General features: G+C 42.8%; 1 protein-coding gene across 1 annotated transcript; it reads right to left on the reverse strand.

Moving 5' to 3' along the window:
• Positions 1–10,121: 10,121 nt before the first annotated feature.
• On the reverse strand, positions 10,122–113,134 carry JPH2 (junctophilin 2). The gene is made up of 6 exons (XM_077252778.1): positions 112,330–113,134; positions 106,173–106,953; positions 19,584–19,702; positions 18,026–18,945; positions 16,183–16,266; positions 10,122–10,334 (listed from the first exon to the last, which is right to left on the reverse strand). The coding sequence occupies exons 1-5, from the start codon at positions 112,706–112,708 to the stop codon at positions 16,186–16,188; spliced, it is 2,280 nt and encodes a 759-aa protein (XP_077108893.1). The 5' UTR covers positions 112,709–113,134; the 3' UTR covers positions 10,122–10,334; positions 16,183–16,185.
• Positions 113,135–132,355: the final 19,221 nt, after the last annotated feature.

A 132,355-nucleotide genomic window follows, 5' to 3' on the forward strand; every position in this document is an offset into this window, starting at 1 on the left:
AACGTGTGATCAAAAAATTATCTACTATTTAAATGTGCTTTTTATGTTAGTTGTATTTTTTAAATCTAATTTTTGATATTTTTTTTTTTTCAATTTTTGATACCACTATTAGTGATGAGCGAATATACGCCTTACTCGAGATTTCCCAAGCACGCTCGGGTGACCTCTGAGTATTTTTTAGTGCTCGGAGATTTCATTTTCATCACCGCAGCTGAATAATTTACATCTGTTAGCCAGCATAAGTACATGTGGGGGTTGCCTGGTTGCTAGGGAATCCCCACATGTAATCAAGCTGGCTAAGAGATGTAAATCATTCAGCTGCGGTGAGGAAAACTAAATCTCCGAGCACTAAAAAATACTCGGAGGACACCCAAGCGTGCTTGGGAAATCTCGAGTAACGAGTATATTTGCTCATCACTAATCACTATCCCTGGTGACTCTCTTGATTAGTAGGCACGGTCCTGATATCATGGGTGCCTCCTGCCATAATGATGATATTGTGCGGGACCTATTAATCAAAAGGGGTGCCAGGGATGCCATCATGTAGGAGGAGGTTCACAGGGATCTGGTCCAGCGGCCACCGATTATTGATATCACCATTCAACAGCAATGGAGGACACTATGGGTAACGTAGGATGCGTCATCCACATGAAGAAGGGAAGGAGGATGGCAATCATAAGTAAAAAGGAGGCACCAGATAAAGACCAGAGATACCTATTGGACCAGTTATCCTCCTTGCAGATTGGGGACATATATTCAGCATTCTAGAATCCTGTAACACAGGGCTTACAGGTACTGGCAGTACTTTATATGGGGAAACCTGGTGACAGGTTCCCTTTAAAATGGAACTCCATTATATACAGTAACACAGGATCCAAATTCATAATGGCTAGTGTACATGTGCCAAGCAGGAAGTAGGAGTCTTAAATTAGGCAAGTGTGAACATTTCTATTTTTACATAGATCATGATATGAAAAAAAAAAACACAACCATTATTGAATTATTTTCAAAAATACAGTTAGCATAAAAATCTGATTTAAACGAGTTTTCTGATGAAACGTTCCCTTTAAATCGTAATATTGCATGTAGGCTCCCAAAAATGCTGCATTTACATAACATAGTATGTCACCTCAACAATTTATAACGTAACATAAAGAATAATAAAGGACTTTCACACACAGAAAAAAAATCTCTGTTGATTCTCACACTGAAATAAGCTATTAAGCAATATGATAAGAAAAAAAATACAGTTGAGCACATTTTATTCACATTTCCTATAAATCTATCATATAAGCGCCATGTGACCGTCACAAAAACATTCCATTGTCCACAATGAATTTCTTTTTTACATTGACAAAAAACACAAAGCAAAAAGTGTACAACAAATTGGAGACTCAGACCGACCACGTAAACACTTTCAGTATTTGGTCAGTTTTTTACCTCAGTATTTGTAAGCCAAAACTAGGAGTGGGTGATAAATACAGAAGTGGTGATGACGTGTTTCTATTACCGTATTTTGTGGATTATAAGACGCACCCCAAATTTTGAGGAGAAAAATAGGGAAAAAAAACTTTTTTTTAATAAAATGGTGGTGCTTCTTATAATCCATGCGTCTTATTGCTTACCAGCGGTGGTGGCTGCTGTGAAGTGGGGTCCCAGGGTCACTGCTGGAGGAGGTAAGAGTAGAGCGTTGCTGCAGGCAGTGGGCTGGGATGAGAGTGTGTTCGGATGTGCGGAGCGCCGCTGCGGGTGTTCGGTGCTGCGGGGGCTCTGCCGACATTTTGTGAAAGCCCAGAGCCCCTGCATGGTTTACTATGCGGTGGACTCCGGGAAAATGGCTGCTGGGGGGCGGTGCATGCGCAGAAGGAGATCTCGGCACCAAGATCCCGGGAGATCTCAGCGCTCCACTTTTGCCTTTTCCAGCAGCGACCCTGGGACTCTACTCCACCGCGGCCAGTAAGGTATATCCGCATTATACGACGCACCCCTATTTTCCCCAAAAATTTTTGGGGAAAAGTGCATCTTATAATCCGAAAAATACAGTATACTTTTCCTCTGATTGTTCCACTCCTGGTTTTGGCTTATAAATGCTGAGGTAAAATACTGACCAAATACTGAACATGAGAATGTGGCCTAATAGATAGGCCTCAATCATAGGGTTTGCTTTTTAATTTACAGTATTTCAAAACTTTTTTGCAATATTTACTATAATTTAAAAAAATGTACATACCTCCCAACAGTCTTGCTTTTTTAGGGATTGTCCTGCGAAATGATCCTCGAAAGAGGTGGAGCTTATGCAAAGATACCACAAAATAGTCATTGTTTTAAGGTTTGTGGGCTTTACCATGTAGATTGGGGCAGAGTTTTAAATCTTGAATAGGGATTTTAATGTTGGGAGATAAGTCCGGTTGTCCAACCAGTGTCAGCAAAGCCTCAAAAACTAACTAAAAATCTAACTTGCATAAACATGTAATGAATAAAAAATACAATACCACTCAGTGCACACTTTTTTTTTCAAGATATCCTTTATCAAGACTGGCCATTTTGAACAAAGCAATTAATTGAGCTCAGATTTCATTTCTTATACTGCTATGTGTTGGGGATGCTGCAATGTGATTGATTGCTATAGGCAAAAAGGTCATTTTTTTACTCCTTTAGACGGTTTTGACAAATAAAACCAAAATAATACATCTTTTTCTGGTAGTAACAGGGTTAAATAATTTCTTTCAAGTAAGCATACCGGTAATTCATCCCCATATTAAAAAAAAAGAAAAGAATACTGTCATCCTGCAAACTCATTGTCACTAAATTTTGGGCTAATTTTACAATAATATATTAAAGCATGCATTCTAAAGAAAAAAAAAGCAATTTCTTTTTATATAGCACAAAAAGCATAAAGAAAAAAATTACAGTATCTGAAATGCAGTAGTTGTGCAGACATATAATAAACCCACCCAGCCACATCATGAGTATATAACCAATCAGTAGCTGATATTTAGCATTACACTCTGCACTGATTAACATACTGAGAAACTAGTGACTACAATATATAGAAAAATGCAAAATAAATATAATATTAATTAGTTCATAAAATGGTAATAGTGGGAGGTGAGACCTAAAAATCAGATTTTTTTTGACAAATTTTAGAGTACATAAAGAGGGTGTAAATCAGCATAAAATATTGGTATCAGATGTCTGTAAATAAACACATCACCGTATATACTCGATTTTTTGAAGCCCTTTAAAGTAGAAGTATCACAAAGTATCTCCCCATTTAGTGTGTCACTGTTTAACATATTTGCAATATAATTTTCAATGAAATTACATGTCTCATGTGACCCTATGACAACACTTACCGCTCCAGTGTTCTGGTAGGCCATTTTTTTTTCATTGGGGGGGGGGGGGGGAATCATAAATGTTATTAAAAAATGCTGATATCTGTTATGAAAGATAAATAATAACAGAGAGAAAGAAAGGAAAAGAAAGAGAGAAACAAAGAAAGAAAAAAAGGGAGAGAGAAAGAAAGAAAGAAAGAAAGAAAAGAAAGAAAGAAAGAAAGAAAGAAAGAAAGAAAGAAAGAAAGAAAGAAAGAAAGAAAGAAAGAAAAGAAAAGAAGAAGAAAGAAGAAAGAAAGAAAGAAAGAAAGAAAGAAAGAAAGAAAGAAAGAAAGAAAGAAAGAAAGAAAGAAAGAAAGAAAGAAAGAAAGAAAGAAAAAGAAAGGAAGGAAGAAAAGAAGAGAGAAAACGAGAGAAAGAAAGAAAGAAAGAAAGAAAGAAAGAAAGAAAGAAAGAAAGAAAGAAAGAAAGAAAGAAAGAAAGAAAGAAAGAAAGAAAGAAAGATAAAGAAGAACTATACAAACTGGTTTGGGGTTGCAAGCTATAGGGTACCTACCCCATATCCCCTGCTAAATAAATTTAAAAAAAAATGAGTGGACATGGGTGAATAAAACTCACTTGCTTTCACCACGATTTTCTTGGAGTACGGAGATTTTTTGCATTTATACAGATAGAACTTATCAACATCCAATATAATATTTCCTGCAAACAGGTACATTCTATATTTTGCATAATTTCCTAGTTCTGTACATAACCTAAGATGTTCCATGCTATGTGTATAATATATGATGATCTGACACATATTCCCCAACATGGACCCTCATCATCTCCAGATTACATATCCTGACATATAATATCACCACATCCATGTCTATCTCATATAATTCACAAGGTGCGTTCATGTTGTGTGAGAAGTTTGTACATATTTTTGTCAGTTTTGCTGGAGATAAAAGTCAACAAAAGGTTATATTCACCTTGAAAATTGGTCACGCGATGCTAAGAAATGCCAATCCCAATCAATAGGGGTCCAACTTCTGGGTCCCTGACCATTCCATTGAGTTAATGGGAATATGTCAGCAGGTTTTTCCTATGCAATCTCAGAGCAGTATAAAATAGGGACCGAGACCCTGATTCCAGAGTTGTGTCACTTACTGGCTGCTTGCTGTAGTTTTGATAAAATCCCTGGTGTCTCTGCTGTAGATGAATGCCCTGTATAACCCGATTGCCCAACACACAGGTTCTCCATGCATGTGTTGTGACTGTGACACAGAGGCGACACACGCAGCTGCGGAGCCGGCGCGCTCCAAGTATCCGGGTTCCCACTATAGCTTATTCGGTAAGCGCTATAGCTTGCTGAATAAGCAGGGACCCGATCAAATTAGCTCATCTCTACTAACTACATGCCTATTGTGCCCGACGCCGACACAGACTGCTCCTGCCGGTGATTCAGCAGCTTCTGCTAACATCATGTCAACATACTGTAGCAGCAGCTTCTCATCAGCTTTGCTCTGTTGAGGGAATGTGACTGCTGATCTCATGTTGATTGACATCCGGCTCCCCGCTATCTAACTGTGGTGAGACAGCTGGCAATCAGCATGATATCATCAGTCTCACCCCATCGACAAAGTAGACCAGAAGAGGAGAAGCTGCTTTGGTGATGTGCAGCAGCTGAATCGCCTTCAGGAGCAGACAGTGACCTCCCTGACTGACGCCAGATAGAACAAGCAGGTAGTTAGCAACTACCTGACTATCCGTGTTTAGGCCCATAGTAAAAAAAAATTAAACTATTCCTGGAATACACCCTTTAAAGATAAAAAAATGGAACAAGATTCTACTTATGAAAGAGGTTCATGGAAGTGGAAAGCAAACACCAGACACTTCTACCCTGGGAGATAAAATCTGGCACCATAATGGAGGCTTATTATAATCTCTGTTTAGGGTTAATCTATTCTACACAGTAGCGTAGCTACCGGGGAGCAGATGGTGCGGGCGCCCCGGGCCCGGTGCTCTGAGGGGGCCCACCCGGAGCTACGCTACTGCAATTGTATCGGCGCGCCCAGCGCGCCGATACAGTTACATGCTGCAGCAAAGCAGGGAGAATCGATCTCCCTGCTCTGCCGCCCAGCTGCTATGGGGCCCCTGAGCACGTGGGGGGGCCCGGTGCCAGCAGTGGGCCCCCCGCTGTCATCGGAAGATCAGCTGTACCAGGCATTTAGCCAATACAGCTGATCGCATTGATAGGAGAAGGAGCGCTGCGCTCCTTCTCCCATCATCCCCCTGTCAGTGTCGGCATCTGACGTCGCCTATACTGATAGCGGGCGCGATGACGTCACTGCCCGGCGCCCGCTGTCAGGAGATCAGCGGGAGCAGCGCAGGAACCAGGAAGAAGAGAGGTGAGTATTTATTTATTTATTTTTTATGGGTGCTGATGCCTTATTACAGGGTCTGCTTATGGGGGGGCTGCCTTATTACAGGGTCTGCCTATGGGGGGCTGCCTTATTACAGGGTCTGCCTATGGGGATCTGCCGCCTTATTACAGGGTCTGCCTATGGGGGGGCTGCCTTATTACAGGGTCTGACTAGTGGTTCCAACTTATTACAGGGTCTGACTATGGGGGGCTGCCTTATTACAGGGTCTGACTATGGGGGCTGCCATATTACAGGGTCTGACTATAGGGGTGCTGCCTTATTACAGGGTCTGATTATGGGTGCCGCCTTATTACAGGGTCTGACTATGGGTGCTGCCTTATTACAGGGTCTGACTATGGGGGCTGCCTTATTACAGTGTCTGCCTATGGGGGGGCTGCCTTATTACAGGGTCTGACTATGGGGGCTGCCTTATTACAGGGTCTGACTATAGGGGTGCTGCTTTATTACAGGGTCTGACTATGGGGGCTGCCTTATTACAGAGTCTTACTATGGGGGTGCTGCCTTATTATAGGGTCTGCCTATGGGGATCTGCCGCCTTATTACAGGGTCTGCCTATGGGGATGCTGCCTTATTACAGGGTCTGACTATAGGGGTGCTGCCTCATAACAGGGTCTGACTATGGGGGTGCTGCCTCATTACAGAGTCTGACTATGGGGGTGCTGCCTCATTACAGGGTCTGACTATGGGGGTGCTGCCTCATTACAGGGTCTGACTATGGGGCTGCCTTATTACAGGGTCTGACTATAGGGGTGCTGCCTCATTACACGGTCTGACTATAGGGGTGCTGCCTCATTACAGGGTCTGCCTATAGGGGTGCTGCCTTATTACAGGGTCTGACTATGGGGGCTGCCTTATTACAGGGTCTGCCTATAGGGGTGCTGCCTTATTACAGGGTCTGACTGTGGGGGTGCTGCCTTATTACAGGGTCTGCCTATAGGGGTGCTGCCTTATTACAGGGTCTGCCTATAGGGGTGCTGCCTTATTACAGGGTCTGACTATAGGGGTGCTGCCTCATTACACGGTCTGACTATAGGGGTGCTGCCTCATTACAGGGTCTGCCTATAGGGGTGCTGCCTTATTACAGGGTCTGACTATGGGGGCTGCCTTATTACAGGGTCTGCCTATAGGGGTGCTGCCTTATTACAGGGTCTGACTGTGGGGGTGTTGCCTTATTACAGGGTCTGACTATGGGGGCTGCCTTATTACAGAGTCTTACTATGGGGGTGCTGCCTTATTATAGGGTCTGCCGCCTTATTACAGGGTCTACCTATGGGGGTACTGCCTTGTCACAGGGTCTGACAATGGGGGCTGCTTTATTACAGTGTCTGCCTGTGGGGGCTGCCTTATTACAGGGTCTGACTATGGGGGCTGCCTTATGCTATAGAGTCTGCCTATGGAGAGTGCATTATACTATATTGTGGACTATTTGGTGCATTATGCTACTGTATATGGAGGCTACCTAGGGGGCCATCATACAGTATGGAGATTACAGTGAAGGGGCCATCATACAGTGTTGGAGCCATCAAACAGTTTGGGGGCTACTAAGGGGTCAGTATACTGTGTGGGTGGTATTATACAGTGAGGGGGCATTATACTGTGTATAAGAGAGCATCATGATGTGTATAGGGGAGCTGTACAGGGGGAGACTCGGGACATTATTAAATGTAAAGTGGGCACTTATTGTTATAGGGAAACTCAGGTTACTGTAACTATCAAAGGGGCATACAGGGCATTATTACTTTCTAGGGGGCAAAATATGGGCACTGTTTTCTGGGGCACTTGCACCGTGCATTACTATATTACAGATGGGTGCTTTAGAATTTAGAGGGCAGAGAGAACCACACAGTAAGTGCAGTAATAGGGACACATACGGCTGCAGCGGCTCAGTATTGGGGTATCATGTGCAGTAATAGGGACACATACGGCAGCAGCGGCTCAGTATTGGGGTATCATGTGCAGTAATAGGGACACATACGGCAGCAGCGGCTCAGTATTGGGGAATCAGGGGCAGTAATAGGGACACATACAGCAACAGCGGCTCAGTATTGGGGTATCAGGTGCAGTAATAGGGACACATACGGCAGCAGCGGCTCAGTATTGGGGTATCAGGTGCAGTAATAGGGACACATACAGCAGCAGTGGCTCAGTATATGGGGTATCAGCAGGATGAGTTTGTGCAGGTTGGGAATAGATGATGATGGGGCTGGAATATGAGAAGTTAAATGTGTCTTTGTTGTATTCTCTGCAGACGAGTCCTGGCTGGAAGAAGTTGTCATGTCAGTCTGGGCCAGATGGAAAAGACGGGAAAAATGAACGATTCCATCAGAAAGAACATCAGCGGTAAGTCATTATCTGTAACTGTGCTGTGATCTCTTATATGTTCTGTAGGACTGGTATCTACCACTGACCATATGGCGGTAATATCCTTGTTCGTCTTTATATAGAGATTATTTTCAGTAACAGAGCGGTCATCTGCTGAGGTTCTTCTTCACTATTAGGGCGCGTCACCGAGTTGTAATCAAGGTTACCTGGTTAGGGGCCCACTCAGAAGTTTTGCCCCCCCGAACCAAAACCCTATCTACGCCTCTGATTCTACATGCCACTGCCTGGGGCAACTGGTCTTTCTTCAGACAAGTCTGTGGAACACAATATCAATGGTAGAAGTTGGAGGCCCAGGGTCTGTGATAACATAGATGTATCAGAGAACAGAGACAGTAAGTGTTGTCAGTAGGAGACAATGTTTTTCTCACATAGTTTGTTCAATCCCTTTTTTCATTGTATGCCGATTTTTTAATAAATTGTTCCTGGTCATGATGACCCATGACATACATGGCAACATAAGTCTGAGAATTTCCCTGGAGCTGGCAGGAAAGGGCTACAGTAAAAGTAGAGTTTTTTTCTGTTCTCCACAAGCTTTGTAACAAGAGGTCTTCTAAGTCTAACGTTGGCCATAAGCATAAGGGAGCTGTCTATCTAGATTAGCCGCTATCTCTCCCGATTCCCCAATAAACATGAATGCTTGTTTTGGCCGAGCGTTCCTGTGTTGCCTATGGGAAAGCCACTGCCAAACTCCTCAGGTAGTGGGTCATCTGCGCAACGAACAAAAGGATTAGCTCCTGAAATTCAACTAGTCGGATCCTTTTCTTCCCTGGCCTCTTTTGTCAGAGATGAATTGAGAGGGACCAATACATTAAATGGTCGGCCAATCCCAACAAAATTGGCAGGCTTTTGTATTATGTGTATTGGAGCCTTTACTATAAGGCACAGCTCCCGGAGACTCCCTGCTCTGACTGGAACAACCCAACATGGTGAACATGTCATAGGCTTGGAAAGCACAATGATTCTGGTGTGGAAACAGTCCTGATGGTTGCAATCTTAAACATGTGTCAATCAAAAAGCAACTTTGATCCCATATAGTTACTTTCATAAAGATTTTTAAGAAGGTCTCCGTTAAAAACATTTACATTGGCACTGCATATGTGACATATTTTGTGTCCCTTTGAGGGTTAATATCTACAGCTGGATAGATAGATAGATAGATAGATAGATAGATAGATAGATAGATAGATAGATAGATAGATCAATAGAGATTAGATTAATAGAAGACAGATAATTAGAGTCTTTTAGGGATTAAAGCTAGAGCAGAAACATAACCTTTCCAATTATCTGTCCATCTACTAATCTATCTTAGTATGAAATGTATCTAATATATCTAAAATATCTATAAAAAAAAATCTAAGCAGCAAAACCCAGCTACCAAATACTGAATGGCAAACAGCTCAATAAATTATAATTACTCGCCAAACCCATGCAACATCCACAATAGCTGTCTGATAAGCAGATCCCAGCCCCTGATGAATTAAATGAACATTCCAGGGAATATGGGGTTCAATGTGCTGAAAGTGCAATGTTTTTATTTTTTTTTCTCCCACGCGTTTACAACAGACACCAATGTGCACCTCAGTATGCATTGTATTATTCTGTAAAAACATCTCTAGGACAAACCAGTCACACATGCAAAGTCTATCTAGAAAATTCTATCCTTTAAGACATGGGGTTGGATCATGGTGTTACATTGTTATATAGCATGAAAACGTGTAAACATGTCTGCTTCCTCCAATAGGCAATTGCCAACCTGCACCCTGCACACAGAAAATAAATACCCAGTAACCTGTCCAAACACGAAAGCTACACTTGTGCATTGGGTTAGTGCTCTCCATGACTTCAGGTGGTCAATGTGTCCATGGAAGAACTCCGCAAACCCAAGTTTCTGAGCTCTTATTCACAGATACTTTTTTTTCTTTTTGTATTTTTTTATTTTTTACTTTTTGTCATTGTGATATACCTCAACTCTATATTCTTTCTTTGCAAACAAGACGGTGGAACACCTCAGTGCAGTGCGACAGAGGAAAGAAGTAAAATCAATTGCTGGAATAGAACTTGGAAGGATCGGTCTAATATCACTCATCTTCTTAACTGTCTGTCAAGGCACAAATCGGCTTTTTTTTTCCTGATAACTTCTCGTCCTGCATCAGAAAGATTGATTGGAAAATCCAAGGATCTGTCATTCCTGAGAAAAAGAACACAATCACAAGTCACAAGATCTGAGTGTAATTCTACCAGAACAGTGTGGTTATGAGATTTATCTTTGAGAGGGGGGTCTTGAACTTGGGATGCTCCTCCATGACATCCATATGTCCAAAGAAGAAGGCATATAGAAAAGAGTTGTCTAAATGAGATTACCCCTTTAAGCAGTGTTAGACAGAGAAAAGTTGCAGATTATGATAATATTCTGATTTGGCATCTCAAGGTAAGTATTGGAGTGATGTTTATTATTGTATATATATTGCATCAACCACTATTTACTACTTTTTACTAGTGCATGAGCCTCTGTTTCCAGCAATAGTGTTATAATGCCAATAATTGTTTAAAAAAAAGGACGTTCCTGTTCACTTTGTGTGTAGCTGAAGCACATTTTACTTTCACTTTGCAAGATGACAGACAAGATACTAAGATCTTAACCTATAAGAAATACCAGTTGTAAACTGTGTTATCTTTGTTCCTGAATAAATATACTGCATAGTCACTGAATGACTGGACAGTACAGAGTTTAATCCTGTGCCAACAGGTTATATGCCCAGAGATCCAGAAAAGCGAAGAAACAGAGAACAGCACAGGGGAGAGAGAACAAAAGTGTACTAAGCATAAGAAACAAAGATGGCTGACAGCAGCAACTCTGCTAAGTTCACAGTGACAAATCTGACTAACTACAACTACCAATCCTGGAAATTCATGGGAAAGATGTTGATAAGAGAAGGTGCATGAAAATGCACACAGGAGTCCAGACCTGACCAACTACCAGAAGACTGGGTAGAGAAGAATCACAAAGTACTATCTCCCTCAGTAGAGAGAATGATCACATGTGCATGTATTTAAATGTGAAACTGCAAAAGAAATCTGGGAACAGCTGCAGAATCTGCATGAAAAGATAAATATCAGCAATAAGCTCTATTTAATGAGAAATTTGTATCAGTCTAAGATGGATAAGGGCCAAGATATGCAGGATTACATAGGAAATATTCTAGAAATTGCAGAGCGCCTGCGGGGAATTGGGGAAGATCTAAAGGATTTCCATATTGCTGCACTACTACTAAGTGGTCTACCAAAAAGCTATGACACACTTGTAACTGCACTAGATGCATGCCCAGATTATGAGCTTACATTGGAGTGCATCAGAAGAAAGCTTGTAGATGAGCATAAGAGAAAAACAGAAAGTGTAAGCAGCAGTGAGGTATCTAAAGCAGAATCCTCTTTAAAAACCAAAGATCTACACCCCCCAAAAAATGTAATTTGAAGGAAACATGTGAGTGTTTTGTCTGCAAGAAATGAGGGCACCTATAGGATGACTGCAGAGTATGGAAAGCTAGAATCAATCAGCTAAAAAAGCAAAACAATGATCAAAGAGTTAAAAGTGACATTATTGAAGAACATGACACTTTGAGTACTGAAGCTGCATTTACTGTTAATGCAAATACATCAAAGCATGCATGGTGTATAAACTCTGGCCAGCTAGTCATATGACTAATGACAGAAGCTTCTTCTCTGACCTTGACTAAAGTAAGTCAGAGAAAGTGATCTTGGCTAATGGTCAGTATATGAATTCAGAAGGAATAGGAGATGGTTACATTAATTGTCAACTCTCCCCAACACAAAGCAGAAAGATCCCTGTAAAGGACGTGCTCTATCTCCTTAGTCTTGAAAGCAATCTGTTATCTGTTAAGAAACTCAGGAGACAAAGAATAAAGTTACATTTAAAGATAGCAGTTGTATCATCTCAAAAAAAGGTCACACACTAGCAGAAGGAAAAATCAAAGATGAGTTGTACCAGCTAAAATGCAAGGAAAGTGTATACACTGCTAAACATGAACAGCACAAGAATTGTATTCATGTATGGCACAAACATCTTGCACATAGATACCCAGAACCAATAAAAAAGTTAGTTAATAAACCACTTGATGATGGCATGATAGTCGATCTGGGCAATCAGACAATCAAATGTACTAGCTGTCTTAAAGGAAAATGTAAAGAAAATCTTTTCCTAAGAATAGAACTACAAAATCAGAACAGTTTCTGGACTTAATACATACAAAGGTTTGTGGTCCGATGAGTACTCAAACTCCTGGAAAGCAGAGATACTTTTTCACATTTATTGGTGATTATTGGGGATATACAGTCATATATCTGCTTCAGAGCAATGATGAAGCTCCAGAGAAACCTGAAATATATCTCACTGAAGTGAATTTTGTGAAAAAAGTGAAATTTGGGAGAATGTCGAAAATTCTGTGTGCAGATAATATATCTGAATACACAAGTACTGAGACACAAAGCGTTTTTAGGGAAATTTGAATAGTGTTTCAAATCACTGTATCAATACAACCCTGAACAGAATGGTGTAGGGGAAAGAAGGAACTGGACATTTTGTGAAAATGGTAGAGGTATGCTATTTGATGAAGATTTGCCAACAACATCTAGGGGTGAAGCAATCATGACAGCTTGCTATCTTCAAAACAGACTACCAGGTGAAACTACTGAGAAAACACCATTTGATCAATGGAACAGCAAGAAGCCTGAACTAACTATAACACATAAGAATTCGTAAGTAAAGAATTTCTACATATTCCCACAGAAAAGGGTAAAAGTGGTAATCTCATGCAAAAAAGGGAATCCTGGTGGGCTACAGTGAAACCCAGAAAAGATTTAGAATCCTGTACCCAGAAAGGATTAAGGCACAATAAGCAGCGATGTAGTGATTGATGAGCACTTTGTGTCACTCAAGTTTCATGACATCATACCAGAAGTCCAGCTGAAACAACAACAATCTCAGTCACAATTTCAAAAAAACAAGAAAAAGATGTAGACGTTTGGTTAGGTTCTTCAACCACTGAAGAAGCAACAGAAAAGTCAGGAGATTGTCAAGATCAAACAAAGGCATACCAGCTAAGCGTCTATCCTACTTTGTCAAAACACTACCAGAGTCAGAGCCGCTGTCATGGGATGAGATGCAACAACTACATTTCCATGAAAAACTGAAGTGGATTAATGCTGCTAATGAGGAAATTAAATCCTTTTGTCAACTTCAAACTTGGAAACTCACCAAACTACCACAAGGCAAGAAAGCAATCAAATGCAAATGGATTTTTAAGACCAAGTATGCCTCTGAACACAAGGTCCACAGATTTAAAGCAAGATTAATCCCAAAAGGATATTCTCAGAAATATGGTGAAGATTATGATTCCACATTTTCTCAAGTTGCTAAGCAGACCACATTCAGGACTCTAATGACAATAGCTGCTGTACAAAAGATGTTTTTCAGACATTTGGACATTAAAACTGCCTTTTTAAATGGTGATATTGAAGAGAACTTGTACATAACTTAACCTGCGGGTTATATCAAAAAGGGTAAATAGAATCCCGTTTGTAAACTACAAAAATCTCTCTATGGTCTTAAGCAATTGGCAACAGCATGGAACACCAAAATACAGTTTTACTGTAAGAAGGATTTAAAAGAGGTCAAGCAGATCCATGTTTATACACAAAATGTACAAATGGAAAGTGGACGTATATTCTCTTATACAGTATGTGGACGATATGATTACGGTGCATCAAGAAGAAACAGAAATTGATTGATGACAAAAATTCTAAATCAGCATTTTGAAATCAAAGACATTGCAAATGTGACTTATTATCTAGGAATTCAGGTCCAAAGAGAAGAAGTCTTCTTCTAAACAAAAGAGCAAAAATCAGCTCAATTCTGAATCAGTTTGGAATGTCAGAAGCCAAAGGTATATCAACCCCAATGGAAACATCCTATTTAAAATTGGAAGAAGATGATCTGTTACCTAACAATGAGAAATACAGACAGACAGTGGGAGCACTTCTACACATAGCAACTATGACTTGAACGAATATCATAGCAACAATTGGAATTCTCTGCAGATATGTGGAAAAACCACACCAAAAAGTACTGTAATGCCATTACGAGAGTTCTTTGATTTTTGAAAGAGATTCAAGACATAAATGTACGGATATCTGCAAAAGGAGATCTAAATCTCATAGGCTATGTGGCTGCAGATTTGACTGGTGGTCATAAATCCACTATTTGTTCAAGCTTGGAGAAAGTTCAATTTGCTGGTCCAGCAGGTGTCTGAAGCCTTGTCATCTACAGAAGCAGAGTATGTGTCTGCAGCCTACACAAGTCAAGAGGTAATTTGGTTATACCAATTAGGCAATCTTGGTAAGCCATCAACTCAACCAATGGTGATTTATTAAGACAACCAAGGATGCATTAAACTTGATACAATGAGAAGATCAATGTGAGAACCAAACACATTGATGTTAAACATCATCACCGATGTGATTTGATAGGACGTGGCATAATTGAGTTTGCTCATTGCGAGACTGACCAGATGATAGCTGATGTTATGCCAAAGCCACTTTCAAGAGCCAAATTTGAAGAATTCAGAACTACTATGGGACTTGCAGGATAAGTAGTTGTTGAGTGAGGGTGTTGGAATAATGCTTATTATTGTATATATTACATCAACTACTATTTACATTTACTACTGTTAAAAAAGTGCATGAGTTTCTGTCTCCAGCAATAATGTAATATTGTCAGTAAAGCACTGTTTAAAAAAGCAAAAAACAGGAAGTTCCTGTTCACTATGTGTAGCTGAAGAAAAACAAAAAACTGAGCCGGAGTATGACTTGAAAACATGCATGAGGTAAAGGCATGTTCACACTGGCCATAGAAATAAGCAAAACAAAAGAAAAAGCAATGTGTGCATATACCCTAATGAAAATAAATAAGCAAAAAAGCAAGTGCATTAAATAATGTTACATAGGGTATTTAGTAAACACTGTTTTTTTATTTAAAAAAAAAGCATAAAGCTGTCCCACCACGACAAGGTATGCCCAATTGGGACAGATCAAAAAAAGCATAAAGTTGTCACACCGCGACAAGGTATTCCCAATTGGGACAGTAACTGTCCCAATTGGGTGTACCTTGTCGCGGTGGGACAGATTTATGCTTTTTTTTAATCAAAAACATTGTTTACCAAATACCCTATGTTAATTATTTAATGCACTTGCTTTTTTGCTTATTTATTTTCATTAGGGAATATGCACACATTGCTTTTTCTTTGTTTTTTTATGTGTAGCTGAAGTAGTTTTACTTTCAGTTTGCAAGATGACAGACAAGATGCTAAGATCCTAAGCTATAAGGAATGTCAGTTGTAAGCTGTATTATCTTTGTTCCTGAATAAACATATATTCATTATTAAACGGCTGGATAGTACAGAGATTAATCCACTGCCAACAGTAAGAAAATCTAAAGTAATTTTTTTAACGTAAAATTGTGGTCTGATACCTAAATTGCCCTGTATAAACATTAATTTTTAACCCACGACCACTTTTGTAATGTTTTGTGTTCGCTATACAGCTCATTTCTATATCTGTGTTCTTACTTTACTTCCTATGAGGGTCCGTTTGCCTCTCAGCATTCAATGTGGATTCTAAAATGGGACATCATCAGGGGGTGGCGAAGTGGTCACTCCCCAATAATGTGACTGCTGGGCTATACCCCTGATGACAGCCAATTTAAGAGTCCCCAGTGAATGCTATGACTCAAAAGGATCATCAAAAGAAAAAAGTAAGAACGGTACAGAATTTCATAATCACGCAAATTATGAAGGTGGTTAGGTTTTAAAATTAGATAGTTATACAGGACATTTTATGTATAGGACAACCCAGAAAAAAATCTTCTTATTTTGAGAAGTTAGTGTTTTAATGTGTAAGATTACTTATAAATTACTTAAAAATGTAAGGTGTCCTAATTGTTTACTCTTGAAGGTAATACTTACGCTTCATGTCAGTAGATGTACGAATAGGATAGACAGGCCAATATTCAGTAATATTACCATGCAGATCATAATTGTATCAGGTCTCTGTAAAACAGAAGATGGCACAATTAGTAACCTGGACTGAGTATTATAAGAAGAAATTTGGCAAAGAAATAGAGATATAATTATAACCACATATTTATATTTTACTATGTAAATGAATGCCCACCCGTGATCACCATTTTTTATCTACATAGATTAATATAGTGATCAAAGCTTTTTTTGCTATGTTCCAAATAATATTTCCAGAGTATTAAAGGGGTTGCCCAGGTTTGGCACAGAAGTGACTGTTCTTAGTTGAAGTCTTGTGAATCCATAGATCATGCACTGTGCGCGCTGCTAGGATTCTCCGGTGCCGGCGACAAGACCGGGCGGTCATGTGACAGCATGTATGCAATATGCATGCTCCCGGCCACATTCCGAATAGATGTGTCTGGCCTCGCTCTATGTAAATGAACTGAGTGAAGCCGCTCATGTGTCTAGTCAGAATTTGTCTGGAAGTATATATAACACATATTTGCGGTCACGTGACCACCCTGTCTCCCCACCGGCACAGGAGAATCCTGACAGCGTACACTGTGCATGATGTAAGGATTCACAAGTATGGAGTCACATAGAGTGAGTGCAGACTGTCATGCCATACCTGAACAACCCGTTTAAAATATTAAAATGTTGCCAACCTATGCCACTACTAGATGGGAGCTTAAAAGCTAGCCGCTTACAAATTGTACATTAAATTTACCATAATAATTACCGGTAGCTAGTATGCCATATACTCCTCAGGTACAGGCAGGCAACATTTTATCTATTTAAGGATTTTTGACCTCTGGGACTACCAGAGATTCTAATAATGAGACTCTGGCCCCTAAGATGAAGAGGTTGCGTGCTTGACTTTCTCTGGCGGTCTTAGACAATTTCTATATTTTGACACAGAAAAAAAAAAGAAATACAATATAGATGCACACACCTAAAATCTGACAAATTTTATTGATGTACAATCCATAAAAACTATAAAATGTCAGTACAAAAACCATAAATCACCTCCAGCATCAATGTATAAAATAGACACAGAAAAGCACACACCATGCATTAAATGCAAACAATATAATAACTCAGGTATATAGTTATACCTAGGCATATAGGAAGTGTATCAATGTTTAGATTTAAAAAATTTTTTTATTGATATACACAGTAAAATCAAGTAAAAAAAACTAAAGAAAGATACTGAGTTCTTTATCCAGTACCTTTCTTGAGTTTTTTACTTGTTTTTACTGTGTATATCAATAAAAAATATTTTTTAATCTAAACATTGATACACTCCCTATATACCTGGGTATACCTATATACTTCAGTTATTAAATTGTTATAGCTTTATCTTTAGGAAGTGATACCCATGAGTTTAGGGTCACTTTACTCAGAGGACTAAATATTATATAAGTATTAAATGCAAACAGTATAGTACCGTATATTATCCTGGCAGTATAGATATCATAGTTATTACATGCAAAATCAATACAACATCCCCCACAAAGGTATGTCATATGTCAACTATAATATACAATGATGCTGAAGTTGGGATAGTATATCAATAATAAAAGGAGGCTGTAACTAAATATGCAATGTAATGAAAAAGATCATGAAGTCCAGGCTGTCACAGTATTAACAACAATAATATAAAATTGTCAAATACACTAATAAAGCATAGCATTGCTCCCCCTAATACGCAAAAAAATCCAATATGCAAGCCAGATCTCTTAGCCTTTGCCCCTGTTAAACTGAATTACATGCCATTTATCAAGCCTACCTCTTCATTTTCTTCTTCTTGTTTTTCAGCAGTTGCAGCTTGGGCACCTTTTTTAAGCAAGCTCTTAGGTTCAAACTTAACCAAGGCCTTTGATTCAGTCTTTGCTGGAGCTTTGGGTTCAGGCTTTGGAGCAACAGCTTTTGGAGGACCTTTTGGCTCTGCTTTGGCAGGAGCAGCTTTCTGTCCAACCTTTGGTTCAGTCTTCTGTATAGTTTTGGGCTCATATTTCTGTACAATCTTGGTCTCGCTCTTGGCTTCTAAAACCTTCACATCCAGTCTATTGTCTTCACTGGGTTTAGCTTTGATTTCTTTTTTGGGGGATTCAATAGCAGCCTTCTGTTCTTGGAGTTTTTGCGAAGGTAAAATGTCCTTCTTGCCTTCCTTCAAATCAGGAGTTTTTGACTTGGTTGGTGCTTCTGGTGATGGGAATGCTTTTTCCTCATAATCCAGTGGAGGAGTCACTGGGGAGGTCCGCACAGCATAGCTGTGATAGCCCTTGTGAAACTCAACATCTGGATTGGACGACTGATTTCCCAACCGTTGAAGTGGTTTCATCTGGCTTTCAAATTTGCTGGTCATATCTTGGTTACTTGGCTTGGACGGGCTGTTAGATGGGGATGCAGCTTGACTTCCACCACGAGTATGTTCCCCATTCCAGTTTCCCGGAGTTAATAACCTCTCCTTTTGGGAGCTTGTCCTAAGTCTCTTGGCATCTGGTGGAGTCGCAGCCATTGGTGGGGATGGGGTTCGTACTGGAGAAACATCTTCTAAAGTTGGTTGCTTATCTGGTACTTGAGGACTTTCAGAAGGCGTTGCTGCAGGTTGCTCTTGATTGGCACCACTGGCTTGCTCTTTCAGTTCCATTGGTTCTGCATTTTCTATGATTTCTTGCATTAGCTTTCTTTTTATGTATTCTGGCCCTAAAGTGAATGCAGCATATTTATTAGCAGTTGACTTATTGCATGAAACACCTGCATTTATAGGTTGTGTCTGGTATTACAGCTTTATCTAATTCATACTTGGATGATTTAGTGAATCCTGCATTTAACAGGGGGTTGGACAAGATGACCCTGGAGGTCCCTTCCAACTCTACCATTCTATGATTCTATGATACATTGTACAATCTAAATGCTCCCTCGTTCTTAGACTAATCCCACGGCATCCCGCAGTACAGATTTAATCTATATGGGAATCCAGCAGGAAGTGTTCAATTTCCCTGCAGCGCCCCTACAGGTGACAAGAATCATTACACAATTCCTACTGAAGTCAAAGGGGTGTAATGCATGGACGAGTCTAGTCCTATACTTTTTATAGTTTTTCTGGCTAATAGGGGAAGGCCCTAAGAAAATGAGATATTCTCTTTCTATTTCTATTAATTTCTATTAACTCCTTGGCAACGAATATGTATGAACTACATGTATGAGGCTGTCTAATAGAAATGGAGAATTGTGAAAACGCACAAAGGGACCCAAAAGAGGCTCCTGAAGCACATAAAAACCCTAGTATAAAAATGGCATATAATGAGAAGTGGTGTTAAATCATGATATACGTCATGTACCTGGCTGGTAGAAATCTGGTGAGAGCTCTCGTGCCATAGTTCTTGAAATGCTGGACTCGTTGTTTGCTGCTTGTGCTGCTTGCTCAGCTCCATCTGCTTTGGCTTTGGCATGAGCTGTCCTAAGACATGAAAAAATTTTATATAACATCAGTGATGACGTATTTATCCCTAATTTTATATTACTTTCTAATTCAGATTGCAATTAAAAGGGATGAATGCGACTATTACCTTATTATGTTATTATACAGTAGCATATGTAATCCGTCAATATGCCTAGGGTTAGCCATACTAGTGCAGCCGCAAAGGGGCCTAAGAGGTAAGGGGACCCACTTCCATCTCGAAAACTGTAAGCCACTTTTGTCACAGACACGTTGTTTGGGCTGCAAAGAGACCATATATTGTTCTGTTTGTGTCCGCCACTGTATATGCCCATATGAAAATAGACAAAATATGTAGTTCACTATCAATGTATTAGTTTACGGTTAACCTGCTGAAATTTCTGCAACTGTTCCATGTATCATGGGGCTTGCATAAATCCATGTGAATGCTACAGAAGCCACCCATTTTATATGTACGGAGTGGAATTTCAGTCATAGTTATTCTGCATAGGTAGGTAGCAGTAGAAAATCAATAGAAGATCATTAGACAGACATCAAATAGAGATAGATAGATAGATAGATAGATAGATAGATAGATAGATAGATAGATAGATAGATAGATAGAGATGAGATATATGGATAGATAGATAGATAGATAGATAGATAGAGATGAGATATATGGATAGATAGATAGATAGATAGATAGATAGATAGATAGATACAGATGAGATATATGGATAGATAGATAGATAGATAGATAGATAGATAGATATGGGATAGATAATAGATAGATAGATAGATAGATAGATAGATAGATAGATAGATAGATAGATAGATACAGATGAGCTAGATAGACAGACAGACAAAACTGAAAAATTGAAGCAGCACTGTGCATAAATAGAGAAGAATGCAAGTTTTCAGATCCTGATTCTCTAGGTAATCCAAAATTGAGTAAATTATGTCTCTATCTTAAGATAGATAGCTAGATAGATAGAATACATAGTGATTGTATCTAAATCTTATAAAATGGACAGTAATCCCGTGCCTCAGCCATCCAGCACATGCTAGATTAATTACATTTTTCTACACTCACATTTCTCCAGTTCAGAACCTATCTGGCTGATTTTGCTAAACTACTGTAACTGGATCTTGAAAAAAATATAGATTAATATGTCTCACCCGGCAATACGCACAGATGGGACGAGGCTCCGGTGACAGATATATATACATTGCTGCTGTTACTGGGAACAACTGCTTATAATAGAGACTGGGAAGAAATTTACGAGATTTTCTAAACACTCACTATAATATATAGCACATTAAATTGAAAGGGACAACACTAGGGATCTCGCCATGAAATAAATCAGCAGAATGGCTTGAGTTAAGGTGATTCAATCAGCCTGAACATTAAAAGGTTATTTATCCCTCCAAAAATGATTATGGCTATAGTTTAATTATTTCTTTAAGACACAAGCTGAATATTAAAGGGAATCTGTCACAAGGTTGTTGCCATCTTATCTGAGAGCACCATAATGTAGACACACATACCCTGATTATAACTATGTGGCACTTACTGGGCATCTTGCTGTAGTTTTATTAAAATCACTGTTTAATCAGCAGGAGATAATTGAGATTATTCCTAGAGGACTAGTAGTCTCATGCCATGTAGTCCTCCATATTAATGAGCCCTGTATAACTCCGCCCCCACCACTGATTGGCTACTTTCTGTGTATACAATGCATAGGCAGAAATCTGCCAATTAGTGGTGTGGATGGGGTTATAAGGGGTTCAGCATCCAGAGAGCATGTAGATTTCCAGCAGATAAAACTGTGAGTAGGGTATGTGCAGAAAACATTTAGGCATACCCCCCAAGTTTTTCAAGAGGAAGATACTTTAAAGAACACTGGTGCTTTTTTCCTGATACTCTTCTTTAGCTTTATTTTTGGTTGTTTCTTGAGTGCTTTTTCAATGTTTTTGGCAGTTTTTTTGCACTTTTCTAGTGTTTTCATGGAATCTTTTTTCCTTTTGTTTTCCCCCCTAAATTTAACTCCATTCAGCAACAAAGAAACCATTAACATATTTGCAAGCAAAAAATGTTCACGAAGACATCCAGACATGTTATAAGCCTTTCCATTGACTGGCATTACAAAATATAGATGGTCTATGCAGCAGAAGATGCCTGGAGAATGGTAACATCACTTTTTCAAACAATTGGCTCAAAAGCGTGAACATATGGACAGCGAGTCGTTTTTATCTTCTATCTGTTTTTTTAGAATCAGAGTTAACATCAAAAATAAGAACACACATTTGTAATATAAAGATAAAATGAGAATTAACAGAGAAACAAAAAGTAATGTAAAAATAATCCAAAAATATTATTCAACTACATGAACAGTAAGAAACTCAGAAATTATAGTTTTTGCCCTCTCAAAAATATTCTGGGTGAAATGGTGGAAGAAAGTGAAGGAAAGGAAATCTGCTAAACGCCTTTTTCTCTATGTTATTTACACAAGAAAATCCCATGACAGATGACATGATCAGGGATACTAACAATTCTCCACTAAATGTCGCTTGCTTAACCCAGCGATAAGTATGGCCTCTCCTCAAAAACACTAAAATAGGCAGATCTTCAGGCCTGGATAGTATACATCCCCCGAGTATTGCAGAAATTAAAGGGAACCTGTCACCTCCAAAATCGCTGGTGAGGTAAGCTCACCGGCATCAGGGGCTTATCTACAGCATTCTTTAATGCTGTAGATAAGCCGCCGATGTTACCTGAAAGAGGAGAAAAAGACGTTAGATTATACTCACCCAGGGGCGGTCCCGCTGCAGTCCGGTCAGATGGGTGTCTCCGGTCCGCTCCGGCGCCTCCCATCTTCATTCCATGACGTCCTCTTCGGGCCTTTACGCCGCGGCTCCGGCCTCTCTGACCTTTCCGGCGCCTGCGCACTGCAGTACTTTGCTCTGCCCTCAACAGGGCAGACAAAGTACGCCTGCGCCGGAGCCGCGGCGTAAAGACCCGAAGAGGACGTCATGGAACGAAGATGGGAGGCGCCGGAGCGGACCGGAGACACCCATCCGACCGGACCGCAGCGGGACCGCCCCTGGGTGAGTATAATCGAATGTCTTTTTCTCCTCTTTCAGGTAACATCGGGGGCTTATCTACAGCATTACAGAATGCAGTAGATAAGCCCCTGATGCCGGTGAGCTTACCTCACCAGCGATTTTTGGGGTGACAGGTTCCCTTTAAGTAATGTGAGGAACAAGCCATTATTTTTAACATTCACAGATGTCATAATAAGGTCTGTACCACAGGACTGGTGCATAGTAACTGTGATGCCAATGTTAAAAAGGAGACAACTCTGAGCCTGGAAATTATAGGGCTGTAAGTTTAACCTCTACTGTATCTAAAATCCTTCAAGTTTTCCGAAGAGATGCTATTCTGGAGTATCTCAATAAAATATCCTCATGACATCATGTACAGCACCATGGAATTAATGGTGCTATATAAATAAATAATAATAATAATAATAAAAATAATAATAAAATAATGTAAATAGCAAATAGGCAAGGACTATATTGTAAGTGGGCAAGGTATAATTGCAGCGGCAAAAAACAAGTCAAGTTAAAGTGGTTTATTCAAGTAGACCTCGCCTAACTATTAAGAGATATAATAATGCCATGTAAGCAGATAAATAAGATAATTATATCTATATGGAGGAAAAAAGGGAAAGAGAAATAAAAAGGTGGAGAAGGAAGGAAGAAAGAAGCTGAAGAAAGGGGTGGGACGGGATAAGGAAAAGCAGATGTAGCATAGCTGGCAAGGACAGGGTTAAATCCAAACTCTGCAGTGTTTGATTAGAAGCATCTGCAGTGTGTCTCTTAGGCTATGTCCCCACGGTCAGTATTAGCCAGCGCTTTGGACGCAGCACATGTCCGCTCCGTCCAAAGCAAAGCGCAGCCTGCTTTTGAATGAAGGGGATTCCACATGTGTTCATTGAACCGTGCGGAATCACTGCGTAGAATACATTGGACGGTGATATTTAACCTGCAGAGACTGAGTGTCTCCGTAAGATAAACAGACATGCTGCCGTCTGGAAAGACTCGCTGCGTGTCCGTCTCCACAGTGAAGCCGCTGGCGCCGGTGCACGCATAGTGGACATGGGATTTCTTGAAATCCCATCCACTATGCTGTAACATCTGGCCGCTGCGAACTGGACGCTGCGGATGTACAGAGCGTCCAACCCGCAGCATTTACTGACCGTGGGAACATACCCTAAGAAGCAGGAAGTATGTTAATTGTGTGTGTCAGTCTCCTGAGAGAGTGTCCATCTGCTGGATGAAGCAGAGGCGAATGTATTACCTAGTGAACGCACAGACTGTGCACCAGACTGGATGTTAGTGCCTGGACAAAGCTAGGGATTTAGGTTTATGAGTTTGTTTTGGTGCTGTCCAACCTGTCGAAAGCAGTAAAAACTGCATGTGTTTGGAACTATACTGCATTGCCTGTATGATTGTTACCTAAGGCCTAATGCCAAAAGCCTACCAGAGAGAGTGAAACCCTTACACAGGAAAAACAAGAATAATTGAGAACCTCCATCAGCAAAATCTCTAAAGTCCATCCAAGAGTCAAGTGATTATTTAGAAATTCATATGTTCAGACATTTGAGCATTTAGAACACACTTTTACAGATGGCTTTCAGAGACTGGCCTGAAAAAAAGTGCATATGCCTTTTGTGCAGGGGTAGGGAACCTTTTCTCTGCCAAGGGCAATTTGGATATTTACACCATCAATCACAGTCTGTACAAAATTATCAACTTGAAAATGATCGTGCTATATTTGGTCAAACCAATCACTCACTCCTAATGCGATGGCTGGAACTGCTTTTCTATGGTGAGACGTGTGATGTTAGGTGTTGTTGATACTCTCAATCTGGAGCGCAATTGACTCTTTGTGATAAGTTTTGTAAAGAACTGATCTCAGCAGTAAGTTCTTTCAAACACAATTGTATATTACACTGCATGTCTCCTCACAGTGGGAAATTCATCACTGTTCATGTTACATTTTTAGAATTCAAGCAGTGGAAGGTCTACTGTATATACATCATATAGGATACACTGAGACTGCTGTATACATCACATAAAAGACACTGGGACTGATACACACATTACATAAGAGAGTTGGGCTGATGTATACATCACATAAGAGACACCACGACTGATGGGTTCATCATTAGAGGGTCAAGGAGCGCAGAACATGCTAACTCTGCTGACACAGGCACTTAATTGCACGTGCCAAAGGACTCAGTAGTTATCATTGTGTGGGCTTGCTCACAGTAAAGAGAGGAATTCAAGGGCTGGTAGATATCAAAACAGGGCCTTCAAACCTTCATCTTTTAATGGCTTGAAAGAGTGTCTCCTACTCTGGATGACATAACTTGCACATATTATACAGAAACAGCCCATTGAGCATAACAAATGTGTAATTTGTAATTTCTCCTGCGGTGGCGCTACAGGATAACTGAGTATATGTTGCTAGTACATATTGAAGCTGATCGCAGACTGGAAGTCTCAGCAGCAGTATACTCTGTGATCAGCTTATTTATGACGGATAGCATTCGTACCTATGATATTCTATTGGGCTATGTACATGTCCGATTTTTTTCCTTGGACCAAGTGGTCCATGGAAAATGTCGGAGACATGTCTGATTTTTATCCGAGGGTTGTATCAAAATTGGAAGTGCAAGTCAATCGGTCTGTGAAAAAAATCAGACTGCACTCGGATGATATCCGAGAGTGGTCCGACTTTCACAAACTGTCAGAATGGAGAAGGTGGACAATGTTTGTTTTTTTTTCATTTCTCCACATTGAAGAAAAACAGATGACTTTAGGACCACACTCTGCTCAAACTCTGATCAAACTATGATGAAAATAATAAGTCTGTTTTTCTCATACGTAGGAAAATTGGAGCACTAACTTAAGGGATTGTCCAAGCAGGCCACCTATTTAAATACATAATTGTAGAAAAGTGTCTTATAGTCTCCTATTCAGTAAGACAGAAATACTAGACACGAGGTTGTAGTTTTCAATTCAACACTAAATCACAGTCAAAATTAAGCCCCAGATAGCACTTTACCAGCAATCACTTGTAAGTACTCTAAGGTCATATAACCTCACCTATGTGTAGTATTCATTGGTGTTTATTTAACACTATGTGTCCATAGTATGATAGCATTATACATACTGTGTAATATCTATACATATATTGCATGCAGAGATATATGTATATAATTGACACATCGTTGGTTTATCATATGTCATTAAGAATTTGAAGTACAAGTATCTATATTAATTATTGTACCAAGATCTTTATATATATAAAAAATTAATTTAATCATTTCTATACTAATTACATACAAGTGATTCTTTTGGATTGGTAATAATGTAAGGAGGTGACGGAGTCTGTCAGGTGTCTCTCCCCTCTGTTGATTCTGTACCCCTGTCTTACGTGCGGTACCTTGTCATTTATTAATGTTACTAGATGGAGGCCTGATGGTATCGCATCGGGAGGATGGTAATGTCACAATGGGGGCAGGCATGCGGCGCTGTTGTTGCCTAATGGCATCCTGTGATAATCTAATGACTTTTGCATCAGGGGACTCATGTGCTTGACGCCTACGCTTATATGAATTGTTTTTGTCCCAGCGATGCTGTTGCTCTTCAAGAGTCTCATTTGCCCTTTATTGTCTTCGACGTTGTTCTTTTGAGGCTTTCCTTTCATTGTCATTGGCGTACTTTTTATTAGGAGCCATGTTGGCATTGATATTTGCTTTTTAAAGGGATTTTTCCCCGAACAAAAGTTAATTTAAAAAATTGTCTGTGTCTGACTGTGTATCAAACATATCACATGCTCCTGGGCAAGGGAGGAAGCAAAAGACAATACTAACATTACAGCAGGCGATCGCAGAGGATACATTTTGTGAGGTAAAATATTTTCTAAAAACAGTCAGTGAAATATTTTACCTCACGAAACGAATCCACTGTGATCCCTGCTGTAATGTCAGTATTGTCATTTGCTTCCTCCCCTGCCCAGGAGATGTGCTATGCTCCGTACATGGTCAGACACTTTTCAGGTCAATTTTTAAAATGAACTTTCGTTCATGGGAAAACCCTTTTAATGTGACTGCCATCCTCTGCCTGTCGACATGTTGCGCATCTGCCGCCGGAATCAGCCCAGTGATTCACTGCACCTGCACGTAATTCACGCAGGCACAGTAAATCAGACCGCTGCCATATTTGTGCAGACAGATAGTGATGGTCACATTAAAAATGCGCATGCACTCCTCCTGTACAAAGATGGCGGCAGTCAGTGAATCATTCGGATGATCCCGGCGGCAGTGTGTTCATGACGGTTTTCCGCTAGTGGTACCGTGCAAGAGGCTGCGTGAGTGTGTGTGTGTGGTGCATACGATGTACAGAGTGTGTGTTTGTGTGTGTGCGTGGTGACAGTGTTCCGCTGGTGGTACCGTGCAATAAGTTGGTACCAGCAGCAGTTTCCATATTGAGACACCCATCATGTGGGTGTCCCAATATGGCGGTCGGTGAACTTCCTCCGCTTGGAATTCTGGGATATGGTGACATCTGGACAAAACAGGAAATGATAACATCGCAAGGCAATTATATAAATAGATTGCAATGTGCTGTATTATAATATGATGTGCGGTGTTTTAGTTTAGGGAAAGAGTGGGATATAGAGGGGTATATAGTTGGGTGGAGTTAGAGGAGGATGTGCAAAACCCCAGGGATATAGAGAATGGACTTCTGGCATAGAGAGCAGAGCCCGGGCAGGCTTGCCAAGGGCGAGACATGCACAACAGCGAGAGCAGAGGGCTTCTTGGACAAGGGGATAAAAGACTATCCTGGACTGATGGGCAGTGAAGAGGGGCACCGGCTTGTCAGGATCGTCCCCAGGAGAAACTTGGAGTCCCAGACCAGGATGGGAGCTGGTGATGGATAACATACGGAGACAGCAGGGAAAGTGCAGGAAAACATTGCCTGGTTTGTACCATGTCACAGGTGCGACTGTTCAGTAAAGTTTAACCGTTGGAACAGAACTGTGGCTTTGTGGTGTTTCCTGAGATTTGGTCCCCAGCAACCGAAGTAAACGTAAAATGGAGGTAACCGACCATACCGCAGGACCGAAACGTCGCTTATCTCCCCATGTACAAGGTGCCGGGGTTCTCACTGACTGTGACTTAGTGAACTCGCCCACAACTACCACCCAGGTCGCCTTTGTTACAATTATAAAATATACCCCTATATTTTTTGTAACACTCTGATTGATTTGTATGTTTGTGCTGTTTTTATACAATATTTAATAAAGAATAAATATGGTTTAATATAATCTCTACTAACTGGGGCTTAATTTTTCCTGTGATTTAGTGTTGATAATTATGTAGTTGAGTTTTTGACCGCACCAATAATAGGACTCTTTATGGGAATGTCTTGTATCTAACACTAGGTTGTAGACCATTTTTTTCTACTCACCCTGTGAGGCAACAGCTGCCAGCTCCCTACTGTTACAAATGCTGCATACACTATATATAGCTAGCATGGTATATATAGCCGGACCCAGCTGCTCCAGCAGTTCAGGGTCAGAAGAGGCTGTCAGATGTGAAGATTCTATATAAGTTATAAAATATAATTATTTTGAAAGTCCAAAGCATTAAATATTTATCACACTTGTCCGTTGCAGGTACCTGCACAGGAATAAGAAGGTGACGTGAAAGTGTCATTCAATTTGTTAAGAAGGTACTTCCAAACCGAGGCCCTAGAGCAAGATATGAAAGTACGACCAGGCACTATTTCATGCCACTACCATTCCCACTCTGGGCCCTAGTTCTGGGTAAGGACAGTATAATGCTTGTTCGATTCTCCTAGTACATCATCCTAGTGGTTGGACCCGAAAGGTACAACAGTGGACAAACTAATGACACAGAGTAGAAGCTTGGTTCAATTTCTAGATGATAGAAAGATATTAGATTTATAATAGATAGATAAATATCCTGCAGATATATAATTTCACAACCCCCTACATATATTAAAATTGCACCATTTAGGGCCTTTCATGTGGAGTTTATTCTACAGCTTTTTATGCCTGTTTAATCTAATAAATAAATTAAAAATACGATATGGGGTCCCCTTATTTTATGAAACCAGCAAAGGTAAAGCAGTGAGCTCATATTATCAGTTTAGCAAAGTCCATGGTTATTGGGCTCTTCCCAGCCTAAAAATTCCAGACCTCAGCCACCTTAGAAGTAGAGCATCACATGAGATGCTCCAAGTTTGGCACTTTGTCTTTGCTCTTCCTGATTGCCTTGGTCAATGGAAATTGGTATAATGGGGCTTGAGGTTGATGTCAGCTGTAAATTGTCCTAAAACACAGCTGACATCAAGCCATGGTATTACTAATCGAGAGATATTTGTCAGAGACCCCCATTACTGACCCAGTACTAAAAAGTAAAAAACACACACACAAAAATAGTTTATTTAAAAAAAACACTCTCCGACTTTTTCCCTGGTTCACCAGTTTATTTTAAAACAAAAAAAATCCATGCAGGTCCGACGTAGTTCAGGGAATCCGACATAGTCCACAAATGGAAACATGAAAAACAGACACAAAAACAAGACACTGTCCTTCTTTCACCAATTTATTATAAAAATAAAAGGTCCCATGGAGGTCCAATGTAGTCCAGCTCTTCCCATGATGTTCCCCGATTACGTTGTCCATAGCTTATGAAGCCTCGTTCCGAGGTGACTGTGAAGAGTAGTAACGTTACTGAGATCACCACTCATCAGAGCATAGCGCAGGATAACCCGGCGACTTTGATGAATGGTGACATCACGGTAATATTCTTAACAGTCGCTGGGTCATGCAGAGCGCAGCGTGAGCTGGAAATGACTGCCGCTAAAAGCCTATGGAGCCTCAGAATCGAGGAACGTTGTGGGAAGCGCTCTATTGCATCGGACCTGCATGGAACCTTTTTTTTTTATAATAAATTGGTCATCAAGGGACAATGTCTTGTTTTTATTTCTCTCTTTTTATATTTTTCAGGTTTCCATTTGTGGACTATGTCAGATTCCTTGGATTGCGTTGGACCTGCATGGGTTTTGTTTTTCAAAATAAATTGGTGAACCAGGAAAAAAGTCGGAGAGTGTTTTTAAAATAAACAATTTTTGTGTGTGTTTTTTACTTTTTAGTACTGGGTCAGTAATGGGGGTGTCTGATAAACACTAGATGATGCGCTTCATGCATGTGTCATGACTGTGACACAGCCCAGACACAGGCAGCTGCGGTGCGGATCAGCTGATCAGCCAGAGCGATCCAGGAAGCCGGATTCCCCCTGCAGCTTATTCAGCAAGCGCTATAGCTTGCCGAATATGAGGGAATTCGAATATATTCGCTCAACTCTAATAGACAACTCTCCATTGCTAACACCAGGGCTTGAAAACAGCTGTGTTTTTAGACAATTCACAACTGACATCAACCCCAAGTTCCACTACACACATTGCCACTACACCAGGACAATGGGGTGGCTGCATCAAGTATTTTTAGGCTGGGAAGGGCCTAATAACCATGGACCTTCCCAGCCTAATAATATCAGCTTATAGCTGTCTGCTTTATCTTTGCAGGTCTCATAAAATAGGGGGAACCCCACATGGTAGTTTTAATTAATTTATTTATTAGGTTAAACAAGTATAAAAAGCTGAGAAATAAACTCCACATTAAAGGCACTAAATGATTGAATTAATATGTAGGGGGTCGTGAAATTATATATATACAGGACATATATCTCTCTATTTTATTATTTATCTACTACAGTATATAATTGTCTAAGGGTCACTTCCGTCTGTCTGTCCTTCTGTCTGTCTGTCATGGATATTCATTGGTCGCGGCCTCTGTCTGTCATGGAAATCCAAGTCGCTGATTGGTCTCGCCAGCTGCCTGTCATGGCTGCTGCGACCAATCAACGACAGCCACAGTCCCCTACTCCCTACTCCCCTGCAGTCAGTGCCCGGCGCCCGCTCCATACTCTCCGCAGTCAGTGCCTGCTCCATACTCCCCTTCAGTCGCCGCTAACACAGGGTTAATGCCAGCGGTAACGGACCGCGTTATGCCGCGGGTAACTCACTCCGTTACCACCGCTATTAACCCTGTGTGACCAAGTTTTTACTATTGATGCCTATGCAGCATCAATAGTAAAAAGACCTAATGTTAAAAATAATAAAAAAAACAAAAAAAACTGCTATTCTCACCTTCCGTAGTCAGACGATGAGCTCGCGCCTGCCGCCAGCTTCCGTTCCCAGAGATGCATTGCGAAATTACCCAGAAGACTTAGCGATCTCGCAAGACCGCTAAGTGATCTGGGTAATTTCGCAATGCATCCTGGGAACGAAAGATGGCGGCAGCCGCGCGTGCATCACCAGAGGTTCGCTGGATCTACGCTGGACCCCGGCGGGTGAGTATATAACTATTTTATTTTTTTAACAGGGATATGGTGCCCACACTGCTAAATACTACGTGGGCTGTGTTAGATACCGCGTGGCTGTTATATACTACCTGGCCAGTGTTAGATACTATGTGGGCTGTGTTCTATACTGCGTGGGCTGTGTTCTATACTGCGTGGACTGCGTTATATACTACATAGCTGCTATATACTACGTGGCCACTGTTAGATACTATGTGGGCTGTGCTATATATTACGTGGGCTGTTATATATTACGTGGCCAGTGATATATACTACGTGGGCTGTGTTATTTACTGCGTGGCCTATATTAACGCATTGGGTATTCTACAATATGTCTGTATATAGCAGCCACATGGTATATACCACAGGCCACGTAGTACTCCTATATACTACGTGGCCTGTGCATTATACTATGTGGCTGCTATATACATACATATATATTCTAGAATACCCGATGCGTTTGAATCGGGCCACCATCTAGTCTATTATATGTAATATCTTTCATCATCTATCTATATCTTTTTATTTATTTGTTTTAGGGTTTTTTCTTGGTTGCCAGGAGGGTTCTGGCTGTGAACTTCCTGTGATTGGCTGATGCAATTTCCTGGTTATGTTGAGATTTTTGCGTAAAAATCACACAACATACATCCTTGTAGAGTCCGGTTTTTTTCTCGCACCCATAGACTCGCATTGGCAACTAGTCTGTTCTATGGTCTCTGTCTGGATCTTCCAAGAATATCTTCTCTGAAACTCCAGGACATTGCAGAGAATAATATACCAGGCTGCAATCATGCAGCCAAACTGACATCTGCTTCCCATGATTTGGGCAACAGGAATCACCTAACAGATTCCTTTTAATCCTAGTCATTGTTTACACCCGTCTGCCACTACAGATAATAACAGATTACTGATGTGTTGGATGCACCGCGTATCTGATATCGATGACCTAAGGATATGTCATCAATATTATGTGACGCAATAATAAGTCATCAATATTCCACTGCCGGACTGCTCCTGATTCTCAACATTTGTCTTGAATAGCGAACAGCCCTCCAGTCTCTTCACTTCCTTGTTGCTGGGGCCCGCCACTCCACTTTGAATGACAGTTCTGGTCACTATCCTTCAGCTGGATTTATCATGCTAAGCCAAACTCAGGTCTGTCAGTGCTTATTCTGTAGTCAGCACTGTTGCGACTATATTGGCATATGGAGATAACAGTCTTTGTAACAAGCACATAGCTTGAAAACTTGAAAAAGTAATAGCAGCGATTAGGATAACTGCTCTGGAAGCAGCCGTGGTGCAGGGAGGCTTGATATCATCAGCTTCACATCTGAAGAGGAGGGAAAGGTGAGCAGCTAATTTCTTTATAAAAATTGATGTGCTAGAGAAAGGTGACTAGGATCTCAAGAGCTGACTCCTCAGCCTGCAATGTAGCTATTGCTCAGCTGGTCTCCTATCTAAGACAAAAGCTATCATAACAGGAGAATGACGGCAGATAGAAAAGCAAGTCATATGCAAACTTGCTTATTTTCATGATGGCTCACTAACTATGCCCATTTTATAGCATGAAAATAACCTGTTAATGTATTACTTGTAGGTTGCATATTATTTGGGCACTAAATGATGGTAAAAATTATGGCAGTACTCTTCTGGTACTATATGTCAGTAATATGTGGGTTCTATTTGGCAGTATTGCCTTGGCCCTATATGGTGGTAGTATTGCAATCATGGGGTCCTACTTTTGTTGTTCTGAGCTTTTTTCCTGTTTCTGCTATATACCAGCAGTCCATATTGGAGACCAAACTAAGCCAAGGACAATACTGAAAAGATGTAAAGCATCACATTTCTGTAGGAATAGTAAGTACGTCAAGGGATTATCGTAAAGGTTGAGTGGAACTCAGCAGTGATGACTTGGACATTCTTAAAATACTGACACCTAACCCCAACTCCTGAAATAACTAATAGATCCTACCATTCATGAACTCTGCAGCAGAAAAAATCCCTCTGGTATTACCATGTATATATAGTGTATACTATGTATATATTTTATTGTATATATGCATACATACATATAGTATGTATTATTTTTTAATTTCTGTATTCAAGTTTGAGAGACTTGTCTGAGATTATAAGATAAATTCCCAACCAGTCTTAAACAAGTATAACCAACATCTTTTACGTTTTTTTGTTTCTGCTTTTTTGGTGCATAGTTTAAGGATGTGTCTAGTGCAGAGATGAGTAGCTGTGCTGTTTGCTCTGATTTACCAACTTTCCGAACCCAACTGCTGTTCTTCCCCTCTCACAGCATGAGTCTCACAAATAGTCATCACTTTTCTCTTCCCATTGCCTCTAATAATGCCTTGACTGATACTTCTTTAAATTGTTGATTGATCTAGTCGAAATGTATGAGTTCCACCAACAATAAACAAATATATATGAGCTGCTTGAGAATTGGTTGATTCGGGGACTTGCATAGAAGAGAAAAAGTAATTTCTCGTGCATGGGACCGGTTGGTGCCAGTTGTTAGATCCCCACCGATCTTATATTGATGATGTATCCTGAGGCTTCCAAAGGCAGCAGTGTCAGGTTGTGACTGCACCCCAGTGTAAATTACTATTTATTCCAATAACACCTCCCACACTCAACTGAGTGGTTTTATCAGTCCAACACATCACTCTCTAAGCAAGGATCACCAAGCTATGACTTTGGACTCATCATACGAAGAGAGAAATCAATGGAGAAGGACATCATGTTTGGAAAAATAGAAGGAACAAGGTGGAAGACGAGCAGCCAGATGGCTGGATGCTATCAAGATAATGGTGGAGAAGACCCTGGTGGTCCTATCTAGACTTACACAAAATCAATCTTCCTACAAGTTCATCCATAAAGTCGCAATGGCTTGAGACTGAGCCAAACGCCATTAAATAATCTATATATATAATTGTCTAAGGGGTACTTCCGTCTTTCTGTCCGCAACTTCCGTAACGGAAATCCGGCGTCGCTGATTGGTCTCGACAGCTGCCTGTCATGGCTGCCATGACCAATCAGCGACGGGCACAGTCTGATTAGTCCCTCCCTACTCCCCTGCAGTCAGGGCCCGGCGCCCACATACTCCCTTCCGCTCACCACTAACACAGGGTTAATGCCAGCAGTAACGGACCGCGTTATGCCACGGGTAACGCACTCCGTTATCGCTGCTATTAACCCTGTGTGTCCCCAACTTTTTACTATTGATGCTGCCTATGCAGCATCAATAGTAAAAAGATCTAATGTTAAAAATAATAAAAAAAAAAAAAAAAAACCTGCTATTCTCACCCTCCGTAGTCCGCCGAGCCGCACGTGGCTGCCGCCATCTTCCGTTCCCAGAGACGCATTGCGCAATTACCCAGAAGACTTAGCGGGCTCTTCTATATACTGCGTGGGCTGTGTTATATTGTACGTGGGCTGTGTTATATACTGTTTGGGCTATGTTATATACTGCGTGGCCACTGTTATATATTGCGTGGCCTGTATTAACGCATCGGGTATTCTATAATATGTATGTATGTATATAGCAGCCACATAGTATATAGCACAGGCCACGTACTATTTGTCTGCTATATACTACATGGCTCCTATATACTATGTGGCCTGTGCTATATACTATATGGCTGCTATACACATACATACATACATATTCTAGAATACCCGATGCGTTAGAATCGGGCCACCATCTAGTAGTAATAATATCAAGGGGAAAATAGTTTTTCTCTTCCATGCAGGTCCTCAACTCAACCAATTTTTAAGAACTCCATACATGTTTGCTGAATTTCGGTAGAACCCATACACTTTGATTAGATCCACCAACAATCTACAGTTTCAGTTAAGGCATCATTATCAAAGGCATGGAGAGGGGAGTGAGGGGAATGATGTTGCAGTTTTTTAATGCTATTTGTAAGATTCATGCTGTGAGAGGGGAAGAGAAGCAGCTGGGAGAATGAAGATAATAAAACAGAGCAAACAGCATAACTGTGAGTGTTGAACCACCATGTAGTTAATATTGACCTATCTTTGTTTTTAGAAGGCTGGCCAAGAAAAGGCAAATATCCAAAATGTGGACTCTTTTTTTTCTAGCCAAAATCATTATTCATTTTATTGATTGATTGGAAACAAAAATTCTTTACTTAAATTGAGAAACAGCACCCCGCCCGTTCAAAAGTTTTCTAATATTGTACCTCCAATAAAGTCAGTAGTGCAAAGCTGCAATACCAAACAAAACCTGACGACATGTGTGGAGCTGTTTTTGAATGAAAGCAGCCACATTTTGAAAAATCCTGTGCCGTCTCCTCTAACTATTGAAGTTTAGGTTCGCTTCATTAACTTAGGGAAACATTGAGTGTTTGTCATGCTGTTGACTAACCAATTCTATACATAGATCCCATTCCGGGGACTAATTGTCATACAGCCATGGTTGTAGAAGCTGAATGGAGCCAGAGGAAGCTTTTTTTCCAGTTATCACACAGAATTTTCTAATTGCTTTCTCTTGAACATTCCCTTGCTTTGATTACGCTGTTGGCTTGTTTGCTTTCAAATTTGCAGCTGAGAATTTTAATTAATCGGACTGCATGGAAATGATTATATCTTGGCAAGCAGAACAAGCAACGATGAATTAAGTGACTTTCTAAAGCAGGAAACACCTTAATCAACAAAATATTGTAGTATGGCAGCTAATAGGACAACAGCAAATAACTAGAACATGCTAGTGAAAATTTGAGATTGATCAAAAGCTGGGGTTTTTTTTAGCGGCTCAAAGAATATTCAAGGTATATAGAAAATCATCATAGTCTGGGATCTCAAGGGATCTTTTTAACCAAATCTGGATAAAAAAACATGTTTGGGCAGAACAACTCATCCATTTTTAAAGAGCCATTAACTCAATAGACTGTTATGAGTGGAGTTTTTATGTTGACCTCATGTTAACCACTATAATAAAAAATTGTTAAAAATACAGAAAATTAAAGTAAGTCTAAAACCAAATAAAGTCTGTTAGCATGTCATTATTAGTGTAGAGAGAGATGGAGGGCTGCCACCAGGAGTTTCATGGCCCGATACTGGCAACATTTTGGGGCAGTCTTGAGACTCTGTCCAGGCTCCACCCCATCTATGCCTCCATACCTCATACCTTCCAGCCTTTTTGTTAGGCCAAAATATTTTTACAGCCGCCACCATGACAAGGTAGACTACTTTGGCAGGGCCCTACTCACTCTACTCTAATCTATTAAACATTTCTTAAAATAGCCAATACTCTTTTAAGGTATATTTTTATTTATTTCTCTTTAAAGGAATGTGTTGCAAACATTTTTTTTAAGATGACCAGTAATATCACTTACAAAGGACAAACACCATCATACCATAGCTGGACCACATATTACCACCACATAGTGACCAAATAATACCACATATAAGGAAAAAATACCACCACACCATAACCAGACCAAATATTACCTCCACATAGTGACCGAATAATATCGCATACAAGTAACAAATAACACCACACCATGACCAGACCACATATTACCACCATATAGTAACCAAATACTACAATACTGATCATTAATAAAATAAAAAAATATAACACTAACATTATACACAGAAGCTCTGTATGTTGCGTCAGTGTACAGGTAATACAGTGATCACCAGTGACATTATACACAGAAGCTGTGTACGTAGTATATTGTGTACATGTAATACAGTGATCACCAGTGACATTATACACAGGAGCTCTGTATATAGTGTCAGTGTACAAGTAATACAGTGATCACCGGTGATATTGTGCACAGGAGCTCTGTATATAGTGTCAGTGTACACGTAATAGTGATCATCAGTGACATTATACACAGTAGCTCTCTATAGTTTCAGTGTACAGTTAATACAGAGATCACCAGTGACATTATACACAGTAGCTCTGTATAATGTCAGTGTACAGTTAATACAGAGATCACCAGTGACATTATACACAGGAGCTCTATATATATTGTCAGTGTACAGGTAATACAGTGATCACCAGTGACATTATACACAGGAGTTCTGTATATAGTATACAATGTATAGTGTAAGTGTACAGTTAATACTACTGACTTATAGTGTAAGTGTACAGGTAATACACCGGCAATGTCTATAGTTGAAGTCCTTCATCTTTGCTTTTCTTCTTCATAAAGCTCTGACCGCCATCACTTCTTCCAGCCAGGACTCATCTCTATAAAATAACACAGTTATCCAGAGCGCCGCTTCCAGAGCACATTGCCAACTTTTTACCCAACTACTACACTACGCAACTGAATACAGACGTGCCCCCCCAATAATTTATATTTTTTTTATTATGCAACCCACCATTCCAAATATAAATTGTAATCCACCACTGCACCCCAACTAGCTATAAATAGCCACTTTCCCCACCCAATATATAAATTAATTAAAACCTATACTCTTTCCCTCAATTCATTACCAGCTACACTCCTGCATCCTTAATGCTCCCACTCTGTACCTCCCACTTCCCCGATTCATTATATTTACATGCCCCCCTCCACCCCAATTCATTATGTCATGTCCTCTCTCTCTCCCACCCCCACCATCATCACCCCCTCTCTGTACCTCCTACTCCCCTGATTCATTGTATTTACATGCCCACTCCGCCCCAATTCATTATGTCATGTTCTCTTTCTCTCCCACCCCCACCATCATCATTTACATAATTCAGTCTCAGTTCATCATTATTTTCTCTCACCCGCACCCTCCATTAATTATCATTTGCTCTCCCCACCATCAATATTTTATCATTTGCTTTCCCCCACCCTCAATTCATTATTATTTGCTCTACCCTCACCATCAATTCATTATTATTTGATCTCCCCCACCCTCAATTATCATCTGCTGTACCTCACCCTCAATTCATCATTATTTGCTATCTCCACCCTCAATTCATTATCATTCGCTCTCCTCCCCACCCTCAATTCATCATTATTTCATCCCCCACCCTCATGTCATCATTTGCTGTCCCCTCACCCTCAATTCATTATTTGCACCTCCCACCCTCAATTTAGTACCATTTTCTATCCCTCACCCACAATTCATCATTATTTGCTCTCCACTCCCCTCAATTCATTATAATTTGCTGTACTTCACACTCAATTCATCATTATTTGTTCTCCTCACCCCCACCCTCAATTTATTATAATTTGCTCTCCCCATTCTCAATTCATCATTATTTTTTCCCTCACCCTCCCACCCCCAAGTCATCATTTGCTGTCACCCACACCCAATTCATCATTATTTGCTCTCCCAACCCCCCACACTTAAACCTCCATTTGCTGTCCCCATCCCCACCCTCAATTCATCATTTGCTGTCCTCTGTCCCCCACCCTCAATTTATCACTTGCTGTTCCCATCCCCCACCCTCGGTTGATTATTTGCTGCCCCCCACCCCAATTCATCATTATTTGCACTCGCTCTCCTCAATACATCATTCACTGTCCCCCATCTGACACCTTCAATTCATCATCACTTGCTCCCCAAGCCCATTTTATTCATTTTATTTTTTAAAAAAGTTTTCATACTTACCTCTTACGATCCCCTGTAGGTGCAGCTCCACATCATCGCGTGAACACCGTCACCAGTGCATCACAGAAAAGGCAGAGGGACTCCCTTGGAGCTACACGGCCATTCTGTGGAGCTCCAAGGAAGGCCCCCTCTACCACCAATGGCAGCCTGCAGATTCACACTACGTTATTATACCCTGAAGCACAAGAGCGGAAGCACAAGAATTGGGTTCCGGGCCCCCATTTTTACTTCTTTTCACCGCTCCATACAACAGCAAGGCCGGTAATGCCTTGATGGCGATCCTTGGTCTGATACTTCAGTCTGTCTATAATTGTGTCAGGCAATATGCATATGGAGATTTTTTGAAGCAGTTAAAAAGGACAGGTTTACTGGTGGAAACCACTTAATGAAATGTTCCTACTTTGGGGTATGTGCACATGAAGTCTTTAAGATACTGGTGGATCCACTGAGATTTTAATGGACATAACAGCTTAAGGAAAAGTTTGCGTTTTTTTTCCTGAAGCCACTTCACTGGTGGTTCTGCTGTCACTTTCTGCCTGGCTCTTCCGCCTTTTACATACAGTGATAACAATAAAAGTGAGCGGCTTCCAAACTAAGCCACCAGAAGAATGAACATGTTACTTCTTTTAACCACTTCAAGATTTCAAAACCAAAAAGTGACTAAAGATTGTGCATAGCAGTGTGGCAAATTGTGCATTATGTACATTTTTGTAGCGATTTTCTGGCGCTTTTCTTGGTGGATTACAGGCGGAATCCACAAGAAAAGGACGCTATGTGCACTACGTGAGCAATATTTTGGAGGAGGTTCTATATCCTAAAAAGTTTTGGAATGTTTTTTTCCTGAAGCGTTTTTTTCTTGTGGCTCTGTGGCTTTGGCCATTATTGCAGATTTCTCTTCTGATTGGATAATGCCTATTTTGGAGCAGATTTTATTAGGTACCTGTTAAACGCTTTATCCCCGAAGGTGGTTTGCACATTAATGACCAAGGCCGCCATCAGGGCATTACTGCCCTGACTTGCGTATGGGGCCCAGTGGGCAGAGGGGTCCCGCATCGGGCGTCTCATCTGCTCACCGGGCCCCTACCGGAAGGCTAAACCGGGTCGTTAGCGGCGCTGCGGCAACACTATTGACGTGCGGATCCACACCCGCACGTCAATAGTTAACAGCCGCCAGCCAATTGGAGGCTGGCAGCTGACATCAGCCGCAGCACGCACGTCGCCGCCAGCGTCTGATGTCATTGTCAGTCGCCGTCGAGTGCGCGCTGTAGCTGCGTGGAGAGAGCTTCCCCACCGCAGGAGCGCGGCCAGGTAAGACGAACTGTGAGAAATGGGGGCAGAATGCTGGACATGGGGGCAGACTGTGAGACACGGGGGCAGAATGCTGGACATGGGGGCAAACTGTGAGAAATGGGGGCAGAATGCTGGACATAAGGGCAGACTGTGAGACAGGGGGCAGAATGCTGGACATGGGGGAAGACTGTGAGACACGGGGGCATAATGCTTGACATGGGGACATAATGCTGGACATGGGGGCAGACTGTGAGACACGGGGCAGAATGCTGGACATGGGGGAAGACTGTGAGACACGGGGACAGAATGCTGGACATGGGGGAAGACTGTGAGACATGGGGGCGGACTGTGAGACACGGGGCAGAATGCTGGACATGAGGGCAGACTGTGAGACACGGGGCAGAATGCTGGATATGGGGGAAGACTGAGACACGGGGACAGAATGCTGGACATGGGGGAAGACTGTGAGACACGGGGGCAGAATGCTGGACATGGGGGCAGACTGTGAGACACGGGGCAGAATGCTGGACATGGGGGAAGACTGTGAGACACGGGGGCATAATGCTTGACATGGGCACAGAATGCTGGACATGGGGGCGGACTGTGAAACATGGGGCAGAATGCTGGACATGGGGGAAGACTGTGAGACACGGGGGCATAATGCTTGACATGGGCACAGAATGCTGGACATGGGGGCGGATTGTAAGACACGGGGCAGAATGCTGGACATGGGGGAAGACTGTGAGACACGGGGACAGAATGCTGGACATGGGGGAAGACTGTGAGACATGGGCACAGAATTCTGGACATGGGGACAGAATGCTGGACATGGGGGCGGACTGTGAGACACGGGGCAGAATGCTGGACATGAGGGCAGACTGAGACACGGGGCAGAATGTTGGATATGGGGGAAGACTGTTATGACCCCAATGGCAGAGGGTCTCTGCAATAAATACCAAGTCTGCAAACACAAAAAACCAGCTCATAGGGCAGTGGTAACTGGGCTGACCGTATAGCTAATCCTAGCACCACAAATAGCAGCAGCCGGGGAACGTGCCTACGTTGGTTCTAGACGTCTCGCGCCAGCCGGAGAACTAACTAACCCTAGAAGGGAAAAGATAGACCTTTCTTGCCTCCAGAGAAAAGACCCCAAAAGTTGGATACAAGCCCCCAACAAATAATAACGGTGAGGTAAGAAGAAAAGACAAACGTAAGAATGAACTAGGTATTTAGCAAAGAGAGGCCCACTGACTAATAGCAGAATATAGTAAGATGACTTATACGGTCAGCAAAAACCCTATCAAAAATATCCACGCTGGATATTCAAGAACCCCCGAACCTTCTAACGGCCCGGGGGGAGAATACCAGCCCCCTAGAGCTTCCAGCAAAATCAGGAATCACATTTAGTACAAGCTGGACAAAAAATAAGAGCAATACAAATAACAAATAACCAAAAAACAAGGAAGCAGCACTTAGCTTAATTTTGCATGAACCAGGACCAGCAGACAGGAGCAAACAGAAAGGACTGATTACAACGATGCCAGGCACCAGACTAAGAATTCAGGAAGTTCATATAGCAACACCCCTGGACTAACGACCCAGGTGGGTGCCAAACTAGGGAAAGACAATCTCAGAGTCATACCACTAGTGACCACAAGAGGGAGCCAAAAAAGTCTAATTCACAACAGTACCCCCCCTTTAAGGAGGGGTCACCGAACCCTCACCAAGACCACCAGGGCGATCAGGATGAGCAGCGTGAAAGGCACGAACTAAATCGGCCGCATGCACATCAGAGGCAACCACCCAGGAATTATCCTCCTGACCATAGCCCTTCCACTTGACCAGATACTGAAGCCTCCGTCTGGAGAGACGAGAATCCAAGATTTTCTCCACCACGTACTCCAACTCGCCCTCAACCAACACCGGAGCAGGAGGCTCAACAGAAGGAACCACAGGTACAACGTACCGCCGCAACAAAGACCTATGGAACACGTTGTGAATGGCAAACAACACCGGAAGATCCAAGCGAAAGGACACAGGATTAAGGATTTCCAATATCTTGTAAGGACCGATGAAGCGAGGCTTGAATTTAGGAGAGGAGACCTTCATAGGAACAAATCGAGAAGACAGCCATACCAAATCCCCAACACGAAGTCGGGGACCCACACCGCGGCGGCGGTTGGCAAAATGCTGAGCCTTCTCCTGTGACAACTTCAAGTTGTCCACCACATGATTCCAAATCTGCTGCAACCTATCCACCACAGAATCTACCCCAGGACAGTCAGAAGGCTCCACATGTCCCGAGGAAAAACGAGGATGGAAACCAGAGTTGCAGAAAAATGGCGAGACCAAAGTAGCGGAACTAGCCCGATTATTAAGGGCAAACTCAGCCAACGGCAAGAAGGTCACCCAATCATCCTGATCCGCAGAAACAAAACACCTCAAATAAGCCTCCAAAGTTTGATTAGTTCGCTCCGTTTGTCCATTAGTCTGAGGATGAAAGGCAGACGAAAACGACAAATCAATGCCCATCTTAGCATAAAAGGATCGCCAGAACCTGGAAACAAACTGGGATCCTCTGTCAGACACGATATTCTCAGGAATGCCGTGTAAACGAACCACATTCTGAAAGAACAAAGGAACCAGATCGGAAGAGGAAGGCAGCTTAGGGTACCGTCACACATTGAAATTTCCATCGCTGCGACGGCACGATTCGTGACGTCGCAGCGTCGTATAATCATCGCTCCAGCGTCGTAGACTGCGGTCACACGTTGCAATCACGGCGCTGGAGCGATGCCGAAGTCCCCGGGTAACCAGGGTAAACATCGGGTAACTAAGCGCAGGGCCGCGCTTAGTAACCCGATGTTTACCCTGGTTACAAGCGTAAACGTAAAAAAACAAACCGTACGTACTCACCCGTCGGTGTCCTTCAGGTCCCTTGCCGTCTGCTTCCTGCTCTGAGTGCAGCCGTACAGTGAGAGCAGATCGCAGCACCGCTGTGATCTGCTCTCACTTTCCGGCCGGCACTCAGAGCAGGAAGCAGACGGCAAGGGACCTGAAGGACACCGACGGGTGAGCATGTACGGTTTGTTTTTTTACGTTTACGCTTGTAACCAGGGTAAACATCGGGTTACTAAGCGCGGCCCTGCGCTTAGTTACCCGATGTTTACCCTGGTTACAAGCGAAGACATCGCTGGATCGCTGTCACACACAACGATCCAGCGATGTCAGCGGGTGATCAAGCGATGAAAGAAAGTTCCAAACGATCTGCTACGACGTACGATTCTCAGCAGGGTGTCTGATCGCAGTAGCGTGTCAGACACAGCGATATCGTAACGATATCGCTAGAACGTCACGAATCGTAACGTCGTAGCGATGGAAATTTCAATGTGTGACGGTACCCTAAGGCAAAGATACCAAATGGACCATCTTGGAAAAGCGATCACATACCACCCAGATGACAGACATGCCCTGAGACACTGGAAGATCTGAAATGAAATCCATGGAAATGTGTGTCCAAGGCCTCTTCGGGACAGGCAAGGGCAAGAGCAACCCGCTGGCACGAGAACAGCAAGGCTTAGCTCGAGCACAAGTCCCACAGGACTGCACAAATGACCGCACATCCCGCGACAAGGAAGGCCACCAAAAGGACCTAGCCACCAAATCTCTGGTGCCAAAAATTCCCGGATGCCCTGCCAACACCGAGGAATGAACCTCGGAAATGACTCTGCTGGTCCATTTAACAGGAACAAACAGTCTGTCAGGTGGACAAGAGTCAGGTCTACCAGCCTGAAATCTCTGCAACACACGTCGCAAATCCGGAGAAATGGCTGACAAGATTACTCCCTCTTTAAGAATACCAACTGGTTCTGCGACTCCAGGAGAGTCAGGCACAAAGCTCCTTGAAAGAGCATCAGCCTTCACATTCTTTGAACCTGGTAAATACGAGACCACAAAGTCAAAACGGGAGAAAAACAATGACCAACGGGCCTGTCTAGGATTCAGGCGTTTAGCAGACTCGAGATACATCAGATTTTTGTGATCAGTCAAGACCACCACACGATGCTTAGCACCCTCGAGCCAATGACGCCACTCCTCAAATGCCCACTTCATGGCCAGCAACTCCCGATTGCCAACATCATAATTCCGCTCAGCAGGCGAAAACTTCCTAGAGAAAAAAGCACATGGTCTCATTACAGAGCAACCAGGGCCTCTCTGCGACAAAACGGCCCCTGCCCCAATCTCAGAAGCATCCACTTCAACCTGAAAGGGAAGTGAGACATCAGGCTGGCACAAAACAGGCGCTGAAGTAAACCGGCGCTTCAACTCCTGGAAAGCCTCCATGGCCACAGGAGCCCAGTTAGCCACGTCAGAACCTTTCTTGGTCATATCCGTCAAAGGTTTAACAACGCTAGAAAAATTAGTGATAAAACGACGGTAGAAGTTAGCAAAGCCCAAGAACTTCTGAAGACTCTTAACTGACGTGGGTTGAGTCCAATCAAGAATAGCTCGGACCTTGACTGGGTCCATCTCCACCGCAGAAGGGGAGAAAATAAAACCCAAAAAGGGAACCTTCTGTACTCCAAAGAGACACTTTGAGCCCTTAACAAACAAAGCATTCTCACGCAAAACCTGAAACACCATCCTGACCTGCTCTACATGCGAGTCCCAATCATCAGAAAAAACCAGAATATCATCCAGATAAACAATCATAAATTTATCCAGATACTTCCGGAAAATATCATGCATAAAGGACTGAAACACTGAAGGAGCATTAGAGAGCCCAAAAGGCATCACCAAGTACTCAAAATGACCTTCGGGCGTATTAAATGCAGTTTTCCATTCATCTCCTTGTTTAATGCGCACAAGGTTGTACGCACCACGAAGATCTATCTTGGTGAACCACTTGGCACCTTTAATCCGGGCAAACAAGTCCGACAACAGAGGCAAAGGATACTGAAATTTAACAGTGATTTTATTCAGAAGCCGATAGTCAATACAAGGTCTCAAAGATCCGTCCTTCTTGGCCACAAAAAAGAATCCCGCACCAAGAGGGGAAGAGGATGGACGGATATGCCCCTTCTCCAGAGATTCCTTGATATACGAACGCATTGCGGTATGCTCAGGTACAGACAGATTTAATAATCTTCCCTTAGGAAATTTACTACCCGGAATTAAATCTATAGCGCAGTCACAGTCCCTATGAGGAGGAAGAGCACTGGACCTGGACTCGCTGAATACATCCTGATAATCAGACAAATACTCAGGAACTTCCGAAGGAGTAGAGGAAGCAATAGACACCGGTGGGGAATCACCATGAATTCACTGACAGCCCCAATTTGACACAGACATTGCCTTCCAATCCAAGACTGGATTATGGGTCTGTAACCATGGCAGACCCAAAACGACCAAATCATGCATTTTATGCAGAACAAGAAAACGAATCACCTCCCGATGTTCAGGAGTCATGCACATGGTTACCTGTGTCCAAAACTGCGGTTTATTTTCCGCCAATGGCGTAGCATCAATACCTCTAAGAGGGATAGGATTTACCAATGGCTCAAGAACAAAACCACAGCGCTTGGCAAACGACAGATCCATAAGACTCAGGGCAGCACCTGAATCCACAAACGCCATAACAGGGTAGGAAGACAATGAGCAAATTAAAGTCACAGACAAAATAAATTTAGGTTGCAAATTACCAATGGCGACAGGGCTAACAACCCTTGTAAGGCGTTTAGAGCATGCTGATATAACATGTGTAGAATCACCACAGTAAAAACACAACCCATTCTGCCGTCTATGATTTTTCCGTTCATTTCTAGTCTGAATTCTATCACATTGCATTAAATCAGGTGTTTGTTCAGACAACACCACCAGAGGATTAGCAGTTTTACGCTCCCGCAAACGCCGGTCAATTTGAATAGCCAGCGCCATGGAATCATTCAGACTTGTAGGAATGGAGAAACCCACCATCACATTCTTAATGGCTTCAGAAAGGCCATTTCTGAAATTTGCGGCCAGAGCACACTCATTCCACTGAGTAAGCACGGACCATTTCCGAAATTTTTTGGCAATACACTTCAGCTTCATCCTGGCCCTGAGAAATAGCCAGCAAGGCTTTTTCTGCCTGAATTTCAAGATTGGGTTCCTCGTAAAGCAATCCGAGCGCCAGAAAAAACGCATCAATATTCGCCAATGCCGGATCTCCTGGCGCTAGCGAGAAAGCCCAATCCTGAGGGTCGCCCCGCAAGAAAGAGATAACAATTTTAACTTGCTGAGCTGAGTCTCCAGACGAACGGGGTCTCAGAGAAAGAAACAATTTACAATTATTCCTGAAATTCCTAAACTTAAATCGATCTCCAGAGAACAGTTCAGGAATAGGTATTTTAGGTTCAGACATAGGACTACTGGTAACAAAATCTTGTATGCCCTGCACACGAGCAGCAAGCTGATCCACACTTGTAATCAGAGTCTGGACATTTATGTCTGCAGCAAGCTTAAGCCACTCAGAGGTAAAGGGGAGGAAGAAAGAGAATAAAAAAATAAAAAAACCTCAGAATTTCCTTTCTTATTATCCCACTTCTGCAATGCATTAAACATTCAACTTGGGCCTGGCATACTGTTATGACCCCAATGGCAGAGGGTCTCTGCAATAAATACCAAGTCTGCAAACACAAAAAACCAGCTCATAGGGCAGTGGTAACTGGGCTGACCGTATAGCTAATCCTAGCACCACAAATAGCAGCAGCCGGGGAACGTGCCTACGTTGGTTCTAGACGTCTCGCGCCAGCCGGAGAACTAACTAACCCTAGAAGGGAAAAGATAGACCTTTCTTGCCTCCAGAGAAAAGACCCCAAAAGTTGGATACAAGCCCCCAACAAATAATAACGGTGAGGTAAGAAGAAAAGACAAACGTAAGAATGAACTAGGTATTTAGCAAAGAGAGGCCCACTGACTAATAGCAGAATATAGTAAGATGACTTATACAGTCAGCAAAAACCCTATCAAAAATATCCACGCTGGATATTCAAGAACCCCCGAACCGTCTAACGGCCCGGGGGGAGAATACCAGCCCCCTAGAGCTTCCAGCAAAATCAGGAATCACATTTAGTACAAGCTGGACAAAAAATAAGAGCAATACAAATAACCAAAAAACAAGGAAGCAGGACTTGGCTTAACCCCTTCACCCCCGGAGCTTTTTCCGTTTTTCCGTTTTTGTTTTTCGCTCCTCTCCTTCCCAGAGCCATAACTTTTTTATTTTTCCGTCAATTTGGCCATGTGAGGGCTTATTTTTTGCGGGACGAGTTGTACTTTTGAACAAAATCATTGGTTTTAGCATGTCGTGTACTAGAAAACGGGAAAAAAATTCCAAGTGCAGTGAAATTGCAAAAAAAGTGCAATCCCACACTTGTTTTTTGCTTGCCTATTTTGCTAGGTTCACTAAATGCTAAAACTGACCTGCCATTATGATTCTCCAGGTCACTACGAGTTCATAGACACCTAACATGACTAGGTTATTTTTCACCTAAGTGGTGAAAAAAAATTCCAAACTTTGCAAAAACAAAACAAAACAAAATTGCGCCATTTTCCGATACTCGTAGCGTCTCCATTTTTCGTGATCTGGGGTCAGGTGAGGGCTTATTTTTTGTGTGCCGAGCTGGCGTTTTTAATGATAGCATTTTGGTGCAGATACGTTCTTTTGATCGCCCGTTATTGCATTTTAATGCAATGTCGTGGCGACCAAAAAAACGTAAATCTGGCGTTTCGAATTTTTTTCTCATTACTCCATTTAGCGATCAGGTTAATGCTTTTTTTTTATTGATAGATCGGGCAATTCTGAACGCGGCGATACCAAATATGTGTAGGTTGGGTTTTTTTTTAATTGATTTATTTTGATTGGGGCGAAAGGGGGGTGATTTAAACTTTTATATTTTTTTTATTTTTTTCACATTTTTGAAAACTTTTTTTTTTTACTTTTGCCATGCTTCTATAGCCTCCATGGGAGGTGATATGTTTATATCACCTAGGTAAGCTGTTGTTCCAGGCGATGGCGTCGCTTATCATGTATTACACTATGTGAATATGTCGCTCTATTTCACCTTCTTCCCCAATTTGGTGTTATGCAATTTTAATACTTTGTTAATAAAATTTGTATGGATCTTTTTGAAATTTGACCTTTGATCATCTTCTTTTCGTTTTGGTATTGTATGACATTTGATGATAGGTCTGGTAATCCGGTGGACACATGAAATGGGTTAATATGTGTCGAATAATTGTGAACATGTGTCTGTGTCATATTTGCTTTATATGGTTAATCTTTGCTGTGCTTTGCACAGGATTCGGGTCTGAAATGGATTTCCAAGCCAAGGAGAAGACTTGGCTCTCGCATATTGACCAAGTGTTTGGGGAAGAAGGGTCCAACATTCAGCAGAGTGGTGATGGGAAGTGGGATGAACAAGCACTGGTCCTACCAAAAATGATTATAAAAAGAATGAAATTATGGTGGAATCGTGTACGTTTTTGGAAAAATATTTGATCAAAAATATGATACCTAGAGGGCTGAGAGTCTGAGTGATCCCTACGTTCCCGGTGGAGGACTGTGGATTTGTGTCTAGGTGGGAGGAGGCGTGTAACATTTGTTCCAAAATACTCATGCAGCTATTAAGTGAACATAACGGTACATTGATTACCCAATTGAATACATCAAACAAAACTATGGAAGATGAACTTAGTTTGACTGATACGACTGAGAAATTGAAAACCTTCCATAGTCAGACAGATAAAACTTTGGAAGCAGTGGTCAAAAAATTCAGACCACTCAATTGAATAAATTAAATTGTGACCGTCATGATTACGAAAGTAATCATGTATATTTGTGGAGGAAGGTTACATCAAAAGGCCATCAGTTGAGGCGTACCCCCTCTCATACTTCCGTCTCCTCTATAAGTGATATGTCAGAGGCTTCTGGCTCATCGATTATATCTGGGTCTGGACAGACAAGTAGTGTTGAGCATTCCGATACCGCAAGTATCGGGTATCGGCCGATATTTGCTGTATCGGAATTCCGATACCGAGATCCGATACTTTTGTGGTATCGGGAATCGGTATCGGGATCGATATTAATGTGTAAAATAAAGAATAAAAATAAAAAATATTGATATACTCACCTCTCCGACGCAGCCTGGACCTTACCGATGTAACCGGCATCTTCCGTTCCTAAGAATTAGCGCTTGAAAGTCCTTAGATGACGTCGCAGCCTGTGATTGGTCGCGGAGCGGTCACGTGACCGCAACGCGACCAATCACAAGCCGTGACGTCATCTAAGGTCTTTCAAGCGCTTGAAAAACCTTAGATGACGTCACGGCTTGTGATTGGTCGCGTTGCGGTCACGTGACCGCTCCGCGACCAATCACAGGCCGCGACGTCATCTAAGGACTTTCAAGCGCTCATTCTTAGGAACGGAAGCTGGCGGTTACAACCAGGGCGCGTCAGAGGGTGAGTATATCAATATTTTTTATTTTTATTCTTTATTTTACACATTAATATGGATCCCAGGGCCTGAAGGGGAGTTTCCTCTCCTTCAGACCCTGGGAACCATCAGGATACCTTCCGATACTTGGTGTCCCATTGACTTGTATTGGTATCGGGTATCAGTATCGGCGATATCCGATACTTTTCGGGTATCGGCCGATACTATCCGATACCGATACTTTCAAGTATCGGACGGTATCGCTCAACACTACAGACAAGACGTAACCAAAGGGAACATACCTTTCATCCCTATAGACGGACAAACTTTTCTCCTGTGTCCACCCGCTACGGAAATAAGGTAATTAATTTGAGCATGCACGAGTTTACAGATGTTGATTTGACACTTTTGGAAAAAGGTTTTTCATTTTCACCTGCTGCATCATTTGATGCCTTTTTAGCAATAAAGGATCTACATCTATTTGCTCGCTCGTTAATTTTCAAAAAACATTTTTTTTATGGCAACCTTTTAAAATTGTTCCCTACAGAGGAAGAACAAGTAGCTCTACGAACTTTGGAGGAACTAGCGGTTGAACATAATACGACAGAGGGAGGGAAGATCTCATTATCTATACGTCCTAAGTCCAAGAAGTTTCCTCCATTGTCATCATGTCCCAATGTGGACTTATTTGTACAGATTGTGAGCAAAGAATTACTTGAAATACCACGATACAGTTATGATGATAATCTCACTAGGAGGGAGCGTCTGCGTGTACTTCAGAATTTGACCGATGTAGTTTTTAAACCGGCGGACAAGGGAAGGAATGTAATGGTATGGCCTAAGGCCTTATATGAAAAGGAAGCATTTCGCCAACTTGGTAATGTGACCTGTTATAAAAAACTTACGTTCAACCCCTTGTCCGCCTACTCTCTGCAGTTACGGTCTATTATCAACAGAGCAAGAGATGTGGGAACAATATCAAAATAACTTGCTAGTGCCTTGATTGTTTCTGATCCTGTTGTTCCCACTTTCCACTTATTGCCTAAAGTGCATAAGGACGCGCGGACGCCCCCGGGTCGCCCCATTATTTTAGGTCGAGGGAACTTTTTGGAACACAAACAGATGGATAGATTCTAAACTTCAACCGCTAGTTGAGGGGTTGCCATCGTTTTTGAAGGACACAGGAGAATTGTTGAGGCAGGTTGATGGTCTTCATTTGGAGGATGATATGATGCTGGTGACGGGGGATGGTGAATCCCTTTACACCAGCATCAGGCATGTGGAGGGTGTCCGCGCTGTGGAATTTTTCCTAACTATGTCTAACTTACCAGGTGATATCAGAGAATTGGTCGATGAGCTATTAAATTTTACGTTAACACATAATTTTTTTGTGTTCAAGGGGTCTTTCTTCCTACAGCTCCAGGGAACAGCTATGGGGGCTTCTTTTGCCCCGACGTATGCCAATCTGTTCCTAGGGCTGTGGGAAAGAAACCTCACCCTGCCTGATCAGTCCTCGCCGATGTGCCATGTCCTATCATGGACGCGGTACATTGACGATATATTGCTGATCTGGCAGGGATCATGTGATGATTTGCATACATTTATGAGGTCCTTGAATGACAATTACCAAAATATATTTATCACCTATAAGTGTGATGCTTCAGTCATAGAGTTTCTTGATGTAACGTTAAAGAAAGATGGTAAGGGTGAGATACAGACGGATATCTTCCGCAAGCCTCCCTCCACTAATATGTTGTTACATGCTTCCTCCTCCCATCCGGGGCATATGATCCAGTCGGTCCCCACCGGGCAATTTCTGCATTTGCGGAGACTTTGCTCCACAGATGAAGATTTTTATAAACAGGCGGAGGATCTTAAGGAATGTCTGCGGGAGCGAGGTTTCAGTAATCGCATGATCAAAAAGGCATATAACCATGCCAAACATTCTTCCAGAAACCAATTATTATATGGGACACGCCAATCGAAAGACTGTAATGAAGTGAGATTTGTCACTAATTTTCACTCACATTTTTCTAAGATGAGGAAGATTCTTGATAGATCTTGGCATATTTTGAAGGCCGATCCGGTCATTACTAGATTTATCCCTGAGAGGGAGGGCCGCTATTAGAGCTAGGAGGTCGAGTAATCTGCGGGACCGACTGGTCCATAGCCATTACACGGGAGAGCCAATAACTACATTCCTAGATCAAATTGAAAGGCGCCGTGGAAGTGCCCCGTGCGGCCACTGTGTGGTATGTTCCAATATGGACCACAGGGATACTTTCACAAATCAGGAGGGCTCCAAGATATTTAAGATCAAGAAAAGTATTACGTGTACGAGCAGGAACGTAATATATTATGCTGTCTGCCCATGTAATATGATTTACGTCGGCATGACTACTAGACAGCTTAAGGTACGTGTGCATGAGCACGTGTTGGGGATTGAGGCAGCAGCTACGGCAGAGGATGTGATGCTGTTGAAAACTGTTCCCCGACACTTTAGCAGATTCCATGGCTGTGATAGTAGCCTGTTTAGGGTTAAAGGAATCGATATGCTTGACGTGAATATTCGGAGTGGAGGGACATTTAGGAGATTGGCACAGTTAGAGTCCAGATGAATATGGACACTTGGCACAGTCCATCCACCTGGGAGCGACAGACACCGTTAGTAGGCCCCAACCAAACTAGTAGGCCTAATGCCTGATGATTGAAGCTCAGCTTTGATCAGTGGAGGAGAACACCAAGGAGCGGCATACACTGTTAGTAGGGCCCAACCAAACTAGTAGGCCAAATGCAGTTTAATATGTTATACAGGCCTAAAGCCTGAAGATTGAAACTCAGCTTTGATTAGTGGAGGAGAACTCCAAGGACCGGCAGACACCGTTAGTATGTCCCAACCAAACTAGTAGGCCAACTGCAGTGTTATATTAACAACTACTTAATGAGAGCCTGAAGATTGAAGCTCAGCTTTGTTCAGTGGAGGACAACACCAGGGAGCGGCAGACACCGTTAGTAGGCCCAGCCCAACTAGTATCCCAAATGCAGTTTCATATTTCAGATATAGGCCAAAAGCCTGAAGATTGAAGCTCAGGAAAAAAAACCTGGAGATCACCTTGGAGCGGCAGACATGGTTAGTAGGGCCCAACCAACCTAGTAGGCCAAATGCAGTTTAATATGTTATACAGGTCAAAAGCCTGATGATTGAAGCTCAGCTTTGATCAGTGGAGGAGAACACCAAGGAGCGGCATACACCGTTAGTAGGGCCCAACCAAACTAGTAGGCCAAATGCAGTTTAATATGTTATACAGGCCTAAAGCCTGAAGATTGAAGCTCAGCTTTGATCAGTGGAGGAGAACTCCAAGGACCGGCAGACACCGTTAGTAGGGCCCAACCAAACTAGTAGGCCAAATGCAGTGTTATGTTAACAACTACTTAATGAGAGTCTGAAGATTGAAGCTCAGCTTTGTTCAGCGGTGGACAACACCAGGGAGCGGCAGACACCGTTAGTAGGCCAAACCCAACTAGTATCCCAAATGCAGTTTCATATTTCAAATATAGGCCGAAAGCCTGAAGATTGAAGCTCAGGCAAGTAAACCTGTAGAACACCTTGGAGTGGCAGACACCGTTAGTAGGCCCCAACCAAACTAGTAGGCCTAATGCCGTGTTATATTTACAACAACTTAATGAGAGCCTGAAGATTGAAGCTCAGGCAAGTAAACCTGGAGAACACCTTGGAGTGCCAGACACCGTTAGTAGGCCCCAACCAAACTAGTAGGCCTAATGCCGTGTTATATTTACAACAACTTAATGAGAGCCTGAAGATTGAAGCTAGGGCAAGTAAACCTGGAGAACACCATGGAGCGACAGACACCGTTAGTAGGCCCCAACCAAACTAGTAGGCCAACTGCAGTGTTATATTAACAACTACTTAATGAGAGCCTGAAGATTGAAGCTCAGGCAAGTAAACCTGGAGAACACCTTGGAGCGACAGACACCGTTAGTAGACCCCAACCAAACTAGTAGGCCAACTGCAGTGTTATATTAACAACTACTTAATGAGAGCCTGAAGATTGAAGCTCAGCTTTGTTCAGTGGAGGACAACACCAGGGAGCGGCAGACACCGTTAGTAGGCCCAGCCCAACTAGTATCCCAAATGCAGTTTCATATTTCAAATATAGGCCGAAAGCCTGAAGATTGAAGATCAGGAAAAAAAAACAGGAGAACACCAAGGAGCGGCAGACACCGTTAGTAGGCCCCAACCAAACTAGTAGGCCCAAAGCAGTTTTCAAATTCCTATAGGCTGAAAACCTGACAATTGAAGCTCAGCTTTTTTCAGAGGAGGACAGCTGTATTGAGTGGCGCAGACAGACACAGGTAGTAGGCCTTAAACGAAAAAGTTGGCTCAATGCAGTTTAAAAAAGGTTACAGGCGTACACAGGCAGCATTGGTGTGGTCGGCGGAGGACAATTGGAAGGAGTGGCGCAGACTTACTAGGCCTAAAATAAAAAAGTAGGCTCTATGCAGGTTTAAATAGGTTACAGGGTTACACAGGCAGCATTGGTGTGGTCAGCGGAGGACGATTGCAAGGAGGGACCGCAGACAGACTTACTAGGCCTAAAATAAAAAAGTTGGCTCTATGCAGGTTAAAATAGGTTACAGGGTTACACAGGCAGCATTGGTGTGGTCAGCGGAGGACGATTGCAAGGAGGGACCGCAGACAGACTTTCTAGGCCTAAAATAAAAAAGTTGGCTCTATGCAGGTTAAAATAGGTTACAGGGTTACACAGGCAGCATTGGTGTGGTCAGCGGAGGACGATTGCAAGGAGGGACCGCAGACATACTTACTAGGCCTAAAATAAAAATGTAGGCTCTATGCAGGTTTAAATAGGCTACAAGGTTACACAGGTAGCATTGGTGTGGTCAGCGGAGGACGATTGCAAGGAGGGACTGCAGACAGACTTACTAGGCCTAAAATAAAAATGTAGGCTCTATGCAGGTTTAAATAGGTTACAGGGTTACACAGGCAGCATTGGTGTGGTCAACGGAGGACGATTGCAAGGAGGGACCGCAGACAGACTTACTAGGCCTAAAATAAAAATGTAGGCTCTATGCAGGTTTAAATAGGTTACAGGTGTACACAGGCAGCATTGGTGTGGTCAGCGGAGGACGATTGCACCGAGGGGCAGACACAGTTAGTAGAGCCAAAAAAGTAATAGGCAAAATGCAGTTAAAAATAGGTTACAGGAGTACGCAGGCGACCTAGCTTTGTTCAGTGGAGGACAACTGTGAGGAGTGTCTGACACAGTTAGTAGGCCAAAATAATAAAGTGAGGTTAATGTCTGGCCCCCCAAAAAAATTCACAAATAAACAGGTGGCATACCTAAGTACAGGGGTGGGCTCCTCTGCTGACTTGCAGACAGTGGTAGTTGGCGCAAAGTATTAACTGGTGTAAATGTAGGGCAGGGTCCCTGAATATTTTTACTATCGACAATCATGTCAACAAATTGGTATTGGCAGTGCCATTGAAGGATTTACACTAACAGCACAGACTAAACAGTGGTGGAGCAGTGAGAGGTAATTTTGCAAGTTGTAGAGCACTGTTTGAGCTGGGGGGGCGGTACTGGCCCAGGGCCCCTCATGTTACGACGGTGTGTCTGACGTTGGGTGTGCACCACCACCGCCAGAGACACTTCATTGTACTATGAGGGACCCTGTGCCAGTGCCGTCGCCCAAAAGTGGGCACACCCACCTGTTTAGCCAAACGGCACTCGCACGGGTGCTTTCGCCAAGTGGTGACCACGGCCCCGTGGGGGGAGTCAGCGCATTTAGGGAGGTGTAAAAAAGGCCTATGGTGGACATACAGCAGCTGCAAATGGAGAAATTGGAGCAGTCAGTAAGATGAGTCCAAAAGCAAGACCTTTTTACAGGAAAGCTAGGTGTCAGCAGGGAAAGGTGGGGCAAAATAATTAGAAATCCATGATTGGTTCATTTTAATGAAGGTTAGATCATCAACATTTTGGGTAGCCAGACGAGTCCTTTTTTCGGTCAGTATTGAACCAGCAGCACTGAATACTCTTTCTGATAGCACACTAGCAGCTGGGCAAGCGAGCTCCTGTAATGTATATTCTGCCAATTCAGGCCAGGTGTCTATTTTAGATGCCCAGTAATCAAAGGGGAATGACGTGTGAGGGAGAACATCGATAAGGGAGGAAAAATAGTTAGTAACCATACTGGACAAATGTTGTCTCCTGTCACTTTGAATCGATGCTGCAGTACCTGTCGTGTCAGCGGTCATTGCGAAATCACTCCACAACCTGGTCATAAAACCCCTCTGTCCAACGCCACTTCTGTTTTGTGCCCCTCTAACACCTCTTGCATGTTGCCCCCTGCAGCTCGTGTGAGAACCATCACCGCCGCTGTGTGCTGGGAATGCCTGAACCAAACGGTCTACAAGAGTTGCTTGTTTGGTAGCCAATATTTGCTCAAGGTTCTCATGTGGTATGATATTTTGCAATTTCCCTTTATAGCGTGGATCCAGGAGGCAGGCCAACCAGTAATCGTCATCGGTCATCATTTTGATAATGCGGGGGTCCCTTTTTAGGATACGCAAGGCATAATCAGCCATGTGGGCCAATGTTCCAGGTGTCAAATCAATGTTTGTGCTGGGTTGAGGAGCACTTTCTGGCAAATCCATATCACTTGTCTCCTGTACCTGACCTTACACCACCAAGACTTTCTATTCCCCCCTGAGATGCTTCCTCCTCCCATAAATAATCATCCCCATCTTCCTCCTCCTCCTCTTCGTCCGCAACCTCGTCCCCAAGACTTCCCTGAGCGCACAATGGCTGACTGTCATCAAGGCTTCCCTCCTCCTCGGCTGCAGACGCCTGCTCCTTAATGTGCATCAAACTTTGCATCAGCAGACACATTAGTGGAATGCTCATGCTTATGATGGCGTCGTCCGCACTGACCAGCCGTGTGCATTCCTCAAAACACTGAAGGACTTGACAGAGGTCTTGGAGCTTCGACCACTGCACACCAGACAACTCCATGTCTGCCATCCAACTGCCTGCCCGTGTATGTGTATCCTTCCACAAATACATGACAGCACGCCTCTGTTCGCACAGCCTCTGAATCATGTGCAGTGTAGAGTTCCACCTTGTTGCAACGTCGATTATTAGGCGGTGCTGGGGAAGCTTCAACGATCGCTGATGGTTCTGCTTACGGCTGGAGTGTACGGGCGAATGGTGGATGTGAGAGCAAAGTCGTCGCACCTTGAGGAGCAGGGCTGGTAACCCCGGATAACTTTTCAGGAAGCACTGCACCACCAGGTTCAAGGTGTGAGCAAGGCAAGGTAAGGGTTTCAGTTCTGAAAGGGCTATGGCAGCCATAAAATTCCTCCCATTATCACTGACTACCTTGCCTGCCTCAAGATGTACACTGCCCAGCCATGACTGAGTTTCTTGCTGCAAGAACTCGGCCAGAACTTCCGCGGTGTGTCTGTTGTCGCCCAAGCACTTCATTTCCAACACAGCCTGCTGACGCTTACCACTAGCTGTTCCATAATGTGACACCTCGTGTGCAACACTGGCAGCTGCGGATGGAGTGGTCGTGCGACTGCGCTCTGTGGATGAGCTTTCGCTTCGACTGGAAGAGGAGGAGGAGGAGGGGTGGCAAACGCCTACAGCCAACTGTTTCCTAGACCATGGGCTAGGCAGAATTGTCCCACTGTGGCTGTCCCCTGTGGACCCTGCATCCACCACATTAACCCAGTGTGCCGTGATGGACACATAACGTCCCTGACCATGCCTACTGGTCCATGCATCAGTTGTGAGGTGCACCTTTCTACTGACTGATTGCCTCAGTGCATGGAGAATGCGGTCTTTGACATGCTGGTGGAGGGCTGGGATGGCTTTTCTCGAAAAGAAGTGTTGACTGGGTAGCTCATAGCGTGGTACTGCATATTCCATCAAGGCTTTGAAAGCTTCGCTTTCAACCAAGCGGTAGGGCATCATCTCTAACGATATAAGTCTAGCAATGTGGGCGTTCAAACCCTGTGTACGCGGATGAGAGGGTGAGTACTTTCTTTTCCTAATGAGAGTCTCTTGGAGGGTGAGCTGGACTGGCGAGGTGCATACGGTGGGACTTGCGGTGGTGGTGGTGGTGGACATGGCGGATTGAGAGAGGGTTGGTGATGGTATTCTCGATGTAGGCCTACATGCTGTGTTTCCTACCAATAAACTTGTGATTCCCTGACTGCTTTGCCCTAGCGACGACACCTCCACATTTGCTGCTGTTGTTGTTCTAACCGGTGGGCTTACAGTGAGGGAAGGAATGTAGCATTGCTGACTAGCTTCATTGTGAGCGGGTGCAACAACGTTACGGGATGTTTGGTAGCTAGTCCATGCTTGCAAGTGCATGGTGGTTAAATGTCGACGCATGCAAGTTGTATTTAAACTTTTGACATTCTGACCTCTGCTAAATGTCCTTGAGTATTTCTTACAGATCACTTTGCACTGATCATTCGGATCTTGGTTAAAAAATTGCCAGACTGCACTCTTCCTACTATTGAATACCTTTTCAGGCATTGCACACTGTGCTACTTTAACCGGATGGCCACGCTGTCCGAAAAATGGTTTTGGTTTTGCCAAACTTTTTTGGCCAGAGACGGGCCTGCCAGATGAATGCAAATGTGATGTAGATGGCTGCTGCCGATCCTCCTCCTCTGCTTCTGAGCTACTGCCAGCGGCACCCTCTTCCCCCAATGGCTGCCAATCTGGGTCAACAACTGGGTCATCTATCACCTCCTGTTCAATCTCATGTTCAGCTATCTCTGTGTCACCGTGTAAGGTGCTGTAACGTTCGGGAATGGGCACCATCGTCTCATCAGGGTCAGTTTCTGGCTCAGTACACTGCGAGGGCAATGTAGTTATGTGAGCCGATGGAACAGCATGACAATCTAGCTGTGGCTGTGCATCAGTGCACTCCATGTCCGAATCATCTTCCAGTGGGCTGTTAACTATTTCCCTTTCTAACCCAGGCACGGTATGTGTAAAGAGCTCCATGGAGTAAACTGTTGTGTCGGCTGACACATCCTTCACTGTTGTTTTGGGGGAAGGACACAAGGAATCAACTTGTTCCTGACCGGGAGCATCCACCGACGACTGGCTACTTTTCAATTTTGAACTATCCGAAGAGGAGGCGAAAGAGCTAGAGGCAGAGTCAGCAAGGAAAGCCAAAACTTTTTCCTGCTGCTCCGGCTTTAACAGCGGTTTTCCTTCTCCCAGAAAAGGTAGCGTTCGAGGCCTTGTGTAGCCGGACGATGACGCTGGCTCAACAAATCGAGACTTAGGTGCTATTTTGATTTTCCCTCTCCCACCCGATGCTCCACCAGCACCACCACCACCACCATCAGCATTACCAGATGGCAATGACCGCCCACGGCCACGACCTGTTCCATCAGCCTTCCTCATTCTTGGGAAAATGTAACCAAACTAACAACCGTTATATGGTACTGAAAAACAAGGTAGAAGGTGTATGTTAATTTGTTGTGAATATAAATCTCCCTTTTTATGCGTGGGTGAGTGCTGAATAAATCAGGCCCACTATATTACAGTATAGTTTCTGTGGCACAAAATGACTGACAGAGATACCACAGACACGACTGGCACAGATGCACAGATTTGGCAATATTATTCTCCCTTTATTTTAATTTTTGGGGGGAGACTAGTGAATAAATCAGGCCCAATGTATGACAGTATAGTTTCTGTGGCTGAAAATGACTGACAGAGATACCACAGACAGGACTGGCACAGATGCACAGATTTGGCAATATTATTCTCCCTTTATTTATTTATTTTTTTAAATGGGAGACTAGTGAATAAATCAGGCCCACTGTATTACAGTATAGTTTCTGTGGCACAAAATGACTGACAGAGATACCAAAGACACGACTGGCACAGATGCACAGATTTGGCAATATTATTCTCCCTTTATTTTTTTTAATAAAAAGGGGAGACTAGTGAATAAATCAAGCCCGATGTATGACAGTATAGTTTCTGTGGCACAAAATGACTGACAGAGATACCACAGACACGACTGGCACAGATGCACAGATTTGGCAATATTCTTCTCCCTCTATTTTAATTTTTTGGAGGGAGACTAGTGAATAAATCAGGCCCAATGTATGACAGTATAGTTTCTGTGGCACAAAATGACTGACAGAGATACCACAGACAGGACTGGCGCAGATGCACTGATTGGCAATATTAATCTCCCTTTTCAGGTGTGGGACAGTGCAGAAAAATACAGGCCCACTGTTTTACACTACACAGTTTCAGGGGCAGAAAATGGCTGGAAGATATATAATAAAAAAAAAATAAAAGGGACTGTACTACAATTACTATCTCCCTACAATAATCTCTGAAAAGTATGCCAGGCAGCAATAAAAAGGACTGCTGCACACAAAAAGTGTGGACAAACAAACAAGATAGCTGTGCAGAAAGGAAGAAGCAACAGGATTTGTGCTTTTAAAAAAGCAGTTGGTTTGCACAGCAGCGTACAAACAGCAATGCAGCTATCAGGGAGCCTTCTAGGGCAGCCCAATAAGCTACAGAGCTGATGAAGAGAAATCTAGCCTCCACTGTCCCTGCAAAGAAAAGGTGGTGTTGGACAGTGGAAATCGCTACAGCACAAGCGGTTTGGGGGTTAATGTACCCTGCCTAACGCTATCCCTGCTTCTGACGAAGCGGCAGCTACCTCTCCCTATGCTCAGCTCGGCAGCAGTAAGATGGCGGTCGGCGTGCACGCCACTTTATAGCCCCTGTGACGCCGCAGAGAGCAAGCCAATCACTGCCATGCCCTTCTCTAAGATGGTGGGGACCGAGAGCTATGTCATCATGCTGCCCACACTCTGCGTCCACCTTCATTGGCTGAGAAAAGGCGCTGAAAGCGTCATACGAAACGCAACTTTGGCGCGAAGATTGCCGACCGCGTGGCCGATCCCACGCTGGGATCGGGTCGGGTTTCACGAAACCCGACTTTGCCAAAAGTCGGCGACTTTTGAAAATGTTCGATCTGTTTCGCTCAACCCTACTCCGGAGTACGCCGATACCCATTATGAGGGAGAAAGCTACTGTTTGGGTGCACGGCAAGGCTAGGAAGGGAAGGAGCGTCATTTGACTTTTTGAATGTAAAATTTCCTGGAATCATTAGCAGACTTCACGTCCCATTTGGAGAGCCCCTGATGTGCCTAAACAGTGGAAACTCCCCACAAGTGACCCCATTTTGGAAACTAGACCCCTTAAAGTAATGTATTTAGTTGTGTGGTGAGCACCTTGAAACCCTAGATGCTTCACAGAAGCTTATAATGTTGATCCGTGAAAATATAAAAAAAACACATTTTGCCCACAAAAATGTTATTTTGGCGCCAAATTTTGCATTTTTATAAGGGAAACAGGATAAATTGTACAATATAATTTGTTGTGCAATTTCTGCTAAGTACGCCGATACCCCATATGTGAGGGAATACTACTTTTGAAGCACAGTGCAAAGCTCAGAAGGGAAGAGGCACCATATTCAGATTTTGCTTGAATGGTTTGAGGGTGCCATGTCCCATTGGCAGAGCTCCTGAGGTGCCAGAACAACAGAAACCCCCTATATGTGAACTCATTTTACAAACTACACTCCCCAATTAATTCATCTAGGGGTGCCATGATCATATTGACACCACATGTGCCTCACAGAATTTTATACCATTGAGCCGTGAAGAAAGAATAAATTACATTTTATTAGAATCTGTTTAGTTTGTTACTATCTACCATTTTCTTGTGGAGCTCTGGCTGCTGGTCTTTTTCCTCTGGTGCTGGGTTTGTCTTGGGTCAGGTGTTTGTTTCACTTTTTATTAACCAGCACCTGCCTCCCAGTCCTTGCTGGACAACAGTGTTAATCTGCTTGAGCTCTAGCTTGGTGCTTTGCTTAGTGTTCTGTGTGTGTTATTTGGGCAGTACTGGTACCTCTTGTTCTGCTAGCCTTAGTTTCTGTTTTCTATTTGTTTCTGCAGCCTTGTCTGTGTTTTCTACTAGGAGGTAACCAGTTTTTTGTACCCAGTCCTTAGTTCTTTTAGGGAACCCCTTCCCCTTATCTATAGGTCTTCGCATGAGATTATACTAGGATCGTCGGTGGGTCTATTCGCAAGGAATGGGTCGCCCACTCCATCCTAGGGTTTCAGCCTAGTCTTAGTGCAGGGTCCCCCTTCTACCTTAGTCCTGTGTTGCAGATCCGTAAAACATTTTTACCACTAAAATTTAGTTTTAACCCCAAGTTTTTAATTTTTATAAGGGCTAGAAGGAAATGTTTTTACAACAAACTAAGGTCCATTTTTCAGGCAGAGTGCAAAGCTCAGAAGGCAAGGAGCGCCAGATTTTACTGTTATGGTTTGCAGGTGCCTTGACATACTGGGAGAACCGATGAGATGCCAGCACAGCAGAACCCCCCATAAGTGACTCTCCATCTTACAAACTACACCTCTCAATGAATTCATCTAGGGATAAAGTGATCATTTTGACACCATGGGTGTGTCACAGAATTTTATACCATTGGGCAGTGAAGAAAAAATAACTACATTTTTACCACCAAAATTTTGATTTAGCCCCAGATTTTACATTTTCACTCAAGAAGTGTCCCACAATTTCAACTGAATGTGGCAGCATTGTAGTGACTAGTAAGTTGTAGTCATCAGTACATTGCAGTCACCAGTATGTTTTGTCCAGCCCATGCTTCTGGAGGCATGCACAAGAAAGTTAGGCAGGCTCTCATTGCTTCAGAAATGCCAAACGTGGATGCAATATATGGTATAGGGAGGGGGCATTTGGATTTGGGAGTGGAGAATATGCTGAATTTCTTTTGGCGGGTAAGGAGCCATTTTGCTTTTCCAGAGCCTTTGTGCTACCAGTAACGTGGAAGCCCTATATTTCCATTAACAGATGACAGACCTGAGTGGTTGCTTGCTTTTTTCTGGATTGAGTTGAAGCTTTTATTGGGAACATTTTACATAACATTTGGGATCAAATTAATCCGGCGCTCTACGCTGACAACTTACTTTGGGGTTTCCAGCTAAATCTCTGAGTGACGTGATTCAGATGAAAACCCCGAGGGATCCATTCATTATAATGAGGCAGCAAAGTTACTCTGGACTCCATCTGGCTTCTGTTCAGTTATGTCCTTCTTTTGAGAAGTGAACAAAACTGTGGCAGATGGCACTTTTATGCAATCCTAAAAAGATGGACACAGGTCAGACGGCATCCACAGTGCCTCCATCTTCCTCATTACAGGGAATCTTCCTCCAGAAGTTCCATCTGAATCACGTATTTTAGAGATTTACATGAAAACCCCAGTGGAAGCGCTCAGTGCAAAGGGCAGGATAAATGTGCGCCTTACTGTGATCTTTGGGAGACAGAATGAAAAAATCAACAGCAGGTGAAGAATTGGCTTTATTTATTTTTTACGCCGTTCCTCGTGCGGTATAAGTTATTAGGCGACTTTATTCTTCGGGTCGGTAGGCGATTACAGCGATACCGGGATTTATATCGGGTTTTCATGTTTGGCTGCCGTCATACACTAAAAGACGCTTTTTATTGCAAAAAAAAAAATTTTTGTATCACCATATTTTGAGAGCTATAATTTTTCCATATTTTGACCCACAGAATCTTGTGAGGGCTTTTTTTTTGCAGGACGAGTTGACGTTTTTATTGGCACCATTGTTGGGCACACGATATTTTTTGAACGCTTTCTATTCCAATTTTTGGGAGGCTTTTACTTTTATTGTTTTGGGGGTTTTATACAAGTATTTATAGATACTGTCCAAGATCTTTTGATTTTTTATTATTAGTTTTGATTTATTTATTTTTGTAATATTTTTACAATTATTTAAAAAAAAAAAAAAAAACATTTTTACTTTTTCCCACTATGGCACTATAATTTTTTGCAGGCTGAACGCTTGTACTGCGCCTGATCAGCAAGTTTCCTAGCTCTGGTAATCTGTATGTTGTCATGACGACATTGGGTCACCATGGCAACATTTGGGACCCCGCGTCACTCCGCGGGTTCTCCGATCCAAAGGCAGAGGGGCTGTCATCCTTTTGCCAGCTCCCGGAATGCTGCAATCACGTTCAATCGCAGGATTTAGAGGGTTAAAGTGTCGGATGGGCCGGAGTCACACTACCGTAGACTACAGCCTTGTGCTATGCTTTAAATCATTGAATACCACTCGGCCCAGTGTTAATCTACGGGGCAGCTCAGATCAATGTATTTTTTCTCTAAGGGCGCTCGCGCTGATGTCAGTTAGGTGAAGTGCGTTAATTGGCTGTGAACTCCCAGGACCTTTCGGACGGCACTGCGAGCGAGAGAATCAGGTCAATTATGCTAATCACACTCTCATCAGAGTTGAGCGGCATGTGATCACAGTGTGATCCGATTCTCTCGGATGAGGAGATGGGAAAAAACTGTCTCCATTTTCTCCATTTTCTCCATTCTGTCAGCGTGCAGAAATCAGACTGCACTCAGATGTCATTCGATAGCAGTCCGATGTTTTCCATGTATTCATTGAGTTGCATGGCTGAGTTCGTTCTGATAATTGGATCAAACTAGACGTGCTGAGTCTCAGCCCGATGCATAAATCGGACATGTGCATGGCCCCATAGAATAACATTGGCCCGAGTGTAATCCAATGTTTTTTCAGATCGCACTTGGACGGAAAATACAATGATGTGCACATGTCCTAAGGAAAAGCAGCGCTCAGAAGACACATTCCCAAGCTCTCATTAAAATATATGTTTGTCCACTGGAATTCCCTTTTAATGCCTCTTCTAACAGCTGATTCTATTAATACGGACTGAAGGGACGCATTTTCTCAATATCCAGATTCCTGAGAAGCTGAGGGGTAGAATCGGGGATATACAAGATTTACACTAGTTACTGGCTCTGATACCACGCTGCGAGTGTCATTTACATTTAATGGTTTTAGGAAGATTGCGCAGTTCGTCATACAATGATCTCAGAATTGATATCTGCATAAACCTTTACACCTCTGCAGTCTTCTCTGCCCATTTCAGTTTTGTTTGGTCTATGAATATTAAAAGGATTATCAATTACATAGTTAACCCCTTCTGAAATAGTTTACTCTTTGGGGTAAAATTAAAATAGAATACTCACCTCCTGCACCGGCACTGTTCCAGCTATGTCTTCCAGGTAGCCTAAGGCTCATGTGACATTTTTAGGCCACGTGAATGCTGCAGCCAATCAGCGGCTGCTAATGGTCTGCAATTATCACACTTCCTTTGGACGTCCAAAGGAAGTGTGAGCAGGCGCTTATTAACTGCAGTGCTTACGTGGCATAACAATGTCATACAACCGCTGAGAGATCTGGTCGTCATCATTGCTGAAACAACACTGGTGCTGGAGGTGAGCGTCTTATTATTTATCGCTGGGGAATAAAGAAGTAAGAAGGGGTAGTTCAAATAGTGGACATCGCCTTTAAGAAGATCACAGTGTGTCCCATTGCCGGAAACCTTATTTATCAACCATAAACTGTGGCAGAGCCTGACATCAAATATCTCGGCAGTGCCACCACAGGCCAAATGAGGTATTACGCAAAGTCCATTGAAATATGGATGGACATGTCAGGTCCTCCAGAGAGAGAGACACTATTTCTAGCCGTGATCTTCTCTGGCTAATAGTTGAGGGACCAGAATTGGGGTCCCCTTCATGTGTTCATTCAGAATGCCCTAGTAGGGTATATGAAAATGTGAATTTTAGAAAATGAATGAGTGCAACCTTACTTAATCTGTATGGCATATGCAGGCAGCATTGTTTCCAGAGGCCTTATAACCTCTTCAAATGTAATCTCCCAGCATGACCTCCCTTAGTGACTGGCACTGAAACAGGTGCAGATGTCGGAGCTGCGGCTCCTGATTGATCTTACTCTTTATTACCGGGGCTGGAGGAATTTGTGCCGTTGTTGTTAACCGCCGGCCACAGCACACAAGCACAGGGCAGTACAAAGGACAATCATTTAGATATTTAGCAGCATTTACAGGCTACATTTTTGCTAAACCTAAGAATGATTGGCCATTGTCCAGGTACTATCATAAAGCTGGTCATTCTGTAAAATTCTAGCATATTGTCAGGTGCAACCATTACAGATGAAGTTACGGATTAATGATATAGAGTTATTTTCATCACTTTTGGATGCATTTGTCCACTAACTCATACATATCAATGCAACTCACTGTCTTTACAGCACTCCTGACCTGACATGCCCCCAGGGCCGTATTTGCCACTAGGCACTGGAGGGCACGTGCCTAGGGGTGCCGGGCTCCAGGGGGTGGCACACCGGCACCAACACAGAGAAGAAATTATTTTTTTTTAACTTCCTCTCCGTTAGACAACCCATGAAATGGGTTGGATTTTTGGCATTTCCAGGCCTCCGTACCTTGTGACGTCACACTCCTTTGCCCCATTCAGAGATAGCTGTCACTACCATTGTTCACCAATCGTTTGCTGACATAGATATTAACTACTCATTTACATATTGAGAAAAAATGTGGATCTCTCTGGAATAAGACACTGAATCGTAGATATCAAGGTATCATTTTATTCAACCTTCTATGTCCTACATGCTGATATAGACAGCTTAGGAGTGTTGATGCTACTGACAGACTCCCTTTAAATTGAAAGGGTTGTCCAGGACTAAAATATATGTGATCAGTTTATAGGGAAGGGAAATTGATGGTTAACTTATTTTATGTTAAATAATATGAAAATATGGTCATTATTGTATTAGCTGGTCTGTACCCAAGTGCTGATTGTATACTTAATTATATATATATATATTGCTCCAAAAATAAAGGGAACACTAAAATGTGGTATACACTAGTAGGAGGGCACTAGGTCACCAGGCACAAAGCACCACACTGTTAGGGCACTAGGTCGCTAGGAAGAAAATACTACACTATATTGTACTAGGGACAAAGTACTACACTATTAGGTCACTACGGACAGGACACTGCACTACAAAGTCATCAGTGACACTAAGGCTACTTTTGTCGGCCCGACGTACTGACGCACGTTGAGAAATAAATGAACAACGGGGGCAGCAGATGCAGTTTTTCAACGCATCCGCTGCCCCACTGTAATGTCTGGGGAGGAGGGGGCGGAGTTTCGGCTGCGCATGTGCGGTTGGAAATGGCGGACGCAACGCACAAAAAAAGTTAGGCTACTTTCACACTAGCGTTAACTGCAATCCGTCACAATGCGTCGTTTTGCAGAAAAAACGCATCCTGCAAAAGTGCTTGCAGGATGCGTTTTTTCTCCATTGACTAACATTAGCGACGCATTGCGACGGATTGCCACACGTCGCAACTGTCGTGAGACGGTTGCGCCGTGTTGTGGCGGACCGTCGGGAGCAAAAAACGTTACATGTAACGTTTTTTGCTCCCGACGGTCCGCTTTTTCCGACCGCGCATGCGCGGCCGGAACTCCGCCCCCACCTCCCCGCACTTCCACGCACCTCACAATGGGGCAGCGGATGCATTTTTCCAGCGGAGACAACGCTAGCGTCGGTGACCTCGGCCCGACGCACTGCGACGGGCCGAGCCCGACGCTAGTGTGAAAGTAGCCTTAGTAACTTTTTTTGTGCCGACGGTCCGCCAAAACACGACGCATCCGTCGCACGACGGATGCGACCTGTGGCCATACGTCGCAATGCGTCGCTAATGCAAGTCCATGGAGAAAAAACGCATCCTGCGGGCAACTTTGCAGGATGCGTTTTTTCTCCAAAACAACGTATTGCGACGTACGTCACAAAACGCAAGTGTGAAAGTAGCCTAAGCTACAACACTGCACTACTAGGGTAATAGAGATATGGTATACAAGGGTCCACCACCTTCTTACAAAAATACAGAAAATTATATGTACAACTTAAACCCCACTGGTATGTTTAGATTTGCTCTGGACTGATGTCACCTTGGTTATGATTATGTTGCCTCATTACCATGCAAATATCATAGTTGTGTTGTTATATGCCATGAAATGTTTGACATATGTTGTGCTTTACCCGCCACGTGCCGTCAGCAATACGCCATCGCTAGTAGCATGGGACCATTATAGTTAGCTTTGCACTGTAAATCTATTAATGTTTTACTTTTGTGTTTTCTGTGACTGTTGTGAGAAATGTGTAATAAATTGCTGTGAAATGCCGAATGTGTGCTGCGAGGGAATGGGGATTTCAGGGCAAATAGATAATATGGAAGAAGTACCACAAAGACTAATATGCTTAATGAGAATGCCATTAGCGATGATGAGTTCTGACTTGATGCTCATTTGTAGCAAAGGTTGCGCTGCATGTAGTACTGCCATTTCAGAAAGAGGGTGAGGATTGCCACCAAAGAGAGAAGCCTAGAGGCTTATTCCTTTGCTTAAAAAGTGGATCCACTGACATGGCATGGATTAGTTTCCATAAGGTTATGGTAACAATTATTTTATTTTTTTCAGGAGTTTTTAGAGGGGAAACTCTCAAAAATCCTCCACAAAAACAGCTTCAAAAACTCTTGGAAAACTCCTCCTATTCATTTCTATGGCAATTTTATTTTCCTGCTCATGTGAGTTTTGTTGTGAAAAACTCCATTGCGAAAAAGAAAGTCTGTGCCACTTCTTTGAAACAGATCCTGAAGGATATCTCTCCAAACTAGGCACTATCCTATAAACAGGCAGCAAAAAAACTTGAGGAAAAAAATAATTCCCAAAACTCTTCAAAATGTCTTTAGAAAATGCTTCAGAAAAAGAAAAACTCCATAAACCCTTCCCAAAAGGGATAGTTTTCTGAAGCAGTTTCTGCTTAGTTTTTTAAAATCCTGAATAGAAAATCAGTGCGAACATTGTCTAAGGCTATATGCACATTCAGTTTTTTTTGTTGAATTTTTAGCTCAGAAACTGAGTGGAATGTCTCCTCAAAAGCTCAAAAATCATTATAGACCTATATCGTTGCTAAATGTTGATCTCAAACTCTTTACATCCATCATTACCACTAGGCTCAACAAATTTTTACCTACCCTTATCCACCGAGACCAAGTGGGGTTCATACCTAATAGACAAGGTCCCGACAATATTAGAAGGAATTTAAATATTATACATTCAGCAAACTACCATAAACATCCCCTACTACTACTAGCTTTGGACATAGAAAAAGCTTTCGACTCGGTCTCATGGCCCTACCTATTTGAGGTCCTAACCAGATTTGGCATCCCTCGCACCCTTGTTTCATGCCTTCAACTATTGTATGACAGTCCAACAGCCTACCTAAAACTCCCGTCAACTAAACCTGCCCCTATCAATATACAAAGGGGGACGAGACAGGGCTGCCCACTTTCTCCAGCCCTGTTTGCCATGGCCATGGAACCATTAGCTGAGACAATAAGGCTTAACCCAAACATACTTGGACCTGTAGGACTTGATGCACAATATAAAGCAAGCTTATTTGCGGACGATTTACTACTGACTCTATCCAGCCCACTCACCACTCTCCCAAATTTATTTTCAGTCCTACGTAGATTTGAGTCGATCTCAGGACTCAGAATTAATGTTGACAAATCCGAAGCTCTATTTCTTAACACCACTAAGGACATGCAAACAAATATTATATCCCAGTTCAAATTTACAAAAAATGAACATTATATAACTTATCTCGGAGTCAACCTCAGCTCTCATAGGTCGACCCTATTTAAGTGGAATTATCTCCCATTAATAAAAAATCTCAGAGCTGACTTAACTAGATGGTCTGCCATGAAATTGACCTTGCTGGGCAGGTTGCATGCAATTAAAATGGTCTCTTTGCCTAGATTTCTGTACTTATTTCGCTCTCTCCCCATACCGTTGCCCCATGAGACCCTACGCGAGGTTCACTCCATGATCTCAAAATTTATTTGGCAGGGGAAAAAACCCAGAATCCGACAAAAAACTATGTTCATACATAGAAGACTGGGGGGGCTTTCCATGCCTAACTTCACACTGTATTACAAATCGGCTCAGATAGCCCAATTGACTAATGTCTGCGCCGCCAACCGTGCACCAAGATGGGTCGACCTGGAATCGTCCCTCTTACCTCCGTTCTCCTTGTCGGGCCTTATGTGGTCCACACAAAAACTACCAAAAGGTCTACACATTGCAGCACCTTTCACAGCACATTCCCTAATCCTCTGGAGGAAGGAAAGATTTAAATTTGAACTCCAATCTGAGTCCGCCCCACTGACCCCCCTCTTCTGTAACCCCATGTTCCCACCAGGACTTGACCCACGTTCTTTTACATGGTGGAAAGTTAACGGAATTACTACTCTAAAGCACCTATGCTCACCCTTTAATATAATTTTATCCAGACACGAATTCCTCCATAAATACAATCCTCCCATTAGCGAAACCTTTCGTATCTATCAAGTTTTCCATTTTGCGGAACAGTTCCTGGAACGGAAAATCCCTTTTCGCGCGACTGACTTTGAACAGAGATGCATGGATGACCCACTGGGAAGGGGAACTATTTCTCTGCTATACGGATCCCTCAATGCGGCACATGGAGTTGACAAATTACATTACATGACACAGTGGGAGGAAGATCTGGGTATCCAATTGTCTTTGGAAAATTGGAGACGATGCTGTGACACAGTTTCCAGGGGCAGTCATCAAGCCTCCCTGGCAGAGACATCCATTAAGGTCCTACACAGAACATACCAAGTTCCAAGTAGACTTCACACTATATACCCCAACATTTCAGATAAATGCTTTAGAGGATGTGGCGCAGTGGGAGATATGAAACATATTTGGTGGGAATGCCCGATAGCCTCGGCTATGTGGCAAGAAGTAGGAGTAATAATTGGAAAAATGTACGGCGGGACAATACAACCTGACCCGGCCACTTTCCTCTTGGGAGCCAAATACCCGGGGTTTACTAATAAATTTCACAGACTGATAACCCAGCTGCTTATGGCCGCTAAGCTACATATAGCTACCAGCTGGAGGTCGCCGTTTCTCTCTGTCCAGGCAGTTAGAGATAAAATGAATTCAATCCTTTTATATGAACGTATACATGCGACTAGGGAAGATCTATGGGAGGCCTTTTACCAAATTTGGAAACCGTGGATGGATCTTAACACGAACTTAAATCTTGAACAAACCTTGACTTTATCTATTTGAGTCTCTATTGTTCCGTGAGAGATTCTGTAACACTGGGGTTGAGCCGGCGTGGGGTGGGGTGCGGGGAGGTGGGAGGCGGATCTCATAAAACGGAACATAGTACAACCTTGTCTGGTAAATATACTATAGCTTACCATGAAATAAAGTGCAGTATCTCATTTCCCTCCCCACTTTCCCTCTTTTATGTCTCCCCATGTCCTTGTCTTGTCATATTTGTATTTTTGAATTTGAGTTAATATATGTATGGTTTTGCCACCTTGTTCAGCTTTAAGCTTATTGAACTCCCTTGTAAGGGAAACTGTTGTTCAATTGCTATGTTATTGAAAATAAAAATTATTGAAACTAAAAGCTCAAAAATCGGAAACCCTGAAGAGGTTCAAGTAGCTTCTGCTCAAAAGCCACCCACTCCCCGTACTTCAAAGTACATAGAGAAATACAACACTGGTGGAGCCACGGCAAGGATGACTGCAAAGCCACTAGTGAAGCAGCTTCAGGAAACTGCTAGAAAGATGTTTAAAAGTCTGAACATATGAACAGCAGAATGTTTTTCTATAGAGTTGCAGATGTTTATTCTCTTGCACATTTCTCTATACGTTTTTCAGGTGGATTCAGCAGCGGAAACCATTGTTGTTATGGTGCACTCAGGACTTCTGCTTTATTAGCACATGCAAGCTACTACTATAGCAGACAAAAATAAAGTTCCCTCTGAACTATAAGACAATGGGAACTTTAGGGTGTGAATAGAAACATGAAACTTCCCACCCATCAGTGCTATTTGATCGCCATGGCACAGGGGTTACAAGACAAGATGGAAACCCACAGACACAAAATGGATTCTGCTCTGTCACAACACGTCTGCTTTTTTTTGTCCTGAGGAATCATTTCTGGCATCTCTTTGGTCATTTTGTGAGAGTTTTTTGTAATGTCTTTACTATTCTTTTAACTTGTATAAACTAGTGATCGACTCCCAAGTGGAAGCCGCCTGAAGAATGGTCAGGTCACTTTTTTTTTTACCACTTTGCATCTTTGGAAACCTGAGGTTATGTGCACACACTGCGGAAAGGTGTGTGGATTTTTCCGCACTGATTTTGGTAAATCCAAACTGCGGATTTAGTGTTGAATTACAGCGGAATTACCGGGTTTTTGTGTGGATTCCACCTGCGGTTTTACACTTGCGGATTCCTATTATGGAGCAGGTGTAAACCGCTGCGGAATCCGCACAAATAATCGACATGCTGTGGAATTAACAACGCAGCGTTTCAGCGCGTTTTTTTCCGCAGCATGTGCACTGCGGATTTTATTTTCCATAGGTTTACATGGTACTGTGAACTCATGGAAAACTGTTGCGAATCCGCAGTGGCCAATTCGCAGCGTGTGCACATAGCCTAAAGCGGTTAAAAGAAAAAGCTCCAAAGCCTGAATATATGAACATATTAACAGCAAATCGCTTTTACATATAAATGTTTATGTTCATTCTTTTTAGAGTTTATGGAGCGCTTTTTCATGCTGGTTACAGAAAGTACAGGAGAAAAAAATGTAATTTTTGTGCACAGTGACTTAACTTTTCATGTAGATGACATCAACCAAAGAACTGTAGGCTGGTGCCTGAGGGTGGACACCTTATTGTATTCATACGAAATGAATGATATTGCAAAGGTTAACCCATAGAATACAGTGGGCAGGGGTTCTCTGTAACATTATTTATAGTATAATTTACAGGCTGTGGAATTGTGTATAAATCTGTAATTTAGTAAATTTACTCTTCTGAGTGAGTCACCCCGCAATCATACAATGTACTATGTGCAATATTCATCCACGCTCTGCTTCTAGAAATGGTATTAAATATAATCAATGCTTATTTGTGTCATACTTATGTAAAGCAACCCGGCTCTCTACCTAGTCTATGTCTTATTTACAGACACTGAAAATTGCCTATAATGGACAGAATAATAATATATATGGTAGTGTCAGGTCCTGTATACAGTAGAAGACTGCCCTCTAGTGCTGAACTGCAGGAATCATTCTAGATGTTTTGGACCATTGATTTATGTCATCATCAACAGATGTTTTCTATGTAACTAGAATTCATCAGAAAATATTAATAATCTAATAAGATAACACTTAGCTATATGCCCCCTGTCCAGTGGCGTAACTTGAAACTCATGGGACTCGATGCAAAACTTTATAGCAATAGTCTTTTTCTATAGGCCAAAGGAACTTTTAGGGCCCCCTAGGCTCCAGGGCCCGGGTGCGATTGCAACCCCTGCACCTGTTGTAGTTACTCCCCTGCCCCTGTCCATATATCCTGATAGGAATATCATATTGGGGGGTAGGGTTCCCTGCCTGAGATTCACTTGTATTAATCAGAACGGAGAACCTCTGAGTTAAGGTAGCCCCTCTACTGGCAGTCCGAGACCATACATGAATTATATGGTTGGTTGGTTGGTTGGTTGGTTGGTTATTTAATGCATTGTCCCACAATGGGTTAATAGGTAAATTCACACCAGTGTATATACCACACTTTGCCATTTATTGTGTTAAGCAATGCTACAAATTTGCAAAAGGTGTGTGTCATTTATGTGTGATGTACAGCATGAGTGACGTGAGTGGAGGGGCTAGTAAATATATGGCAGATCCAACCTGGGTCAATAAATTCCTATTGCAGGATATCGCTGGGTACTGCCTATACAGAAGTGGGTTTTTCACTATGTCCTAAATGATTAATGTGCACTAAGTTGCCAGGACTTAATCACATAAAGATAAGGAATACAAACTTTGAACTTTTTGCACTTTCAGACATTTATCTTACTCACCATCATGGATAGCCTGACAACAACGTTTCAGACAGATTAGAACGCCCTTCTTCAGGACTATAGTGCCTGTAGATGCCGGTGAATTGGTGGTAGGAAGTCTCTTATGGGACTTTGAAACAATCAAGCTTGTTGCCTCATATGCACCTGTGTAACCATCACGCTCATTGCCTCCATGTGAGTAAAGTTATTTAATTGCATGTAACCATTTCCTTTCATCATTCCTGAGTCGGAAACCATTCTACATCCATACATATAATATATAAAGTTGGAGAACTGGAAACAAATTGGTTAAAACTGCGCTGCTATCAGAAGGATGATGAAGAGACAAGAATCCAAAGTATGCAGTATATTAGTCAAAGCGTTTAAAAGTTTCCAACTTCTTCATCATGGCTAACCATTCCTGAGCAAATGGAGAATTGCTATATAATATAAGTATACCTCTTTAATTCATTTCTACAGAGCAATTGTCGTTTTAATTTCTGCTTCGTAGATCAATCGTACACATGAAAATAAGTAACTTTGTAATATATCTTATCACAGAAATGAGCTTTTTTTCTCTCCTCCTAAACTGATCTTTCACTCTAAATTCATAGGTAAAATTTGTATTCAGTGATGACTAATTTTCTCATTACTGACAAAGGAAATGACAGTTGGTGCTTCTAAGATTCCATGGAGAGTTGGAGGGAGGAGCAGGAGGCAGACAGACATTCTGCTGCAATTTTTCCTTCCTAAAACAACAGTCACACTTTAACGAAATTCTGTTTTGGATTCCTGGAAGGAACCTGGGATCTAAGGGGTAAAATTTCTCCTTCTGGAGAGTTGCGTGCCAGGCCTGGAATGTCAGCGTGCAGAGACTTATATGCCATGCATGCTCCTCTAGGAAATTAAATATGCCAATTGCCTCTTCAGAGAGGAAGAGGACTTGAACTCTAGTGCCACCTATTGGAGGTAGCAATCCTAAAACTCAATATCAACCCTTTATCGAGCCTTGCCACATGACTGAGGATAAAAGCCAAACCAAAATCTCAGTTTGTACACACGGTGTTTCAGGGTGTTGCCCCTCGTCAATGAAAAGTATGAGATCTGCTTTGGCTAGGTGAAAGGCTTAACCCCTTAATGACCGCTGATACTTATTCCTCAGCGCCACTTTTTAACAGCACTGAGAAATAAGATTATAGCGCCCCCAGCATCGGAAAATCTCTGGGGTCTCCTCTACCAGGGAAAGCTGAGACCCCGGAGAACATAATTTTTACCAACCCCAGTGTTGCGATCACCGTAATTCACAGAATAAGCGACCGCAAAAAAAAATCAGATTCCCTATTTATTTCTCTCTCCTCTGATATGATCTAGCACATCAGAGGAGAGAGAAATGGGGTCCCCTCAGCCCCCCGGTACCTCCGGTGTCCCCCGGTCCCTTCGGCTGTGTCCCCCAGCCCTCGCCATCTTCTTCCGGGAGGAAAATGGCAGGAGCATGCGCAGTGCGCCCGCCGAGATCTGCCAGCCGCCACCCGGCAACAATTAGAGATTTCTACTATTGGTTCATTTTGATAGGTTCTATCACAGTGATCAAAAAATAAAAAAAATAGTAAATCAAACCTGTTGTGAATTCCGCTCTTGGGCTCCCTCCGGTGGTTGTAAGTGGCATTTTTGTGAATTCTGTTCTTGGGCTCCCTCCTGTGGTTTTGAGTGGTATGGCTGCTTATGGGATTTAGCATCAGCAGCTGTTTTCACTGATCGTCTTTCTGGCTCAGCTATATTAGTCTTGCCTGTTCCCTCATTCAATGCCAGTTGTCAATTGTTCCAGCCTGGAGTCACGGCTCTTTGGATTTCCCTGACACTCTGACCAGTTCAGCAAAGCTAAGTCCTTGCTTGTCCTTTTGCAGTTCACTTGTTGTGGACTTTGTTGTTCAGCACTTTCTATGTTTTGCTCATTTGTCCAGCTTATCAGTATGAACCTATTCAGCTAAGCTGGAAGCTCTGGGCAGCAGAGTTTGCCCTCCACACCTTTAGTCAGGTGTGGAGATTTTTGCATTTCTCTGCGGTGTACTTTTTCTAGTTTTTATTACAGTGTTCTGTCCTGTACTAATTCTATCTAGCTAGAAGTGGCCTCCTTTGCTAAATCTTGTTTCATACTACGTATGTCATTTCCTTCTCCTCTCACAGTCATTATTTGTGGGGGGCTGTCCTATCCTTTGGGGATTTTCTCTGAGGCAAGATAGCTTTCCTGTTTCTACCTTTAGGGGTAGCTAGTTCTCCGGCTGTGACGAGGTGTCCAGGGAGTGACAGGAACATCCCACAGCTACTGCTAGTGTCTGTGTTAAGATCAGGAACTGCGGTCTGTATAGTTACCACCTGCTCAGAGCTAGTCGCATGTCGCTCCTACATCACCAGACCATAACACAAACCCCTTTTATCACCCCTTAGTTAGGTAAAAATAAAAAAAAATAAAAAATGTATTTATTTCCATTTTTCCATTAGGGTTAGGGTTGGGGTTAGAGCTAGGGTTAGAGTTGGGGCTAAAGTTGGGGTTAGAGCTAGGGTTGGGGCTAGGGTTAGGGTTGGGGTTAGGGCTTTGTTGGGAGTTAGGGTTGTGATGGGGTTAGGGTTGTGGTGTTGGGGTTACTATGGTGTTGGGTTTAGGATTGTGGTTAGAGTTATGGTTAGGGATGGGTTTAGGGTTACGGGTTAGGGTTGGGCTAGGATAGGGTTATGGTAGGGCTAGGGTTGGGCTAGGGTTGGGGCTTGGGATGTGTTGGGGTTAGGGTTGTGATAGGGGTTAGGGTTGTGGTGTTGGGGTTACGGTGGTGTTGGGGTTAGGGTTATGGTTAGGGTTATGGTTAAGGATGATATTAGGGTTAAGGGTGTGTTGGGGGGTTTCCATTGTTTAGGTACATCAGAGGTTCTCCAAACGCGACATGTCTCCTGCCATTTATTCCAGCCAATTTTGATCTCAAACGGTGCTCCCTCCCTTCTGAGCTCTGCCATGCACCCAAACAGTGGCTTTCTCCCACATACGGGTTATCGGCGTACTCAGGAGAAATTGCACAACAAATTTTGTGGTCAATTTTCTCCTGATACCCTTGTGAAAATAAAAAAGTTTGGTTCCAACGTAAAAAATTTTTGGAAAAAGTAAAATGTTCATTTTTTTCTTTCCACATTGCTTTAGTTCTCGTGAAGCGCCTGAAAGGTTAATAAACTTCTTGAATGAGGTTTTGCGCACCATGAGGGGTGCAGTTTTTTAGAATGGTGTCACTTTGGGATATTTTCTGTTATATTGCCCCTCTCAAACTCACTTCAAATGTGAGGTGGTCCCTAAAAAAATAGTTTAGTAAATTTTGTTAGAAAAATAAGTCGCTGGTCAACTCTCTTAACCCTTATGTTTCCAAAATTGTGCTGATGTAAAGTAGACATGTGGGAAATGTTATCTATTAACTATTTTGTGCCATATGACTCTGATTTAAGGGCACAAAAATTAAAAGTTTGAAAATTCCAACGTTTTCATAATTTTTGCCAAATTTCCGCTTTTTTCATAAATAAGCGTAAGTCATATTGAAGAAATTTTACCACTAACACGAAGTACAATATGTCACGAAAAAAATCTCAGAATCAGTGGGATCCGTTGAAGCGTTCCAGAGCTATAACCTCATAAAGTGACAATGGTCAGAATTGTAAAAATTGTCTTGGTCATTAAGTACCAAATTGGCTCTGTCACTAAGGGGTTAAGACTGGGATCTAAGGAGTAATGGAACCTGTCTGATTTAGACCATATTCACACATTCAATTTTGGTCAGTATTTTACCTCAGTATGTGTAAGCCAAAATCAGGAGAGGAGCAATCAGAGGAAAAAGTATAATAGAAATGGGTTTTGGCTTACAAATACGGAGGTAAAAAACTGACCAAATACTGAAGCAAAACACTGACCAAATACTGAACGTGTGAACGTGGCCTTAAAGGGAATCTGTAAAAAAAAAAAAAGCATGTTGTCTGATTGGTCAGATGCATGTTATACAGCAGGAAGAGCTGAGCAGATTGAAATACAGTTTCATTTAATTCATAGAAATCCATGATCTTTCCGGTCTTAGCAGTTAAGTGGGCTGTCCTAATCAGTGACTAGCAGTTATTTCCATAAGCACACTTATATTAGGAAGACTGCCAATCACTAAGACCACCCACTGTACTCCTAAAACCAGAATGGGCACAGATTTCAATTAATAAAATACTGAATCTTTTTTGACAAAGCCGTATATCAATCTTCTCAGCTACTCCTCCTCTTGATCATGCTGCCCATAGATTGCTCGGTGTTTCCAAGCTGACAGGTTCTCTTTAATTTAGGATATGAAAGTTCATACTAAATTATTGGCACTAACTTGTGCCGCAAAATCTGCCCAAAACTTTGCCAGTTGTCATTGAATGAAACTTGAAAATGTAGACAAGCTGTTAATTTTATAGAAGTATAAAGATCTTATGGTCTGACACCGACCATGGATATTATAACCGCTTGATGGTGCTATTGTCTAATTAAAAGTTTTGTGTCTGGAGTTTATATCAGTAGTTATATGGTGCATATGAATAAAAAAAGATATACACTAGCATGTAAAAGTTTGGGCAACCCTGGTCAAAATTACCATTGTTAAATAGAACACATTTACTTGCATTTTAGGCAAAAAAAACTATATATATATATATATATATATATATATATATATATATATATATATATATATATATATATATATATATATATATATATACACACTGCTCAATGAATAAAGGGAACACTGATATCCCACATCCCAGATATCACTGAATGAAATATTTCAGCTGTAAATATGTATTCATTACATAGTGGAATTTGTTGAGAACAATAAAACCTAAAAACTATCAACTTAAATCACAACTTATATCCTTATATCCCACGGAAGTCTGGAGTTGGAATGATGCTCAAGATCAAAGTGGAAAATGAAGTTACAGGCTGATCCAACTTCAGTGGAAATGCCTCAAGACAAGAAAATGATGCTCAGTAGTGTGTATGGCCTCCATGTGCCTGTATGACCTCCCTACAATGCCTAGGCATGCTCCTGTTGAGGCGGCGGATGGTCTCCTGAGGGATCTCCTCCCTGACCTGGACTAAAGCATCCACCAACTCCTGGACAGTCTGTGGTGCAACGTGACGTTGGTGGATGGTGCAAGACATGATGTCCCAGATGTGTTCAATCTGATTCAGGTATGGGTAATCAGCGGGCCAGTCCATAGCTTCAATGCTTTTATCTTGCAGGAACTGCTGGCACCCTCCAGCCACATGAGTTCTGGCATTGTCCTGCATTAGGAGGAACCCAGGGCCAACAACACTAGCATACGGTCTCACAAGGGGTCTGAGGATCTCATCTCGGTACCTAATGGCAGTCAGGCTACCTCTGCGAGCACATGGAGGACTGTGCAGCCCTCCAAATACCACCCCACACCATTACTGAACCACTGCCAAACTGGTCATGTTGAAGGATGTTGCAGGCAGATCGCTCTCCACGGCATCTCCAGACTCTGTCACTTCTGTCACATGTGCTCAGTGTGAACCTGCTTTCATCTGTGATGAGCACAGGGCGCCAGTGGCGAATTTGCCAATCCTGGTGTTCTGTGGCACATGAGTCACCCGCCAGGGCCGTGGGGTACCCGATACTGGGTCCAGTGTTCCCAGGGGGATGTCACGGTGGCAACCCGGTCTGTGGCCCTGGGCGCCTATGTAAAAGGGGAAATTGAATAAAGTTTATGTTCGTAACACCACCTGTGGTATTTGGTCAGTTGGGACCGACGCTGCTTTAAGGGGTCCTCTGGGGTGATGTTATGTTAGCTAGATGGTATAGCTTCCCACAGATGAAGTGTATCCCCAGGGCTCCCGGTGTGTAGATGGAAGATGGTGAATGGCGCAGTAAAGAACGAGAACACGGTTTGCAGTCTCTTTACCTGGTTTACTGAAGACTTCAGGCAGCCACAGTCCAGGGTACCAGATCACAGGGCAGACAGGGTCCGGCCGGCTTGGAAGCGAATCCAGATTCCCCTTTACCAGGTGGAGTTAAAAGCCTTCCTCTAGCGCGGTGGTGTTGTAGTCCCTTACTGCCTATGGCTTCAAATAAGGTCCTCGCAGTTCTGTCTGTCCCCCATATAGGATAGGACAATATTTGTATGACAGGTGACTCGAGCCTTTTTACAGGGGCTCCAGCACGCCCCGGGCTCTATGTGTTACTGTGTCTCAGGTGTGTGGCGGACAGGTAACTTGCAGTTCAGCTGTCCTGCCGGTACTCTGATGTAAGTCATAGAGTCCCTTACAACCTCGATGGTCTGGCTACTGGTTATCTGCACATCAGAGGGAGGCAGCCTTCTCTTAACTGGTCTCCCCTGATGTTACTCTCCTGTGCTTCGCTCTCCTGCACGCTCACTGAACAATGTTTGGCTTTCTGTATGTCCCTTTCTCCAGGAGCTGTAGTACTTCAGACTACACGGCCCCTTCATATGTTCTTCCTGCCTCAGACTGCTCCAGTCTGCTTCCTGGCACTTTCTGAACTGAATTTTCTCACCAAACCACAATATATATATAAGGGAGTCACCTAGAAATAGGATCAAAAGTTCCCCCTTGTGGCCTGGAGTGTGAACATGTTGTGTGTATGGTGGTTACCTGATAAAAGATATCCTTCATCGCTTCCAAACATAACATCACTCTTACCATGAGGAAAGCAATGCTACTGTGACGACCAGGACCCTGGGGCGCCACACAAATGCCAAGCGTCCTGCACGGTGTTGGGCTGTGAGCACAACCCCCATCTGTGGACCTCGGGCACTCAGACCATCCTCATGGAGTCGGTTTCTAACGGTTTGTGCAGACACATGCACATTTTTGGCCTGCTGGAGGTCATTTTGCAGGGCTCTGGCAGTGCTCCTCTGTTCCTCTTTGCACAAAGACTGAGGTAGCGGTCCTGCTGCTGGGTTGTTGCCCTCCTACGGCCACCTCCATGTCTCCTGGTAGCGTCTCCAGCCTCTGGACACTACGCTGACAGACACAGCAAACCTTGCCACAGCTCGCATTGATGTGCCATCCTGGATGAGCTGCACTACCTGAGCCACTTGTGTGGGTTGTAGAGTCCGTCTCATGCTACCACAAGTGTGAAAGCACAACCAACATTCAAAAGTGACCAAAACATCAGCCAGAAAGCATTGGTACTGAGATGTGGTCTGTGGCCCCACCTGCAGAACCACTCCTTTATTGAGTGTGTCTAGACAATTGCCAATAATTTCCATCTGTTGTCTATTCCATTTGCACAACAGCATGTGAAATTCATTATCCGTGTTGCTCCCTAAGTGGACAGTTTGATTTACTTGGAGTTATATTCTGTTGTTTAAGTGTTCCCTTTATTATTTTAAGCAGTGTATATATACAGTATATATATATATATATATATATATATACACACATACACACACACACACACAGTACAGACCAAAAGTTTGGACACACCTTCTTGTCTATGAAAATTGTACATTCACACTGAAGGAATCAAAACTATGAATTAACACATGTGGAATTATATACTTCACAAAAAAGTGTGAAACAACTGAAATTATGTCTTATATTCTAGGTTCTTCAAAGTAGCCACCTTTTGCTTTGATGACTGCTTTGCACACTCTTGGCATTCTCTTGATGAGCTTCAAGAGGTAGTCACCGGGAATGGTTTTCACTTCACAGGTGTGCCCTGTCAGGTTTCATAGGTGGGATTACTTGCGTTATAAATGGGGTTGGGTCCATCAGTTGTGTTGTGCAGAAGTCTGGTGGATACACAGCTGATAGTCCTACTGAATAGACTGTTAGAATTTTTATTGTGACAAGAAAAAAGCAGCTAAGTAAAGAAAAACGAGTGGCCACCATTACTTTAAGAAATGAACGTCAGTCAGTCCGAATAATTGGGAAAACTTTGAAAGTGTCCCCAAGTGCAGTTGCAAAAATCATCAAGCACTACAAAGAAACTGGCTCACATGAGGACCACCCCAGGAAAGGAAGACCAAGAGTCACCTCTGCTTCTGAGGATAAGTTTGTCTGAGTCACCAGCCTCAGAAATCGCAGGTTAACAGCAGCTCAGATTAGAGACCAGGTCGATGCCACAGAGTTCGAGCAGCAGACACATCTCTACAACATCTGTTAAGAGGAGACTTTGTGTTGCAGGCATTCATGGTAAAATAGCTGCTAGGAAACCACTGCTAAGGACAGACAACAAGCAGAAGAGACTTGTTTGGGCTAAAGAACATAAGGAATGGACATTAGACCAGTGGAAATCTGTGCTTTGGTCTGATGAGTCCAAATTTGAGATCTTTGGTTCCAACCACCGTGTCTTTGTGCGACGCAGAAATGGTGAACGGATGGACTCTACATGCCTGGTTCCCACCGTGAAGCATGGAGGAGGAGGTGTGATGGTGTGGAGGTTTCAAACCTTAATTATCCTGTTCGGGTTATGGCTTGTTCACTATCATTGTTAGGAAAGGCCAGGTGATGCAAATATCCCAGCTTTATAAGAAACCTAGCCTCCTCTAAAATTATATAAAAAAAAACTGCAGCCATGCGTTCTTCTAAGCAGCTGCCTAGCACCCTGAAGATGAAAAAGCTACCCGTAGGATTGTTAGAGAGGCAAATCAGAACCGCCGCTTGACTGCAAAAGACATTCAGAAAGATTTTGCAGACTTTGGAGTTATGATACATTGTTCTACTGTTCAGAGACACCTGCACAAATATGACCTTCATGGAAGAGTCATCACAAGAAAACCTCTCTTGCGTCCTCACTATAAAATTCAGCATCATAAGTATGCAAAAGAACATCTTGTCAAGCCTGATGCATTTTGGAAACAAGTCCTGTGGACTGATTAAGTTAAAATAGAACTCTTTTGCCACAATGATCAAAGGTATGCCTGGAGAAATATGGGCACAGAATTTCAGGAAAAGAACATCTCACCAACCATTAACCCCTTCAACCACCTTGGGTTTTTCCATTTTCGAGTTTCTGTTTTTTGCTCTCCTTCTTCCCAGAGCCATAACTGTTTTATTTTTCTGTGAATATGGCCATGTGAGGGCTTGTTTTTGCGGAATGAGTTGTACTTTTGAACAACACCATTGAACTGGAAAATGGGGGAAAAAATTCGAATGTGGTGAAATTGCAATTCCACAGATGTTGTTTTTTTTACCATGTTCACTAAATGCTAAAACTGACCTGCCATTATGAGTCTCCAGGTCATAACGAGTTCGTACATACCAAACATGTATAGGTTCATTTCCGAGACCCGTAGTGTCTCCATTTTTTGAGATCTGAGGCTGGGTGAGGGCTTATCTTTTGTGTGTGTCGAGCTGATGTTTTTATTGATACCATTTTAGTGTAGATATGATTTTTTGATCGCTTGTTATTGCATTTTAATGCAATATTGCGGCGAAGAAAAAAACAATTCTGGCATTTTGACTTTTTTCTCGTTACACCGCTTACCGATCGGATTAATTCTCTGTACATATTCATACAGTAGATCAGGTGGTTCTGAACGTGGCTATACCAAATATGTGGGGGGGGGTTATTATTTTATTTTGAATGGGGGGTGATTTGAACTTTGATATATATATATATATATATATATTATATTTTAAAAAACTTTTTTTTTACTTTTTACTTGCTTTAATAGCCTTGCTCCAACCCTGCTCTGTGTAGCATAAAAAAAGCTCACTTGCTATGGGGCAGTGCTCATAGCTATCCGGCAGTGACGAACACAGGGGTCTGCTGCAGACCCCGGGGGGTTGTTATTGTCAAAGCCATTGGCAATTCACGGTCATGTGAAATGGGCATTGATGGGTGGGATTAGTGATGCGAGTTCGTGTGAAATGACGCTGTCAGAGATTGACAGCGGCATTTAACATGTTAACAGCCACGGGTGGATGGCGATTCCATCCGCTGCTGTTAGGGGCAGATGTCAGGTGATGAAATGTCAGCAGAGATGTCGACAGAGAATGAGATGTCGGCAGAGAAAACAGTTCCTAGTGCCTACGCTCTGCCTCCTCAGAAAACAATCAAACAATGCTAGCAAAAGATGCTTAATAAAAGGGCTCTTTTCCATTTGCTCCTCCTCCTCGACCTGTCGGCTGCCTTTGACACAGTGGACCATTCCCTATTATTACAGACCCTCTCATCCCTTGGCATCACAGACTTGGCCCTATCCTGGATCTCATCATACCTAACAGACCGGACATTCAGCGTCTCCCACTCACACACCACCTCCTCACCTCGCCCCCTATCTGTCGGAGTCCCACAAGGTTCAGTCCTTGGGCCCCTGCTCTTCTCCATTTACACCTTTGGCCTGGGACAGCTCATAGAATCTCATGGCTTTCAGTATCACCTCTATGCTGATGACACACAGATCTACATCTCTGGACCAGATATCACCTCCCTACTAACCAGAATCCCTCAATGTCTGTCCACTATTTCATCCTTCTTCTCCGCTAGATTTCTGAAACTTAACATGGACAAAACAGAATTCATCATCTTTCCCCCATCTCACGTGACCCCCCCAACGAACCTATCCATTACAGTAAATGGCTGCCCACTCTCCCCAGTCCCACAAGCTCGCTGCCTCGGGGTAATCCTTGACGCTGATCTCTCCTTCAAACCACATATCCAAGCCCTTTCCACTTCCTGCCGACTTCAACTCAAAAATATTGCACGAATCCGTTCATTCCTCAACCAAGAATCTGCAAAAACCCTAGTCCATGCCCTCATCATCTCTCGCCTTGACTACTGCAACCTTCTGCTCTGTGGCCTCCCCTCAAACACTCTCGCACCCCTCCAATCTATTCTAAACTCTGCTGCCCGACTAATCCACCTGTCCCCCCGCTATTCTCCGGCCTCTCCCCTCTGTCAATCCCTTCACTGGCTCCCCATTGCCCAGAGACTCCAGTACAAAACCCTAACCATGACGTACAAAGCCATCCACAACCTGTCTCCTCCTTACATCTGCGACCTCATCTCCCGGTACTTTCCTACACGCAACCTCCGATCCTCACAAGATCTCCTTCTCTACTCCCCTCTTATCTCCTCTTCCCACAATCGCATACAAGATTTCTCTCGCGTATCACCCCTACTCTGGAACCCTCTACCACAACACATCAGACTCTCGCCCACCATCGAAACCTTCAAAAAGAATCTGAAGACCCACCTCTTCCGACAAGCCTACAACCTACAGTAACCACCGATCGACCAAACCGCTGCATGACCAGCTCTACCCTCACCTACTGTATTCTCACCCATCCCTTGTAGATTGTGAGCCTTCGCGGGCAGGGTCTTCTCTCCTACTGTACCAGTTATGACTTGTATTGTTCAAGATTATTGTACTTGTTATTATGTATACCCCTCCTCACTTGTAAAGCGCCATGGAATAAATGGCGCTATAACAATAAATAATAATAATAATAATAATAATAATAATAATAATTTGCGAGAAACACGTCCGTATCTCGCATGTGAAAACCAAGCTCTTGCGCCGGCACTCCAGAGCGGAGCGTGCGGCCGCATAGCAACACATGGAGCTACATGCTCCGCTCCAAAGTGCCGGCGCCAGAGCTTGGTTTTCACATGCGAGACACAGACGTGTTTCTCACAAATGGAAAAGAGCCCAAAGGCTGAGTCTTTTTGCAAATTTTGGAACAAAAACTGAGCAGAACCTCCAAGTTTTTGAGGAGTTTTGCGTTTTTGGGGAGTATTTATGGTATGTGCACATGGCGTCTGTTAGATGCTGACGCAGCGCCGAGATTCCCCTGGTGAAGCCACTTCAGGAAAAAAAAACGTTGCCATCTTTCATGCGGCAGAATATTTTGCTATATACTCTCAGTTTAGACCACGGGCAGATTGTCAGCTGAAGCTGTCCAAAGAATGAACATCTCACTTCTTTTAACCGCTTTAGTGTTTCCACACCCTGAATCAGTTGAAAAAAGAGATATAAGATGTAACCTGTGCAAAGCAATGACGTTTTGACATTGCTGTGCATTATGTCCATTTTTTCGAGGTTTGATAGTGGTTTTTGAGAATCCACCTGAAAAAGACATCATGTGTACATACCCTCAGTTTTACAATGGAGAGTTTCCTGAAGCGATTGTTTTTATGGTATGTGCACGTGGAATCTTTTAGATGCCAACACATCCACCGACTTTTCCCAGGAAAAATGTTGGCAGTCATTTCCCTGAGGCGGCTTCGCCGGTCACTTTGCCATCGTTCTCATACTGGCTCTACCGTAGGTGTCTTTCACTGTAAACGCTCAGAAGAATTAACTGGTAAAAGAAGTTACGGTACACAAGATGGAACATATCCACATCAATATCATTCTGACATTTCTGTGCGTGATGTTCATTTTATGGGACACTATTACGACACTTTTTCAGGCAGGTTCCAAGCGGAATCCGCCTGAAAAAGGCAATGGGCCCATCCGATTCACCAAAGCTTTCAGGCCAGTGTTCTAGAGTGAAAAGTTTTGAAATGTCGCATCTTTTTGACCCAATCAAATTTTAAAATATTTTGCCATTCTCATGCCATTTTTGATCCAACAAAGTAAACAGAGTTTGGGCAGGACATCACATTCATGACAAGTGGATGCATTTGCTATGCCGCAAATCTTACTCCAGCAGTTTCTGAAGTAGGATTTGTATCGAGGTGTACACAAAGGTGCACACCACTTGTTGAGACGATCCAGATTCATGAACCAGGAGTGTCTGACTATAGCATCAAGACCGAAGTGAACAACACTAGTCTTGATGTATGGAGCCCGTTGTGTGCACATAGTCTTTCTGCTCCCAAAACTCTCCCCCCCCAAAATAAATTCAGTGGGAACGCACCATTAGGGAGTTTACTGAATTGTCACCATTGGTACTAGTATCATAGATGTACTGAGTATCAGAAACAGTTGTTGCTGATGTCTGTCCATGTATCCCATGAAGAGTGTCAAGGCCTGGAGGTGACTCTCTACAGTCCTATTACCCTGTACATGAAGAGCCCATACATTCTGGTGTCACACATATAAGCGCAGTGATATCAACAGTGACCTCTAGGTGTGAACTACAAACTTCTAGATATCACTGGATGTGGATTATCCCCTTAAAAGGAAACTAAAGTGAAGCTTGTTACAATGAGGGTCAATGGGAGTCACGCCAACTCCTATCCAGCTACTGAAAACAGTGGAGTGAGTCATGAGCAGACAGCCAGTGATTTAGGAATTAAGCCCTCTGAGTCCATACACACATGACCCCAGGTCTTCACTAGATACAAGCTGTAAATAGTTATTTTACACCATGCGCTTAGGAACACAAGGTATTCATGCGCGGGCAATCAGACATTGTACCATGTAGAATAAAAAGTCTCCGATATATAAACCCTAGCTGGGTGCCTAACGATTCACCAGTAAGCACCAGGGTTGTCACCCAGCTCTAGTCGACTCCTGAATAGCAATGTTCAGTCTTACAGTAATATTCTCCACTGCCTCAAACCATAGAGGTGTGTAACTAGGTAGTTACCTTTCTGGAATCCAAGAAAGATGGATTGCAGCGAAATGTAACAGCCATATATTTATTTGTGCGTATGTATAATATTGTGTGATCCTGTGAATGCATGTGTAAGTATTTCTCTCTGTGAATTCAGCTATTGTGTATTCACACGACTCTGTGTAATTTTGTGCATGCAAGTGTATGTATAATGTGTATGTATGTCTGTATTGAGTTTGTACGTGTATATATAGAGTATGACTATACCTCCTTGACAGTCCCAGATCCGGCAGAATGTTCCCAGATTTAGGAAACTGTCCCCGGAGACCAGTGGCATGTCTTTGCTTGTGCATCCTTTTCTTTTTTTTTTTTTTTTTTTTTTAGCCAGTACCCTACTAGGAGGGGCTGAAGGGTCACCATACTGGGAGGGAGGCACTGTGAGGGCATCATACTGTGTGTGATTGAAGGAAGGGGGTACTGTGTGTGCATCATAGTGTGCGTATGGAGGGGAGGCACTGTGGTTGCACATTATAGTGTTGGAGGAGGCAGTATCAGGCATCAATGTTTGGGGGAAGCGTTGGGGCATCATACTATGTGTGGGGGCATTGTGGGGCATCATACTGTGTCGCGGGGCATTGAAAGCGCTATTTTACTGTGTGGGAATACAAAAAGAACTGGATTAGTAGTGTGACAGTCAAAAAAACACATTGCTTCTTCCTATTTTTCAACGTTGGAAGGTATGAGTATGTATGTGCATATATGTTTAATATTGTGCATGTATGTTACAGTGTGTGTATGGTGTGTGTATATGTAATGTATGTGGCTCCCAGCAGACTTCTTGATGAAAGAAAAAAATCATTTGTTGCACAAAAACCAGGGATTTTTAAATGTTTTCACAAAAAATGTCTATGTTGTGGTATTATAGCCCATACCAGTACAGGATTCAAACATCCTTCCTTTCCTTATTCTTTTCCAATCAGTCATGTCTTCACCTGCACCACTTCCTTTGTTATTTACATTATCACTTGTCCTTGCAACAAGATATATGTTGGTAGGACTACACAACCACTCCACCTCCGTATGAACTCACACCGACACAATATTAAAACAGGTTATCTAAAACATGGTCTTTCTAGACATTTCAATATCGCACATAATTGTAATCCTTTATTATTTCATGTTCACCCCATTGATCACGTTCCTGCACATGTTTCTAATCGTACACAGTCACTTAATAGGAAAGAAATTTATTGGATATACACCTTGAATTCCCTTGAACCTGAAGGGCTAAATGTAATAGCAGACATCCTCTAACCTATCAGGAACCGGTGGCACAATGACTTGAGGAGCTTAAATAATAGAATTACCATACAAGGGTCCCCAGTTCGAATACTTGTTGTGCTACCTGAGATCCCTGCCTTTTTATACTCAGCTCCCAGTTTATTTTTTATTTATTTTAATCATTTTTTTCATCTTTTCATGTTTCTATTTGTCTTTTTAATAAATTTTCGTTTTAGGTTATTGATATTAATGTGTATTGCCTTTGTATTACCATATATATATGTTTTTAACTAGTTCAAGTACTATAATATAGGGGCATTGTCGCCCCTCCCCTTCCTGTCTTTTCTATAAATATACTCCATATTGTGTTATGTATTACATGCCCTGAGGAAGAGAGCAGGAACGCTCTTGAAACGCGTAGGCTAAAATAAACCATTTTAAATATATCCCGTGAGCGCGGTCTTCATTTTGCCTAAGACTACTATGTAATGTATGTGGACATTTTTGTATATGTGTGTATGTGTGTATATGTAATGTATGTGGACATTTTTGTATATGTGTGTATGTGTGTATATGTAATGTATGTGGACATTTTTGTATATGTGTGTATGTGTGTATATGTAATGTATGTGGACATTTTTGTATATGTGTGTATGTGTGTATATGTAATGTATGTGGACATTTTTGTATATGTGTGTATGCGTTTAAGTTTGATATTGCGTACATAATTTTAAATGTGTTCTATTGTGCATGTATCTTTTTCACATGTCTGTTCGCATATGTATGTGGTTAGCGATGACTGTTAAGACCACATGTAAATGTGTGACTATAAATATGCGTGCATTGTGTATATGTCTGTGCATAACATGTGTGTCTGTGTGTGTATAAAAGTGTACATATGGTTATGCATCTATGTATAACATCATACATATGTAATACAGGCAGCATAGTGGCTCAGTGGTTAGCACTGCAGCTTTGCAGCGCTGGGGTAATAGTTTCAAATCCCTCCAAGGACAACATCTGCAAGGAGTTCTCTCCTGTTCTCCCCGTGTTTGTGCGGGTTTCATCTGGGTACTACGGTTTCCTGCCACACTCCAAAGACTGATAGGGAATCTACTGTAGATTGTGAGCCCTTATGGGGACAGTGCGAAAATGTCTGTTAAGCACTGTGGAATTAATGGTTCTATATACAGGGGTGAAAATGAGTATTTGATACACTGACAGTTTTGCAAGTTTTCCCATCTACAAAAAAATAGAGTGGTCTGTAATTTTTATCGTATTTAAGTATACCTCAACTGCGGGAGACAAAATGTAAAAAAAAAATCCAGAAAATCACATTGTATGATTTTTACATAATTAATTTGCGTGAAATAAGTATTTGATCATCTACCAACCAGAAAGAATTGTGGCTCTCACAGACCTGTTAGTTTTTCTTTAAGAAGACCTCCTTCTCTCCGCTCATTACCTGTCTTAATTGCACCTGTTTTAACTCGTTACCTATATGCAGCGCCCCCACTGCCGCAGGGCCGGTCTGTGACCCTGCTGAGGGGCGTACAGTAAATGATAGATGTGGATGGTGCTGGTGGTGCGGTGCAGTAAATAACGAGGACACCAGGTTGCAGTCTCTTTACCTCTTTACTGAAGGTCTCTGGGTCCTCAGTCCTGAATACGGTTCACCAGGCTGCGCAAGTCCGGCCGGTCCGATGGCACCTCCAGAGTTCTCTTTGCAGGTGGAAATCTGTGCCTACCTGCTAGCGCTATGTGTTGTGGTCCTTCCCTGCTGTGCTTACGGAAAGTCCCCACAACTGTTGTGTCTGTTTCTTAAGTTCCCTCACAACTCGATTAGATGATGTTCTGCTAATCCTCCGTCCCTCCCTGATGTTACGGTTAGGACGGCACCCGTATGATGGGTAGGCTCGGAGCTCTTCCGGGACCCTAGAGTCGCCCCTCTCCACAAGTTGCCCCCCAAGACTGCATAGGTGATTTAGGTGAGACAGCCCGACTATGACTGACTGTCCTGCCGTTGGTTTGAAGTATTGCCTGAAGCTGAATATAGTAATACTTCCTCGGCGTTCCGGCCGCCGGTTGTGCGCCTCAGTAGGATGTTGCCTCGGTCTTACAGAACGACTCCTACTGGTATTCTCCTTCTTGCTTTGATCTCGTTTCTCACTCAGCACAATATATCTCGCTTCTGTTCCTTTCTTAGGGCACCGCCGCTATGCTGAGCAGGCACGGTCCCGTGACGTCCCTTCTTGTAGCCAGGCCTCTGTCAGGGTCCCAAACCTGACAGGGACCCTACCGAATCTTCCCCCACAACACCATCTGCCACCAGGTGTTGTCTGGTCTAACCCAGTCAGCTTTCTCAACTAACTTCCTGCCTGACCCCCAGTTTACCCACAGTGGTGAGGAGTGGCCTAATAAATAGCACCCTTAGCTCCCCCTGGAGGCCCGACTGTGAAATGTATTGGTGTATGTGATACCTGGTCAGATGAACTCCTTCAGTGCCATCAGACGTACCATAGCCCCCCTTAGTGGCGGAGCCACAGTACTGCAACGACCAGGACTCTGGGGCGCTGCATATATAAAAGACACCTGTTCACACATTCAATCAATCAGACTCCAACCTCTCCAGCATGGCCAAGACCAAAGAGCTGTCAAAGGACACCAGAGACAAAATTGTAGACTTGCACAAGCCTGGGATGGGCTACAGGACAATAGGCAAGCAGCTTGGTGAGAAACTCATTGGAGAAGAGAGGATTCTGAGAAAGATCAGGAATCAGTCCAGAAGTACCTAAGACTTGGTCAATGACCTGAAGAGAGCTGGGACTACAGTCTCAAACATTACCGTTAGTAACACACTACACCGTCATCATTTAAAATCCTACAGGGCACACAAGGTCCCCTTGCACACGCCAGCAAAAGTCCAGGACCGTTTGAAAGTCGCCAGTGACCATCTGGATGATCCATAGGAGACATGGAAGAAGATCGTGCGGTCTGATGAGACCAATATAGAACTTTTTGGAATCAACTGCATTTGCCGCATTTGGAGGAAGGAGAAGGATGAGTACAACCCCAAGAACACCGTCCCAAAGGTGAAGCATGGTGGGGGAAACATCATACTTTGGGGGGGGGGTTCTGCCAAGTGGACAGGACAACTGCGCCATATTGAAGGGAGGATGGATGGGTTCATGTATCGTAGGTTTTGGCCAACAACCTCCTTCTCTCAGTAGAAACAAATAGATCAGAGCAACAATCATCTCAAGAACTATAATAAAGGGCCTAATAGCTACATAGGGAGATATCTTAGGACGACAGAACACTTCTATTAATACACTTGAAAACTGAAAGACATGGAGTCAAAACAGTCTGTCTATAGTAAATACAAATATCTTTATTGATACATAATACAACAACATTGATTTTAAAAAAATTCAACCAGAATTAATTTTAATAGAATGGCATTAGGGTAGATCATGAAAGACTCCGGTAAAGTGAGTGTGAGGGTCAACACATAGCACTATAGTGTAAGGATCAGGGGATTCATGTTCCTGAAAAAGTATATCCAGATTAATAGTCATGTTAGTATGCCTTTAAAAGGTTGACAGTAAAGTAACTGGTTCAAGAGTGGTTTTTACCCATGTGGATCCCTGTGTGACTCCAGGCTTCCAGCCTCAACGCGCGTTTCACGTGGGCTTCCTCGGGGGGCCATTGGAGTTTGGAGTTTCGGTCCACCTTGATTTGCTCTGCTGGTTGACTATAGTCTACAGTACATCTCATGCCTGCCTACAGTGGTCTCCAGAATCTGCCCGCAGCTTCCAATAACTCCGCTGCATGTCTGTGGTCTCCCAGACATCTCTTGGTCTGCCTGCAGCTTCTAGGAAGTCTGCTATCTGTTTCTGGTCTATCTCTGGCTGGTGGTTTCCAGTTCCCAGTTACCTGTCTTCCTGTGGCCTACAGTGCCTCTGCTAACGGCCTCCTGTCTGCTAACAGTCTCCTGTCTGCCTCACCCATCTGTTGCCCGACGACGCCTATGGCCTGTGTGCTCACCCGGACCTGGGGCTTAGACGATCCACCTTATTTAGAGATACCCTTTTTTGTGACAATATGTATATATGTCTGGTTTTGGTCTGTTTTTGTGCATTTTTATATCCTAGGTCGACACAATTTTTGATGATATATTACACCACCACCAAGGCACTGATGGTTAAAACAAAATCCCAATGTGAACAGACCTTTTTTAATGTCTCCTTCTGCTCAGTATATGTATCTACATTTCATCAGGTGGCGGGAATGCCTCCTCCAGCAGGGACCCTGGTGTATGGTATAAGTGACGTCCTGGGCTCGCTGCAGTCAGCACATACTCCCTGACTATATAAGGAATTGCACAGCATTGGTTTATCAGAGCGGCGAGAGAGTGTGACAGCTGGGAGCCAAGTTCCTTCTTCTATCCAAAGCCACTAATACCGTACATACAATCTGAGAAGAAAGTGTCTTATACAGATTTCTGAAGGTGCAGCCTGAGACTAGGTCCCTGGTACTGGAAGAAGAAGGCACTACCTGTCTAAAACTCCTATCATTTCTATAAAGACCTCACTTTTTATTAAAGGATTAGAAAAAAAACAAAGTCCTTTAATTCTAGAGACAGCGCCACATGTGTCCTCAGGCTTTGTCTGGTATTGCAGCTAATCACTTTTGAATAGAAGATTGAAACACTACACACAGCCTGTGGACAAGAGGGGCGCTGCTTTCGAAAAGAAGTTTCTAAGAAATGATGTCTGAATGAAGCTTCCTGGAGCTCATTTAATAAGAAATTGATAAAATAATAATTAACACAAGCATAAGAATGACCTCCTTTACTCATCGAGCATTCCATATACTGTATAACTTTAGAGAATAAAAGGGAATGCTGCAATAGTAATGTCATTATGGGGAATTGCTATGTGGATGACATCAAAATCCTCAGTGGGATCGGCATGGTGACCCTTGTGATTTTTATCTAGTGGTGTTTGCCTTATGCAAAAACTTTGACAGCCATATTAAACAGCCTTTCATACAATTTCCCATAGATTCAAAAATATTGAAAGTCATGAACTGACAATTTGGGCATTAAGGCAGTATCCAAAGGCCCTTGGCCAGAGGGGCACACTGATTCCAGACTTCCCTACTAAAAGTTGTGATAACCTTAAAAAAAACATTGAAAGTTAGATTTCACATAAAACATTTATGGTAAACAATAGGACATTTTCTGATGGTATGTTCCCTTTAAAAAGACATATGATCCTCAATCTTTTGGAGGCCATCAAACTTCTGGAAATCCTAAAACCTCTGGAAATATGGTATAGTATACATCATTCTTAGCAAGTGTCACCTCCCAGGAGGAGATGAGATGAGACATGAGGTTGCCACCCAATTTTGGCTATAATATGACCAATAGGAACATAAGAGGACATCAATTATAGTGTTTTTAGCTACTCTGGTGTAAAAAAAAAACTGAATTATGGCACACTCCATTTGTATGTCATCATTTGTGACTTTTTTAAGCTAAATTTGCATTTTAAATAAAGAATAATAATAAAAAAGAATACTAAACAAAAAGTTAAAATAAGTGAATAGAGCTTAGCGAAAACAGAGTGGAGCCATGCGTAGCCTGACAAATTTACTATAGGTTTCAAGAGAAAGTGTTAGGCATGCAATGTACCCAATTTATTAAGAGGTGAGCAAATCTTAATAAATCAGTAGAATCTTATGCCAATAAAGTACAACGGTCCTATTAAATGCCTCCATAGTTCTCCTAGCTAAAGTTGAAGACCTTGTTCGAATTAAGGCTGAATGAGGAGCTAGCACCCAAGATCATGGATGCCAGTAATCAGCTTATGAATGCCACTAGGACTATGAGGGTTTCTGCTATAACCATTTCATAAAATGTCACTTTTTTCCTATGTAAGATCTAAGTAGACCAAGGACTACATGACTATGAATTGTATACAATAAAAATTCCTAAAGATTTTTTAATATACTTTCAGATAGTTGTAAGGTCACTGTGTCTCTAGATTCCTGTATAAACATTTCTTTTCTGAAATTGTTTGATCTCTTTTCCCAGTTTCATTAGCTCAGAGCCCGAGCCATGGATATTCTCACTTGTCTCATTCGTTGCCGTCACTTTCATACCAGTGGAAGGACATTGTTTGCATAGATATGAGGTGACCGCGTCTATATCTTGTAAATTCCACAACTGCCTGGACTTTTCTCGTAAACCCTTTAGTCATCAGCACAGTTATCTGGTTGGGGGGAGTGAGAAACCTAATTAAACTTCTGAATCTGTGAAGAGCAATGGAGCTATTCTTCTGTGGATTAAAGAATGATCATGTATATAGCCCAATTCACGAGAACTTTGGATTTTTACTTGCGCCAACCATCATGAAAGTATGCTACAGACGTTCACTTAACAGTGCAAGATGTGTGCCTCATTAAGTGCCATAGTCTCTTATGCGCTCATTGTGCTTGCCACAGTCACCACCATTATACTTGCTTAAGATACCCCTAAAGTGTCTGCATCAAACAACCTTAGAAGTATAGGAGACCGATTGAACTTGATGACTCATGTCTATTACAATTTATGCAACTATGTCAGTTTCTGAGCCTCAGATCACCTATAGTGCTTTCCACAGATGCCCCTAAAAGACCCCAGCCTCAGATGCTCCCATTGGTGTTTGCCTCAAAAAACCCATAGTTGCCTTTAGCAATGTGAAGGGACTGTTCTGTAGATTCACATATGGTTGCTTACCAGCATTCAAATCCAAACTAGTTAGACAACCTACACTTTAGATGGATGTTGGCCACACCTGACCCCCATACACAAGTATGTATGACTAATTGTGCCTGTGTTCCTAATGGTGAAAGTTCCTTGAAAACAAACATCCTACTCTTCTTTTCCCCCAAGTTGTATAGAGTTGGTATGCCACCAAACACGTTATATGGTCACCCAACATTTACCTACTGTGTATGGCTGTCTATGACCTCTCATTACATCCAGAAAAGCACCACCTGACATGCATATTTCACACCCAATAGTAGCTAGACATTGACATTTCAGATGATTAATTTGGTTGAACTGAAGAAAATTGTTAAAAAAGGTCCTTGCTTTATTTAGTGGTTTGGATTTGAGAAAAGTACAATTACAATAAAGCCAATGTCTATAATAATGGTGACGTTGATTCTTTTATTAATTTCTCTGTATGGACCAAGCATATGCCCAGAGAATCTCTACATAACTGTAGCCTCCCATGGTATAAAATGTCACTGTCAAAAGATAATATAGTTGAGAGGAGGCTGCCACTTCGAGTAACGATTCCGATGCACATTGCTGCAACCTGAAACTGGAACTGAACAGTTTGTGCCACCTCATCAGCTTGCTGAGACCTAGACACACCCCGCACATTCCAAGGTGTCCAAGTGCACCCAGGGGATATATATATATATATCCACACACCACATACTTCAAATACAGTACATGCGATGTGGTCATCACTGGAGATATAATGATCTTGGTGAGGTTCAGCATCGTTAATAAAACATTATGTAGGTTTGTGATCCATAAGTAGAACATCTATTGCCACCATTTACCAATAGTGTGTGAATGACCTTCCATATTTTGAAAGTATACCCATTGTATTAGGATAATTGACACCTCTCATCATTAGTATGCTTAGATGGGAGAGGACTAAAGGCTCCATATATCTTAGACTATTGTAGGCCGAATATGCCGATAACGATGAATTCGGCAGACAGTCTAAAAAGATTGGGGGCACCAACTGACTGATGGTTGGGGGATATGTCTATTGAGCATCTCTAATTTGGGGGTGCCTATTGCTTTGCTCTCTCAGAGACAAGTTGTTGCCAGCCATATCTGGCAATGTCTAACTTACAGAGAACACAAGAGCGCTTTGCCAAACAAGTTCTCCTGTGTATGTGAGAGATGGCCAAGATAGCTCTCAGCAAACCGATCTTCTGAAATATCAATCATCTGATAACCATCTAATGTAAATGGCCACCTCTGTTGAATGTATTTACACATCCTTTGGGCTTTTTCTGTTTCTAAGTTCCAAATCAATTCAAACAATGGACACAACCAGAGCGCTATAAACTCCAATGACTTACAGTTGAGTTCTCCTGAGTGGTCCCCATGATCACCACTTCGAGGGGCCATTTAGTGGCGGTAGATGGTGGTAGATGGACGCATAGATCCTCTGTATTAGGGCATCAAATTGTTAATCCTCAAGTGGTAATTCTATCTCATGAAGAAAGGCATTTTACTAGGACATGCCATTACGTTATGATATTTTTGGACTTCTACCGATCCTGAGATTGAAGGAGCCACAGTGAAGGAGCCACAGTGAAGGAGCCACAGTGAAGGAGCCACAGTGCCGATTCAGCATGGCCGTAGGAAGAAAAAGGACGTATAGAAGAGATTGCATTGACTCACAGTCTTTCTAAAATGCTGCTAACTTCTTTGGCTACTAAAGACATTTCTGTGCTAAGAAATGGCCACTGGCACTTTACAAATCTCACTACAAAGTGCAATAGAGCTCCTTGACAAAAAGCAGCCGGGAGTCGAACTGACACAGGGAGCATCTATTTTGAGAGCAAATGGATCTGTTTGTGACACTTGATACAGAAGCCTCTGCAGCCAGAAATCATCAATTCATCAAGTATCGATGTTTAGGCCAATGGCAGCATCCCACCACTAGGGCACATGTCCATGCCAAAAGAAATATTATAAAAGCAGATATGTGCCTTTGCTGATGCCAGTCTAGTAAAACTGGTATTTTTAAATCATTGTACTGCCATACTGTGTTACATCATATACACAATCACTTATGATAAGGCTAAATCAATATCAAATCAAATAATAAAAATTATCATTATTTAAAGGCAATGTCCTTTTCAATTTTTCAAAGTGCACAATTCATTAGAAAAATAAAAATTCTTCTCTAGGCAAAATGTACATGTGTTTTAGTTTATTATTATGCTTATATAGTGCTATCATATACCTATCATATCATTTACATACATTATCATCACTGTCCCTACTGGGGCTCACAATCTAACTTCCCTATCCGTATGTCTTTGGAATGTTAGAGGAAACCGGAGAACCCGGAGGAAACCCACGCAAACATGTGGAGAGCATACATACTCCTTGAAGATGTTGTCTTTGGTGAGATATGAACTCAGGTCCCCAGTGCTTTAAGGCTGCAGTGTTAGCCACTGAGCCACTATGCTACCCATGGAGTACACCTAGAAATGTTGAGTGTCTTTTCTGATCTTTTTATTTACCTGCATAATTGTTGAGTGGGCGGGCTTTTCCTAGTGTACTGGGCACTCTGAGCCAATCAAAAGGCTCCCCCATTGATACCCTCCTATCTCTCGTCCTGCACTGAGTGTCATTCTGCAGCTCCAAAATTCTCAATTCATGCTTAAAGTGTGTTTTAGTGAATACAGGCTTTCCAACTACCAAAGTATTGTAGAAAATTATAATTGATGTTTCAGAGAACTTGCAGCAGGATGTCCCGGTCAGCCTCTAGCTCCTCCTTCCTCCATAGAATGTTAAAAGCACCAATTGTCATCCCCTATCTCAGTAATGTGGTAATCTGTCTTAATTGAATACAGATTTTACCTTTGAATTAAGAGAGAAAAATCATTCCAAGAGGAGAAAGACAAAAATGTCTCTAATAAGATATATTACAAGGTTTCTTATTTACTTGTGTACTATTGACTTATAAAATAAAAATTACAATGATGGCTACTTTTTAAGGATCCCTATAAGCTAAACTAAGTTCGCCTGAACCAGTCAATATCCACAAGATCGGCTATCTGGAGGCCTCTCGACTTTTTCACGACAGATGATGTTGGTGGAGAGAAGGATCCAGCAAGTTGAATTTCACCAGCCAAACGTTTGTTCTCTTCAGAAGTAAGAGAGTAAGTGACATTGGATTTCTCATACAGAATACATATTTGTGTTTATGGAGGATTTGGGAGCGATAACTGTCAACTGAACGATGGTTCGGCTATCTAATGTGCATGAAAAGCTTTAGTCACTACTTGATCTTTTACTGACAAATGCAATGGCTCTACTTTGCTAAAAGGAAAAGAAGGAAAAAGTTCCCAATAGATGCTCCATACACAAATAATGGTGTAACAAGTGAGGAGACAATCCATGCAACAGTCTGTTTGTCTGCTGACTGAACCCGTGGAAATATTATTTTAAAAGAAATTGGGTTGGTATTAATTGTGGTTACCATTATCTACTTAAAGGTGTTGTCCAGGACTACACTATTTATGACCCATTTTAAATGGACGCAGGGCTGAAGCAGTCAAGAACTGCCGCCTCTATACTCTGACTAAATCCAGTAGCATTGCAGATCCTACTAACAGCTCATTGCTGAGTTGCAAGAATTCAGGCCAATCGATCTGACTTTGATGACCTATTTGAAGACATTTTGCAGATGCCACCAGAATGCCTGCCAGTTTCTCCTCAGAATGACTGCCACCAAGCTGCCTCTCTCAGTGTCTATCAGAGAAATGCCTCCTAGAGAGCCTGGCACTGAAATTCCTCCAATAGTGTCATCCACAGAGATGGCATCAAAAATGCCTGCAACAGAGATGACCCCTAGAGTGACTGTCGCCCTTAGGGCATGCGTACACAAAGTCTTTTTCAGGAACCAGCTGGAGCACCTTGGGCCCACCAGAGAAAATCATTCTTGGGGCCCACTATGTAGCTACATAGAAATAAATTCAAGACCATCGATTGTGTGGTAAAACACGCTAATATCAGGGTATAATATAAGGTAGTAAACATCTTAATTACGGTATGTAGCAGGGGTTGGGGTAACCCCCTCATAGAATATAATGTAGCCTCCCTCATGGAATATAATGCAGCCCTCCTCATAGGTTATAATACAGCACCCCACAAAATGTAATGCAACCCCCTCATAAGGTATAATGCAGCCCCCGGATAGAATATAATGTAGCACCCTCATATGGCATAATGCAGCACCCCTCATATAGTATAATGCAGCCCCTCCACAGAATATATTGTAGCTCCCTCAGAGACTAATGCAGCCCCCCACATGTAATATAATACAGCCCCTCCACAGAATATATTGTAGCCTGCTCAGAGTATAATGCAACCCCCTCATAAGGCAGTTCCCCAAAGAATATAATGTAGCCCCCTCATAGGACATAATGCAGCTCCCCTCATATAGTATGATGTAGCCCCCAGAGAGAATAATGAAGCCCCCACAGAATTATAATGTAGCCCGTCATAGGGTATAATGCAACCCCCCTGAAAGGGTATAATGCAGCCCCCCTCCACCACCATCATTGTTCTCCCCTCCACCCCATCATTGTACTCATCACCACCTCCATCATTGCCTTCTCACCCACCACCTCCATCATTGCCTCCTCCCCCACCACCATTGTCCTTTCCGCCACTACCATCTTTGCCCTTTACACCGCAACCATCATTGCTTTCTCCCCCACCACCCTATCATTGCCCATTTCACCACCTCCATCATTGCCTCCCCTACCACCATCATTGCCTCCCCACCACCATCATTGCCTCCCTCCACCACCATCATTGCTTCCCCCAACACCATCATTGCCTTCTCCCTCACCACCCCCATTACCCACATCATTGCCAATCTCCAATACACACACACACACAACACCACTATACACATACAGCTCCGCAACACTTTCTCTCACACACACACACAAAGCACTGCAGCACATACACACACAGCCACAACATGCAGGCAGAGACACACACACAGCACCGAAACACCTCTCCGCACATTCCCAGCAGCCACAGCACATCCCGGCAGCTTCCTCTCTGAAACAGCCACTCTGAATGATTACGTCATCCAGCCGCGCTGAGTCAGACAAGAAGTGCCGGGCAGGCGGGCAGGAAGGTGTCGGATCCCTGCAGCTCCGCTCCGGTCCCAAGCTGCAGGGATCACAATCAGGGTTCGTCGCCCTTAAGGGGTCAACCTCCGGGGCCCCGATTCAGCAGCACCGGCGGGTAGTGTTAGCCTCAGCCTGTGGCTAACGCTGCCCGCTATTAAAGTGAAATAGTATTCACTCCTCTCCATGCCCAAGGGCGTGAATATTCATTTCTCTTTAGCAGCAGGGACTGTCTCCAGCTGCTGCTCTCTGACACCGGGAGGGCACCCTTGACTCAGGAGCCCCATAGCAGATGGGTGTTAGTGACACACCACTGGCTGGGGGGGCCCTGGAGCAGTGGGGCCCTAGCCAGCTGCTGGCCAATACGCCAGCAGGTGTCAGTGCCTGGGCCCTCCGGAGAATCCTCCGGTTCTCCGGTGGGCCAGTACGACCCTGCCTGGAACCCTGCTGAAAAAGTGGTAAAAAATTTCAAAAAGATGGACATATGTACTGAAATGTCAAAACAACTTGCTGTGTATAGTTTTCTTCTTTTGCAACTTTGTGTAACCACTTCAGGCTTTGAAAGCTGGAAACGGATAAATTAAATGACTGGTCCACACTTCTGGTGGCTTCCGCTTGAAAGCCGCCACTATGTGATATATGGAATATAAAAAAAAATGCTACCAGCAAAAGTTGCTGCAAAAGACGTCCATATCAGGACGTCTTCAAAAATGTCTAAAATAAGTTGTGGACACATACCCTTAATTTGTCTGTCAACTAAAGCCCGGTAGAGTATGTGCCACGGAGATGCCTTTCAGAGTGCTTGCTACAGAGATGCCTCTAAAGTGCCAGACAAAGAAACCCTATATCTATACTAAAACTAATTTGATATGACCTTTTTATCTACAGATTTTCTTCCACTACATCTTGTATATATTTTTGCACTTGCATTTTACTGATTGTGCAGTTGTGTTCAGTCAGAATCGGAGACGTATATGGTCTGTACACCCGATGACCTCTGTGCCTCCAGAAATCTATATTTGGCCACTGAAGTTCCTGCAGACGTCTCATTCAATCAACGCTGTATGCTGGTTTGAAGGGAATGTAATCTTATATGATATTTTTGCCTGGTTATCCTCTTCAATAATATCTCAAAATATATTCGGTATCTAGATCCTTGGTTGCCAACCTGTAGATGTAAAAAATTTTTGTGAAACCACGAGCTATCACGACATCCTCGAAGATGATCATTCCCAAATAATAAGGGCTGGGAGAGAGAATACTGAATGCTGAATCAATGGCAAGTCTGAAAATCCACAAAAGAGCAACATCAGCGTGTCCAATCGTTCTATAAGTCTTGTGCATTTGGACAAACCCAACTGGGAGAAGAAAAGCTTTAGGCCGGTGTCACACCTAACGTATAAAAATACGGTCCGTTTTTTACGGCTGAGATACGCAGAAATGTTCATGAACAGTGATCCGTATGTCATCCGTATTCAATGCGAGGATGCAATTTTTTCTACAAAAAGTATCCGTGCGTCATCCGTATGGCATCCGTACGGCGAGATTTTCCACATCGGCTTGCAAAATGGACATATAATGGATCAATGGGCTCAAATATTTGTGAAAACAGATATACAGTATATATATATATATATATATATATATATATATACATACACACACACACACATATATATACACTGTATATATGTCAGTGAGACACATACTGTGTATATATATATATATATATATATATATATATATATATATATATATATATATATATATATATATATATATATATATATATATATATATTTATATTTCATATAGAGCTAGATAGCATGAAGGCCGGTAATTCAATTGTCGGCTTTTGCTAAATAATTACCGAACCCGACAGGATATGAGACATGGTTTACATACAGTAAACCATTGCATATACATTATATTTTTATATATCCCTCACTAATAATGTTAGTAGTGTGTGTGTGCAAAATGTGGGAGCTCTAGGTTTTAAATTAAAGGGTTAATTCACTGGAAAAAAACTGGCGTGAGCTCCCGCGCAATTTTCTCTGCCAGAGAGGGAAAGACAGTGACTGAGGGCAGATATTAGTAGCCTAGAGAGGGTCCATGGTTATTGGCCACCCCTGGCTAAAACATCTGCCCCCAGCCACCCCAGAAAAGGCACAGAATATTTTCCCACGCTACAGTTCATATGAGTTCACGCCCCCAGGGTGTGGAGCTTCGGTGACGTCACCGCTAGTCACCGAAGCTCCGCCCCCTGTATTTCATTAATTCCCCAGTCTTTTACAGCCAGGAGCGGCAGCATTAGCAGCGCTCCTGGTTGTAAATGTATTTATCCCCTTGAGATGGATTTACAGCATGGGACTTGACTGTACGGCGGACAGGTATAGGATATTGTTGCTTTCTTATTTTGGATTTTTTTACGAGGGTCTTCGGTTGGATTGAGCGTACAATAAACATTTAAAACCTGTGTGTTTCTTTCTTTCAATAAAATACTTTACTCTTAATGTGTGTGTGTGTATTTTTAACCCTTTCCTACTATTGGATTAATAATGCATAGGTGTCTTATTGGCACCTCTCCATTAATAACCAGGCTTAATGTAACCTTACAATAGCAAGGTGATATTAACCCCTTATTACCCCATATGCCAACGCCACAGGGCAGTGGGAAGAGAGGCCAAGTGCCAGAATAGGCGCATCTTACAGATGCGCCTTTTCTGGGGTGGCTGGGGGCAGATGTGTTTAGCCAGGGGGGGCAATAACCATGGTCCCTCTCTAGGCTATTAATATCTGCTCTCAGTCACTGACTTTCCCGCTCTGATGGAGAAAATTGCGTCGGAGCCCACGCCAGTTTTTTCCGTGAATTAACCCTTTCATTTAACACCTAGAGCTCCCAAATTTTGCACACACACTACTAACATTATTAGCGAGGGATATATAAAAATATAACAGATATGAAATGGTTTACTGTAAGTAAAAAAATGTCTCATATCCTGTCGGGTTCGGTAAGGATTTAGCAAAAGCCGACAATTGAATTACTGGCTTTTTTTGCTATCCAGCGCTGTATGAAACATATATATATATATATATATATATATATATATATATATATATATATATATATATATATATATATATATATATATATATATATATATATATATATCTCCACCTATATAATGTGTAGACATTTATTTTATCTATTCTAACCTGTCAGTGTGATTTTACTGTACACCGCACTGAATTGCCGGCTTTTCTATAGAACACCCGTGCATATTTCTCACACGTCACACTGATGGTCCGTGTGGTGTGCGAGTTTTTCTCGCACCCATGGACTTGCATTGGCGTATTTAGGGCGTAATACGGTGACAATCGCAGCATGCTGTGATTTCACTCGCAGGTATAATACGGCCGAGAAAACAACGGATGATGGGAGCTGCCCCATAGATTAACATTGGTCCGAGTGCTATGCAATTTTTTATCGCATAGCATTCGCCCGTATTACGGTCTAGTGTGACTCCGGCCTTAGAGTCTCTAACAAAGAGCAAACATGGTCTGCTCTTCATCAGCCGGTGGAACGCTATGTTTTTCTCTTACTGTGTGGAATAAGTGTTGCAGCCAAATATTTCCATTAAGAAAACTTCTGACAGAGACGTTAAAAGAAATGGCATCACTTGTGCATGACCTGATACATCCCCGAATGTCCTCAGCATCTCCAGGACATGTATTAAAGCCCTGAAGAACACAAATACAAATGTACAAATGTCCTTTTTCAAAAAATAAAAAAAGGCTGCTTTTAAACACAGCGCTACCCCTGATCCTCAGTGAATGGGATTGAGCTGAGTTGCAATACCTCACATAACTTATGTGAACAGGTGTGGCACTGTTTCTGGAAGAAAGCAACTGTTTTTTTTATACCTAGACAACCACTTTAATGTTCATTATGCTTTTTGGCAAGTTTATGGAAATCTTTTCTATCGGCATCCATCAACATCTTCATACCAAGCGCCTGCTTAACCACTAGACACATTCTACACATAGACTTCCTGATCTCCAATTACTTTGATTTTCAAGAAGATCTTGAGTGTCCACCTGTTTTTCTTTACAAACTTTCCAGTCTAATGCAACCAGGGGTGTAACTTGACGCGCCTGGCCCCAATGCAAAATCTGTAACAGGGCCCACTTACCATGGCGCCCTAAGAGACCAGGACTCAAAAAACTTCTAATACCTTTGAACCTAATCTAGCTACTTTCCTGTACAAGACAGAACCCGTAGAGTGGTAAATGGAGTCCTTTTGATCTATAAGCCACCAATGTACTGCCATATACAGTAGTGTTCTGTGTTATACCATAAAGAAGAATGATACAGCATTCATTTAAGAAAGCCATAGAGTTCAATGTCAATAAAGACCACTGAATACCTTTAGATAAAATTGGAGGCACAGTATAGCCCCAAATGCACCATACAGCTATTCCCAGACAGAAAATATTGGCGTATTCTTCTGAGAACTTACAGATTTCTCATAGATGTTGCCATGTTTGATGGCAGCCTATGGCGCACAATGAACAAAAGTAGCAAAGCTCCCCTGTATTTGTAGTACTCCTTGTTTCACTAAATACAAAACCAATATTGGGCTAGGCTGATTTTCGCCTTCAATACTTCTTCTGAGCACTAAGTACACATTTTATAGTGGCCCAGTGGTTAGGTTAAGTTTGAATTCAACCAAAGCACAAAATAGTTCTTTCCAATGTTTAAATGGGTCCTCTAAGTACTCTGGTTTCCTCCATCACTTCAAGAATATACTGATGGGTTATTTAGCACCATATGAAATTAGCCCTAGAGTGTCTGGGAGACGGTGGCCCCAGGCTCTAATACAACAGTTTGTTCAAACGTCAAGCAGAAGACCACTATTTGTAGGTGACTTTGGAGTCCATTAATTAACACTGGGGTTTGTTTGCTAAAAACCTTATTAGATCTTACTGCTGATGTGCCCTGTATGTACAATGAAAGTGAAAAGATTATGATGCAATTAAGGCAGTGAACTAGACCTATGGTCAGTGGCTCCATTAGGGCTTATATCTGAAGCTTTGGAAAACAAGATTCTTGTGGATGTGCTGATGGGCCATTGGCTGTAGTGATGCAGACGGAGTTACTGTGTGCTCTGTCTGACATTATGTTGACTGTATCTTGGAGCCCACATCAAATAGGCGGATACAGCCGAAGATGATGTCCAGTAGAGCACATAGTGACTCAGTCTGTACCATTACAGTCAATGGCCTTTTCAGTGCAAACATCCATATCCAGTTTTCCAGAGCTTCAGACTTAAGTCCTGATGGAACAACTGACCATAGGGTAAAACGCAAAGTAATAACTGCCTAAGGGTTGGATGTAGTTTGGAGGATGGAGTTTAAGTATCATTTCTTTTGGTGACCCAGAACTCCAGCATGCCACCGCCTACAAGGGGTCATTTAATTATGTATTTACTGTGACTCTTCTAAAAAATGACCATATTACTATTCAGAAATGCTAATAACCAAGGTAACACTATGACAAGCACATGGTGAACATTGTAAATCTCAAGTATGATGGAGCTGAAGATTGGTGGACCTCAAGGATGTTGAAACTCGACAATGCTCAATTAATAGTCAAACAGGAAAACCAATGTATGGGGGAGAACATATTTATGTAACGTTACAATTTAAATATCCATTATAGCATTCTGTTCCCAAAGAATATATGAACAAAAAGTTATATTTTTCTGTATCATCTTACCTGGATGCAGCAATCTCTGATTTCTGTCGAGCTATGGCAGCAGCTCTCTGTGCTCCTTCTATACTTCTGTCTACTTTCTGCCTGATCTTCGCACTTTTTAGGGGGATCACTCTCTTCTTCATTCCTTTAATGAAAACATTATTCCTATACTTTCCTTCCTCTTTTGTGCCATCTGGAAAGGTGGTACAACCATAGCCGTGCCTCAGGTTGTCCAACCATTCTCCCTCATACTTCAGCCCGCTGGAGCGCTCGCTGATTCCAAAGCCAGATCTCTTGTCTTTCTTCCATTCACCCATGTAGTTTTCAGTGGTGGTGGCATCAATGTCGGCCTCAACTGGTGGAAATTCTTCTGGTTCAGTCCCATCTCCAAAACTTACAGTAGACGTGGCATCACTAGCTCCAGAGCTCATACCACTAACACTCTTCAAAAAACTCAGTTTACTTCTTTGAGATGAAAGTGATGTCTTAGAATCAGATTTTCTTAGCTTACCTAGCAAGGAACCTCTTCTGAAAAAACCTGTCTTTTGCGCCTTGAGGGCTTCTGCGTCTGCATAAAGTGAAAGAGCGAAGCCACCTCTCGTGATGGTTGGAGACACTATATTATCTGGAGAAGTCAACATAGCATCGTGCTGGGCCAATGTTCCATTGCTGTGTTCGCTGCGAAGGGAAGTCAGGGAGGTGCGTAAAGGATTTCGAACAACTGCAGCCATTCCATATGGAACACTCTGACGCACGCCATAGCCCTCTCTGATACCATTTCCAAACTGACCCTGGTAGGTTCCTGAAGACAAGAAGAAAAAACAAAGAAAACAATCTTAATCTCTTTTTCCATTGAAATATCTAAAGTAAACTTATTAAAAAGGTTGTCCACCTTTGGTGTTCTGTGTTCCTTCAGTCTATTAAAAGCCAGATTAGTATAGGACATGAGCTTGTATTTAGCTTTTTTTTTTAGGTATAAAAGGCGACAGAACTTTGCAAGACTTAATTGGGTTAAACTATGAATGTATAATCTAGCTCCCAATGAATGAAGGGATGACCCTCAAGACACAGTACTTTATCACTCACATGGCTGTGTCCAGTACTAGATCAGTCACAGCTCATTGCACGGGACAGAGCTGCAGTACCAGATGCAGTCATATAAACATGAGTTCACCTTTCAGATATTAAGACCCCCAGATCACACTGTTATGACCTATCAATGTATCCTGGAAAACCCATTCACTGCTTTCTCATTTTTCAGCACAAAATCAAAGATGTGTATGTACTTTTTTTTTTGCTTAAAAACATTTACTATGATTGAATTTTTATAGCTTCTCCTAGGATAAGCTATCAATGTATGTATGATCTGTAAGTTAGTGTGACACCCCCCACAGTCCACAAAGGGCATGCTACCTATCATTAACTAACGTACAAGACTCTGCTGCTCTCATCTGCATGGCTGTGCCAGGTTGTGCAGTAGTAGTGGTAGTGGTACTATAATATTAGAAGTGATAGTAGTGTAAGAGTAGTAGCATAGTAGCAGTAGTGGTGGTGGTGATGATATTATTATTGGTAGTAATAATTATGGTAGTGGTTTTGGAAGTAGCATTGTAGGAGTAGTATGGTAATGGTGGTGGTGAAAGTAGTAGCAGAAGTAGTTGTAAAAATAATAATGGTGGTGGTAGTGGTAGTAATAGTATTAGGAGCTGTAGTAGTATAGAAGTAGCATTGGTGATAGTAGTAGTAGTGTAGTATTAAGAGCAGTAGTACTAGTGTAACGATAATGTAGTAGTGGTAGCAGTAGGGAAACTGGAAATAGCGATGGTATTATCATATTAGAAGCAGTAGTAATATAGTAGCATTGGTGGTAGCAGTAATAGTAGTAATATAGTTTTAACGAAGGTGGTGGTAGTAGTTTATTATTGTTGGTGTTGGAAGTAGTACTGGAGGTATTGTATCAATAATAGTAGTATAGTAGAAATGGAAACTCTAGTGATGGTGGTACTAATGGTAGGATAGTATCTGGTATAGTAGTAGTATTATTGTAGAAGCAGTGTATACTGAATTTTCAGATGACAACTGAATAATAACAGTTACCGTTACAATTAATAATAATAATTCTCTCATATCTCCGGTAACACTGGCATGCATTAGTACACAATGAGCTATTCACAGCTCGTATATGAAGTATGGTTATGGGACCAGCTCTATCAAATGGTTCCACTGACCATTGTTGAAGCCCTGCCAATTCGTAGAAGCTTGGAGAACAATCCCTCCTTCATTACGCCTACGTATTATTCAAGCAGCCTTTCTTAAAAAATAACGCACCACTTATTCCTCAGCGATGGCCCGACCACAATTGTACAGAATTTTTCTAACGCACATAAGGACCATTGTCCTAAATTTAGTTCTAGTCAGAAGTCCAACAGACACCAACATACTTCACTGGCGTGAAGGCATCCAAGAAACAGAAGTTGTAGATGACCATATTTATTAGATGGTGCTCTCCATATACTTAGCATAACACAAATTATAAATATAAAGTGTCAGAACTATGCTCAGTACTCCAGACATATCATATTCCCACACCCCATACTGTAGCACATAGCAGTAGAAATAATATCTTACTGGACCCCCACTGTATAACGCTGAACCAGCTCATTTCAGGTCAGCTGATCCCCTGAATAGTTTGAGCAGTGATCTGATATTTCTGTTGACTGATTGTAAAGCTCAGGGTGAATTATCTCCTATTTATAAGAAGAAGAGGTCATATTCACATTCGTCATTCATTATTGAATTATCTGTATATTGGGGTCTCTAACCTGTAGCTCTGTAAGAGTCCTGCACCTACATATGCTGTGAGAAAAGTGCCCAAGAGGACAACTCCCTATAGATGGTGGAGCAATGGGGGCACATTGTTGAAAATGAACTGAACTTTTGGAAGCATGGGTGTGGTTTTTTGGGGGTGTTGAGGTTGTAGTCTCACCCAGGCCCTGATGCTTGAGGTAGCTCTGTGGCCCCTCTACTACGTAAGAGAATATGACATTTCAACAGTCTGGGGAGGAGGCTTTAATAGATTTTGCATCTGTGCCTGAGAGCTTCATATTACACATCTGGCTAGTAGGTTGACTCCATGTCCTTAGATATATTATAGGATTCAATACCTGTTTGAAAGACTGTATTGCCAATTACTAGTGGCATTTTGTTTGGCACCTGCATGTGTTGAAATATGATCAGACCAGTCATTGGCATAAAAACATTTAGTCGCAAGTAAAGCAGTTTGACTCCAGAAAGATACCATTAGAGTTCAGCAATACTACAGAATGTGCCTGATGTGAACCTGCATAAAGTAGGAGTCTGAGGGCCAAGACCCCTAATAATCTTGAGTCTGAGACCTTTCCCTCGTTCCCAATTTCTAGAGGTAGTAATAGTATGCCCCATTTCAGTATGATCGCAGTCAGCTGCTCTCGCAGACACAGCTGTCTGAATGTACCCTCTTCATTGTAGGAACTAGTAGGCATTAGCGCTCATGGATCTCCACAATAACCTTGGCTCAGTGAGAAGATATTCCGATGATGGAGAGTACACGATGTATAACTGGTCAAATGTTAGTGAGTCTAAGGTGGAATGATTATCTTACAAATAATAACTGAGGTGAGACATCTGCCATTTAATCTCCGGCACAACTAGTTTGCTATCATGATTACCTTTTTTCAGAGCAAATAAGTCGCAAAGGTCCTAATGTAGCTAAGCTCAAGGACCAGTTCATATTAACTTTGCCTTCTTTGAAAAAGACTTTCCAAATCAGTTAAATTTATCTTTAAAATGTTTATGGTCTCTTGTGGCCTATTTGAGACAATAGATTGGTATACCCACAATGTACTAATCAATTTCCATCCAGTCTGTTGGGTCCACCAGCACACAAGCAGCGACCACTACTTGGAGAAAATTGCACGTCTTCTGCTTGTAGAGCTCAACTCCAAGGACATCAACTGGATAAAAACTCTGAGCACACTTAGTTTCAACAACCTCATTCTAATGCACATGCTCAGTCCACGGAGGGTAATCAATGAACTTTGGTCATTTTTACAGTAAAGAACCATTTGTTCATAGATGCTGTTAACTGTGGTGAGTGGACTAAAATGTTTAAAATGTAGTCTAATTCAAGGGCCTCTAATCTTTGTTCTCCAGCTGCTGCAAAACTCCCAATTGTAACTTGTTGCCAGTGGTCGTTTTTCTTAACAACTGGAGAGCCACAGGAATGAGATGGCTGGTCTATGGGCATTGATTGCCACCAGGTGCTTTGCTTGGCAACTCCTCAACTCCATGCAAACAACACAGTTACAGGTGGGAGGTATACAAACTTCACACAAAATGACTTGGTCAAATACTGCTCCTCAAGCCATTCAATATAGATTGTATACTACAACCCAGTAGAGTTAAAAAGGTTGCACACTGAATATTATCTAACTGCAGGATAGGTGATAACTTATGTATTGTAGGGGATCGTCCCCTGAGACCCACACCGAGCAGCAGAACTAGGAATTTATATCTCCAAAGGGGTAATTTTATAAAATGGAACAGCAGGCTGGATGCCTGACCTCCGCTCCATTCATTCTCTATGGGCTGCCATAAAAACTAATACATCACTCGGCAGGCCCATATGGTATGAATTAGGTGATTGAGCATGAGCAATGCAGCTCCATTCATTATGGGGCTGCCAAAAAACCCTAATGCAGGGCTCAGCAGGACCATAGGGAATAATTAGATAGTTGAGCATGAGCACTACAGCTCTATTCTAATGGGAATAGAAGTGCCCCATTATCCTGATCCGTGACGATCCCAGTAGTCGACCCCCCACTGATCAATAAGTTATCACCAGACTTAGTTCCACCGGACAGCCCCCTAAAGCTTTGCCTAATAGAACCTCATGGAAAGTATAAGTTATAAATAGTTTTATGTTTGGATAGTAAAAAAATTAAGCCAGGGAGCACAATTTATTAGGAGCCCCATATGACAAGTATGATATCTCAGTGTGCTCTTAAGGCTGATGTGTAAACCTAGATTCCATGCAATGTGCAATATACTTATTATAAAGGTTAGCGTCTTATAAGTGTCTACACAGTAAGGTTTTAAAGTTTAGTGAACTTTGAGTGATTTTTAGGAAATATCCGTAAACAATTGAACATTCCCAAGGCTGATGCCAATTGGCAAAGTGAAGTTGTTTGCCAATCCATTGCCCACTATAACCACTGTCGGCTTACATGCGAAGTGTTAGACAAGTATGAATGACCATGTGCTCATAGATATTTAGCTAAAAATATTAAGTTTTGATGGCCATTTGGTGATATAATGAAATAAGGAAACATTACCAAATTGAATTGCTAATTTTTGGGGGGTCACTCATTTCCCATGTTTCTTCCATTTTTGTAATGCAGCATAAGTACTTTTGGTGGGCAGAGGTCAAAGTGGAACCCTTAGGACACTTTCTTCAGCATAAATTTTTATTCTTACTTTCCAAGCACGAATAGGTTGAGAGCAATTATCCATCTTTTGCAGCCTTCAGAAGGAAGTAATTAGGTGGTTGATGGCTGAATGAACGGTTGGCCAAGTGAACAATGGCCATTAGTGCACGTCTACCTTTAGTATGGAGGTTGTGTTGTCTCTTGGAGCTCACAATAGTCAGTAGACTTTGGAACATCTCACAGATAGATATATTTGGGATTTGCTGACCATCTAATATCTTATGGAGGCTACCTGACCCTCGAACAAAGAAAAATTGAACAAGTTGGATTTTACCTATTCACTCATTATTACCCCTTAAATAGTGGCGTTTGTGGTCTCGCAGCTATCCATCCCACCCTTCTCTATAGGATTAGTATGGGCCATCACCATTATTAAACGTGTTGGATAAAATAACAGAAGAAATTTTGTAACAGCTTAAACATGGGGAAAACTCCTAATAGAACAAGACTCACAGACATAACAGTATCCTCACCGTACACAGGACCAGACACAGTGCTCCACATTTGCTTAGTCACTTACTACACATTAGGGAATATATTGCATTTAATACGTATATCGGGATAACTAGAATATACATTTCATGGGATGGCCTTCTTAAATCTGTAATCCAGCTCCCTCCATAATTATAGGTTATTCATCCTTAATCACTTACCTCCATCTGCATATGTTTCAGTACCATATCCATCTTGTAGTCCACTCTGCCATGTTCCTTCATATTTGGCTCCACTTGTCATACTCTGACGGACTCCGTACCTTCCTTTAAATCCATGAGTCCATTCACCCTTGTATACCCAGTGTCCTTTGGTTTCAATACCTAAGCCATGTCTTTTTCCTTGAGACCAGTATCCTTCGTAGGTATTACCACTGGGCCAAGTATAGATCCCTACCACCTCAAATCCATAATTCCAAGATCCAGAGTATTCGCCCTGGCCTTTTGGCCCTGTGCAGATACCATGACCATGGGCTTTCCCACCTTCCCACCCGCCGCAGTAAGCTCCTCCATCATCAAAATCAAACCGACCGCCGCTCATAGTGCCTTCTGTGCCCAAAAATAAAATTAGTAATTTTTTTTTCTAAATGAAGAATTAAATTAACGCAAATTTGAATAATTTATCACCGTGGACGACATGAGATTAAAAACTCTCATTAAAGCACAGGATTCGGAGGGGTGTTACGAAGCCTTATAATAAAGCTTGTATGGGATAGCTGCTGGGAATCCTGTGCTAGTTCTCACGGTGTAGAGATGGGGAATCTGATTGGATATCTTCAGCCTGAGTTGTATCAAAGTTTGGAAAGGGTTAAATTGCCCAGCAGTCCGTCCATATCCTTGCATTATTTGGCACTTATTGATCATGATATCATCCCGGTGGTCCTGGATATGAACCCCCCTCCCTTTCGCGGCAAGACTCCCTCTTTCTGCCCAGGCAGGAGCAGGGCAGAGTCCCCGGCTCCCAGTGTGTGAGGGCTGCAGATGAGTGAAAGTTAGAACAGACCTAACAAGGCTATTGCATCCCAGCTGTTCCAAAAATAAACCCCAATCGCAGCTCTGCTCAATGGCTACTTCTCAGAGCAGTGCAGAACTAGTGGAGAACAGGGGCGGCCTGCTAAGAAAAGGAGGGGGACTTAAAATAGATCTGCTGGCTGATTGGGAATTTTTCATGCCGTGTGTGTATGTGACACTGAAGATGACTTTTTGGATCATAGTCTTAATAGTGAATGACTACAAAATAAATAAATAATGAAATGCAATATTGCAACATCCAAAAGAATTAAAAAGAGAGTAATACAATATCTGTCACACAATACAAAATATACAAAAAGAACAACAATACAAAAAAAAAAAAGAAGCTCACATGACCAGGCTCACAAATAATACAAAATATAAAATGAAAATAAAGAACAAGTTTCATACCTAACAATGCAATGTTTTTTATTTTTTCTCATTTTATTACCATGCATAAAAAGCTATGCGTTTTTTTTTTTTTTTTATTTCCACCGAGGTAGCCAGCACATCCCAAAGTCCCACACACTTTAGAGAGAACTGTCAGAGGACTGTTCAGTGACAGCTATCTTCTCCAACTCTTTTTGTGCACAGCAGTGCGCTCTCTGCCGAGTCCTTTTGTGTTCTCTGAGTGAGCAACTGCCAGACATCTCTGGCAGTGTTTTTTTTTTTTTTTTTTTTTTTTTTAAGAATAAAATAATTGGCTGTCCAAAATAGGGCATGGCAGATTATTAGCTTCCCTGACAGATGGTGTCAGGGGTCCCCATAAACATTAGACTGTCCGCTGATCCCACAACATTGATGGGTTCGGCCAACATTAGTCTACTGTGTGGAGGGCTGCATAAAAAAGGCAATTCTGACAATTCTTCTTTATGATATTTGGTGTTAAAAATAACAGACTAATTAGTTTTTTTTCTTTCACTTTCTGTGTTTTGCTTTTTTCTTTTACTTTTCTATTTAGTGCTTTATAGCTTGATTTTCATTTATTTTGAATCATTCTAAGTCCCCAGGGACAATCAGTTGGCTATCGCTATTTTTGAGGTGATGACTGGGATCCTGGCTGTTAGTGCAGGAGTGTGGCTCTCAATCACCGATAAACGCTCCTGATAGCAGAAGCAGATCTCTTGTACCTGCAAGATCAAGGATGAGGCCTATGTATGTCTCGCTGATGACATGCATGATGATTGGTAGAGACTGTACAGTAGTGCACAGAGGTTGTGCAGCTTCTTACTAAAGAACTGTACAGTTACATCTACCCTTCCATAAAGATACCTAAATAGCAATGCAATATAATGCTTCTGTCACGGGGTCACTGCAACAGAGAGGAGCCAGCGTCTGATTGCTCCTACTTCTGCGCTGAAAAGAAGCAGTTCACCATCTTTTTAAATGGTGTTTATTTCTTTTGACAGAACAGGGGCTAACGGCCATGTTGGAAGCTCTGGGAGTCTGAGCCCTCAGCTGTGCTCAGTTAGCCACTCCCATCCCCTTTATAATCTGGGTCCTGATTGAAACCCATGTCAGAGTTAGCTTATGCAGCATGACTTGGAGGAAAGGTGCTTATATGGGAAGTAGTTTGGAGGAATTATTTGTGACTATTGCCTGGGTTTGTAAGTGTGATAATTCTCTTCCCTCTTCTAACTTTGGTTTTGTCCCATCCTCCACTACCCAGTTCATTCCTCTGTTATATGTGAGTGAATATTTGTATGCTTGGTATTTTCTGTTACCCCTTGTTCATGGTGCCTTATTTGTTGGGTTGGTGTACTGTGGTGCAAGACAGTGCCCCTCTTCCCTGGATGGGGGAAGAGAACAAACGGAGGGCTGATTCAGGAGATAAGGCAAGGGTGGCGACCCCGGCATCTACACCTTCAGAAGAATCCTGGGGAATAGGGCGATCTAGGGTGTTAGGGACAGGGAAGGAGCCCCTGGTCCCCGGTCACCCAACAGCTGAGTTGTGACAGCTTCTACCACCATGCAATGCGAAATAAAATAAATTGTACAATTCCCAAGTAACAATGCTAATTATTTGGGCTCACTAGCAGTGTAGACTTCAGCAGGTGGTCACCCCTTTGTACATCTTTGGAAAAGAATTGTTGGTTTATATTGTGAGTCCCTTAGAATTATGGGGATTACTACTGCTAGGAGTCCCAAATTGGATTTTTAGAATGATGGAGGGGACTAAATTAGCATTCTCTATGACAATCTACCAGAGGCATACAATTTAGAACAACCACCTCTGGTAATGTATTGTTGAAAACTCGTCATGCTCCAAGCCAGAGATCCTCTAAAAAATAAAAGGGCTGATACAAGGCCCCCACTCCTTTACCTCTATATTTGAGAATCAGGTAGCAGAGAAGGCAAGAGTTGCCAGTGCGCAACTCATCCGAGGGGTTAGGGCACAGAGGCACAGAGTAGACATCCTTGAGTAGAAGATATTGAGAAAAAATTTACAGCTGAGTCTACAAGTCAATAGATAAAAGTATACATAAATAACTTTTCAGGACAGAATGTCCAATGTCCCTCTATCATCTGTAGAATTGCTTGGTCCAGCTTGGATTCTCATCTGTTGGCCAGAGTAGAAGTTGGTTACAAAGAACACCTCTTATTCTGGACGCCCTGTCTTGTCTTATCACTCAGACAACTCATTGACATGAATATATACCTCAAATTGAGCAGTCATACACAGACTTGACCAAATCAAAAGACCCATGTAGCAAGTAAAGTTCATCCGATGTGGAGAAACCATATAAGTTCCATGCAGTGGCAAAGCGTTAACACAACGACTATCACAATTTATTGCGACTTATTTTAAGAACTTTTCTTTTTCCAGTTATGAAACACGATTCCTAAAATAGAAGAAATGATTCAGTGACCCGGCCGCCCATGTATTTTACTACAGAATGCGCTTCACAAAATAAACTTTATACTACACTCTCCATTTAGAAGCAGCTTACGGCACAAGTGGGATGGAAAATGGAAGAACCAGTGATGACTGTCGCCTTGTTATAATTCACAATTTTATGGTGTAAACACAGATTATTTTCCAAATGCAGCTCCTCTCTAATGTATAGGATGCATCTGGTATTGCAGGTCAATCCCATTTAAAGGGTTATTACAAAAATAACAAAATATCCCCCTCTACAGTATAGGAGATAACTTGCTAATAGCTGTGGTTTCTTATGGCCGAGACTCTCAATGAATGTTGCTTTTTTATTTTACTTTTATTATAGGAGATCAAGGGTTTCGGTGGAATTAGCGGAGGTCGTAGGAATATTAAAGGAGTCTGTGTCTTTCTTTCAATTAAAGGACTTTTTTCTGGGTGTCTGTTTTATTATTTATTATTTATTATTGACGCCTCTCCATTACTAACCTCAGGGTTTGATGTCACCTGATGGTGACATCAACCCCCCAACTATTACCCCACTTGCCACCACTACAGGGCAAGTGGGAAGAGCGAGGTTGAGTGCCAGAAATGGCTGGACCCTCTCTCAGAGCTGAATCTGTCTCTCATGGTCAGAAAAGTTGGAGACCATTGCTTTAGTGCAAAAAGTTGCATGTTCCAAAAAGATTATGTAAAATTTGTGCCATTCCAGAAGTATATAAAATCACTTCAGGGTGGACGCTGGGCTACATTTGATCAAAATTTTTTTTTTACTTTTGTGAAAAAGTCACAGTTGATGAATCAGCCAAAGACATCTGGAGACCCCAAACAAAGCCTACAGTGTCAAACATGGCTGATTTCCCCTACAACTGGGACTCCTATGGATGCTCTAGTTACAGTGGTGAAAAATGAACAAAGAAGAAAAGAAGTTTCCAAGAGCCCTTATATGATCTCTAGGGACAAATTATGCAAAAAAAAAGGCACAGTAATTTATGTGTACCCCAAAATAGCGCTAACAATGATACAATTTCTCTCACATAAATCAAAGTCTCATACAGCCATGTCAATAAAAAAACAAAATATGGCTCCTGAAAAGATAAAAACAGGAAATAAAGTTATATAATTGACAATGGAATGTATAGTCTATAAAGGACTTTATGCTAATACTTCAGAGCTGTCTAGTCTGGGGTGAGTCGAAACACATCCCCCAAATCCTGACACAATTAACCCCTTAGTGACTAAGCCTAACTGGGCCTGAAAGGGAATCTGTCACTAAGTTTTTATTATTTCAATTGACAGTTGCATGATGTAGGAGCAGTGAGCCTGATTCCAGGGATGTGTCACTTACTGGGCCATTTGCTTCATTTTGTATAAAATGCTGTAGATCTACCAGTTCTCTGAATGCTTGTATAACCCTATTCCAAACCACTGATAGGCAGTTTTCTGTGTACACTGTGCATAGGCAGAAAGATGCCAATCAGTGCTGGGGGTAGGGTTACACAGAGTTCATGAATGTGGAGGACTACTGGGCAGCAGGCTTACTAGTCCTATAATCATAATCTGCTGATAAAACCGTGATTTTATCAAAACTACAGCAAGCAGCCCAGTGACGGATCGCTGGGATCATGGTCTCTCTCTATACATTCTACTGCACTCAGATTGTGTAGCAAAACCCTGGTGACAGATTCCCTTTAAGGCCTGGTCACTAAGAGGTTAATTGTGCTGGGTTTTAGGGGATGTGTTGAGACTCACCCATTCCATTCTCAATGATGTAACTTTTTGTAACTGTGCTGGGACATGGGACCTTATTTTTCTGGACATGGAGACAGGTGTTTGGCTATTAACCCCTCTGTGGCAAAGTAAAAAAAAAACCAACAACAGTGTCTTCTATCAGCAGAGGAAGTAAAAATAATGTGAGTGGATGTCGTAGGAGTTGGGGGTTGAAGCACCTGTTCATCTCAACATTCCCAGGGCATTATCTGCTCAGCTCTGCTTGGTAAACCCTCTGGTGGTGAAATCCAAGCTGGCAACAATCACCTCAATGGGTACAGACGTGTAAGGAGACCACTGCGGTCACCATTCTCAGGGTCTAATTTGGTGACAGGATTAGTTAAGAGTTTAAAGCCCTCCAGCCTATCTTGTGATATAAAATTAGACCGTGGGCAGATTATTATCAATTCTTACATTACATTTCCATGGACACTAGAATTACATTGCATAGCCTTATTCCTAGATTTTTTAGATAAAGGAGGGGGGGGGGGGGGGGGGTGTTTGAAAAAGGTGTCTCTTTTTTCCTTTTAAAAACAGCACCACACCTGTCCACAGGTTATGTCTGGCATTGCAGCTCCATTGAAGTGAATAGGATTGAGCTGTACTGCTACTTACATCGAATGGACTGGTGTAGCATTGTTTTGGAAAACAAAAATCCTTTAATATCAGTTAGGAGCATTGACGCTTGCTATAAACCAGTCTCTAATTGGTACTCTCTGTAACAGCCATTAAAGGGAATCGGTCACCAGATTTTTGTTACCCTATCTGAGAGCAGCACAATATAGGGGCAGAGATCGTGACAGGGCCCAGGTGGGAAAGAGGCTCATTGACCCAAGCACCTACTTCAGCTGGATGTGCCTCCAAGGATGCACATTCAGCTGAAGTGGCGCAGAGACCCATCAGCTCCCTGAACTACAATACATGCCACCAGCCAATGAGAGTCCTGCAGCTGACGTTGGCGTACCAGTCATGAGTGGTGCATGGCAGTGATCTCATGTGCCGCCCATGGCTGGCATGACAGTCAGCCAAAGGCTATAGAAAAGGACGCAACACATTCTGGGAGCGGAGGAAACTAAGAAGAATAGTTTAGTTTTTTTCTGTTTTAAAACAGTTGCAGAACGGATATTATACCCGAAAGTGACCCAAGATGGGGGATATTATACAAGTAAGGGGCCCAGGATGTGGGTCATTATACCAGGAAGGGGCTCAGGATGGAGGATATTACACCAGGAATGGGTTCAGGATGGGGGTAATTATACCAGGATTAGGGTCACTAAACCAGGAAAAACCCAGGATGGGATGGTGGACATTGTTATAAGATGGGGGACATTATACCAGGAAGGCCCAATGATGGGGGGCATTGTTACAGGAAAGGTCCGGGGCCCAGTACATAGGACATTATACCAGGAAGATGTCCAGGATGCGGGACATTATTACTTGGAGGGGTAAGGATAGGGCATATAATACCAGGAAGGGGCCCATAAAGGGGGACATTATACCAGGAAGAAACCCAGGACAGGGTGCATTATAAAAGGAAGAGGTCTAGGATGAAGGAATTAATACAAGAAGGGGGCGAGGATAGGGGACGTAATTACAGGAAGGTGCCTGGATGGAGATATTATTACATAGAGGGTGAACACATACAGTGGGTACGGAAAGTATTCAGACCCCTTTAAATTTTTCACTCTTCGTTTCATTGCAGCTATTTGGTACATTCAAAAAAGTTATTTTTTTCACATTAATGTACACTCTGCACCCCATCTTGACTGGAAAACATAAATGTAGAAAATTTTATAAAAAAGAAAAACTGAAATATCACATGGTCATAAGTATTCAGATCCTTTGCTTCATTGGAATCCAGCTGTGTTTAATTAAACTGATAGGACTTGTTTTGGAAAGGCACACACCTGTCTATATAAGATCTCACAGCTCGCAGTGCATGTCAGACCAAATGAGAATCATGAGGTCAAAGGAACTGGCCAAGGGAGCTCAGAGACAGGATTGTGGCAAGGCACAGATCTGGCCAAGGTTACCACAGAATTTCTGCAATACTCAAGGTTCCCAAGACCACAGTGGCCTCAATAATCCTTAAATGGAAGAAGTTTGGGACCACCAGAAGTCTTCCTAGACCTGGCCATCCAGCCAAACTGAGCAATTGTGGGAGAAGAGCCTTGGTGAGAGAGGTAAAGAAGAACCCCAAGATCAGTGTGGCTGAGATACAGAGATGCAGTAGGGAAATGGGAGAAAGTTCCACAAAGTTAACTATCACTGCAGCCCTCCACCATTTGGGCCTTTATAACAGAGTGGCCCGACGGAAGCCTCTCCTCAGTGCAAGACATATGAAAGCCCACAGTTTTCTAAAAAAACACATGAAGGACTCCCAGACTATGAGAAATAAGATTCTCTGGTCTGATACAAGATTCTCTGTTCTGTTGAGATGAAGATAGACCTTTTGGTGATAATTCTATGCGGTATGTGTGGAGAAAACCAGGCACTGCTCATCACCTGCACAATACAATCCCAACAGTGAAACATGGTGGTGTCAGCATCATGCTATGGGGGTGTTTTTCAGATGCAGGGACATGACGACTGGTTGAAGGAAACATGAATGCAGCCAAGTACAGAAATATCCTGGATGAAAACCTCCTCCGGAGTGCTCTGGGCCTCACATTTGGCCGAAGGTTCATCTTCCAACAAGACAATGACCCTAAGCACACAGCTTAAATAACAAAGGAGTTGCTTCAGTGACCATTCTTGACTACATACAAAAAAAGGTTGCACTCTACCATGTTAAAGCATGTCAATGTGAAATATATGAAATACGAATACCAATACAGCTTTTGAATATTAGGAAAAACATTTTGAGATGCTTAGCATAAAATTTGGTCAAATTATATCTGCCCATCAATCATCGTCAAGGTGGTCTCAAAAACTGATGGGTACCTACATGTGTAAACACCTCTCTTAGACCGGGGTCACACTTGCGAGTACAATGCGAGAAACTCACTCGAGTCTCTCACCTCAATATCCGGCACTCGGGACCGGAGCGTGCAGTTGCATGTATTTCTATGCAGCTGAATGCTCCAGTCCCGAGTGCCGGCGGCAGTGCTGGGTATTGAGGCGAGAGACTCGTGCGTGTTTTTCCCATTGCACTCGCAAGTGTGACCCCGGCCTTAGGCTGAGGTCTGAATTCCTGGGTGAATGTGGACACGTCTCTCAGCAATGCCTGCATTTAAGGGTAAGTAGGAACCTGCTTAAATTAAAATCACGTGTTGAAGGGCGGAGTGCTCGGTCAGTAAGCTAACAAATGACAAAAAACTGGCACATCCAGACTAGTGTGAATAGGTACATACCAGGAGTAGCTACCTCCATATACAATATACAAAAAAAGGTTGTACTCCATCATACTAAAGAATGTCAATGTGAAATAAATGAAATATGAATAGAAATATGGCTTTTGAATATTAGGAAAACACACACGTAGGTACCAACCAGTTTTTGAGACCACCTTGATGATACAGATATAATTTGGCTGAATTTTATGCTAAGCGTCTCATCAATTTTTTCCTAATATTCAAAAGCCATATTGCTATTCATATTTCATATATTTCACAGTGACATGCTTTAGCATGTTAGAGTGCAGCCTTTTTTTGTATATTGTATATGGAGGTAGCTCCTCCTGGTATGCACCTATTCACAGTAGGCTTGATGTTCCAGTCCATTTTTTGTCATTTGACCATTCTTGACTGGCCCAGCCAGAGCCCTGACCTGAACCCAATTGAGCATCTCTGGAGAGACATGAAAATGGCTGTCCACCAACGTTCACCATCCAACCTGACGGAACTGGAGAGGATCTGCAAGGAAGAATGGCAGAGGATCCCCAAATTCAGGTGTGAAAAAACTTGTTGCATCAAGACTCATGGCTGTACTAGCCCAAAAGGGTGCTTCCGAGCAAAGGGTCTGAACACTTAGGACCAAGTGATATTTCAGTTTTTCTTTTTTTATAAATTTGCAAAAAACTACATTTGTTTTTTTTTCACCCAAGATGGGGTGCAGAGTGTACATTAATGAGAAAAAAATGAACTTTTTGAATTTACCAATTGGCTGCAATAAAACGAAGAGTGAAAAATTTAAAGGGGTATGAATACTTTCCGTACACACTGTATGTGGGAAAAATGTGATTTTTTTTATTTTGACGGCTGAACGTTATAAACTTCTGTGAAGCACCTGGGGGTTCAAGGTGCTCAATACACATTTAGATAAGGTCCCAAAGGGGTCTAGTTTCCAAAATGGTGTCATATGGGGGGGTTTCCACTGTTTAGTCACATGGAGGGCTCTCCAAACATGACCTGGTGTGCACTAATTATTCCAGTTCCAGCAAACTTTAAAAGTGAAATGGCGCTCCTTTCCTTCCAAGCTCTGCCATGTGCCCAAACAGTATATTTCACCCAAATATAGGGTATCGGCATGCTCACGAGAAATTGCACAACAAATTGTTTTTGTAAAAGTGGCAAATGTTATTTATTAACTATTTTGTGTGACATCTCTCTGATTTAAGGGCATAAAACAGGGATTTTTGTGTACTCACCATAAAATCCTTTTCTCCGAGCCACTCATTGGGGGACATAGACCATGGGCGTTATGCTGCTGCCACCAGGAGGCTGACACTAAGTTAACACAAAAAAGTTAGCTCCTCCTCTGCAGTATACACCCTTGTGCTGGCTCCAAGAGAACCAATTCACTGCAAAAGCAGTAGGAAAAAACATTAACAACATAGAAGAGTATAACATGACAACTTAATGAACAGGCTAAAGCCATATAAGCCATTAGGCTAACAGGGTGAGTGCGGTGTCCCCCAATGAGTAGCTCGGAGAAAAGATTTTATGGTGAGTACACAAAAATCCATGTTTCTCCTTCGCCTCATTGGGGAACGCAGACCATAGGATGTCCAAAAGCAGTCCCTGGGTGGGAAAACATTACAAAAGATTAGGCTTCCTTCGGCGACCAGGAAGAGCATATTACATCAATGGTTGAATCCAACAATCCCATCGCTCTCTTATCCGCACCAAGATTCAATTCATATTTAGAATGGAGTGGATGGACGCATTGACCAATAGGGAGAAGATGTCAGGCAGATTCCTATCCACTTGGTCTACTTTCATTCCGTCTCTTCCTCTGGAGACTAGGGAAAAGCTGAAAGCACAATTTGAAAACACCCAATGGTATTTATTACAGCGGATAGGTGGCAATTCACCAATTCCATAACACATTTAGATGGTTGTGCGCATGCAGAGAAAGGGTTTTGGGAGGGGAGGGCATGGGGTGGGATTTGGGTTACATAATCATTTTGTTACCACTGATTGTTTGTTTCGGAAAAAAATTTAAAAAAATGTAATAAACAGATTTACAAAAAAAAAAAAAAAATGATTAGGCTTCATGTAACAAATGCCTAGATGTGCGCCACCGCTGCCTGCAGAATTCTTCTGCCCAGACTCGCATCCGCTGAAGCCTGAGAGTGAATATTATAGTCCTTTCCAATGTATGTAAACTGGACCAAGTCGCAGCTTTACAGACGTGCACCGCAGTCACATGATGCCGAATGGCCCAGGAAGCCCCCACTGCCTGAGTGGAGTGTGCTCAGATCCCTGCTAGGATGGGCTGACTTCTGACTCAGTATAACTCCTGGATGGTGGAACGAATCCACCTGGCTATCATGGCCTTTGAAGCGGCAAGACCCTTCCTCTGACTTTCCAGAAGAATGGAGCATCCGTCCTTCTGAAGGATGCAGTCCTCAAGAATTACCTTCTCAGAGCTGTGACTAAGTCCAGAAAGTGGAGAGCTCCTTCTACCCTGTGAAAAGGAGCCGGACAAAAGGAAGGGAGGACAATGTCCTCGTTTAGACGAAAGGACGAGATGCCTATTGGCAAAAAAAGGATGTGTGTGGCCTGAGGACACTCTTGTCCTGACGGAAATTAAGGAAAGGCGCCCTACAAGACAGGGCGGCTAGTTCCGAAACTCATCTGATTGATGTGATCACAGCAAGGAAGGCAACCTTCCAGGATAGAAAAACCAACAAAATGTCCTGAAGCGGTTCAAAGGGGGGTTCCTGTAGGGCACTCAGTACCAAGTTGAGGTCCCAAGGCTCTAAGGGCATGCAATAAGGAGATGCCACATGTGACACCCCTTGTAGAAAGGTCTTAACCTGAAGTTTTAACATGATCGTCTTTGAAATAAAACCGATAGAGCGAAGATTTGGCCCTTGAGAGAGCCGAGTGCCAGACCGGAGTTCAGACTGGCCTGTAGGAACTCTAAAATGGTGAGAACTGAAGACGAGAGGGGAAAGACCACGATCCTTGCACCAAGCAAAAAATGTCTTCCAGGTACGGTGATAAATGCATACCGATGTGGGTTTACGGGCACTAATCATAGTGGAAGCAACCTGCTGAGAAAACCCAGCCAGGGTCAAAACCCAGGATTCAACGGCCACGCCGTTAAACACAGGGCCCCTGACTTCTGGTGGCAAATCGGGCCCTGGGAAAACAGATCTGGCCGATCCGGTAGCCGCCAGGGAATGTCAGCGATGAGGCGTACAAACTCTGTGAACCACGCTCGGCGTGGCCAGACAGGAGCGACCGGCCTTGATCTTCTGATCTTCCCGATTACTCTCGGGAGTAATGGTAGCGGGGGGAAATGTATGGAAGACAGAATTGGCACCATGAAAGAACCAGCGCATCCACTCTGATTGCTCTTGGATTTCGAGACCTCGCTATAAACTGAGGAACTTTGGCATTCAGTCTGGACGCCAACAGATCCACATCTGGGATCCCCCAGCGAAGACACATCAGGTTGAAGACTTCCGGATGAAGCTTCCATTCCCCCGAGGTGAGCCCCTGACGGCTGAGAAAGTCCGCCATCCAGTTTTCCTCGCCTGGAATGTGCACTGCCGAGATTACCGAGTGGTTGTTCTCTGCCCATTGTAGGATGTGAGTTACCTCGGACATGGCTGCCCTGCTGCGGATGCCCCCTTGATGATTGATGAATGTGAATGCCACTGCCGTGGCATTGTCCGATTGAATACGGATGGGGCGACCCGCTGGAAGATGATGGAACTGATGAAGGGCCAGCCGAATAGCATGGATCTCCAGAACGTTAATTGGTAGCTTCGATTCTCGAATTGACCAGCGGCCCTGAGCAGTGTGGTGACGAAAGACTGCTCCCGAGCCAGAAAGACTGGCATCAATAGTCACCACAAGCCATTGAACAGGGAGAAAAGACTTCCCCTGGTTGAGGTAAGAGTTCAACATCCACCATCCTGTCTGACCTCCAGTGATAACTGGCACCTGCGGTCGAGGGAGAACGGGTTCCTGTCCCAAGCTGTCAGGAGACAATGCTGCAGGGGACAAAGGTGCAGTTGCACAAAAGGAACAGCTTCCATTGCGGCCACCATCTTTTCCAGTACCCTCATGGCAAACCAGATGGAATGAGAGGAAGATTGACGAAGTGCGCGGGCTCCTTGTTGAAGGCCTAGGCCTGGAGTAAAAATTACTAACCCCCGAGAGGAGTCCAGGGTCATCCCTAGAAAGGATATCTGCTGGGCTGGGACAGGGGAGGATTTACTTAAGTTTACAAGACAGTCTAGATGAGAAAGGGTATCGCAAGTGATGCGGACGGACTCCGTGCAGTTGTGGAAAGATGGACCTTTGATCAACAGGTCATCCAGATAGGGCCGAACGATCACGCCCCGAGAGTGCAAGATGGACATGACAGCCGCCATGACATTTGTGAACACTCGGGGAGCTGTAGTGAGGCCGAAGGGCAGGGCCATGAATTGAAAATGCTGGTTGTGAATGGCAAAGCGCAGGAATCTCTGGTGAGAAAAATCGGAATATGCAAGTAAGTGTCTTGGATGTCGATTGAGGCCAAGAATTCCCCTTCTTCCAGAGAAGTGGTAACTGAGCGCAGATATTACATGCGGAAATGGTAGACCTTGACAAACTTGTTTAGAAGTTTGAGGTCTAGTATGGGTCTTACCTTTCCGTCCTTCTTTGGGACGACAAAAAGGTTCGATTAGAAACCCTGAAACCTTTCACTTTCTGGGACAGAAAGAGCCTTTGCCCTTGCCTCTGAGGAAGAATGGGAGGGAAAGAAATGAGATGGGGGGCGCGTAGCAAAACTGATCTTGTATCCGGATGACACCAGGTCTCTGACCCACTCGTCGGAGACGACGGAAAGCCAGGCTTGACAAAACAGAAGTAGGCGGCCACCTACCCTGCTGGTGTCGCCCGGATAGCACAAGTAGTCAGAGGGAGGAAAATGTCTGAGACCTAGGTCCTTTAGGTATCGACTGTTTGGGTTGAGATTTCCAGTGCCGGTTAGGTCTGTACGAGACCTGAGCTACTCCATTTCTGTGTGGAGAACAACCTGAGCTGGAAAAAGTAGTGGGAGTGGACCAGCCTGGATTGGAGCGAAAGGAACGGAAACTGTTTTGTTGTTGTCTCCGAAAGGGACGTCTAAGTCTCTGTTGGGGAAGAAATTTACTCTTTCCTCCCGTAGCATCGGAAATAAGCTGATCCAGCGTCTTTCCAAATAAGTGGCCACTCTGATAAGGAAGAGAAGTGAGACTTTGATGCAGTCTGCTTTTCCACTTTCTGAGCCTTTGAGCTCTTCTGATAGTGACGGCGTTGGCTGCAGACAGAGCAGCACAGCCTGCCACATCCCTCTGGAGGAAGATTACTGCTCCAAGGTGAATTAGCTAAGGTCTCCGACCAGAGGACCATAGCCTTAGCTACCCATGCTGCAGTGAAGGATGGAAAGAGAGCTGAACCTGAGGTCTCAAAGACAGAGCAAGCCAAATTTTCTATTTAACGGTCTGTGGGATTTTTGATGGATGAGCCATCCGGCCGAATCTATCTTCAGATCAGCTGAGAAAGGATACTTTGCTTCAAGAGGCCTTTGTGCTGGGAAGTGTTTATCCGGTCGTTCTCTGTGCCTATGGCCTGAAACTCAGGGTGAGTAGCGAATGCCTTAAAAGCACGTTTAGTCCTCTGAAAGGGCACGGTTTGATACGGAGCAGAGCCGGAATCTTCCTCAACCTTTAAAGTCTGGTTGACAGCCTCAATCAGCGAATCGACAGTTTCCTGAAAATCTGGCGAATCTGGATCTAAGGAACCATCAGATTCACACTCAGATTCGCATTCGCTACTGACCTCTGGAGAGGGAGAGCGAGAAACGGAGCTCTCAGGTGTCAAGGCATGTGTCTGCTCAGGAGACGTGCTACAGATCCGTTTTCTAGGCACCTTTAGGCTTCTAGAGTGCTTTTGGCCCCTGCCAACCGACTGCTCCCGCCTTGGGGAGGATCCGTCTACATCAGTCCTGCGAACGCTCCGGTCCCCTAAAGGTTCACAGAGGGATTCAATCGCTTTGGCCAGAGAAGCCATGGATTGAGACAGTGATAAAGCCCACTCAGTGCGACTAGGTACACTGGGCTCAGTGGTGGCAGAGGGCTCCTGAGTGCATTTAGGATCACAGACACTGCAGTGCAGCGAACTCTTAGCCTTAGGAAACGCAGACTGGAAGGAGGAGCATGAAGTAAAAAAAGATTGCCATAGTCTTGTTAGACTTTTTAGATGCCTTAGGCTGGAACATGATGTACCCTTCTATGTCGTCCTACGATAAAAGGGACTGCTGAAAAGGGTAACTCCTGAAAAGTGTTATAGCAGGGAGGATGTCCCTTACCCAAATCTATATCCCATGCTCCTCCTGCGTGGCTCTCCAGCTGCATAGCCCCTGCGCTGTGAGCACCTGCTGCCAGGATCCCAAAAGCAGTCTGTGTGTCCTGAGGCGGTCGTGAGGGGAGAAAGATGGCCACCGAGAATAGAGGCGCTTCTCGTTCTGTGCGAGAAGCGCCAGGAAAGATGGGCGGAGCCTCTGCAGCACATCATTGCATGGGTGGGGATTGGGGTTGCAGCACCGATACCGGAATGGGCCATATGCATGCCCCCGTTGTCAGGATGGGTCCCCTTATCCAGCGCCGCCCCCAGACCGCCTGTATGGAGCCCTTCATCCCCGGCACTTTCCCAGAGAAGCTGCCAGATGGCAGGTAAGCCAGCAATATTAGCAGGTCCTCTGCTTCTGGTCCTGGACAGTGCAGGGATAAAGGGGTAACCCTCAATCCACCATCCCTTTAATAGGGAGGTGGAGAGGGACCGTCCGACTTCTTGTACCATCCGCTTTAACAGTGGTGGTGCAGTGGGGGCTGCTCGGACACCATGAAGGGACAACTGTACATCCAAGGGGTTAAATCCCCTAAGATGCGACAGGGCTGAATGTCCGGCATTAAGCCTGGCTGCGGAAGAGGATATATGAAGGTGACATTCCATGTGCTGGTCCGCAAAGGGTGCGGGGAGATCGGTGCCCTTGAAGGGACCCGTCGCCCAAAAATAAAAATAAAAAAAAATCAGCCCAGGCATGGCATCTCACATCGCAGGAGAGGCAACACTCCCTGTGCTCGCCTGTTGATGGGTCGGGGAGATTGGAACCTTGAAAGGATCCGTCGCCCCTTCATTCCACTTGGAAAAATGTAAAAATTGGTTAAAAATAAAATAAAGAGCTTTTGGTCTTTAGACCGAACCCACGTGCCTCCTACGGACACTAAGAACTGGTTCTCCTGGAGCCAGCATGAGGGTGTATACTGCAGAGGAGGAGCTAACTTTTTTTTGTGTTAACTTAGTGTTAGCCTCCTGGTGGCAGCAGCATAACACCCATGGTCTGTGTCCCCCATTGAGGCGAAGGAGAATATTAAGTTTGAAAATTGCGAAGTTTTCACCAAATTTCCATGTTATGCACAAATAAACGCAAGTCATACCGAAGAAATTTTAACCACTATCATGAAGTACAATATGTCGCGAGAAAAAAAATCTCAGAATCACCAGGATCCGTTGAAGCGTTCCAGAGTTATCTATCTATCTATCTATATATATAGCATCATGATTACTCGCTAATACCGCCCCCTGCACAGTAGCTCCGCCCCGCCCACAATCCCGCCCCCACCACATTACCACACACAATCCCGCCCCCACCACATTACCACACACAATCCCGCCCCCACCACATTACCACACACAATCCCGCCCCCACATTACCACAATCCCCCTCACATTACCACTCATAATCCCACCCACCGCATTACCACACAATCCCGCCCCCAGAACATTACCATACATAATCCCGCCCCCCACCACATTACCATACATAATCCTGCCCCCCACCATATTACCACACATAATCCCGCCCCCCTACATTACCACACGAGGCTGTCCCCACACATTACCATACGAGGCTCCGTCCTCACACATTACCACACGAGGCTCCGTCCCACATTACCACACGAGGCTCCGTCCCTCCACATTACCACACGAGGCTCCGTCCCCACACATTACCACACGAGGCTCCGTCCCCACACATTACCACACGAGGCTCCGTCCCCACACATTACCACACGAGGCTCCGTTCTCCCACATTACATGAGGCTGCATCCCCACACGAGGCTCTGTCCCCACACATTACCACACAAATCCAGTTTGCTTTTGATTTTACACTGAATAAAATGCATTAGTATTATTCTGATTTTTAATTATTATTATTGTTATTAACTTCATTTTAAGTTAATCTACCACCTGCGTAAGCGCTATTGAATGTGGTCATTATTTACTTTAGTTTAATCACTAGCAGCGTTAATTAGATAGCAATGAGCATGCCAAGCGTTAGCTGGCTGGAAACAGCTAGTTACCCCAAATTTGGGGTGCAACGTTAGTCCGCCTCCACGTGGTGCACCCTGGGTAACGCTAAAGGACTAACAATTTTGACAACCAAACAATCAAATTACATCTAGATCTCTTGGTCAATATATTTTACATCATTTCATGATGTTAAAATATATGTTCATACGATTAAATAAATAACAGTGTAGATTTTTGCTGCACTTGTTTGAGGGTGCCAAGTCACATTGGTAGAGCCTCTCGGGTGCCAGAACAGTAGAAAACCCCGTAAGTGACCCCATTTTACAAACTACACCTATCAATTAATTCATCTAGGGGTGCAGTGATTACTGTATATTGACACCACAGGTGTGTCTCAGAAATTTATACCATTGGGCAGTAAAGATAAAATAATTTACATTTTTACCAAGATTGTGTGTTAGCCCCAAATTTTACATTTTCATACTGGGAAATGGGTAAAAATGGCACCAAAATTTGTTCCACAATTTCTGCTGAATGTGGAATTACCCCATATGTGGCTGTGCAGTACTGCTTAGCCACACGGAAAGACTCTGAACTCCTTGAGTGCAGATTTTCCTAGAATAGATTGCGGACTCCATATACAGAGCACCGAATTACTAGAAAAGCAGAATCCCCCCCAAGTGACCCCATTTTGGAAATTATACCCCCTCTGGGTATTTATCTACAGATGTAGTGACTATTTTGAATACATCGGTATTTTCCAGAAACAAGCAGTACTGGATGTTGCCGAGTGAAAATTACAAACTGCCATTGTAGTGACCAGTACGTTGTAGTGACCAGTACGCTGTAGTGACCAGTACATTATGCCTAGCTCATGCCTCTGGAGACATGCACATTTAACTTGGCAGGCTCTCATTACTACAGAAATGCCAAACATCTGGACTTTATATGTGGTTTACGTACACTGTGGGGCTCAGAAGAGAGGGGGGCATTTGGATTTGGGAGCACAGAATTTGCTGAATTTCTATTGAGGGGAAAGGAGCCATTTTGCTTTTCCAGAGCCTTTGTCCTACCAGTAACATGGATATTTCCATTGATGCATCTGAGTGGGGACTTGCCTTTTTTTTCGATTGAGTTGAAGCTTTTATTGGGAACATTTTACATAACATTTAGGTTCGCATATATCCGGCACTCTACACTGAGCATTTATTTTGGGGTTTCCATCTAAATCTCCAAGTGACATGACAGATGAAACCCCTGAGGGATCCATTCACTATAATAAGACAGCACGTCTCTTCAAGATGGAATCAATTTTAGGGGTTCTGGCAGCAATAACCAATTTCCTCACTTGGCTAATCAGAGTTCCACCATGTCCCTCTTGCAGACTACTTCTTATTGCCAGCTGCAACGTGTGCACCATACAGCGCATGTGATAAATATGAGAAAGCTTTGAAGAAGCTTCAACAATGTCATCTAATTTTGCTGTTTTTCTGTAATATCTGTTTGTTCCTCAGTTACAGGTCTGTGGCCTTCCATCTCAAACATACTGAATCTGAAGTTTTCTTCTAGCTGCTGTTCACCTTCATTATTCGCATTCATCAGTTTAATAATAATCTTAATTACTTTCTAAAATTGTTTGGAAAAGGTCCAGAGCTGGTTCCCTGGATTGCAGATGGTAAAACGTTGGGTTTTTCATATTTACCACAATATCAGAATAGGACAGTGGAAATTTTCATGTTCATTTTGTAACTGTTGGAGAGATAGCAAGACATACTGCTCCTTGAACACTTTATCACAAAGTTCATTGGTACTAGCAGAGGGGGACACATCAGACAAAACTGTAGGTTGCAAGGATATGTTGAAAACTGTCTCCCGAAACAGTCAGTAGGCACGCAAACCTATTAACGTCTTGGATAGTATGAAACAGGTTGAAGTTCTAACTAGGGACAAAATTAAGTCCATTAGCCAAAACATCAATCTTTGTTTCTATTAGGCTTTCCTCGGAAAGCAGAGTGAAGAGTTCAGACCCACAGAAAGTTTACAGTCCACAGCTTTGGACAAAGGAGTAAATTGCAACACCAAGAAGGAAAAGTCATGAAAATCAGAAGATGGACAGACTGTTACTGTCCATGTCAATCAGGCATTTTCAGCACATATGGATTTATTCAGTATAGAGTGTGAGCCCAGTTATATGCCTGATTATTAGTGGATGTCTGAGGAAAGTTATGCCTTGTTGAATGCACTTGGGAAAATCATCAAGATATACTGCTGGCAGCTCCTGTGCAGTTACATACCAATGGTGTCCGAGATGTGCTTGATAATAAGCAAGTCTCGAGACGCTGCAGGTCATGGTAGCAGATTTTGGCCACACAGGGTGCTCACTGTAGCATTAGCAACATGTGGCCTGGCATTCTTGTGTTGAAAACCAGCATCTCGGTTACTTTGGAGAAATGGCCGGATGACTGGTTCCACGACAAAATCAGTGTAATGGCAAGCTGTATGTGTAGCTGGAATAAAGATTAGAGGGGTCTGGATAACGTACATTATACCCCCTACACCATTATCCCAGAAGCAGAATAGCTGTGATAGTCTCACATTCATGGCATTGCCTGCCCAAGTGGTCTCTTCATATTCAAACAATGGCTCACGGTGATGCATTCTGTGCTGCAAGTAAAATTAGACGTCACAAACCAAGCATAAACATAGCATAAACAGCGTCTACGCAAACCATCAGAAGGTGTTGGCATGACACTGGCCTACGAGCCTTGGACACAGAAGTAGCCATAGATTG

This window comes from Ranitomeya variabilis, chromosome 4 (assembly GCF_051348905.1).
Source record: "Ranitomeya variabilis isolate aRanVar5 chromosome 4, aRanVar5.hap1, whole genome shotgun sequence".
NCBI lineage: Eukaryota > Metazoa > Chordata > Amphibia > Anura > Dendrobatidae > Ranitomeya > Ranitomeya variabilis.

Bases quoted from the DNA above. Each gene is read 5' to 3' on its own strand.
- JPH2 (XM_077252778.1), bottom strand. From the start codon at position 112,708: ATGAGCGGCGGTCGGTTTGATTTTGATGATGGAGGAGCTTACTGCGGC. The intron at 18,946-19,583 runs GTACATGACGTA...CATTCACTTTAG, and splicing joins ACCAGATTTCTACCAGCCAG to GGCCAGAATACATAAAAAGA. The intron at 16,267-18,025 runs GTAGGCTTGATA...TCTGTTTTACAG, and splicing joins AAGAAGAAGAAAATGAAGAG to AGACCTGATACAATTATGAT.